This window comes from Neomonachus schauinslandi, chromosome 12 (genome assembly GCF_002201575.2).
Source record: "Neomonachus schauinslandi chromosome 12, ASM220157v2, whole genome shotgun sequence".
In the NCBI taxonomy this organism is placed as follows: domain Eukaryota; kingdom Metazoa; phylum Chordata; class Mammalia; order Carnivora; family Phocidae; genus Neomonachus; species Neomonachus schauinslandi.
In genome coordinates, this window is record NC_058414.1 from 44,718,863 (window position 1) to 44,863,041 (window position 144,179).

Consider the following 144,179-nt stretch of genomic DNA (forward strand, 5'->3'; position numbering starts at 1 on the left):
CCCTCTACCTAGTTTTTTAAGAATGTTGTACATGTGGGGGTTTTAGTTCTTTTTAATCTATTGAAATTATTATTATTTTAAAGAAAACATTTTTTATTTGGTTGAATAAAATTTTATTTATAATATTAATGTTGATGTTCATAAATGAAACTGAACCAGAATTTTCTTTTCTTGAACTGTCTTTATTGGGATTTGTATGCTATAATAGCCTCATTAAAATAATATTATTTATTGAGCTCAAGCCCCAGGATGGGTTCCATGATTGGCATGGTCTGCTTGAGATTCTCTCTGTTTCCCTCTGCCACTGTTTCCCCCCACCCTGTGCACTCTCTTTCTTGCTCTCTCTTAAATAAATAAATAAATAAATATCAACAAATAAAATAAAAGCAAGCCACATATGAATGTACTCTCCATTTAGGTTGAAATGTGTGTAACTATGCACATACGTATTTGTATGTGAATAATAAAATGCGTTTAGTGAGAATTTTACTCTCTGGTAAGAATTCTTTCAAGCACTTTATCTGTATGAACTCATTTAATTGACACAACAGTTCTATCCTATCAAATGTCTCCCCCGAGAGACAAGAACACTGAGCAGCCAAGGAACCTGCCACAGGCTACACAGCTAGAACTGGCAGAGCAGGAAACTGAACCCAGGACAGCTGGCTCTTAAGCACCAACACGGAGACAGGTGGATGGATGGATGAACAGAGATAGACAGATGGAAAGACAGAAAGATGATGCATGAATATGTCTGTATCAACTCAAACATTTGAAAAGGATATGCATTAAATTGTTAAAATGTTGCAACCTCTAAGAGGTAGAATTTCATGGGCCAAAGATAGGCATTCAGTTCTTAATTAATAAAATGTTTGTCAAAACGGGGAGCAAGAAAGATACCGTTATGTGTAAGTGTAATTCCCTTATCATTTTTCAAATAAAAATAAAAGTTAAAATTATGGCATACTTTCCAAGACTCTAAAACGACCTGGGATTTGTTCATGCCTAACAAATCAGGGTTTCCCAGAGGGGAGGATGAGATTTTTGGAAATTCTACATGTTTTCAGCCCCTGCCCCCCCAAGTGAAAAGACCTATGTACTATAGGGGATAAAACAAATTACAAATCAAAAGGTAAAGTTTCATGTCATGATCTTAATTTGGTTTAAAAATGTTATCAGAACTTACCTGTGGGTTGTGTGATTAGAACTAATTTGAACCTTATTCATAGTTGGTACTTTAAAAATCGTCTTCAGTAAACATAACCATTGTGATCAGAAAAATTCACAATAAATATTAAAATAAAAAATTAGTGGGAAAAAATAAAAAAGATTCTTTTTTTTTAAGATTTTATTTATTTATTTGAGAGAGAGAATGAGATACAGAGAGCATGAGAGGGGGGAGGGTCAGAGGGAGAAGCAGACTCCCTGCTGAGCAGGGAGCCTGATGCGGGACTCGATCCCGGGACTCCAGGATCATGACCTGAGCCAAAGGCAGTCGCTTAACCAACTGAGCCACCCAGGAGCCCAAATAAAAAAGATTCTTGCCTTTCAAAAGTCTCCCAAGTATCTTAGTGCCCCACAATTTCTTTGGTGAAACAAACTGCCTTCCTTTTTCTCCTCAGTGGGCCTCAGTTGGAAAAATGAGTACCAAGTGTCTAGGGAATCATTATTGAATGGCTTACTTTTAATTTTTGTCACTTCAGGAGACGGACTGAGTAGATCTGAAAGTGATGAGGCGCCCTTTGCCAGGTTCAGAGCAGTGTTCTCTGAAACACATAAGACAAAACAAAACAGAACTCTTCAAAAATCCTTTCAATCAATTTGGATAGTCCGTAAAGCCTGTGATTTTAGGGAAACCTCAAAATATCGAGGTAAGAGGAAGCTAAGAGTAAAAGGAATAACCAATTGCTTAATTTAAACTCATATAAAGAGACACTGAGTCAAGTAGAGAATTTGCTAAAGGAAGTGATTTTTGGTAAGTGAGAAGCAGGTCTTCATGCCTTAACTCTTTTAAACAACCTGCCATTTTGTTTAGGTGAAGTAATTAACCTTATTTTTGTAAGTACGTGCACACAAAATGATGATCTGATCATGTTTCATTTCCATCATTCTCTATGGTCATACCGTTCTGACATTCAAATATTCTAAGTAGTTGTGGACATAGTCCATGAATATCTGAAGTTATTTCTCACAGGGCTACACACAAAACTGAATGAAATGTTAATTGTGATAATTAGTAAATAGATATATTTAGAAAAATCAGGCAAAGAAAAGCTGCTATAGTCTCAAGCATGTTAGCCTCAATTTTATCATATTTGAAAACCAGAATTATCTTTAGATCTCTATCTGCATAAACACAAACTTAAAGCAAAAATTATCATAAATCAGAAATCTCCATGGGACTTCAGATCCTCAACCTTTCCTTTTGTCATAAGCATTCCCTAATATGTGAACTCCTAAAATAATGATGGTGTTTTCTCCCAATAGTCTTGCAGGGGTTAGCTATTTCCTACATAATAAAAATAATAAATGACTTTTTATATATAATGAAAATAGTAAAAAAAAAAGTTGCTGAATCAACCTGCTGTAGTAAGTAGGTTTACAAGAAATGAGTTATTTATCAAAACAGCAGAAATTCACGACCAATAAAATCGTGACCATAGTACTGAGTCATGACAATGTTTTCACAGTGTTATGTATAATTTATTTAAAATTATAATTAATTAATGAAAGGGAAAATCATAGATTCTGACTGAAGCTGGAAAAAAAAGGTGAATTTTTTTTTTTTAAAGTTCTAGTTTGTCTAGTATGGTCAGGAACAATTTAATTACGACTTCCCTAGAGTGTATTTTCCCTTTTAATAATCACACAACTTTGATATGTACTGGGGCTAAGGGCCCTTGCTAATTATTAACTGTGTTTATTGACTGTGTTCTCACAGCTTTGGCATACATTATCACTTTTAATCCTCACAAAACTCAACTCTTCTGACTCTAGGTTCCATACTTAAACTCTCAAATCATTTGGTAAATCAAACAAAAGTGATTGATATTTAACAAGACTACCAATAAAACAAATGTATTTTTAATTACATTATTTCATTATTCATAGACAAAAGAAAATAAATAAATGTCAACCTTGAAGCATTTCCCTCTCCTGGAAAAAAAATATACACTTCCTGTCTTCTGTATGTATTTAATTTCAACAACTCTGTGGTCACAATTCAGTGATGGAAATAAAATAAAATCGTCTGAGCTCTAAGATTCTGCAACTTGAGGAATGAAGATCACTTGGAAACAAATTTATTTTTGTTTGTATGTTTTTATTTTTGTTTTATCAACTCATCCCAATTAATAGCACAATGAATCAATTATATTCTTTAATTTTGTTATTTATTTCAAGGATTAAACTGTGCAACATTTCCCCTTGAGCATTAGCCTTCTAGAAGAACACCAGTCTTGAATTTAAACACAGCCTTCACACCTCAAACCTCTTGATTCTTAGTAAAAGACTTATTTACCTTGCCTGTTTAGACCTGGACTAAGAGAGTATTGGTAAATTGATAAAAAAAAAAAAAAAAGTAATGTAATCCAAAATCAACTATTCAACCACACCGATTCAGTGTGTATTACCATAAGGCCAGAGAAGAAAATGATGAGACACAAGTCACTGAGCGAGCCTACAATCTTGTGAGAGAAAACACACTTTCCAGTGTGGTAACTGCATACCAAGAGCACTGGGAGCATGCAGGATGCTGAAATTCAGTAGAGCCAGGGTAATAATGATGTTGAGTCTGTGTATCTTTACTTACACCTTAAAGAATTGGTAAGATAGATATGGAAGAAGGACTATAACACAAAGGAGAGAAAAGAATCCACTTTTAAGAATCTAGGATATAAGAGAGAGAAAATATAGGCACGGACAGGAATTCGTTATCTGGTTTTAGGAAACTTTTTTGTGTGGAAAATGGGCAGTCCTTATTTCAGTTAGACTTAGAGACATTATTCTTATAGGAGTGCATTTAGAGAGGTGGATTAGCCACTAGCCACTATTCTAGGTTTGTATTTATTTATCCATTTAATATTCATGACAATCCTACAAGGTATTTTTTTTTTATTGGTATTCCCATTCCACAGGTGAGAAAAATGACACACAGTAATGTTAGGTAACTTGTCCAAGCTCAATCAGTTGAAAAGTACAGGAGCCATTACTCAGCTCGGTCAAGGCCCTACTATACACTAGGCACTCACTTTGAGGCATGCCTCTCCTGAAGATGGGACTCAGAGTCATAGCAAGAAAGTGGGCAGCTGGGATGGACTGCGAAACATTTTGGTTACCCTAGTTGATTAAATTTGGAGATAAAATGAGAATGCTGAGTCAAAATTACATCATGTTAATGAAATTAGGAAGAGGAGAAGCATGTTTGGAGGGAATGATGAGATTGTTTTGAACATGCTGAACCTGAACTTGGCAGGATCAATTTAGGGAGGTCTGTCTAGCAGGAAGCTGCAAATTTAAGTCTGAAGGCTGCTTAGCCAGGACAGAATGGTATGATAGAAGTGAGTTACTTGCCTCAGGCACAAAATTTAAGGGGAATGGAAAAAAAGTAATCAAGATCAATAATATTTCAATGTGATACTTGTAAAAATATCAAAATCAATGCAAAAAAATGACAACCCAAATATCAAAATTTTAAGAAAGATCAGTATTTTTCCTTTCCCTTAGTCTCCAGATAGCATTATTAACAATTCTACCTTTATTTGAAAATTTTTAATTTTTATCATGATTTTTGCATCAATTTTGATTTGTTAAAATACTGCCTTAAGAGAGAATTGGTCTTGGGGCGCCTGGGTGTCTTAGTCAGTTAAGCATCTGACTGTTGATTTCAGCTCAGGTCATGATCTCAGGGTTGTGATATTGAGCCCTATAGTCAGGCTCCATGCTGGGCACGGAGTCTGCTTAAGATTCTCTCTCTCTCCCTCTCCCTCTCCTCTCTCTCTCTCTCTCCAGAAAGAGACTGGTAAAGTCAGGGCTAAAAAGAGAGAGAGAGGGAGAGAATTGATCTTGATTACTGAGCTTTTTTGTTGTATCCCGAAATTTTGCATCCCAGGCAGATGCTTCATTTGTCTTACCTTAGTCCTGGCCGAAGAAAGAGGAAATTCCACTTATCTGTACCAAAGTTCTTTTTTATTTCTTCACTAAAAAGAAATTATTTCCTTTTATTTTTTATTTCTTCATTAAAAGGAATTCCTTCACTAGCAGGAAAGAAATTATTACTAAAACTGAAACTGAATTTAAGTGATGATTTTTAAGTTACCTTGTGTCCAGATCACCAGTTCTCATAATTTGTCACAAGAAGAAGGAAGAGAACAAACAATTTCTCCTTTACAGATAAGGAAACCAAGACATATAATGACTCAGTGACAAAGTTAAAACTAAACTTCTTGGTATTGCATGGGACATGCTAGATCAGAAGCTTCCCTGGGAATAAATTGGAAGAAAAAAGAATATGAAGTATATTTATGTGAGCAAATCTTAGCTAAATAATTGGACTGAAAGAATGAGTTTTGGTCAACAGCCTTGCATTCCCCCTCAGCCATTTACAGCTGGGCAACCTTTGACAAGTTCCAAAGCCTTACTTAGTTTTCTCATCTATAAAATGAGCCTCATTATACCTACCTTTTATTGTCTTGGTTGGGTGGGGGGAAGAGACTATAGCTAATGATATTTATCAATCAGCATCTCAACCTATAAGCACATGATACTCACAAAATAGGAAAATCCCAGAAGTTTTTTGTTTTTTGTTTTTGTTTTGTTTTGTTTTGTTTTAGTAGGCTATATATAGAAGTAGAAGGACAGAAAAACCAAGAAGGATAATGCACCTGGTTGCTGGAAACCAAAGAGAGAGAAAAAGCGACATAGAGTTACAGTGACTTGGTAGAAGGGACCACGTAAATAAATATTCTGACCTCACTCTTCTTTCTTCCTTTGATTTCCAACCAAACCCTAAGCTAGAGGTTATCAGAGACCAGTTGCTTTATTCCATGCAAGTCAGCCCTAAGGGAAGACTGTAGGATGCAGAAGGGTGGAGAAAGCACCTAGAGGAGCAAAAGAAAGCTGACTCCCACAAAAATAATAGCTCATGATTAGTGAGCATTTTCTATGTAACAGACACAGATGCTTTACTGTGTCATTTCATTTCATCCAAATAATGTTCTTTATGGTGAATACTACTATTTTCCCATTTTATAGATGAGGAGCCTGAGATTTACTACAATTTGCTAACTTGCCGAAAGCCTCAGAACTAAGAGGTGTAGGCAGGAATTGATGTGCCATAGCCCATCACTGCAGAACAATAAATTGTAGTGTTTCATAATTATCATCACCACCCTCAAAACCATTTAATTCCAACCCCTCCAGCAATTATATTTCTAGGAATTTAACTCAGTTATAATAATGCATGTGCATAAAGAAGTATGTTCAGAAATGTTTACAACACTGTATTAGCAAAAGATAAAAAATGTACATGTCTATGAACTTGGACAGATTAAAGAAGCTACAGTACATTTATAAGATGATATTTCTATTTACCACATAGTAAAAAAGGCAGCTCTAGGAGCACTGTGTATTAATATACATTGATAATATTGTTTAAGAACAGTGTGTATAATACCGTTTCTATTAGAAAATAGAATATATTCTAGTAGCTAAAAGAGTGTTTTTGGAAAAATACCTAAGAAACTGGTAACTTAGTTGCCTCTGGGGAAAGCAATTGGGTGACAGGTGAAATGAAGTTAATTTTTTTATTTCACAACTTTGTACTTTTGAAATTTTTCCCCATAGTCATGTAATACCTACATTAAAAACATAAATTAATTAAGGGAATTGAATTGTACATGATTAGGGACCTTCTGGGGACTCTTGTAATTTGGGAAACAGTGAAAGAAAATGCACATGAATAAAAATCAGTTTTCTTAATCTTCAGATCCTGAGCAATTTGCTTTTTCAATAACAAAATCCTTTGCCATACCAGCTGTGGTTAAAATAATGCAAAATAAAGAGTAAACTTCCACATGTATGACACAGGGCTGCAAAAGCAAGAACTGTAGGGTAAACGATGAGAAATCGGGCCCTTGAAGCCAGGTACCAGGTAGGTCACAAGGCAAACTGCGCATAATACCGCAAACACAAACAACGCAGCGTGAGAACACCCCAGGAGGACGGCTATTTTTTTCAGCAACTTTCCTGGCCAAATGAAGCAGGTGGCAAAAACACAGCTCCTGAACCCCAGGGGATTTACAAGAGCTCTGTCCTCTGCATAGGACCGGCATCAGCCTTCCAGGTTTTCATCCCCTCCAAGAAAGCTGACATTTTTGTTTGTCACAGCATTTTCAAATTGGAAAGATCAAGACAGAAATTTCGGCCATCAGGAATGGAGAGACTGGCCAGTGAAATGAAGGAGTTGGTGATGAAGATGACTGTTGCCTGGACAGCCATTTTTTTTTTTTTTTTTTTTTTAAAGAAGGATGCGCCCACCAGAGTTTAAATTGTTGATCTCCTCCATGTGTTACCAGAAAGAAATGTCCTTCCTTAGACTAGGAGGCAGTTTCAGGAATTTTTGTAAATTCCCTTCGGAATTTACAGATGCTCTCAGGATTTCTGAGATTCTGATCCTCCTGCTAACTCGGAGTAGGGCGTAGAAGTTTGGTGCTAGGCGCAGCTATGAGAATGGAAAGGGATGCCCTACTCCCGGAGCGACTCGGGCTCCGGCACTTAGCCCCTCCCGCTTCCGAGCCCCGCCTCCCCGCAGGGCGAGTCCTATAAAGTCGCGGCGAGCCGGGTCCCTCCGGCCGGTCTCGGATTAGTCCCACTTGGGAAGATCGACTTGATCACGCGCCCCTTTCCCGGAGCAGTGCCTGTCGGAGCCATGTCCCAGGGCCTGTACCACGAGGAGTTCGCCCGAGCGGGCAAGCAGGCGGGGCTGCAGGTCTGGCGGGTCGAGAAGCTCGAGCTCGTGCCGGTGCCCCAGAGCGCTTACGGCGACTTTTACGTCGGGGATGCCTACCTGGTGCTGCACACCGCCAAGGCGAGCCGGGGCTTCACCTACCGCCTGCACTTCTGGCTGGGTAAGGGGGTGCAGGCAGCGGGACCCCGACGCGCCCAGGTCGTGGAGGGGCGAGGCCGCGGGAGGCTGAGATTGGCAGGCTGGAGGTGGGGCTGGGGTGGGGGGAGAGGGGAACCGCACACGGGAAGGGCCTGGGACCCGTCGCGCCTGTCGCGTCCCCTCCGGGCGGCCCCCTTTGGGCTGGCCGCCTTCTACACGCCAGAGTCCGCTCTTGAGAACGCCGCTGCAAACGCGCGGCACAGAGTGGTCGGGAGCAGTCTTACCCCACGGGCTTTGACCTCTGTCAGGCCGGTCTCCCGGGCTTGGAGGCTGGTTCCTCTCGCTTCTCCCCCTTGCACCTTCCAGTTTGGAAACCGCGCTCCCGCCCAGGGCCGCTGCTTAGCGCACCCTGGCTCTGACCAAGCCCCGCTCACCTTCCGACAAGTTCAGTCCTGGTTTCCCTGTCATGGAGGAGATGAAGTCAAACAAGTTTGTAGGAATCCGCCGCAGCTGTGGAGAGGTACCCCCCCCCCCACACACACACAAACACCCCCGCCTCCCTTTTCTCTAGTTAATTTATTTTTATTTTTTGCCCTTGGGCCCCAGCTTATATTTCTCCACACATTTTGGCAGTTAATGCTCTGGGCGACTTTAAATCAGAATCCACTTGCTCCACACTGCTCACACGGTCGGCTAACAGAAATTCCTGCTGATCAGGATGTTGGCGACCCTGGGTGGAAAAGAGAAAAAAATACAGCTCTTGTCAATATAAATAAATAGCTTTATATGGCACATGTATTACTTAAATGAGTTGCTTTATTATAATAGTTATTTGTATTATTGTTATTTATCTATTTGAACAAGGACACAATGTGAAACAAAACAGCTCCTTCAGCAATAGTGATTATTTTGGGCGGCACTTGGGCCAGGTTGTCAGAATACTGGGCCTTGTGTGTTCTACTTTTTCCACCTTCTACTTTTACTCGTGAACATCCTGAATGTCCAACCTCTCCCTGTAGGATCCTGCGCCAGTGGACACACCCCGTCTAACAACGTGCCGATTATCTGAGACTTAGGGCCTTCTTTTAAAACTAGCTTGCCTCCCCTGGACTTCTCGTTCTTTATTTTTAGCTTTATTCCTGAGCCTGTGGGGAGACCACACAAAACCACACACACACGCATTTTGAAGTCCTTGAAAAGCCATCATTTTTATTTCTAACATCTGAAGAACTTAAGAAATAACATGGCAGAAACCATTAAGAAGTGATGTTCTCAACGGTAGTGAACCCCTGAAACAGACACTCCAAGTGAGAAATACAAAGAGGGAGAAGGATTGTTTTTATTATAGCGTTTGATGTTAAAATTTTGTGCTTGCTTGACGAAGCTCAAGCTGAGTTCCAAACACTTTTTGGTTTCCCAGTGTAGTGTCACTATTCCTACGATAAATAGACAGTGATCTACTTATATTTTATACCAGAAATCACTGAAACGTTAATATAAAACCATGTTCATGAACGAATGATGCCAGATAGAATAGTAATGTCCTCATCTTGGTCTTTCTATTCAGAACTTGGATCTAGAATGAATAAAAGCGTCTGAAATGCCACATTTGTAATTTTGGTGAATTAAGATATGAAGGGACCTCATATCTTGCTGTAGACAACAGTTTGTCAGAAGACTGCAAGAGGCTTTGAACACAGTTTGTGGGGGTTTTTTGGGGGTAGTGGTGGTTATTCTATGGGTTCTTTCTTATCCAAAGAAGCTCGCTCATTAAACAAATTGTTTTTTAGGGTTTACAGATTCACATTAACTCAATCATTCATTTAGTGCTCACCAATTTTGAAAACTGTAATAGAAAATGCTTTGGGCAAAAACACTTCATGATTGTCAAGATCTACTAAAACTGAAGTTAATAGTGTGTTAATTAATAAGTTAATTCATTCAATAATTATTCAATGTGCCCAGCATTGTGTAAGGCATTTCTGCATGTGACTGATTTATGAACCTTCTCCGAAAGTTTATAATCTCAAAGATACAATAAGACAAAAAGTGATATAACACAGGCAGAATGGCTAAACGCTCTGAAAGAGACAGTGTCTGTAGTTATGGGGAAGCAGGGAAGGAGAGAAGCTTTGACAGAAAAAAGGAAAATGAGGGTGATTGGAAGGGATCTTGTCCAAGAGAGAATCCTGGGGAACGTGGAAAAGTTTAGAGTAAAATGGTCCACTGGGCCTTTCGATGGGATTGTTCGGCAGCTCTTCCTACTTTAGTTCCCGGAAGCAAGCTGGATTTCATCCAAAATCTTCTACCCTAAGACCTAAATTTGGATGAATTCATGAGGATTAATCAGAGAGACAGATTGAGGAAACATTCCAAGAGGGAGAGTTGAAAGTTCAGGGGGAAAGGAAGTTTAACTAAAGGAAATCACTAAACTAGAACTAAACTCAGAAACTAAAGAGTCCTCTTTCCTGCCCTGTCTCTCAGAGGCTTTCCATGATACCCTCACGTATCTCAGATTATTTCCTTTTATTATTTTCTCTTTTACTTACTTTACTAAGTAAGAATTTGTTGCATATAACTTAAAAGTTGTTGCACTGGTCCTTCCATAAAAACCATTTCAGCTTTGTACCTAGCAGTTTAAATGCATCTACCTTCTGCTTCTCGTTACTTAGAGCATCATGTCTACGAGCACAGCTGGATGATAAAGCTACTCAGTCACATCCTGGACCTACGCTACAAACACCCACCCTCATCATTTCTCTTTTCCAGTTTTAAACTTTACATAAATGTATTTGAGAGCAGTAAACATTTGTAGTATATCTAGTCTGTGCTAGCTTCTATGCAAGGCACAGGGAATCCAAAGAATTAGATTACAATAAAGAGTGTATAATTCAAGGAACTTATAATATATAAGGGCTGGTGAGGGTGCTGAGAAACCAGATTTTTATACATTGCTTGGGGGGGGGGATATAAAATGGTACAGCCATTATGAAGAAGAGTTTGACAGTTTCTTACAAAACTAAACTTGCAACTACCGTATGACCCAGCAATTGCATTCATGGGCGTTTATTCCAGAGAAATGAAAATTTATATTCATGTAGAAACCTACACATGTCCATAGCAGCCTTATTTGAATAGACAAAAACTTGATTCAGTCCAGATATCCTTCCACGAGTGACTGATTAATCAAATTGTGGCATATCTATAACAGAGAATATTACTCAGCAAGAAAAAGGAACAAACTATTGATACATACAATTCAGATGAATCCCCAGTAAATTATTCTGAGTGAAAAAACCAATGCCAAAAGGTTCCATACTGTGTGATTCCATTTATATAACATATTTGAAATAACAAGTTTAGATTTGCTGTTATCAGAGGTTAGGGATGGGGTGGGGAGGGGGTGATACAGGTGGGAGATGGGGTAGTTATAAAAGGGCAACTTAAGGGATTTTTGGCGATATAACTATATAGTATCTTGACTGGGATGATGAATACATGAATTTACAGGTGATTTAGAGAACTAAACACACGTAGAAGAGTATAGGTAAAACTGGGGAAATATGAGAAAGATAAGTGGATTGTATCAGCCTCAATATCCTGATTTTTGCATTCTGTACTGTACTGTGCTTATATGCTTGTGGTTTAGTATATTGTGGTATACCAGACTATACTCTAGTTTGAAAAATGTTACCAATGGGGGAAGTTTGGTCTGTCGATCTATGTCTCTCCTCCTACCAATACCACACTGTCTTAATTATTGTACCTGTATAGTAAACCTTAGTATCAGATAGAGTTATTCCTCTTATTTTTCTTTGTCAAGATATTTTAACTCTTTCAGGGCCTGTGCCTTTTCATATAAATTTTACAGTAAACTTATATAATCCAAATAAACCTTCCTATGATTTTTATAGGAATAGTGTTAAACTTGTAGATCAACTTAGGGAAAATTAACATCTTTATTATATTGGGTCTTACAGTCCATGAACACTATGTCTTTTTTTTTTTTTGAACACTATGTCTTTATATTTATTAAGGTCTTTGATTTTTTTCATTAACATTGTATAATTTTTAGCATATAGATCATGTACCTGTCATCACATCCCCGAAACAATTTTAGGAAGTTTGCCGCGTATGTACAAATATAACGTAAGGCAACAGAATATAAAATAACATAACACAAAAGAACATATCATAACTTGGAAGACATTGGTAAAAGACGTCAGAAAAGGGAAAATAAATGAGGTCATAAGCAAAATTCATAGAGCAAGTTCATATGTTCCTGAACATTGCTAAAACTGCATCATGATATCACTGAATTGGATTCTAGTTTTCACATTCAAAGGCTGGTATTGGCTTCTTTAGGACCTTTCAACTTCTTTAGAGCAAGGATTCTAGTTTATTCATACTGATATTCCTTGGCCCAGCAGAGTACACAAGCATCAAAAAAATGATAGCATAATTTAATTAACTTACTTTCAGTTCATTCATTAATTGCATGCCTGTCCATATATATCCGTGTAAAGAAATTTGCGTTTCAACTTGTGCTCAAGTAAGAATGTTTATGTCAAACACATTATCCTTAACACTTTCGATATTAATCTTGATTTAAACTTCCCTCTTAAAACATCTCTGTGCAGATCTACATCTATGTCTTTATTAGTATTCTCATTTACGGATGGGAAAGTGGGCAGAATGGCACTAATGTTCTTTCTGACTGCAAAGTCGCATATGTGTTTTTTTTCCTGTGACCACAAGTTTATAAAATTGTTACCATTCAGATACTCTTACAGCTAGTGGATTCTTTTCCTGAGAAGGTAAGTTGCTACACAGGTTCCCTTTGAGAGTAAGGGAGGAATGTAAAGAAATACAGTTCTTCCATTAATATAGCTGTTTCCCTTTCAGCTTTGGTGAATACTCTCAATTGGGGTTTCCTGTGAACTGTAGTATTGTTACGGCTTCTAAACTTTTCTACATCAGTTATGGGCGGAGGAAAATAGCATAACCCAGTCACCACAAAATGTTACTGCTAATGAAATTCTGAGTATAAAAAACTATCAGTTGCTATTGTAGTTTCTAAGAGCCTGTGCTTCAGAATCACAGAAACCTGCCTCTGTGTCATGTTCTACCAGAGGTCAACTTTATGATGTTACTTGGCCTCTCGAAGCCTTTACTGGGTCTGTTGTATGTGGTGGAAAATATTTTTGCTGCATGTGTTAGCTTGAAGATTAAATGAGATCATCCGTGTAAACCAGTAGCACAGTATCTGGCCCATATCAAGGATAGTATAAATGTATAAATGTTGGCTATTATTATTTCTAGAATCATTGATGATTTTTACACAGCTCCTATGTAGTAAGGGTTTTGAAGTGTGTTTTCTAAAATTTGAGTTTCACTCAGGACTGGCTCGGATCCTTGGGCACATGGAAGACGCCGGGGCTGAGGAATTGGTGTTTTGACCTCAGCGAGGTTGCCTGGATGGGATTTATACTAGAACTGTGAAAATTAAATGTGTGTTGTGTGTTAAATTCTTGGGTTAATAACACCTACATTCACATTCAATAGATGTGAATCTTATTAAGATTAATAAGATGTGAATCTTATTAATCTTATTAATCTCTTATTCTCCCTTTCCACGTAGAGAATATGATCTTACACCAATAAAATAATGAAGTGGGGGCACTAGGACTTAAAAATAGGGATAAGGTCAAGTGATAGTCATTTTCCCATTCTAAAAACCACTTGCTTTTCTAAAGCTATTTATCTATAGCCTATGATGTTCATATTCCTTACAAATATTAACATATTGGCATATTGATGCTAATAAGAGTCTCATGCTCTACCAACTGAGCTAGCCGGACGCCTTATTGATGCTAATAAAAGCTAAAACAATTGGAAAACATTCTCATGGTCTGATCTGATTAGCAAATGAATCTGAATCCTACTAGAGTATAGTGCTATATCTTCTTGAGCATATACAGATAGCAGTGTCATGTGTTGTTTTTTTTAAGATTAACTTATTTATTTTAGAGGGAGAGAGAGGGAGGGAGAGAGAGCATGAACGGGAGGGGCAGAGGGTGAGGGAAAGAGAGGGTCCCAAGCAGACTCTGCAAGGAGCACGGAGCCCAACATGGGGCTCCATTCCACGACCCTGAGATCATGACCTGAGCCAAAACCAAGAGTAGGACAGTTAACCGACTGTCCCACCCAGGTGCCCCCAGCAGTGCTTCTTTTAAACAGTTTTTAAAAAGAATTGAAAAGCAAGAACAAAACAATTCTTATAGCTATTAACAAAATAATATTTTTATATTACAACATTTCTGTCAAAAGATTGTTCTGCTGAAGACGGTTTATTGTATTGATGTATATATAATTCAAAGAAAATTTCTGAGCCTTTCGTATCAAAAATTCTGCCTTAGTCATTTTCCTGGCTTGAGAAATGCAGTGCTGTCCTTTGCTGTTTCAGGAAAGGAGTGCACTCAGGATGAAAGCACAGCGGCTGCCATCTTTACTGTTCAGATGGATGACTATTTGGGAGGCAAGCCAGTGCAGAGTAGAGAACTTCAAGGCTATGAATCTACTGATTTTGTTGGCTACTTCAAAGGAGGTCTGAAATACAAGGTAAGCTGCTCTCTTGAACTCTTTCCATTATGACCCCCTTTCTCCTCCTATGCATCCACACCTCATGTCTTCAGAGAATGGAAGTTCATTGAGGGCAGGGTTTTTTTGTTTTGTTTTTGTTTCAATATGTTTTGTTTACTGATATATACCAGTACCTGCTGGATACATAGTAGGTACTCAAGAAATGTTTGTGGAACATGAGTGTAATATGTGAAATGTTCTGGATTGATTTCATTTAATAGGTTAATTTTTAATAAAGTTAAGAGCTTTCAGTAATGTTGTCACAAGAAAGCCCTTTAAAATTTTGTGGAGTTACTTTGATAATTAAATATTAGCAACTTGGGTATTCACAATTTCTGTTAATGCCATTCTAGAGAACCTCTGAAGTTACTGCAAATGACCCAAGACTTGGGAATCTCAGTTGTTCTGGAATGTCTTAATGCAATATTTATAACAATTATAATTCCAGCTACTTCTATAGAAAGAACTATACACACATTTCTCAAATAGTGTGGTTTGATCTTGGAAATGATACAAATGAAACAAACCATTGAGTTAAATATAAGTGTGGTTCAGCCTCACAAAGTCAAATATACCTACACTGCTACACACACATGCCCACAATTTATGTGTTTTGGCCTGAAACACTGATCATCAACTGGCTTTTCTCCTGGGGGAAAAAGAAAAAAAACAAGTTAAGTTCTATTCTTTTAAGGCAACCTTCAGTGAAAGACAGCCTTTTTTTGGGGGGGAATTCCCTCCATGACCCTTGTGGACTGGCCACTCTTCACAATCTCCCCTGCCCCCGAGTGTTCAGTTACAGTGTGAGAAATACCTCCCTAGACAAACATTTCAGAAGCAATCCTTTTCAAAATCAGACATGCTCCAACAGGTCTTCTGCAGACCCCACCGCCTCACCCTTTAAGCCTGTTATCTTACTAAAGACTTAAAACCTCAGAGCTAAACTAGAATTCTGAATATGTATTGAATTTACCTACTACAATGCCAGGGTTTATTTCTACTTTTGCCTGATCAGAGCCTTAGTGAATATTTTGTGATGCTATTGAGGTGAGGATAAACACATATAAATTCTCTTCTCTCTTGAAATGATGTTTTTCACTCTAGGTTATGAACAACCCTAGCTATGAAACAATGTATGACTTCTCATTTCATTTAATTCACATGAGTTCCTACAATTTATGTCAAATGATCCTGAAACTTCCTTTATGTCAATGAAACCAACATTTTGAATAAGCTGGGTCATGTAGTTACTAAAAGCATGTAATGTGACAACATCCTGGTTATGACCCATTTCTGCTACATATGACTTGTTTACTTCAGGGCATGTAAGCTTTCTGTGCTGTTTCCTCAAATATGTAATGGGTATAACAACAGCTTCCTCATATAGGTGTTGTAAGGATTAGGGATCAAATTAAATAATAACGTGCATATACAGTCAGTAGGAAATTGTGATATTATTAATCCTTCTGGCTGTTAGCAGGACCTCTGAAATCAAACTCCTGGATATATATTTAAAGGTGGACATGAAAAAGCAATTTTACAGTTATAAGGTATTTATCTTCTACATCAAAATCACAAATCAGCATTTTTTAGAAAGATGGTATTTGCTAATGGAGGTCAAATTTATCAGCAAAAAAATCAGTTCACTGTCTTATCATTAGTGACATTGAGCAGATGACAATGTGTGCAGTTGCAAAGTACTTGATAAGAAATTTGGAAGCAAGGATAATTTGCCACCCAGAATAGCAAAGACTATTTTTTTAAAGATCTTATTTATTTTGAGAGAGAAGGAGAGAGAGAGGATACAAGCGGGGGAAGGGGCAGAGGCAGAAGGAGAGAGGGAGAGAATCTCAACCAAACTCCATGCTGAGCTCAGAGCCTAACACGGGGCTCAATCTCATGACCCTGAGATCATGAGCTGAGCTGAAATCAAGAGTCAGATGCTTAACCAACTAAGCCACCCAGGTATCCCAGAATAGCAAAGACCATTATGTTGTACTTAATTTCATACTTACAAGAATGTGCTAAGCATTTCATGTCTATTATCTCCTTTCATCCAAATAACACCCCCTAGGTGCAGTTTCTATCATTGTCACCCTATTAAGATAAGTAAACAAAAGCTTTGAGAAACTATGTAACTTAACAAGGTCTAACAGTGGATATGTGACTGGGTGACCATCTGACTTCAGTGCCTAAGCTAGTAATCACTATACTATGATGCTCTCAATATAAATAAATGGCTCAAATATCAGGATGAATTTTTTTATTTAAGATTACTCCGTGAAACAGGGTATCGTGTCTGTTTGGAATGGACACAGTCTGGCCAAGCCTACCATTACCAAGCCAGCAGCTGCCATATTTAGTTGCCGTGTGTAAGGGAAAGATTCAGCGAGGCAACATTAAGACCATCTTGTCAGGTCATTTAATTCACCTGAGGTTTCTTTTTTTTTTTTTTAAAGATTTTATCTATTTATTTGAGACAGAGAGAATGAGAGACAGAGAGCATGAGAGGGAGGAGGGTCAGAGGGAGAAGCAGACCCCCCACTGAGCAGGGAGCCCGATGCGGGACTCGATCCCGGGACTCCAGGATCATGACCTGAGCAGAAGGCAGTCGCTTAACCAACTGAGCCACCCAGGCGCCCTCCCTGAGGTTTCTTTTTATGAGGCTTTTTAGGCTGGGGGAGTTCTAGAGGAGTAATATTTACCACTACTTCCTTTTTTTTTTTTTCCTTTTTTAAAGATCGTATTTATTTATTTGTCGGAGAGAGAGAGCACGAGCACACAAGCAGTGGAAGTGGCAGGCAGAGGGAGAAGCAGACTCCCCGCTGAGCAGAGAGCCCGACCTGGGAGATTCGATCCCAGGACCCTGGGACCGTGACCTGAGCCAAAGGCAGACCCTTAACCGACTGAGGGACCCAGGCCTCCCTTACCACTGCTTCTTTATATTAAATCTCTTTCCCAAGCTCAACAAGACCCGGCTCTTAGCCATGATTGTAAATAGTGACCATCAAACATCCATCAGCCAGCAAAACTGTGTTTATGGTGTCATTGATTTAGAGGATCATCCACCTTGCTTTCATTCTGCTGTGTGAAGGTAGAAAGAGACTGGGAGCTTCTAGGGTTAATTCAAACACTATTCCAGAAATACTTACTATCAAATACCAACATATATGAAACTTACAGTTTTTCTTTTGTGCCTTTTTCGCATCAAATTTTATTAAGACAAAATTAATTTTTAAAATATTGTTAAATGTTCACAGACGATATATCACTCTGATCGTTCACTATATGACAGTAGCTAAAATGTTATGTAAGTATCCTCAGTCTGTTTTATATTTTATAACTTTTTTCAGATCACAGCGTTCTTACACTGTTTATCAGATCACAGTGTACTTATTTTTTTGAAAAGTGAAATGGCCAAGAACGGTAGTATATAGATGAAAACTTGTGTTTATTTTTATTGTGTAATAGTTTGCTCATTTATGGCAATCTTGATAACATTATGGACTGAGAAATTATTATATAGTTCATAAAATTTGTGGTTATAATCGTCTTGAAGTCAACTTTTAGCCTATTGTAATAAAACCTTTCTATTCATGAGGGTCTTTTCCTGGAAAATGGTGGTAATTTAAAGTCAGTGGAAATTTCGTGGCACCTGGGTGGCTCAGTTGGTTAAATGTCTGCCATTAGCTCATGTCATGATCCCAGGGTCCTGGGATGATTCCCACCTCAGGCTCCTTGCTCAGCGGAAGCCTGCTTCTCCGTCTGCAGCTCCCCCTGCTTGTGCTCTCTCTCTCTGACAAATAAATAAATATATGATCTTTAAAAAAAAATAAAGTCAGTGGAAATTTCAGGAATGTGCTAATGATTACATAGGCAGCTTAACTTCTTTCTCTGGATTTACTATATATGTTTATGAATAAATTTTTAAAAAATATTTTGTTTATTTGAGAGAGAGAGAGCACACACAGGGAGAGGAGCAGAGGGAGAGGGACAAGCAGACCCCGCACTGAACATGGAGCCCGATGTGGGGCTCAATTTCATGACCCCGAGACCATGACCTGAGCTAAAAAATCAAGAGTCCAATGCTTAACCAGCTGAGCCCCCAGGTGTCCCTATGAATAAATTTTGAAAATTGGATCATTTTATAGGTTTCCTATACTGCTAATTTTCTTACCACATTATTGCAGGAGGCCTTTGAGCAATAAAAGTGATTTGCTTACACCGCATCTTTATTATGCACATTACCTCATAATTAACTGTGGGAATAAATAAAGATTATCATTTCTAACGTTTAATTAAAGGGAAAAGTAAAAAGGTAAAAGCTGATTTCAAATAAGACAAGAAGATGTAGTTGATATAGTTCATTGTTTTCCTTAGCATTTTATTTATTTATTTATTTATTTATTTTTAAAGATTTTATTTATTTATTTGACAGAGAGAGACAGTGAGAGAGGGAACACAAGCAGGGGGAGTGGGAGAGAGATAAGCAGGCTTCCCAGGAGCAGGGAGCCTGATGCGGGGCTCGATCCCAGGACACCGGGATCATGACCTGAGCCGAAGGCAGAGGCTTAACAACTGAGCAATCCAGGTGCCCCTCCTTAGCATTTTTTAATTGAATATAGTTTTCTTTTGGGATGTACAACCAAATTTAGGGTATAAATACTCAGGTCTGGCATTTAAAGAAAAAAGAGAGAGAGAGAGAGAAAGAGAAAGAAGAAAGAAAGAAAGAAAGAGAAAAAGAGAAATAAAGAAAGAAAAAGAGAGGGAGAGAAAGAAAGAAAGAAAAAAGAGAGGGAGAGAAAGAATGAATGAATGAAAAAAGAAAGAAGGAAGGAAAAACAGTTTTTATGGGTGGCTGGGTGATAGACATTGGGGAGGTTATGTGCTATGGTGAGCGCTGTGAATTGTGTAAGACTGTTGAATCACAGACCTGTACCTCTGAAACAAATAATACATTATATGTTAAAAAAAAAAAAAAAAGAAGAAGAAGATAGCAGGAAGGGAAAAATGAAGGGGGGGAAATCGGAGGGGGAGACGAACCATGAGAGACTATGACTCTGAGAAACAAACTGAGGGTTCTAGAGGGGAGGGGGTGAGGGGATGGGTTAGCCTGGTGATGGATATTAAAGAGGGTACATACTGCATGGAGCACTGGGCGTTATATGCAAACAATGAATCATGGAACACTACATCAAAAACTAATGATGTAGGGGCGCCTGGGTGGTTCAGTCGTTAAGCGTCTGCCTTCAGCTCAGGTCATGATACCAGGGTCCTGGAATCGAGCCCCACATCGGGCTCCCTGCTCAACGGGAAGCCTGCTTCTCCCTCTCCCACTCCCCCTGCTTGTGTCCCCTCTCTATATATTTAAAAATTTTTTAAAAATATATAATGTTAAAACAAAGATCATAAATAGGATCCACCCACATCTGGCCAGGACTCAACTCCCCTTCTGTGTCCTAACACTGTGTGGGGTATGGGAATTTTGGGGTGGCTACTTCTTTCCTCACTTGCTCTTGTTACCTCTGACTCTCCTCTATCCTCCTGTCTTCTTCCCTGAAATCTTGTCTGCCTCTCACTTAATGGTTTTAGAATCATTCGTTCCCAAAGGACACGAGCTACTGCTTCTTTTCATTTATGTCACAGGTTTTATCCACTGAAGGTTCTTAGTAAATACCTGCAATGTTAAGTTGAATGATTAAGACAGGAAGGACAAAAGGCCTTAAAAGAAAAAAAAAAATGGGTTGATTTGCCAAGGCATTCTCTTCTGTGTACTTACTGTTTCACATGCTCTGAGGTGGCTATTTTGTCTTGGGCTGACAGGCAGTTTTGGCACGTACACCTGTGGTTTTATGTGTTTTTATATCTAGTTAGAAGCCTCATCTCTTTTTGTTTTGTTTTCTGTCTTCCTCCCACTGATCAGGCCGGAGGTGTGGCATCTGGACTAAATCATGTTCTCACAAATGACTTGACCGCTAAGAGACTCCTGCATGTGAAGGGTCGGAGAGTGGTCAGGGCCACGGAAGTTCCCCTTAGCTGGGACAGTTTCAACAAGGGCGACTGCTTCATCATTGACCTTGGCACTGTAAGTATTACACACACATGCAGACGTCTAACGGAGAGTAAATTGTGTTCAGATCAAATCAGATGTACGTGCCGTGGAGGATAATCACATTTTCGACACACAGGGAACAGGTCATGTTTATGTGAGAGGCAATCATATCATAGGATGAATTGGCAAGTATTTAAATCACACAAAGTGAGACTTCAAAGTTTTTATTTTCTTTGATAGGTTTAGCATGGAGTAATGATTTAGTTCTTCCTACCATAGAACACACATAGAATAATTTTTAATATATTTACCCTCTGTCTGAATGGAGCTTCCGCTAATTATTTTTGTCCTTAATTGGGTGTGGGAAAACATTATTTGAGGGGCAAATGGAATTTCCTCCAGAAAGCAAAGTTTCTAGGATTTCAAATGGACATAGGATGAGTCTAAACAACTTGCCTGAGGAGATTTTAGGGGATATTTTGGGATATATATCACACATTTACTACACCATACTATTTCATACTTCTTAATTATTTTAGGGTATTAAGAGAAAAGGCACAAGTATAGATATTAAGTATCATCTTAATGGGATGGGCAATATCTGACTTATGTTTTTTTCCAGGAAAAGAGGCCCCTCTGAGTTCACGTATACTTACTAATAATTATTTTTTTTAAAGATTTTATTTATTTATTTTGAGAGAGAGAGGGAGAGAGCACAAACGAGGGTGAGGGGCAGAGGGAGAGGGATGTACAGAGACTTGCTCTGACCAGTGCTGCTTCAGTTAGCCTGAGGCTTGCACCGGCTGTGGAATTTCTTCCCAGTGCACAGCCAGTGAATGGTGAAGCCAGGATTCCACCCTGGGGATGTCTGATTCCCACCTGAGCATTTTATTTTATTGCCTCTCCATGGGCGGTATTTTGGGGAAAAGCATCAGACAAAAGCCAAAAGAGTTTATTCCATGTGCAGAGAGAAGGACACTAAGGGTTTTGAAAACGGAGCCCCGCAGTCAAGGTTCTGTTAAGGCAATATTAACTTAGCAACAGCACAGAGATTAAGTGTGCTAAGGTTATAGATCATTTGGAAAATGGCTCCAAGCTATAAACTTCGTGGGTTTCTCTCAGTTAGGATACACCTATAGTTTTATTACTGCTAATGTAATTCGGCTATCGTGGATCACACCAGCTTGTGTGCACAGTTGCAATCATCATATTAATAACGCCCAAAGTACAGTTCTCAGCGTCACACTTAGACATCTGCACCCAAAATGGCAGTACCACTGCCCTGAACCTCACGGTGAATTTCTTGGAAAAGCCCTTTTCAACTTTAAATGCTAACCCGTTCTCCTAACCGGCTTCTCCTAACATTTTTATAGCCCTTTATCCCTTGATAATTTATGAAGTGTTTTAACATAGAAGATAGTATTTTTCATAGAAAAAAGAGACCTCAGTTTTCCTCCAAGCTGACTTTAATCTTAGATTCTCATCTATAAAAGTCGATTAGATGATCTCTGGGGCCCCTACACAGAAGAGACACTTTCCGTTGATAATGTAATTCATCACTGCCATTACGTGAACACACTTCTTTCTTAAAATAGCTTTTCATGTGTAATGTAATTGCTCCACACATGCAATAATCTCTTTAATTACCATGAATGGCTTCCAGTTCAGCTTTCTACCTGCTCTTTAATCTTGAGCAAGTTATTAACCTCTCCAGAGCCTTAACTTCCTCATGTTTTCATCTTGACTCCGATTTCTGATGGTGCTTCTAACCTTAGCTGACTATGATTCACTCTCCTCTGACACAGAGTCACATCTGGAAATGACAGTTGTCATCATGGTTTCACAAGAGAAAAAAAACCATAGAGGGTGGGAGCAAGTCACTTGCATGAATACAGGTTGAGGGTGACCTGCGGTTTTCTATTCTTAGTTTACATTCTTTCCACTACCCTAAGCTAACTTGGTGGGATATAAGATGGCATGGCTCTATAACAGAGTATCTTGCGATAGTTTCTGAATCTGCTCAATTCAGAATTATGTCTAATCTAGCTTAAAATCTTCTCAAAGTAGTATTGTTAATGAAATCATGTTGTTGTTGAGCAAGTATTGCGCTTCCACAGTGGATTAGATGGTTGGGTGCTGTGGTAGGCAGATGGTGGTTCCAGTGCCATATTCTGTCTTCCCGTGGGTAATGTCTGCCATGGGAGTATGACCAGTAAGTACAGGCTCCTATAATATGGACAGAGCCGCTATTGTGAGAGTCAAGGACATTTATCTGTTTAAGAGTAAATTATCTATTTTATAGAGTTAATTACCTTTAATGACTTTCAAGTTGTCTCCTGCTCTCATGCCTGGTTAGAGAGACATATGGAATGATTTTGTTGCAGAGATAGCTGATTATCTCTTATGTTGTAGAAGTATACTATACTCCAGAGGGATACCCTGGTAGGAATCAAGCAGTACTTCGTACACTCTAGTCGTTTATTCACATGATCTCTTTTTATGTAATAACCTTTAACCAGTTGGTATGTTGCCAACAATCTCTGAATGGTGATAAGATCTTGCAATTACCTTGGAGACTTTATTTTTGGGGTGTGTCACGGTAGACAAAGAAGGACATGGGACCAAAATTTTCTCTACTATAAAAGCTTAATGAGTTCATGATTTCAAAATTACCTTCTGCATTAGAGAGTACAAAAAGAAGCCAGTGCGATTTCTTCAAGTCTGTTTTATTATCCAGGTATGAAAAAAGTAGGTTGGACCTCCAAAGTTCTCATCCAACTAGAGCCAGCTGGCCAAAACTAAGGTTATGGACATAACCTAAATCCTATATTTTGATTTTGTTTGGGGAAGTCAACTTTTTTGATGAACAATCACTAGTATTAATATGATATGCCATATACCTTTGAAACATATGCTGTTATAGGATTTGAGACTACAGAAAATATTTCCTGATATGACCATGTAACCACCTCGATCAAAAGCATGAGATTATAAAATTACCCATTTAATCCCTTTGAACTTTAAGAAATCATCAACATTTTAGAGGATGATTTGGGTAAGCTATCTTATATTTAGTGTATTCTCAGAAAATAATATGGAACATGGCTAGATCTTAGCAATTTGGAATTTATTGAATCTTTGGAGAAGTGCTTTTGAACTGTGTATTTTAACATTGGTGAATTTATCAATCATCAGTTTTAAAGCTATGAGGTGGTTGAGGTAGTTGTAGAAATGACTGACAAAATCACATCTAAATATATTGCAACAAAGCCATCAGTAACTACAGAATGTGAATGATAATGGAAAGAGTCTATAATTTCAAAGTTTGGGATCTGGAGCTAACGTTTTTGGAAATATGTGTCAGAGCCAGCCACTAGTGGAGAGTCGGATTTCACAGGCGGAGGAATTTCTGTGGTGAGTTACTAATTGTGCTGTTGGGCATGTTCCGTTTCCTTGTTAACTTGTTTGGTCAGTTTGCCCCACTCGCCTTGCTATTTATAACCTATTGCCCCTCTCTCATTGTTCCCTCCTGCTGCTTTGAAACAGCAGTCTACGCTTCCTCATTTACCAGTTGGTCCGCAACCCACGTTTCCTGACTTTTGCTCCCACCATTTCTTTGAATCTGTTCATCCTACGGCAGCAATGGCTTCTGCTAAATCCAGTGGACACTGTTCATTATCCACTCCATCCCTGTGCTGCAACTGACACTGTTGATTACTCCCTTTTATCTCAGCCTCACTCCTCCTCTGCCTTCTTGCTTTTCCTCCCTTTCAAGCCATTCTTTCTTATTCTTCTTTGCATGGTCTGCCCACCCCTCAAGTTTTTTTTGTTTTGTTTTGTTTTTTTTAAGGATTCCACTTTTGATCATTGTCTTTTTATACATTCTTCCTGAGCAAACTTACCCTCACCCAAAGCTTCAACTACTCACCCACTGGTAAATCTCAGTTTTATAGTCTCGCTCAGAACTCTTACGGGAGATCTATGTCAGCATTTCAGACTACCTCCCAGATATTTCTTGTATCACAAGAACCTCAAACTCAACAAGTCTAAAAATGGAACTCGTCAACTTCACCCTCTCATTCCAAAATGATTTCTCCTCTTATTGTTCTTATAATGTTGAATGGAGCTACCCGTCATTCAGACCTCAAACTCCAAATCTAGAAATCATCCAGATGGCTTCTCCCAGAGGCTTTATGTTCAACTGGTCACTGGGCCTACTCTCTTCTACCTCCTGAGTGTCTCCTGAATCCTTCCCATGCTCTTTATCACCATTATACCGTCTCATTGTCCTGCACATGACACTTTCCCTCGAGTCACCATGCTTTTGCTTTGTATACATTGTTTCCTTTGCCTAAAATCCACTCTTGCTCTCTATCACTTTTCTTTGGAAAGCATCCAATATCATCTCATCTTTAAATATTCAACTCCAATGTTGCTTTTTTTATGATGTGTTCCTTGGTCTCTTCCTCCGGCCTTCCCCAGTCCCACCTCGCATCCCTGTAGAATTAGGCAAGCCTTTATCTCATATTTCCTATCACCTTGCAGACTTGCCTTGAGCATTTTCCACATTGCCTGTCCATTCATTTATCAACCTCACTCACTCACTTTGTCCTTATTAGAAGACCCAGAACTTACAGTCACTCAACAAATGTACACCTGTCCAACACAAAGCATACAGTCTCATGCAGTCATGTGGATAGAGATATAATTTTCTTTTTTTCACCTGTAGCTCAACCTGTGTTCATAGCCAAGCTTCTATTTCCACAGAAGGGTTAAAAATAAAATAATCTTGCCCTATTAAGGTGAACCTTGTTTATCATGAAAGCAAATCAAACTTATCACACCCATCCCCTTTTCCATCCTTCAGGTATAGGGGATGTGTGTATGTGATATTATGGCCTGAGGATGGGGGACTGGGTTGAGAATGGAAGTGAGTCTGGTTTGCATAGTTTAGCCCTCACTCCTCTCTAACATTCACTGAGGCTTTGCCGTTTCATTAATTCTTGAGCTCTGAGCTTTGAACTTTGTCCTCTGTCCCAAGACTTTTGCTGGAAAATATCCATGGCCTTACTTTTGTCTTTTGATATGCCCACCCTTTCTGGTTCTGTCAGCCATTATAGTAGCCCCTCTGGAATTCTGCCTTATTTTTCCTGTACCACATGCTGTTGTGGGGACACTGTACCCACATTGTACCAGTGCCCATCGGTCCAACTGCATGGACACTGCCCACGGTTGTTTCTAACTAATGTTCAGGGTCATGGATGAATATATGACAAATGTGTTGGAGGGGAATGTACTGAGCTCTTCTCAGAGATTCATTGCATCTGGTCGAGTTTCCTAGTTCTCTTATAATCCCCATACTTTTCTCTTCCTGGACCTGACCAACCAGTCTTATACCATTTCACAGTGTTGCCTACTGTGTGGTTCCTGCAATACACTTTAGTCCCTAAAGCCAAGACTCTTGATTCTTGATATGTAAAACCAATTTTCTGTAAATTGCTGCATTCTCACTCCTTCCCTCAGAAAACTTTACTCTCACAAAATCAAGGTTCTTTTAAATTAAACCTATGTTGGCTTTTGGAATTTTGTCTCTGCTATGACTTAAACTGTTTATTTTAGAACAAAAAACTAGGGGCACCTGGGTGGCTCAGTCGTTGGGCATCTGCCTTCAGCTCGGGTCATGGTCCTAGGGTCCTGGGATTGAGCCCCAGATTGGGCTCCCTGCTCGGCCAGGAGTCTGCTTCTCCTTTTCCCACTCCCCCTGCTTGTGTTCCCTCTCTCGCTGTGTCTCTCTCTGTCAAATAAATGAAATCTTAAAAAAAAAAAAAAAAAAAGAACAAAAAACTGAGCAAAGTCTTCTCTGTTCTGGATAAATTTGTCCTTATCTGAAAGTAAGCCATTCCACTAGTTTTATAAGGAGAAAGCCTTGAGGCAACAAGAAAAGATAATGGGAAAAATAAACCTAATGTTAAATCTCTAAAATTTACCCTTCAACAAAAGTAGGGATGAATGGTATTTATTGTGCACTTAGTGTGTGCTGGGTGCTGGAGTATAAAGATGGAAACCAAATAGTCTTTGACCTCCAGGTGCTGTCAAATGGTGAGTGGCACAGACAGATACACAGCTGGGAGTATGACGAGGTAGAAGTTAGGAAGGGCTGGAATGGAGACACAGACACATTACAATTAGAGAATAGATGAGGGACTAGGAAAGACAACTCCCAAGGTATTAGGATTTATGTTTTCATTCTCACAGTTTCACATTAGAATCATTAGGAAGAAGTTTTTAAAATATTGATGCATGTGTGATATGACCCCTAAAGATTCTGATTTTAAAGTTTTGGGATGGGACTTTGGGGTAAGTACTTTTTAAGCCCTACCCCAGGTCATTTTATTATACAGTTAACACTGAGAACCATTTCAATATGGGAAATGTCTAAAGGTGCAGGAAAATTCAGGGTTACATATCTGAAAAGAATAGTAGATCAGTTAAAAATAGTTAAGTCACCAACTTATGTGGCTGACAGAAATTATTTTTGATGAAATGTGACTATAAAACTTTGATTTGCCAAATACTCTGAAGAGTATAGAGAACATAATTTTACCAACTCTCATTATTGCTATGAAAAGAATGCTCCAAAAGCTGTCACCTGGTCCCAGTAAGTGACGTCACTACCAGCAGCCAAGCTAAAGGGGTCCAAGTCATTTCCACTTCTCCTTGTCTTCCAGTTTACATCCAAAGGACATTGTTGACCAATCCTGGAGGCTTTAACCTTCTAGCTCTCCCTTGATTCCTCTCTTTTCCATAGCCACTGCTCTGCCCTAGTTCACATGCAATCCCTTCCTTTCTGGTCACCGAGCCTTCAGTGGCCATGCATACCCATTCCATTCATCTCCCATTCCTCAATCAGAGGTGTTTTTAAAAATACATGTATGTGTCATTGAATGATATTGAGTTGGTTTGGCTTTGGACAACAACAAGATAGGATGTAAATAAACACTCATTCATCCAAAAACTAAAAAAAAAAGTCATGGTTTAAAGTTTAAAAATAGAAAAAGTTAGATTCCTGGAGGTATCTCACAAGGCAGTATGGTGTTTAAGTTATGCTTAGACTAGAGCCTCAGGCAGAGAGGATATCTGAATGAGCTTTTATATTTTGTTAACTAGATCTAAGGGAAAAGTAAGCACAGTAAAAATAAAGCCAGTAGAGGCAAGGGAGAGCAAGGAGTCTGGCCACCCTTCTCCTTTTATAAAATTGTAGATGTATTTAGAATAAATAACTTAGCAAAGGACAAAAGAGTAACAAGGCTATGCTGAATTCTTTGCACATGTTATGAGTCAACATCACATGGGCTGGTCTGGGTGCTCCTTTAAACTCAGCTTCTGAAATCTTGCTTCCCTTCAAGGGCATCGTTGAGCATTGTTTTATTTCTCCTCTTATTTCCTGCCCCCAAATGAGGTTTGGCTGCACTTTGATGTTTTTACTTGTTAACTCTGACCACATGGTTTAAAGGAAATTTTAGAAACCTCTAGTCTGTCCCCAGTACGGTTGTTTCCATGAATATCACTCACTCACTATTATTTCTTGTTATTGGTGGTCCAAACAAATTGCCTGTAACAGATTTGTCTTTACTCCCTTATTTACTTTTCCAGCTATCCAGAGTAGTTTTGTTTTCCTTTAATAGTTTGTATATTGAGAGTTAATTATAATTTGACAAACTCCAGCACAGGGTGTTCATGGGCAATATGTATATCAACAGATTTTGGCCAAAATTTAAGTGCATTTCAGTCTGAATTGAATGGATCCTTTCATATTGACAGGGGGCTTTATATCCCTTCCCCCAAAGAAGTATAACACTTAGTGTTGAATTGTTAAATTCTTTAGAATCTTAGACGGTAAATAGTTGCCTCTGAAACCATGTTTGCTTTATCATTTTCAGTGTCTCATCTGCTTAAATCACCTTTACAAAAGAATTTTTATCTAAGTCCCATCAAAGTATTATAAATAAAACAATTTAAATTATGAAAACTTTTTGTTGTAATAATAGTATGAACCTGTTACATCAATTTGGGCATTTTTTTAGCTCTGTGTAGCGTTCTTGGGTTTTTTTAGCTCACTCCCTCCAAAAAACAGGGTAAGTTGAATTATAGGAACATTTTTCAAGCACGGGGCCAATTGAGCACAGAGTTTCCTTGTGCACAGAGCAGAGAAGTGGTCTTGCCCAACTACCTCTGAATAGAGTAAGTGTTGGTAGTGCAGCTTATTAATAGTAGTCTACACATTTATTTAGCACAGTAGAGCTTTGTTAAAATGAGATGTCCTAACCACATCATCCATCCATGATAGAATTTAAATTGCTCAAATTTAATGAATTGCTAAAATTCTGTTTAAAATCTAAACAAATTTTCTGTTTAAAATCTAAAGCATGTTTTAACTGTGTTGCTGCCATGATTGAATGAAATATATTTGCAGAAAAACTTAAGTCGCATTGAAAGAAAAGGGTTTTTTAAATTAATAGAACTCCTTAAACAATTCTGGCTTTTGGCAATTTATAATTAAAGTCCATATTTTATTGTATTTCTTGTCTGAATTCACCACTAAAAATTAAGTCTAGGAAATAAGATGGTATGTCACTTTTATAGAAATAGTAGCACAGAATTAAGTGAAAATAATAAAAGAGTAAGCATAACACAAAGCATTCATTTTCATGCCCAATAAGAAATTTTCTGTAACACTTTCTTTAGTGATTGGGTCATCTTTGAGTTAAAAAGGAAAATTTTACTTTTAACAGTTTTATTGTTTTCATGAGCATTTCCTAGATATGTTTTTTGCTATTTTAAAATTTTTTTATTGAAGTGTTGTTGACATACCATGTTATATTAGTTTCAGGTGTACAACATAGTGATTTGACAACTCTGTACACTACACAGCGTTCACCACGATAAGTGTAGTTACCCTCTGTCACCATACAATGTTATTGCAGTATTATTGACTATATTCCCTATGCTGTGCTTTTCATTCCTGTGATTTATTTATAACTGGAAGTTTGTACCTCTGAATTCCCTACACCTATTTCACCCATCCCTCTCCCCTCTGGCAACCACTAATTTGTTCTCTGTATTTATGATAATATTTCTGGTTTTTGTGTGTTTTATTTTTTAGATTCCACATTTAAGTGAAATCTTATGATATTTGCCTTTTCATTTTGTTGATAGTTTCCTTTGCTGTGCAGACGCTTTTTAGTTTGATGTAGTCCCAATTGTTCATTTTTGCTTTTTTTTCCCCTTGCCTGAAGAGACATATCCAGAAAAATGTTGCTAAGGCTGACGTCCAAGAGATTACCACCTGTGATTTCCTTTAGGAATATAATGGTTTCAGGTCTTACATATAGGTCTTTGATCTATTTTGAGTGCAGTTTTGTGTATGGCGTAAGAAAGTAGTCCAGTTTTACTCTTTTGCATGCAGCTGTCCAGTTTTCCCAACACGTTGAAGAGACTGTCTTCCCCAATGCATATTCTTGCCCTTTTGTCATAGACTAATAGACTGTGTAAGCATGGGTTTATTTCTGGGCTCTCTGTTCTGTTCTATGTGTCTATTTTTGCACCTGCACCATGCTATTTTGATTACTGTAGCTTTGTAGTAAATCTTGAAATCATGGATTGTGATACCTCCAGCTTTGTTCTTTTTGCTATTTTAAAAGTATAAACTGAGGTCTTTCAGTAATGGTGAAGAATATTTTCTACAACTGAATTTACCTGTGAGCTGATACTGCACATAAAAACTCCCAACCCAAGATAATGTCATAGAAAATATTTGGGGATCCATGGAATACTGTAAAATTCTACATTAAATAATAATTATGTTAGTCAAATTATTACCTACATTTCTCTTCTAAACACATTTTACCAAGCTTCCATAATGTTCTACAGAAGCTAATAAAATTTAGTGTGATTTTATATAATCTCTTTGAAGTCGATGAAAGGTCACTTATATGGAGAACATAAACTTCTGTTGGACAATTATATAAATGCAGAGAAATTCAGTAGTGAAAGTTGCTAACAAGTGAGAAATCTAGAGATCTAATCTTCTGATCTGCTTCCTATATTTCACTGTAATGTAAATATTAGAAGTTTGCTTTCTCAGACCCACTGAGAAAAGAATCAGTGGCAAAATCTCATGGAATAAGATAGGGAAGAAATCAGAGCCGAGAGCCCACGTGTATTTAGCAGAGTAGCGTGTTTTGCTGCACTGGGTAATTAGATGTTGCAGATTCTCTGCAAATGCCTGCCAGTTGCACTGTGCTCAAGACCACCAGCAGGGATTCTCAGTTGAATGCTAGAATCATCTGGGGAGTGTTCAAAAAACAGGGCTGCCCAGAACATACCTGAGAGTCCCTAAGGGTAGTGCTCAGTTTTCTGTATTTTTAAAAATCACCTTCCTACGCCACCACCTGATCCTAATGCACGGTGATAAGCATTGACTAATCGTTGGGGACCATTTGTTTTCACTCTTTGTAATTGCTGACCTGGGCATAGTATTCAATTAATTCCAAATGTGAGTCTCATATTCGGATGCCCAGATGTAGAAAAGAAATGAGAAACAACAGCAGTGCACCATTCTTTTAAAAACGGAAAAGAAATGCCCCTTGATAGATTCTAGAGTGAGAAGAGTTGCAAGGCATAGTCTTTTTTTATTTTACTTCTTATAAAGACTCAAATTGCTAAAATGTGTATTTTATTCTCAAAGAGGAATATGGAATAAGTGCATAAGGAACCTGGGGGTGGGGTGAGGGGTCAGAGAATCTCCCCCAGGCCTGTGTGATTCAAATTTGGGCCCCCAGGGCCTGGAAGAGAGCCCATTTTAGGCAATCGGTAAGCTATTTGTGAATAAAGAAATGACTCTGGGCTGGAAATGTTTTATCATCAGAGAAAAGAGCCATTCTGTCTGTGGATGCCTGGATGCTCTTTTATTTTGCTGTTATTAATTGATGTGCTCTTTTAAACATTGCAGACACAAGGTCCTATAGCTGGTAAGTTGCAGCCTGGGTCTGTCTCCTTCACACTTAACCACTGCGCTAACCACCTCTCCAAGACGGACTGCACACAGTTTGTGTGGAACTTGTTTTGAAAGCAAGTGTAGTGCAAATACATTATTAGCATTGGTTGTCTACATGTCAATCTCTCCTTGCTAACTTTCTCTTATTCTTCTCTCTATCCCCAACATCTAGCTCATCATAGGCACCTAATATATGTGACATTAAAAAAAAAAAGAAAAAAGCTATTAGATAAAAATTGAAGGCTCTCTTTCTACGTATACATGCCTCTCTCCATCTGTTAAATCTTTCTTTGCAAACACAGAAACAGAGCTTATGTTTCTGCTTCCACTTAAATGGAACTATACTGTTCGTGGCTTTATTTTATTCTTGATGGTATACCTAGAATGATTTTCTGTGTCGGCATTTAAACACTTTTCTCAGGTTTTAGGCATTAAAGAACAGTCTGCAGTCTCCATATAACAACATTTATACAGCCATGGCCCTACCGATGGACATTTGTGGGGTTTTTGTTTTGTTTCTTTGTTTTTGTAAACCATGTTTGAATACCTCTGTAGCATAGAGTCCTAGAAATTGAATTTCCTGATCCTAAAAGCACATGTAATTTTTTGATACGATACCAAACTTCCCTCAGAAAAGGACTGTGTATCAGTTTATACAACCCAAATAGAATGTGATAATGCCCATTCCTACTCCCCCACCAAGACTAGGCACCATTAAATTTTTCTTTCTTTCATTAAAACCACATTTAATGGAGAAAATGATATTTTATTATTAGTTTAAATTTTATCTATATCTTCTGAACACTGTACCCAAGTCTAAAATATACAATATTTTAATCTAAATGGCAGCTAATATAATCTACTGATTTTAGAATATATCGAACTGTCATTCTATTTTTATTTTTATAAATCTCTATGTTAAAATACAACTTTGCTATTAAGTATCTGTTTTTTCTCTGTATCATAAATACATAAATATACTATTATCCTATTATAGAACATTTAATGTCTTCCCAATGCCTCACTAATATAATTATATAGCAATAAAAACCCTTGTGCATATGGTTTCTTCCTAATCTTTATGAATAATTTATTTTTTAAAATTTTTTAAAATTTTTTTTAAGATTTTATTTATTTATTTGAGAGAGAGAGAATGAGAGACAGAGAGCATGAGAGGGAGGAGGGTCAGAGGGAGAAGCAGACTCTCTGCTGAGCAGGGAGCCCGATGCGGGACTCGATCCCGGGACTCCAGGATCATGACCTGAGCCGAAGGCAATCGCTTAACCAACTGAGCCACCCAGGCGCCCATGAATAATTTATTAAAATGAATTCCAGATGGTATTATTACTGGGTCATATGTCTTAATTCTTTTTATGGCTTTTGATAAGATTCATTAAATTGCTTTACAAAAGCATTAGATCAATTTTTATAATCATCAAGAGCACATTACTGTAACAGATTCTTTATTACCTTTCTGAAATATGGTAAAACTATTATTTTAAATTTAGGTAACATACAAGTTTACTTTCGTAAATTGTAATTAGTGGATATACCCAAAGAATGGTGAAATACATACTTATATTTTCCATGTTTAAAAAATGGTTACTTTATAATGCTAACTGAAAACAACAGGATACAGAATGAGGTATAAGTATGTAAAATTATATATACCTCAACAATAGATAACTTTCATTTTTTTTTTAAATATCTTTTTATTTTTTCCTAATACTAACAGTGAGTATTACAACAGGGCTAAATGTCCTCCATGTATTTCAGGGTCAAAAGATCTGTCCTTTTCTTTTAGGAAATTTACCAATGGTGTGGTTCCTCGTGCAACAAATACGAGCGTCTGAAGGCAAGCCAGGTTGCCATTGGCATTCGGGACAACGAAAGAAAAGGAAGATCTCAACTAATTGTGGTGGAAGAAGGAAGTGAGCCATCAGAGCTCAGAAAGGTATTGTGACTTGTGTTGTTTTTTAAAGGTTTATCACTGTAAGTGGGGTGTGTGTGTATGTGTGTGTGTGTGTGTCTGTTAGTTTTAACAAATTCTCTAATACTGGGCCTAGGCTAAGATTCGGTAAGAGGAAACATCAAGGTTATCTATGTCATGATATAGAGAAAATAGAAGGTCATGACTCTTTTCTTTCACCACTGGTATGACTCTGACTTCATCTTCTGTTGTATAGGCGGACAGATGGGTAACACTTTGACATTGAATATAAGAATATATTTTGGAAGGCAAATAATAGTTTATTCATGTGGGATTCTGAATATATATTTTTTTAATGCCATGATATTCTTCAATTTTAGCATTCATTACTTGATTAAAAGGATGAAATAAAATCTTATTCCATGAGAACAAATATACCAATATTTTAAATATTTCAATCATTTTAAACTAAGAATTCTTGGTAAGACCCTTACAATTTTAGTATAGTTGTTAAATTAATTTGAAAATTATCTCCATGGCTCTTTATACCTTTGTTATTTACTTAACAATGATAGCAGCCTTGGACATTTAGTTGTGACCAGTTTTTCCCCTTTAAGAAAACTGCAGCGAGTGCCTCAGTGTATATATTTTATATTTTCCCTTAAGATTATGAGTCAGGGGTGTAATCATATTCAGGTGTCTTGATACATGTTGGTACATTGACTCCCGTGTGTTCATTCCACAATATTTATTGAACTCCTATGGTATATCAGGCCCTAAATGTTTGTACCAATGTTTATTCCCTCATGACTTCGCAGAACCCTGTCAAAATTTACTGTTGTAAAAATACCATTCTGAATCTTCCTGCATTTAATAGTAGCAGGTGGTGTTTCTGTGAGTTTTCATTTCTTGGGATAGTACACATTTTCCTCAATGACTTTCGCTATCTGCACTCAAGTTTTTCTAACGACTCTCTCTTATAAACGTGTTTTTAATAATTTTGATTTAGAGTGATTTCATGCATTAGAGTTACTTGATGTAGTGATAGCCTCAATAGCCCAGTGATCAAAAATTATATGGGATAATTTTATTGTCATAATGTCTTTAAACTTTATTTTTTTTAATAACCACCAAACACAGACTTTCATGTTAGTGATGTTTTAGAAATGACTTTTATTCAGTGGGAAAATGTTCATGGTCAAATGCTAAGAGAAAAGGCAGGATATAAAATTTTATATACAATAATATCTTAATATAAGTTTATATGTAGGAATATAGGTATATATTTGTATATACATATATATCTGGGAAGAAATAGGCTGAAATATTACAATATTACCAATATTGTCTTTGACTCTTGGGATATGGCTCCTTGTTATTTTTTTCTTTATTTGTCCTTGCATTTTCAAAATTTATTATAATAGATGTATATTCCTTTTATTATTATTTTTTATTTTTTCATGTGTTTTCCTTTTATAATCAGGAAAAAAAGGCCAACTAAAAAAAACAAAGTAAAATTAGGGATTAACTCAGTTTCCAATAGTCATAATAACATCGCTAATAAATTAGACTTTGAAAACTATTCAAAACAATTTCTTGAACTTTTAATATTCTTTCAAGCCCTCTGTTCTAGAGATATAATCACTGTTTAAGTCTTGCAGATTTCATATTTGGAAGCAAAAATCTGTAAATAAGATGTATTTCTAATTGATTGTATGTCTTGTTTCAATAACTATGCTTTGCTAAGAGTGGACCCAGGACTCGTCCTGGTGGAGTAGTGAAGGGGGTGCTCTGTTAACTATCAGACGAGCTTCTCCTCTGTCATCTTGGGTCCCAAGTAAGTCCCTTAACCTCTGTTGTCTCTGGTTCCTCATTTGTAAAGTGCAGGGTTAGACAGAGTGGCTTCTATGGTCCCTTTAGTTTCCAATGATCTGTGATCCCACCTTGCCTCTTAAGCAGTTTCTGTGTTTACCAAATCGTCTGAACTCTGTACCAGGAAGTGAAGCCACAGGCTGAGGGCCTAAACTGTGCGTGTATACGTTTGCTTGCTTATTGGATTTCGTTTAGAGTTTTGAGGGCAAAAAAGGTTAAGCAGTAAATTAATACATTAATTAATACATTACACTGTGAAAGTTAAAAAGAAAATGCAAACCTGAAGAGAAAAATTGTAAAAATATAACTTCAATTTTAAAATATTAGTGATAGGGATAAGGGACATAATCCTTAATGTAAAATGTGATGTTTATGTGTTAGGGGATTTTCATTTTTTGTTTTTTAAAACATTCTAGAAAACACCTACTGTGCTTTCTTTTCAGTGCATTCAATGTATACTGTATTATATTTGACAGCTCTCATTTACACAATGAATTTTCATTTTTCTTTCTTTTAAAAAGCATTTGCTGGGCTCTTTGTTTTCACAAATGTTTTGTAGCCTGATTAAATAATTGTTTAAATAATTGTTTGATGAATTAATTATGCACCTATAATAAACTAGTTTGACTTTCTAGGCTTAGTATTGTACCCATAATGATAGAATTCAAAGAGGTCATGAACTTGTTTGGGAAAAAATTACTTTATTTTCACTAACCTCTTAATTAAAATTTTCTCCAGTTGTGAATGTATTTGACAAACCAGTAGCATGAGTAGCATCTGTGACTTTTCACATCACATTATAGTTATTGTAGATAACTTTAAAATATTATTTGTGTTCATCACTTCTTGGTAATTATGATAGCTATTAGACCTGCTGTTCAATAATATTATATAATGAGTAAATGAAGAAGCTCATATATTACTTTATCACATTTAGAAAATACATTTTGATAGCTATATTCCAATATAATAGGTTTCCATTATAATACTTTGTATCTTATTTTATGCATTTAGAAAGTATTTTTCTTAGAAGGGGCCCATAGCCTTCGGAAATTATCCCAAGTGGTTAATATTACACGCACACGAAAGGTTTCTTTGTTGAAGACAATGGAATGTCATTTCTTTTTCTGAGACTCTAATGGAACTATTGATATTGCTAGAGAAGGATTCCAAAAATCTAAAACTCTCTCAAAATATCTTTTAAAACTGTCCTTTTAAGTGATTCATTTTTTATAAGACTCTTTTAAAGTTATTTATCTTCAAAAACTTTGAAAGTCTCTATATGAAGGTAAGTAATAACTTAAAATCAAGGACTTGCTGTAACTAAATTGATGTAACTAACTAATAGCTTAAAATATTAACTAATAACTTAGTTGATGTAACTAATAGCTTAAAATCAAGGACTTCATGTGCATGATGCTATTATCATTACTCCATATTTGATGCAGAATATTCAGAGTGTGTCTTTCTAACACATCAAAGTGCTCAACACTATAAATAGTGAAAAGTACTTTTTCTGAGAGGTTTTTTTTTTTAAGAATTCATCTTTATTTCTAGGTATTTCAGCTATCTGTTCATGCTATTATAGTCATACCATTTTAACATGGCTTATCTCTAGGATGATCATAAATTTATCCTTCAAACCAAAGCACTTTGGAGAGTAATAGGGGGGCACTAACCAGACAGGATTAGGAGACAACATGTATTAACAAGACTGTCTGGGGAAATAGGGTGTATGTTCAGCCTCTTACCTGTATTGTGAGCACTTTTAAAAACTCATGTGCCTAAATATGAAAATTATCCTGTACATGGAACTAACTAAGGCCTGTAACCAAAGTCACATTTTACCCTGTGCGTGTTTTTTCTCCACTGTAAACGTATTTACCAGGAAAAGCTGCACATAAATTATGTAAAGCTTTTTTCTTACTCTTTCTTCTTTTCTTATTTAAAATAAACAATCTGTGAATGTGAAGGAACCTTAAATATGTCACTAACCCTAAGGTTCCAGACTTTCTTCGTTGGTCCTATTCATCCTCTATACATTAGGAGGGAAGCTAAAAAAGTGCCCTGAGGAAAAATTGCTAAAGTCAGTAATTTATCTGTTTTATAGACTTCCAGTTTTTAAAAAAGAACATCTGGAGGATATCAACAAGAGAATGCAGAAGGGGCAAGTTTTTTGAAATGATACCAAAAATCAAGTAATTTTTCTAATCCAGAAAGACTCTTTTCAATATAATTTAATGAACTTATGAAGTCTACAATAATTGTAAATGTTTATGGCGGAATACTGGCAGTAAAAATATAGGGAGATTGTAAGCAACTGCTATATTGCTGAATTGTTAGCCTTTCTCACTTTTATAAAAACACGAAGGCCCCCTGGAAAGTCATGCACAATCATTGTTTTGGATTCTGGCCAAAAAGAAAGGAAATTGGAAGGAAAGTTGGAATATCATGTTCCATCTCAATTAGTGTTTATTGAGCACTGGGTTGGTTCCCAGTGAAGCTCAGAAACTGCTTATTTTATCATCTGATTGAGATAAGCACACTCTAGATCAAGACAGAGTCAGAAAGTGGGAGCAGATGGTGAGGATCCGCAAACACCAGAAAGCATAGCTGGGTACCACCATTATTGAAAGCTTTCTCACGACAAAATTCATGTATTTTAGACTGTATGATAATAGCATATAGGCTAGATTAGCCCCCAAAGGATCTCTCAATATAGGACTTGTATTCATCTTATTATAAGTCATAATTGACAGCTTGAAAATAAAGTAATCCTTTCAGTCATTCTCTTCGCAAGTTGATTGGATATGTACGACGTGCCCATCTGGATATCTTGTAAGTAAAATCTAGAGTTGAATAGTGCAGATATTTTTTAAATTATTCTTTGAGATGTCTATTTAGGCTACGAGTAAAATTTTAGTCATATTTTCCCAGAGTATTTTGCCAAATAAAATTTATATGTTGGAGCACCTGGGTGGCTCAGTGGGTTAAACGTCTGCCTTCAGCTCAGGTCGTGATCCCAGGGTTCTGGGATGGAGCCCATATCAGGCTCCCTGCTAAGCGGGGGAGCCTGCTTCTCCTTCTCCCTCTGGCCCTCCCCCTGCTTGTGCTCTCTTTTTCTCTCTCTCCCTCAAATAAATAATAAATAAAAATCCTTAATAAAAAAATAAATAAAATAAAATTTATATGTTATCATTGCCGTGCTAAGTTCCTTGAGGGAAGGAAGTAGAAGTACACTGCCTTTATGTCTATCTCACGTTTACAGCTCTCATTGCTCATTCATATTTGGATAATTGATGCAATTAACTGTGAACTATAGGGTACCAGAAACCCATTATATTTGTTTTTCTGTTTTCTAGAGGATAGTAGGACCTCGTAAAAAATCTTTACTATTTTTTAGATAACAGTGTTAGTGAAGATTTAAAAAAAGCCACACTATTGATGGCTTTAAAATCAACTGTATTTATATAAGAGCAGTTGTATTTAGATAAGGACAATTCATATATTTTGCTAGTCTTCTGTCTGCAGGCAGATAGTTACAACTAACCTTTTGGAAAGTCGTAACTGAATCTTGGGCTTGTTTATATTTACTGCAATACTTTCCCACGGATTAGGCTGCATGTACTTCAGGTGAAAGCATGCAGCACAGTAAGAAATAAGTAACTGGGTCTAAAACTTTTCATTCTGTGATAAAATGCATGTTCCTCAGAGCTGTAGTTGGATAGTCTTACTGTAGAATCCTTCCTCCCAGGTCAGGTAACCTCCCCATTTCGTGTCCAGCAACCACAAAAACCCACTTCTCTGACTGCTTAGCACACAACACTGCTGTCCACTGGCCTTGACCATTTTGCTTGGCTGTTCCCCACAGCCCTGGTGCTGCCCCTTCTCATCACTAGATTAAAAGTGAACATGCCCCATGAACTCCAGGGAACTACACAAGTATAGAGCTTTATTTTTGAAATCACCTAATATATTTGTCTTACTCTTCCCCCAACATCAAAAGGCTGTGCACATTACTAATGCTTCCCAAGTTCTAATACAATTTAAATTTACAGAAAAGTCAAACCAGAAGTGATTTTGAACATTAAATAACGTAAGCATTGGAATATTCATACCTCAACATGTAAAGTAAGATTAAGAAAGAAAAAAACTGGAATTTGGAAATTTAGAATTCTGTCAACATTCCTTAAAGTTTCTTTCTGGAAATGTTTGTTTAATAGCATAATCTTGGGTATTTGGATTTACATGAGATTGCATTTTAATCTTTTAACTTAAATATTATTGTATACCTAAATCAAGCATGATCATTTTGAACATGATTCTATAGAGAGTGGGAGAAACTATTTTCTGGGGATGATCTTTGATTAGATAAATCAATCCCCATTTATCTTTGTAGAATATCAAATGAACCTTAGAAGTTCCAAAAATAGAAATGGGGAGCTGTTTTGAAAATCCCCCTCATGACCATTTTGGAACAATGAGTATACAGTATTTTTTTAAAGTGTCTAAAAATTTATGGAAAAGTAATACAAGAATAAAAATCACATTGCCTTTTAGCATCTGGGAACAAACATGGGTATTTTGAGCTCCTTATATGTAAGACCTAAGGTTGTTTTGTAGGTTTGTAATAGCCACACACACACACACACATACAAATCACTCAGTAAACTATTTTCTGTTGCCTCCTTATTGATTTCATTGTTAGTCACAACTCTGTACTTTGTAAGGGCAGAAATTTGAGTAGCTTGAGATATTAATTTGGTCAATAGACACAGTAAACACTTTGACACTAAGAGACAAAGATTTTGTCAGAGAAAACACTTCTCCTGTGTGCTGTCCAGGCAGCTTTAGCTTCCTTGTTTATCCCTCCTTTATTTTCCAGGGTCTTTTTGTAAATTCTTGGGAAATTGAACAATGTCTTAAACATTTTGTAATTTCCCATTCTTGGAGCATGGTGTCTGGTACATAGGTGCTCATTAGTATTTGTTGTCTGAAATAACATTATTATGAGAGCCATGTAGAAAGAGGAGGTCCATTTATGGGCTTACGCATTCAAAGATTTTTAAGTTAAAAGGTTTCAAAATATTTGTCACTCTCTCTAGTTTAGTCCTGCCTAGAGAGAAAGTATCAGAGGACCAGAAAATAGAAATCTTTCCTTTTCTTCTATTGCATTATAATTAAATCATTTTCTCCATTTTTCTTTACAGCCATGATACTTAGTACGTACTCAAAATCCAAAGAATTATAGTGACAAGTAGCACATGCTGCAGGGTTATAATGCTTTCAAGAACACTGTGGTTGCTATAGCTCTCTCACTCTCTCTCTCTCTTTTTTTTTTAGTATAGCTAATTTTATCTACCATTTACTGATAGTTCACTATGTCCCAGGCACTATTCAAGGCACCATTCATTGTTGTCATTTATTTTAATGAATCTTTTATTTGGATTTCTAGTATTTAATTCACATACTCATTTTGTTCCTTGCCAGTTCATCCAGCGGGGAAAGTTGAAATATTCTCTTTTTTTAAGATTTATTTATTTATTTGAGTGAGAGAGAGAGAGAGAGAGAGAGAGAGCCCTCACGCATGCGTGCATGAGTTGGGGGAGGGGCAGAGGGAGAATCTCAAGCTAACTCCCCACTGAGCGTGGAGCCTGATGTGGGGCTTGATACCAGGACCCTGAGATCGGGACCCGAGCCAAAACCCAATAATTGGATGCTCAACTGTCTGAGCCACCCAGGCATCCCAGGAAGTTGAAATATTCTGAACAAAGATAAGAAAGATAGTAACAGTATAGTTAACCATATGCTGCAATATAATATTTCAAATAATTTTCCACTTTATCACACCAAAGTTCAACATGAAGACTTGCGACCTTACTGATCAGGTGTCACTTTTATTTAATGAACCCAAATTGATACCACTTGGCAGTCATTTCTAAATGAGGCAATTTTTCCTTTAGTTTGTGGCTGAAGTGAGGGAATAGTGTAGTAAGACCTGTAAATAAGATAGTACAATTCTAGGACAGATGGACTATATAGAAGAATAGACCTTTGTCCCCACGAGGTCCATATTGGAATTAACTAAATCAATTATTAAACTAGAATATTAGATATTAACTATTTAATATTTATACATTTAATTTAAATATTAAACTAGAATGGCAGGTTTCATTTTAATTTTATATTATTCCTCATGTTTGTTATAATATTAGTGATACTATGTAATAAAAAAATTAACAGTAAGAGTATATTTTCTTTCAGCAATTTTAGGACAATTTCATCTTATCCCGATATATATATGTGCATATGTATACACATATATGTAATCTGTCTAAATATGCATATACGTATTTATCTATAAAAAGGGATTTTAAAGTGACTTTGTCAGGAAAGCATGGTTTGTTCAGGTAAATAAAGTATATTTTCAGGGGAAAGCAAGAGGCAATCCTCAGTTCTGGGTATAACACTCTACTAATCAGGAAAAAAGTACTAACATACTGTTAAAAAATATTAAAATATTTTAAGTACCTGCACGCAAACAAACAAGAGCCATGCAAATATACAGGGAAATGAAGTCCTCTGCCATGCATAGTGGATAAATTAAATATCAATGCTCAATTTCAATGAATGCTGGCAACTAAAAAGCAAACCCAAACTGAATATAGATTTTAATGAAGTCTGACAGAGTGCATGTAGACAAGACTAATAGGTTAATCAAAAACCATCTCAAAGCAAGCAGCAGATGCACTACAGTTAAGTGTCAGTTGCTGTGGTATTTATTCCCTGTAGCTCTGTTGCTATGTGATCACTTAATTTCTCTCATCTTGCTGTTCTGCAGGGGTAAAGGCAAGTGGCTCACTGGTGGGCTGAATTTTCTGTGTGTTCCTTAATCTCTCTAGTTGCACTTTCTTTATATCATACAAGTACTTCTGATCATTAACCCAGAAATTCCATCATCTAAGAAAAAATCTGTCATAGTTTTTTTTTTTTTTTTTTTTTTGCTGTAGAGGAGATAACAACAGCCACCATCATGGCAAACATCCAGTGCCTGCCTTGTGACTGGCATTCTTCTATGGGCTTTACAAGAATGAGCTCATTTCGTTCTTACCACAACCCCAGGAAGTGGATACGTCTGTTATCCCCTGTCTTGGTTTGTGTTCCTCCAAAAGCCAACTCTATACAAGGACTTGGGGGCAGGCGGTTATTTGGAAGATGGTCCTGGAAGCAGCAAGTAGGAGTAAAGTGAGGCAATACTTTATAAATAAGTAGTTTACAGCTATGGGGCACTGGGGTTTAGTCCCAGAGGAACCCTATGAAAACTATGGAACACCCTTCAGAGTCAGCCCACAAGTGGTTGAGGTTGTTACAGGATTTAGCCAATAATTTCCCATCCTTCATTAGTTGAAGGTTGCTCCTTGGGTGTTAACTCCCCAGAATTCCAGCCTTCCTTGTGTGTGGATACAGTACAGCTCGGTGGCCAGATAATGCCATCAGACAAAGAGCAAGAGGCTTTGACCTTTAAGAAATTATCTATAGATGACCTCTCAAGTAGACCAGGGTGGGATGGGCAGAGCACCAAATGGGATCTCTATACCCTTACTTTATGGATGAAGGAAGTAAGTCATGGAGAGCCTGCCTAACTTGCCCAAGGGAGTGTGGGAATGGGAGAGTGGCAACTCACCAGGCAGTCTTCATTACAGAGCAACCATCTTGAACATACAGAGAGATGGGAATCCCATCTGCTGGGAAGTTATTTTAGAACTTCCAAAATCATGCCACATGCTTCTGACAATCATACCTATTTTATGTATTCCATATCATAATACCTTTAGTAGCATACGTTTGTACTCAGTAGCTTGGCTTGTCCCTTTGTTTCATATCTCTTACTGTCAGCATAAAATCTTTCGTCCTTACTATGGAAGGTAATACAGGGTAATTGGGGCAGACATTTTCTTGGAAGGAAAATACATTTTTTAATGTGAGTATAAAAACTATGGAAATATTTTTCAAGCACCTCAGAGTATATGAAAGCCTTTTTGAGTTTGCTTGGTTAAATTTTGGTATGGGGAAATTTTCTGAATTATGTCGATGGAGAGGAAGTTTTCACAACTCTCTTACCATAAAACTTGGCTTAATCCAGTTAAAGGGAATATATAAATCAGGTTTATTTACCTCTCTCTAAAGGGATAGAAGGAGATAAAATGAAATAAATTTGTGTAAATACGTGCATATGTGTATGTGGTGATAAGGGACAATGAGAAAATACTCCTAGAGGTTTGTTTAGCTCATGTTCTCACAGTAGGGGTGCTCTGTGTAGGTCTTTGTCTTCTTTTTTTTTTTTTTTTTAAAGATTTTATTTATTTATTTGACAGAGAGAGACACAGCGAGAGAGGGAACACAAGCAGGGGGAATGGGAGAGGGAGAAGCAGGCTCCCCGCAGAGCAGGGAGCCCGATGCGGGACTCGATCCCAGGACCCTGGGATCATGACCTGAGCTGAAGGCAGTCGCTTAACCAACTGAGCCACCCAGGCGCCCAGGTCTTTGTCTTCTTGTTGCCTCAAAAGAAGAATCTGGAGAAGAAAGGCAGTTTCTTCTTCTCCGTTCCTCCCCTCACCCAACCAATAGTAGTTTTCCCTCTGGTAATCTCCAAAGTTGGTGAAAATAGGCAGTAAGTGATGAGGGGAGAAGCCTAAAGGCATTATGATAGAGAGCCAACCTTGAGAGAAGGGTGATCCTCTCTGGATAAGATACACTCTTTATACATCTCTGAGTTTGAGAATCCCTGCAGGCTATTTTCATGTATTTAGGGTTGAAAACAAATGGAATGTGTCCTGCCACTTCTACCGCTTGTCCATGAGTGTAATAGCTGGTGGATCATGTTAGACTTCCTCACTAAATTTGGAAGCAACCTGAGAATCTTTCCCTGTAGGCTGCTCTAGCAACCTCCAGCATTTAGCAAGGATAGGCAAAACCTATTTAGCATCCCTGCACTGAAAGTCAGCTCACTGAGGACAGGGGCCACGGCTAACTTATTAATCATTATAGCCCCAGCTCTTTCCTATGGTGCTGATATAGCACAGACACTCCATACGTCAACCTTACTGATAAATAAACTGTAACTGCTGTGTGCTGACTCACCAAGATAAGGTCATGTGTACAGGACTAAATGGGGAGATAGGATTGAAACACATGGGAAGACCAGAGAATCTTCTTTATAACCAAGGACTAATGTCATCCTACATACCTCAATTGTGGAGAAACTTCAAAGAAGAGAAGAGAGTACTTCCTTTTCAGCATTATTATGCCCTTGCTGATACACAGGAGACTATTCTTCAGGTTTTGCTTGAAGAGGGACATTTAGATCTGTCTTCAACTTGTAGTTTTAAATCTAAAATATAAGACTTTAAGGGTACATGGTCAAGACATAGAGACTACTTAGTGGCATCATTAGATCGAGATGTAAACAAGTAATAAGTGAATAAGTAAATATAAGTCCACAGGGAGGTGTGTGGCAAGAAGTTCAGTGGTAAAATCATCATGCAAAGAATCAGAGTGGTGATTGGCAAGGTCATACCAAAGAGAGAGAATGACCCTTTGAGCAAGACAAGTTTCATTCAATGTATATAAGGGTGGAAAAAGGATGAGACCTGACTTTTGTGGAGTTCTCACGATGTGCCAGGTATAGTGACAAGTCACTTCACATACATTATTTCACTTAATCATCCTGATGATTGTGAATGGCATTAATTATTAGACCATTTTAAGTGTGGAAACAAAGTCACAGAGTCACCCAGTAGTGGGTCCATCCAGCTCAGAGTGCCAGATTCTACCAAATGAGGATTGTCAAGAAGAAAGGTGTGATGGTCATTGTGAAACATACTAATTAGAAACTCCAGAGGCAAACAACGGGAGTGACTATTCAAGCACTAACCAGGTAGAAATGTCCAAACGAGTTTGCGGTCTTACCAAAAAAAAAAAAAAAAAAAAAGATTTCCAGAAAGAGCAGATGGGCTAAAATCTTTACCTGAGATTTGCTCTGGGGTAGCCTCCGGACTGCCAGGCCATGACCATTTGTCCAGGGAAGGGTTCCCTGAAAAGCTATTTGAACATCAGAAATGCTTGGCAGACCTGTCTTAATGGTTGAGATGGATGAACCAGGTTAACAAAGCTGATGCCACTAAAAACTTGAATATATCACAGAACCCAGGCCCAGAGGGCTTTGAAATTACACCGTACCAGGGCTTCAATCAGAATTTTGGGCTCACATTCAGACTTTAGTAGTCATTATCATAACTCCCCAGATGGTTCTAATATGTAGCCAGTTAAGATAACTGCTCTGATTTAATAAGTTGGCATTCTGGCTTATGTATTTTAATAATTTGTGAGTTAGCTTTTTCCATGTCATAGTATCTTGTAAGTTAGCTTTCCATTGTATAGTAACTTGTCAATTTGCTCTCCATATTATAATCACTTAGGAGTTGACTTTCTTGTGAGTTGGACCCTCTAAATCTAATCTCTAATATGGTGATGTTACTGTCACACTGAGGATCAGACCTGCATCATGGTGAGTTTTCCAAGGTCACAGCGTTCCCTGAGTCCTCTAGAGCTACACTGTCAAATACAGCATTGTCAGACACAGATGGCTACTTAAATTAATTAAAATTAAAAATCCAGTTACCTGGTTACACTAGCCACGTTTCAGGTGCTCAGTACTTGGAGATAGCTAATGACTAACCATGTTGGACAGGACAAGTATGAAATATTTTATTTACAGAAGATTCTATTGGACAGTCCTAGCCCAGATTATTAAATAACGAAACCTCTCTTGCAGACTCGTCATTCACTTTATCCTTTTATCCAAACATATACTTCACATGCTTTTTCTCTCAGTCTAGAATGACTTTACCCGCTATTTGATATATTAAATTACCCTTTTTATTTGATCCATCAGTAACAGGATAGAAGCATTTCAGAGGCAGGAGAGCACACACTGAGATCAGGAGAGCAAATGTTGGAAGATTAGGTGGAGCTAGTTAAACGGGGTCACAGCTTTTCTCAGAATTGCCTGTAATTTTATATCTCTGTATGTCTTTCCTGTTATCAAATATTTGTCTGACCTAAGCCATAAAATTCCTGGAAGCAAGAAAATATACCATAACAAGGCTATATTTCGCCTTTATAATTTTTATCTATTCACCATATGTTAACGATGGACTGATTTTTTTTTTTTTTCCAGTTAGGGAAAGGAAATAAGACAGATGAATTTCTAGGTAATTAAAGTGTTAGCTCTGAGGACCCGAGAGCTTCCTTTGCTTTTTTAGTGAGACCAGAGATAGCCATGCATACTAATGTGATGACGTAAGAAGACTGTGAGGTCTCCCTTGCTGTGGGGAGCACTGCAGTAGGAGCTGGGAAGCCTGGGGTTTGCGTCCTTGCTTTTACTCTTTATAGGACTTGGACCTCTGGCACAACTCCTAACTTCTCTCATCATCAATTTCCTGATCTGTCAAGGCGAAATCACAGTTGAGAAACATATAAGACCCTCTATGTTAAATCCTCTGGGGACTTGTCACCAGCTTGGAACATTTTCATCCAGAGTGATCTGGAGTCTTGAGTTAGGTATTGTCCTTCCTCCAGAGCACATATTATCCTTTCTTTTCCTACTCTTCACTCCAAATACTTCTGCAAATTGTCCAAACATCCTAACTTTTCTGTAGAAAGTTAAAATAGAGAAAACGTGTCTTGAGGGAGCAAATCATAAATGTTGGAATTTCATATTCCAAATAGGTGGGGCTGGCTAAAAGATTCAACATAAATAAATAAAGGCTGGTGCAAATGTGAAAACTAAGTAAAGATTGTGAAGAGCAACTTTTTTCTTAACTTCCTGGTCTTTCTTTCTAAAACAAATTTACACATAGGCCCATTTATGTTTTAAAAGAAAAAGTCACAACGGGTCATTGAGAGAAAACACAGGACGCTAAGGATAGTCTTGACCCATGTCATGAGGACCCAGAAAATCTGAAGCTGGGGGACTGTGAATCTAAAGCAAGTTGGTGTATTTGCCGTAATGATTTAATATAAATATCTTCTGAATTATTTTGAATTGAATGCCCGTTGAAGGCAAAGAGTGAACAGCACAACAGAAGGTCTACTTTGGCATAGAACAAAATTTTATTTCCACAAATTTCCAGCCTCTCTAATGTACTTAGAATAGTGTCTTAAGTTGTTAAACATTTCCATTATGTTACTGACAGAGAGAAGATAGAGATACTCCCATTTTTCTACTCAGATCACATCTATAACAAAATAGTACCTGTGACCTTTGGAATCACTTAATTTCTAGCTGAAATATTAAGGCCCCTTTGTCACTGGTAGCCAGTTCTAGGTCTTTACATTAACAAAAGTTTCTCTGATCAAAATGCCTAGAGCATTTAGGAATCCATCAAGAATAGTTACTATGCTTTGATGAACTGAATGAGGAAGCCTGAGGGAGAAGCTTAAGGTAGCTTATAAATTAAAAGGGAATTATAATTATTCCATTTGAGGTAACGAAATGGCAACTGTTTCTTCCACTGGGGAGAGAAAATAAATACAAAAACAAGAGGTCAGTATTTTTGTTTGTTTGTTTAATAAAAGCTTTTACAATTTTATTTATTAAAGGACAAATACCTGTTTGTTTGTTTTAAAGATTTTATGTATTTGACAGAGAGAGAGACAGAGAGGGAACACAAGCAGGGGCAGTGGGAGAGGGAGAAGCAGGCTCCCCAATGAGCAAGGAGCCTAATGTGGGGCTCGACCCTGGGATCATGACCCGAGCCGAAGACAGATGCCTAACAACTGAGCCACCCAGGCACCCCCAAATACCTGCTTGTTATTGAATTTTTAAAAAATATGTATAGTCACAATAGAGAAAAAATATATCCCCAAGTCCCACCTTTGAGGAAAAAATAACTAAATCCTTCCTAATCTTTGTTTTCATGTACGTATCTCTGTGCTTTCACAAGAAAGAGTTCATACTATAGATAATGTCTTGCAAACTAAATTTATACTTGAGATATTACGAACATATTCCTGACCATCGCATAATTTTTATAATACTTTAATGTCTGTATAGTTTTCTATTCTATCGATACAGCCTAATTTATTCAATGAATCCCTTTCATGTTGGGCATTTACGTGGTTTGTGTCTTTTAATATTGTAAAATGCTGTGATGTATTTATTAGGTTGATCCTTTGCTTGTATTTTAATTATTTCCTTGGAATGAACCGTTAGAATAGAATTACTGGGTTAAATAATTGGACTGTTTCTTGGATTTCTGTTACCTATTTCTCACCAGAGAGTGCTTAGTAGAATACAGCATCTTTCCCAACATCGGATGTTGTCAGTTGTCTCCTAACTTGTAACAATTTTATGGGTAAAGAAGTATTATTGCCTTATTTTACATTCCTTGGTAGTGCACTCAGGTTGGTTGGACACTGTCGTATCTTGTTTGAAGCGCAGTTTGTTCTCACGACACCCTGATGTGATGGAAGACCTTCCCTCTGTCAGCCTTTGAGGCCCCCAGCATGGGCAGAGCCGCCAGGAAGGGGAGCAGAGAGAGGTTTGGGGAGAGATGAGGACAGCTGTGGAGGGAAGAGGGCGGAACACCGTCACGGTATCAACCAGCGTGCGTGCTGCGCGGTAGACGTGCCAGAATTGCTCTCCTCAGAAAGAGAGAACTAAGAGTGTCCCCTCTACAGTCTCTGCTGCGAAACACTTTCTGCTTTATCTCCAGAGGCAAGGCCTGAGCAATTAAGTGTGAAGACCTTTCTGAAGCTCCCACAGAGGCAGCACGGCGTGCGAGTTACAGGCACCCACTCTGGAGCCAGAGTTCAAATCCTGACTGTCATTTGTTGTAAGATGCATGGAGTGGGCAAGTCACTTAATCTGTTTCTTGAGGCATAAAATGGGATAATAAGAGTGCCCAGTTGATGTGACGATGAAATGACTTAATAAATCTAACGTTCTTAGACTGGTGTCTAGTAAGTAGGGCTATGTGAGAATTTATTTTTTTATTTTAATTTTTATTTTTTGAGAGAGAGAGAGAGAGCACGCAAGAGTGGGGAGAGGGGTAGAGGGAGAGAGAGAATCCAAAGCAGGCTCCACACTCAGGGTAGAGCCTGATGTGGGGCTCGATCTCACGACCCTGAGATCATGACCTGAGCTGAAAGTAAGAGTCAGACACTTAGCGACTGAGCCACCCAGGCGCCCCTGGAAGCATATTTTAAACAAAATTCATGAAATCTCAGGCATGGCACACAGTAGCACTTGAGAAGTGTTAGCTGAAGACATGTAATACACAATAAAAGGCAATAAATATGTGAACAGATTTCAGTACATGTGGTTTAGACAAGAGGGGTACTAGGTGTTAAAAGGTAGTTTCAAACAAATAAAATCATGACTCTCATACAAATATAAAATAACCCATATCAAAAATTTTTATTTAAGTCATTAAGCCTAGGTGGCTCAGGTCATGATCCCAGACTCCTGGGATCAAGCTCCGCATCGGGCTCCCTGCTCAGCGGGGAGCCTGCTTCTCCCTCTCCTTCTGCCCCTCTTCCCTGCTCGTGCTCTCTTTCTCTCTCTCTCAAATAAATAAGTAAAATCTTTAAAAAAAAATAAGAGAACTAGTGAGATATTGTAATTAGTTCAAAGAAGAATCTAAAGAACAGACAAGTGAATGGGTGATCAGTGTTAAGATGAATTTGCTGACAAATGCAAAGCTGGCCTCTTCCACAGGGGAGAAATTAGTCTCATCTCCACCAGAAAAAATTCCTGTGCATCTCTGTGGACGAAATCATTTGCTGCTATCAATCTTCTACTGAATTAGAAAATAAAGAAAAGGAAAGAAAATAACTTTATGGTATCAGATCACCAGAAGGAGCCCCTAGACACCATCCTTGGAAAGAATCTTTTTGTTTGTTTCCGAGTTTCCTAGTTTCCCTTGATTTAGGGAAGTATGCAACTAATTATTCTGAAAATGACTGAAGGGCGCCTGGGTGGCTCAGTCGGTTAGGTGTCCAACTCTTGATTTCAGCTCAGGTCATGATCTCGAGGGCATGAGAATGAGTCCAGGGTTAGGCTCTATGCTGGGTGTGGAGCCTGCTTAAGATTCTCTTTCTCCCTTTACCCCTTCCCCCCAACCCTGTTCTCTCTCTCTCTAAAAAAATAAAAAATAAAAATTAAAAATAGAAAAATTTTAAAAATCATTAAAGTTATGGCATTGAAGGAATCTGTGATGGAATTTAAGCCTCAACACTTAGCAGTTCTGTGGAACATTCACTTCTTTTTGAACATCGGTGAGCTTTTCTGTAAAATGGGGATAACAGTATCTAGCTCATAGGATCTCTTATAAAGATGAAACAATACGCGTCCAAAGCTCCTGACAGTGCGTGACTCATAGTAGACACTCAATAAGCAGTAACTATTCCTGGGCCAATTATGATTAGCTGAACCAACCAAAGAATAATTGCTCAGTTTTGCTTCTACCACACCCAGTCAACCTGGGTAGAAGTTACATACAGCATTCCAGAGAGCCCTGGGGAAGGAAAGTGTGTGGCTCCCACAAGGGACACTGAAAACATCAGCTTGATGAGAGAAGGGAGGTGGTAGAGAATGCTGAGAAATAATGCAGTGTCGGTAACATCCAGCCTCTGAAGGGGCTTTGGAATCCAGACAGAAGTTTTGGCTCTGTCAGTAAGCAGCCAATTCAGCATCATCTGGAATGCAGTTCCCTGGGCCTCACCCCAGACCTGACGACTTAATAGCTGGCTATTGAGATTGTTTATTTTATCAGGTTACCCAGATGTTGCTTGAGCACATTGAACTTTTTAAGAGTCACTGGTGCAGATAGAGGATACAAGCCTTTTTTTCTGGAGTCATATTCTTGAAACTTAGGAGTAAAGTGAAATGAGGGGCCTTCCAGCCAGTGTACAGGATAACTTTCTGGATGAAAAAATGAGGTGAGCCTGAAGGCAGGAGGGAACCGAAAGGAGTAGGTGTAACCCATCGCTCAGGTGATGAGGGACTTCACTGAGGTGGGAATTAAGGTGACTCCAAACATTATAAAGAAGCAGAATTTAATGACTAAGTGAGTAGGAGATTCAATATGGAGGACAGGCAGTATTCAGAACTGATCTCCTGATTTTAAGTCTGGGTGAACAGAATAGAGATTCACTGACACAAATGGAGAATTGAGAATGGCCAGTTTTGTGGAAAGCTAAGTTCATTTGGAGCATGTTAAAGGATGATGATACTTTTAAGTGGAAATTTACAGAAAATAATTGAAGGAAGGGGAGGGGTGGGGAGACTCCAAGCTTGAGTGACAGGTCTTGGCTGGAACAATAGATGAAATTTTTAAGAAACATCATCAGATAAGGCTTCTCTGTTTCCCTTCCTCTTTAAAGTTTATTTAATTTTTGTTAAGATTTTATTTATTTAAGAGAAAGAGAGCACAAGCAGGGGGAGGGGCAGAGGGAGAAGGAGGCTCCCTGCGGAGCAGGGGGCTTGATCCCAGGACCCCCGGGATCATGACCTGAGCCGAAGGCAGACGCTTTACCAACTGAGCCACCCAGGTGCCCCTCCCTTCCTCTTTAAATTGTCAAAATATATGTTTTTTTTTTCACACACCAAGGATTACATGAGTTAAATGCTAATCACTTGACAAACCTAAAATGACTGTTTAAAATTTAGGCATTATCCTACCTGTAAAAAAAAAAAAAAAAAGGAAGCTGTATTTACAGTCTATTTCAAAGATCATAATGTATGGCATAGTTGATAAAGAGAATATGTTTAGTTATTTTCCTCTTTCTATATAAGATGTAAAGTTCTTAAGGTTTGAGAAGATGGTTAGAAACTCATTTGTATACCCCAATGAGGTTTTTGGTAAATGCTTAGTTGTTGTACTGAATTTTAAAATGATTCTTGGACAATGTACAGCATCCCCCTACCCCTGCAGTTAAGCTTGTTTCTGGTAAATCCCGTGGGTTCAATTCCCAACTGTGCTACAATCCTTTGAGAGGCTAATTAATTACCTTGGTTCATATGAGAATTATTGTCTGAAAATTAAAAGTTAGAGTGTGCCCCAAATCTCAGACTTACTTGGCCCACTGGGAAAGTTCCAAGTACTAGATATGTCCTCAACCCAAATTGTTGATTCCAAACTACTGTCTTGGTTAGAGTAGAATCACAAAAGGGTATATAAGGAGCCTTTTCCTGCTCTTAGAAGATATACATACTTCTAGCACAGTAAAGGTGTTTTAAAAAAGCACAGTAAAGGTGTTTTAAAAAAGCACCTTTGATTCCAAGTGTTTTGTGTCTTGATCCCACTTTTAGCAAAAAAGAAAAACTGTATTATAATCATTTAGTATGCACAATAATTAAAATGTTTTATTGATCACTGTGTCAACAAAAAGATGAGCATATTCCCAGAGAAAATAACTTCTTTTTTTTTTTTTTAAGATTTATTTATTTATTTGAGAGAGTGAGAATGAGAGAGAGAGAGTACATGAAAGGGGGGAGGGTTAGAGGGAGAAGCAGGCTCCTCACTGAGCAGGGAGCCCGTTGCGGGACTCGATCCAGGGACTCCAGGATCATGACCTGAGCTGAAGGCAGTCGCTTAACCAACTGAGCCACCCAGGTGCCTGAAAATAACTTCTTTAATGTGTTTTGAAACTCCAGGCAGTGCCCATACTTGAACAAGGATTAGAATTTATACACATTTTTATTGTTGCCTGGTATTTGGCAGTATGTATTTTCACACAACGTATTATAGTAAACATAAAACACATTATGCAAGGAATTTCATTGTATATGAAATATTTATTGAGTCTAAATGAATACCTTCTTTGCATGTTCTAAATTTGAATTTATGCTTATGTTGTTATAAAAGGCACATTGTTTAGATTGTTTATATTTTTTTCCTGTCCTTAACATTCTATATTTGTGTCAATTAATTTAATAATTAAGTTGCTTTATATACCTTTTTTGTGATTATAGTATGTAGAAAATCAAAGCAAATTTAAATGTACTTTCTACTAATGCTTTATGTACTTAAACTTTTGGATTGTATCGTATATGCAGAAAATACATAAATACATTCATTTGTTCATTTGACTATTACTTAATGAGCATCTCTTATGTTCCAGACACTGTTCTAAGTGCCAAATATACAGCAGGAAATATATCATCATGTAGTTAAGAATTTGCTCTTTATCTGATGATAATGGTACTCTACCCTCAATAATTTGATCCAAGATTTTTTTGTAATTAAACCTATAGATTGCTTCTAGAAGCAGAGGTCACAAGAAGAAATCTGTTACAGAAGTGAATTTAGAACTCATATTTTAATTGATTCCTGCTAGTCTTCAATAATATGAACACCTATGCTTTCAAGTGTAGGATTTTACTTTCTTGGAAGTTAGTATCATGAGCAAACTCAGTGTTTGTTTACTGAATGCAATTCATTCATTTGATCCACGAGCAAAGGCCAATGCAGTATGATTGGTGAGAAATGTTTGAGCCTGGTCATTTTAATTGCAAATATTTTATAATCTATGTCTTTAGAAATATAAGATAGTTTACTTTTTTTTTTTTTAACTCTGCATTCTTTAATGAGCGGTCTTTATCTTTTATCTGTTCACTTTTTTCCAGGTTTTAGGGACAAAGCCAGAGCTTAGGGATGGAGACGATGATGATGACACCGTAGCAGACATAACCAACAGGAAAATGGCTAAACTCTACATGGTGAGTTCACTGTTAGTGAGTTCTATTGTTTTTACTAAACTGGATACAGCCGGGAGACCTGTTCTGGAAGGGACTCTGCTGTAGCTGATAATTCTCATTGCTCTCAAAGAGAAGTGTGTAGGTAGAATCCATTCTATGCTCTAGTATGTTTATTAAAATTCTTCTTTTTATTACTTTTTGTTATTTTTTTAAAAATGTCAAATAATCAGTGAAATTACTGCTACAACTTAAATAAAATTATATAGTGTTGCCGTGCTAGTTTGCAACAATATGTTTTGATACATGACATTCAATAAATGTTTCCTTCATGGAATAAAAATACTCGGTAAGGTTTTTCTTATAAAATTTTGATAAACTATAAAAGCTTCACGTTATTTTAAATATCTTGTTCAGCCATAGTGAAGGCTTTTTTTGTTACAGGAGGGCAAAGCTATCAAATCAAACAGCTGGGAGGAAACAGGGTAAAAACAACCCTGTCCTGGCCATTGGACTCCTAGTTCCATGTCACTGCTGTAGTGATGACCCCTGGATGACCTTGGGCAAGATATGACCATGCTGGGTCTCAGTTTTCTTATCTGAAAAAAAGACAGATTCCATTAGAAGATTATTCAGGTTCCTTACAACTCCAGAATTTTATGATTTTATTGCTGGTGAAGGTAACAGAAGTCACAGATACACCGGTATCTGAGACTGCTCAAATGGGATCCTTCAGGAGTTCCCTCCCCTTGTAACTTTCCAAGAGCATGATTTAGAGCAGACCACTAATCTCCCTGCGGAACTAGGTAGTCATCCGTCATCACAGGAAGGAGTTATATTTGCTATTCTTGAAGGGAACTTCTAACTCGGTTGCTGAAGTGGTGGGGGGTGGGAGGGATGGGGTGGCTGGGTGATAGACATTAGGGAGGGTATGTGCTATGGTGAGTGCTGTGAATTGTGCAAGACTGTTGAATCACAGATCTGTACCTCTGAAACAATACAATGTATGTTAAAAAAGAAGAAGAAGATAGCAGGAGGGGAAGAATGAAGGGGGGAAATTGGAGGGGGAAATGAACCATGAGAGACGATGGACTCTGAGAAACAAACTGAGGGTTCTAGAGGGGAGGGGAGTGGGAGGATGGGTTAGCCTGGTGATGGGTATTAAAGAGGGCACGTTCTGCATGGAGCATTGGGTGTTATGCACAAACAATGAATCATGGAACACTACATCAAAAACTAGTGATGTAATGTATGGTGATTAACATAACAATAAAAAAAGAAACTGATTTTGAATGACGATCAAGTTACTAACTTGTGTCTAATAACTTGCGTTTTGTAAAGGGGAAGTGAATTATTTTCTTCCTAGATGGCAAAGGAAAATGTGGTCACGACTGCTGCTAAATACTCATGATTTTAATATAAGCCACACAGAAATTGTTATTCTAAAGAATTCGAGGGGGCGCCTCGGTGGCACAGTTAGTTGAGCGTGGGACTCTTGGTTTCGGCTCAGGTGGTGATCTCGCAGTCGAGGGATCGGCATCCCACCCCCCTCCCCAGACTGTGAGCTCAGTGTAGAGTCTGCTTGGGATTCTCTCTTCCCTTTCCCTCTGCCCCTCCCCCCGTGTGTATGCGCACTCTCTCTCTCTCAAATAAATAAAAATTTAAAAATTAAGACTTCATGGCACCTCTTCTTCGTTACTGCTTCTAAAACCCATTTTCAACAGCTTAACAAATACCTTTTATGCTGCCTCATCAAATAAAACGATTCTCCCTCTTGGGCAGCATTAGGAACTGATGAAGAAATGTTTTAAAATGTGAAGATGTTAATCCTGAATCATTGCTCCCTCTAGTGGATATTTAATGTATTGCATATATGTAAAATACAAAGTCTGTTTGAAAATACTTTAATTTGGGATGGCAGAACAAAGCTGGGAAGCAGAGTCACCTAGGCAATTTCTAAAAAAACAGAACTCAAGTCCCACCACAATGCTGCAAAACTCCACCACTGGGAGGGCCCTGGAATCTGCATATTTATCAAGTGCCCAGGTGATTACCTTGCAGCTGGCCTTTGAAAAACGGAATTCTAACCTGGGCATTAATATCACTTTCAATTTTGCAAGACCACCTTTAACTTTAAAAAATTGTTCTTTTTAAATTTTTTTTTAATTTTTAGATTTATTTATTTGAGACAGAGAGAGAGAGCATGCGTGCACAAGGAGGGGCAGAGGGAGAGGGAGAAGCAGACTCCCCGCTGAGCAGGAAGCCCCATGCAGGGCTCAATCCCAGGACGCTGAGATCATGACCTGAGCCGAAGGCAAATGCTTAACTGACTGAGCCACCCAGGCGCCCCTAAAAAAAATGTTATGTGGTTATTTCCAAACTTCAAGAGTCTAAGTAAATAACTATTTGTGACAGAGGAAATTTACTTTGACAATTTGCAGGACCTAATTTGAAAACAGTCTAGAAGCATAGACTGTAATGTGCCAGTGCCTTCTTAGCATAGTGCTTGGCATATGGTAGGCACTCAGTAAATGTTAAATGAATAAATGTTTAAGCTTTAGCTTTTGTGTGTGTGCAATGAGTATAAGACTATTACCTAGTTGAAAAAATTGCTATAAAAATTAGTAAATAATCATGTAAAGTTCATCACTTGGTGCCTATTATATAGAAATCTCAACAAACCTTAGCCATTACTATTATCATTATTATTTTCTCATGCTTTAGGTCCAGTGTTGAAACTTCACTTTTTATTAATGGTTCTTTTACTCCAAAAGACTTTATTTTAATTCCATATAGTTAACATTTAGTGTTATCTTAGTTTCAGATGTACAATATAGTGATTCAACAGTTCTGTACATTACTCAGTGCTCATCGTGATAAGTGTACTCTTAACCCCTTCACAGATTTCACCCATCCCCCACGCACCTCCCCTCTGGTAACCATCAGTTTGTTCTCTATAGTTAAGAGCCTATTTCTTGGTATCTTTCTCTCTCTCTTTTTCCTTTGTTCGTTTGTTTTGTTTCTTAAATTCCACATATGAGTGACATCATATGGTATTTGTCTTTCTCTGACTTATTTCACTTAGCATTATCCTTTCTAGATCTATCCATGTTGTTGCAGATGGCAAAACTTCATTCTTTTGTGTGGCTGAGTAATATTCCATTGTTTATATACATGCCATATTTTCTTTACACATTCATCAGTCAATGGACACTTGGGCTGTTTCCATAATTTGGCTGCTATAAACATAGGGGTGGGTGCATACATCTTTTTGAATTAGTGTTTTAGTATTCTTGGTTAAATATCCAGTAGTGGAATTACTGGATCATATGGTAGTTCTATTTTTAATTTTTTGAAGAACCTCCATAATGTTTTCCACAGTGGCTGCACCAGTTTGCATTGCCCCCAACAGTGCATGAGGGTTTCTTTTTCTCCTCATTCTTGCCAACACTTGTTGTTTCTTGTGTTTTTGATTTTAGCTGATCTGACAGGTTTAAGTGATATCACATTATGGTTTTGATTTTTATTTCCCTGATGATAAGTGATGATGAGCATCTTTTCATGTGTCTGTTGTCCATCTGTATGTCTTCTTTGGAGGAATGTCTGTTCATGTCTTTTGCCCATTTTTACTTGGACTATTGGGGGTTTTTTGGTGTTGAGTTATGTAAGTTCTTTATATATTTAGGATACTGACCCTTATCAGATATGTCATTCAAAAATATCTTCTCCCATTCCGTAGATTGTCTTTTAGTTTTGTTGATTGTCCAAAGGACTTTGAAGAAGCCTTTTAGGGTATAATTTGGCTCATGGATTTTTGTTGTTGTTTTTTTTTTAAATAGCTTTGTTGAGATATAATTTACATACCATACCCATTTAAAGTATACAATTCAATGGTTGTTGTTACATTTACAGAGTTGTACAGCCATCACCATAATGTAATTTTAGGACATTTTTATTATCTGCAAACAAGCTAATGGTTTTTATATTAGGTTTCAGATGCCAGTGGATCCATGAGAGTGACTGTGGTTGCAGAAGAGAACCCCTTCTCCATGGCAATGCTGCTTTCTGAAGAATGCTTTATTTTGGACCACGGTGCTGCAAAACAGATTTTCGTATGGAAAGGTAAACCATTGACATTGTAGCTGTGCTTCAGATTTACAGCTATTTCTTTGAAGAGGTAAAGAAAACATCTTTTCTGATTAAAAAAAACCTATGATTTTGAGACTTGATCTGTAAATAGCTCATGTAAAACGCAGACATGAAAACCATATTTTCTTCCTACTAGTATCATTTGCCAGGAACGATGGGGTTAAAGAAAGCATTAGGGCAATATAAAACGAATCTTTTATACATATATAGCGATCATTATGATATTAATAAATATATTTAACATACCAGGACATTTTTGCCATTCTCAGTGTCATATTTAAATTAAATTATAATTATGTTTATTACTTGGTGTGCAAGTATTTCATAATCATGTAATACCTTCCCTCTCTGGGATTCTTTTTCATTTATCCTCTATTTTAGGTAAAGATGCTAATCCCCAGGAGAGAAAGGCTGCAATGAAGACAGCTGAAGAATTTCTGAAGCAAATGAATTATTCCACCAATACCCAAGTAAGTGTGCGTGAAAATGAGCTGGCTAGAAAAAAAATTTAAAATGTGGGAGCTCATCCTATCTCCATAAAACTCATGAGAGAATTTGGTTCAAAGTAACCTATGCATGGAAGTCATTCTTCCCTTATGTGTGTGCCACATTGTGCCCCATGTCCCTAGAACCATAGCTTTGTGGAGGATGGAATTTTGCAGAAACTGGAGATCAGACCTTCCATGGGGCTGCATGATAAAAAAAAAGACCCCATCTGTTTCTTCCATGGCATTTCAGTCAAGATGATCAACCACAGTTGAATGCACTGAGAGCACTTTTCAGTTAGTCCTGAGAGCAAGTTGTGCAGACATGGGCTAATACCCACATAATATTTGGCTTCATTGACATCAGCTTAGTCACCTGACTAGGTACTCTTCCTTTTCTGAGTCTTTCAGCCTCATCCTTTCTCTTCAGTTTTATGTCCTGGCACAAGGAACACAATGAGATCATTTCTTCCAGGTCACAGATCTCTTATAAACCTAATGCAGAAAACCAGTCATATGTGCAATGGTAACACGAAAGAACTTTGTTCTTACTTCAAACATCCAAATTCAGTGGCAATCACTTTAGTTGTGACAAAAAGTACAGTTGGATTGTTTTACCTTCATATCTGATAATCTTCCATTTTACATTCACTTATGGATCCCGGCTTCTAATTTACGTCTGTCATCACAGAAACCAAGACAGTCTTTTCATTTCCTTAGTTTTTTCTCCATTCCTGGATGAATGTTTTTCCTCTATTTTCTTTTTATAATAATTATTATTGTTTTAAATTTTAGATTCAAGTTCTTCCAGAAGGAGGGGAAACACCAATCTTCAAACAGTTCTTTAAGGACTGGAGAGAGAAAGATCAGAGTGATGGCTTTGGGAAAGTCTATGTCACCGAGAAAGTGGCTCGAATAAAACAAATTCCATTTGATGCCTCAAAACTACATACTTCTCCGCAAATGGCCGCCCAGCACAATATGGTGGATGATGGTTCCGGCAAAGTGGAGGTATTTGGCTGTTCCTGTTTGTGTTTGTTTGTTTTCATCAAGTCCATTTATGCCAGTACACCTGGAAATGTAATTTCAGAAGACTACAAACTTGTCATTTTACTTGTTAATTTTACTTATTAATAAAGGTGGACCATGACTGTATATTAAATCAGGGAGTTTAAATCCAGAAGAGATACTCTCTGACCTTCAATCCTATTTTACAGTGTGTGTGTTGAGATTCCAAGAAGTTAGGTGATTTGTGCAAGATCACCTCATTATCATCTTAGAGACGTGTTGTGGAACCCAGTCATCTTGTTTCCTGGTCCAGAATTGCTCCCGCTCCTGGAACTGGGATTATCCAGTGAGGGCGAGTTGCTCTGAATGTACCAATGACCATTATTTAGACCTTTCCTTGTATCTTACAGGCATTCACAAAAGCAAATTGGGCATGTGCTAAACTCATATTTTTAGAGCATTCAAATTGTTTGTTGATTATTCCCATTTTTTGACAAAAAATTGCTCATAACCCCCTTATAATTCTCCCTAATTCAACTGTCTTCACCCTCTACTCTTAAGTCATCTAACTTAATGAGACCTGGGTAATGTTACGTCTTATAAAATATTTTAATGGCACTCCATCTTCAGCTGGGCCCACAAGGTCTTCCAGGATTTGATCCTTGCTCTCCTTGCTGCCTCACACTCCTCCCTCTGGCTAAAGTCTCCATTCGTCCTCCTGCCTAATTCAGTTCAGTCACAAGCTGCACCTCTTTGAGAAGCCCTCCCTCTGCCCTGGAGCAGCTCTCTGTGCTCAAACCATAAGTGATATTTTTCACAGAACCATCATCTAAGGACTGCAAAACTGTTTATTTTTCTTCCTAGTGCTCTCGTCAAGTTCCTGGAGGGTAGGAATTGACTATTTTATCTTTGTATTCCCAAGACTTACTACAATGTCTGGAGCAAAGTGAATGGGAAAGAGATTTAGGAAGTAGTTTTGCCTCTTTTCAAAGACATGAGGTATGCATCTAAGCCATCGAGGGGTTGTGGGAAGTGCAAAGGGAGAAAGGCACCTCATGGCCATTGTTCCAGGGGTATCAGCTTCCGGTCTGAGCCTGTCTCCTGCTCACATGTGCTTTTCTGCAGCTCTGCACAGCCGCAGGGCCTCTTGGCAGATGTGGCTCCCCAGCACCATGTCCCAGCTGCAGTCTCCTTGTGTCGGGTCATGTTGTCTCCGAGATGTCCTCCTGAGTCGTCCCCGGACTTCGGAAGCCTGGGGGCTTTCTCTAGGCTTTTGGGCTTAGCCCGATAGTGCTGTTGTTTCTCCCCTGCTCACCAGGATGTCGTGCGTCTCTCTGAAAGCACTGCTGCTCCTTCATCTCCAGATTTCAAGGGAAGGGGTGTATCCTCCCGCTCCCCGGGAGGGTACGCATGCGCACAGTGCCTGGCAGGCTCTCCAGTGTTACTTTCCTGGTTCATCTGCAGCTCTCATCTCTCCAACTTGGAGTGTCTTTAATCTGTGTTGAGGATGAGAAACTAGAAAACAAAAACAAAAACAAAAACTGGTTCTGCCTATTTTTACCTTTTCAGTCTTATGCCTAAATGATGCCTCTTAAAAATACTCAAGTAATTGGCATCTTGATTATTTGGCCCCAATCTGCCACTCTTGCCTAAAGAAATAATAGTTTCATGCCTTACAGTGCAGGGGAAAAAATGTTTTTAACAAACAAACAAGTTATCTCCTAATGGATGAAATATTTTATGCAAGTTAAGAGACATATTTCTGAGCCGAATATTTTAGTTCCTTATTCCACCGGAGTCTCGTGTTATTTTCACTAATCAATCAAACAGGAGGTATGTATTAATAGTGAACAAACGGTCAAACTGATAAAATTTCTTCCCATTGCTTAATTTGTAAGCTAGTTAGAAAAGTATTTAAAAGTTGTTTAACAATAGATCTAACCCCCCTCCCAAAATTAACTCCTGAGAAGTACTATTAGATCAAGAAAATTTTGTTACACACATTCCATTCCTTTCAGATTTGGCGTGTAGAAAATAATGGTAGGATCGAAATTGATCAAAACTCATATGGCGAATTCTATGGTGGTGACTGCTACATTATACTCTACACTCATCCCAGAGGACAGATTATCTACACCTGGTAAGTTTTCCTCATTCTTAAGATCTCGAGTTCCAAGGAGGACAGATTTTGCTCCAAAGTTACGTTTCATCAAATTCCATGGGATATGGGGTAGAATTATCCTATAGTTACCCCGGTGAGATTTGTATAGCATGCATGTGGTATTTTCTTTCAATATGATTTTTGACTGTATTTTGTAGCCTTGTCCACAAGCAGGAAGGGTTAAATAAAAATCATCCTTTCTAGGGGCACCTGGGTGACTCCGTTGGTTAAGCCTCCAACTCTTAATTTCAGCTCAGGTCATGATCTCAGTATCAAGATCTCAGGGTCATGAGATCAAGCCCCGGGTTGGGCTCCCTGTGCTCAGAGTGGAGTCTGCTGGAGATTCTCCCTCATCCTCTCCCTCCGCCCCTCCCCCCACTCTTGCATGCTCTGTCTCTCTCAAATAAATAAATAAATTTTTTTAAAAATCATCCTTTCTAGTCTAGGAAAAAGATTTTGGTATCTAAATGTAGTGTTCTTTTAGTGGATATGTAGTTGAATATCTCACCTCCGGGGCAAACTAACTCCAGTTGGCCAGCACTGGCTACCATGTGTTCTTCTTATTAAAATTCACAGAGGTCCATCCTAATTGGAGCTGCAGAGTTGCAGTGAGGCAAACCCTCTAAGGGATATATATCATTTATACTGTTTCATACTCCAGAAACTTCAAATTGATGCATTTTTTACTCTTGGTCCCCATGAAATTTGTGGCAATAAAGGAGGAAAAAATGCCAGTGTATCCACATCTTATATGGTTTTGCATAATGATTTGAGTTAATTGAAGGTTAAGATACTTAGAGTCCAGTGCCAAGGCTCTGATCAATGGGGAATGTCCAGTCAGGTAAGGTAAGTATACATACCATGCTGGGCTGTTCCAAAGGGATGGGGATTCTGCAACAAATCATATAGTGTGGGACTCTCAAACTTTTTACTAAGTGAAATCAGGTAAAATAAAATATTTCTGAGGAGACTGGAAAAAAGAAAAAAAATTTCCAAAAAGATACTAAAACTGAGAGGTGTGGGTGAAAGGTGCAGGGGTGAAGCAGGATCCTACTTTTGCCTACATGGTGATGGCAACCTTCAGTGGGTGTATGGAGTGTCATGGACATGGGTCTCTGCTGATATGGTGACATTTCTCTATGGTGAGGGTCCTACCAGATGACAGAGTCACCTCTATCCTGACAGTGTGACCCCTTATCACTTACACTGACCAGTGTCTTGAGCCCAACCAAGTTCAGGAGATGGGATGATTATGTTTATCCTATAGGGTCTTGGTACCCAAAGGGTGGTCCGGGAACCAGAAACATCAGCATCCCCTGGGAGCTGGTTAGAAATGTAGATTTCCAGTACCCACCTTTGGCCCACTAAAGCAGAACATGCATTTTAACAAGATCCCCAGATGATTCACATGCACTTTCACGACTAAGGCACTACACTGCCTTAGGCAAGGGTTCCTATCATATCCTGTCAGAGATTAATGTATTTAGCTACTTAACTCTGTGTTTATGATGTCATCTTCATAGCATCCATTTTTTTGGGCAGCATGTTTGTGCCAGCAAAGTGCTAGATGTTTCCATTTGTTATGTTTCTTCCTCACAACCAGGTTATTTTCGAAAGACAAAAAGGGAGGGGAGAAGCAGACAGGTTAAGTAACTTAACCCAAATTCACAACTATCGTAACTAGTGAAGCAACATTTCACACCCTGATCTACAGCTCTCTTTAAGTCTAAAGCTGAGTGCAGCTATACCCTGGTATAAGCTATGTCTTTCTTTTGCAATTTCCTCTTTCAAAATTTTAATTCGGAAAAGTGTTTGTGCAAAGCATGGCATTTATAGGGATAAATCAGTTGTTCTCAGTCAGCTTTTCTTTTACATTCTGTTTCTTGGTCTTCCTCTTAACTCTGATTTGTATATAAAAAATATAATTGATTGTGGCACTTAGATCAAACAAGAAAGACTAAATAAGCAATTCAAGAGAATATTTTGAAAAATTAGCAATTTGCAATCTATGTAAATAACTATGTAGCTGTAACTAAAACAGACTAAATCAGATGATAAATGTTAAATGTAGTTACTATTTCTCAAATCATTTGAAAGTATTCACCGAGCACTTTCTATGTGCCAAGCACTGTGCTAGATAGATACTAAAGATATAATGGTTAAAAAAAATGAGCTGTGTCCCGAGATTTTATACTTTAAAAAGAAGCAGGTGATTTCAATGAGGGCACTGAACAGGCATTTCAATGAAGTATGAAGGATTTAAAAAATAAAACCAAGCTGATCTTTGGGGAATTCTAGGCAAGACACCAAGCCCACTCCTAGGGCTCCTAGAAGTGACATCTAAGTGGGAGCAGAAGTAGTAGCTAGGCAAGCGAGCAAATAGAGACATTGTTCTAAGCAATGCAGGGCAAGTGTGCTCTAACTTACCAGTAATGACATATGGCTGGAGCAAAGTTAGGTAGCAAAAGATAAAATCAGAGAAATCAGAAGGAGCCAACCTGTGAATGGCCTTGTAACCATCTTGGGGATAGATGAACTTTATTTTTCAGGGCATTGGGAACCAGTCAAAGAATTTGCTCAGGGGAATGGTATGATTGGCCTTCCTCTTAGAGAAATTATTCTGGTTGACCTCTAAGAGAATGGGCTGGTGGGAGAAGATCGGTGGCAGGGAAGCCATTGGGAATGTGTTGCAGTAATCCAGCTGAAGGATAATGTGGCCAGAACTTAGTGTTAGAGCAACAGGGAGGGAAAGGATAAGTTGAGTTTGTAGTATTAAGGTGTTGGCATCTGAAAGACTGGCTATGGGAAACAGGGAAGATGGCCAAATCAAGGGTGACCGCAGATTTCTGGTCCATGCACACACGTGGGTAGTGTTTCATTCACTGAGATAAGAAACGTAGAAGGAGGGCAGGTTGGCCCTCACTGTGAAAAATTCAAAGGGAAGAAAGATGAGAATATGCCACACTCTTAATAGTTACTCTCTTTGGGATGGGACTGGGATGGAGGGAGAGGTCATTTAATTTGTTCTTTCCAATTTTATGTGTTCAAGTTTTCTATGATAATTTATCATTTTTTTGAGATATCAAGAAGATAAGTTAGATACTTGAGAGTCCTTTTGAGAGTCTTTGCCATTTAATATCATGGATGTTAAATATGTAAGTTTGTTAACATTGCATGGTTTGCAGGATTTCAAAAGCTTCTATAAAAGCAGTGAAGAGACATTTAGAAAATAAGCAGATCTCTTGAAGATTAGCTTTCAGACTAAACAACTTGCCAGGTTATGTGATAATTTTGATGCAGGGGTATAAATGGTTAAGTCCAGAGGCACATTAAGTCCAGGGGAAGGACTAGAATTAAATCAACAGCTGAATACACATATTTGTTGTGGCTTATTTTAAATTTCTGAAACCACTTATATTCTAAAATGGTAGGAGAAAAATAATTTCAGCAGTGATCTTTTTTCTGGAATGTCAGGTAATTGAAATTGAACAAACATTGAACAATGGCAGTGGTGAATCTCTGAAAGCAGTAAATTCTATTTTCCCGCAGCATTTATTTTTAATGAGTAACAAGTGCCAAAGGTTTATAAAGAAGAAATCATGTCAAAGTAGATTGCGCTCCACCCCCCCCAACCTCCGCCCCTAAGCATAGGTTTCCAAAACTAGAGGCAAAGAGTGACTTTATTATGTCTTAGTTGTAGTGGAGTATTTGACCCCCTGGGTCACAGATCCATAAAGCAAATTACTCTGAATCTGTGTGGATGGGAGCAAGGGTCACTTTGACGTGAAGTGGCAGAGCGGCTGAAGGTAAGTAGTAAAAAATTTATTGCGAGTGTCAGAAGGCGGGAGTTTGATAAGGCTTTCCAGGTTTGCTGGTTGAAATACTTTCGGGGAAAAAAAAACAGAAATTGGGACAAAAGTTTGTTGATACTGTCTATAGTCAGTTGAATGTTTTCCTACAGAAAAAAAAAAAAAGGAAATGGAGAAATAGGCAGGGAACTGCAGATGTGACAGGTGGTCACAGACCCAGCTGTCATTCTCAGCTCTCTGTTACTCCCCACTCTGCTCCCGTGGCTCACAGAAGTGTTTGATGACATTATAGCCTCCTGGAAAATTTAGGCTATTGGCATTAAAAGACTATATTTTTATGAGTGTCTTTATTAGGGAAAACATTTTTTATTTTCTTTTAAATGTGTGCCTCACATGAGCATGTCCTTTTTTTTTTTTTTTTGCCCCCCCTTTGTAGAACATTTTTATATCATTTGACTCTGTTGATGCAATGAAATATTCTGAAATAAACAAAACGTATTTCCTGTACCCAGTGTTTGGGGTATGTGTATGTGTATGTGTGTATTGCCCAGGATGGGAGGTTATTGCTAATCTGTTCTGGGTATTGGACAAGTAGGTCACTCTTAAGGTTTCAGAAGAAAAGATATGGTTAACTTCTTTTTTTTAAGATTTATTTATTTATTTTAGAGAGAGAGAGGGAGGGAGCGGGTGTGTGTGAGTTGGGGGGAAGGTTAGAGGGAGAGGGGGAGGGAGAGAGAGAAATTCCAACAGCCTCCCCACTGAGCAGAGAGACCAATGAGATCATGACTTGAGCCAAAATCAAGAGTCGGACACCTAACTGACTGAGCCACCCAGACATCCTGATAGGGTAAACTTCTGAAATCCGATTCCAGGATTAGTATTTTTCCTGCTAACCCCTAGTCAGACAGAGATGGGAGAATTGGCTAGAAACAAACCATGCTCAGTGCTTTGGCTTTTCCTCCCACAAACTCATCAAACAAGCAGATCTCCCAAAGGTTCCTATACAGGTTAAGCTAGTGACTGGAGTTACAGCCACAAGCTACCTTAGAAAGAGAAATTGCAAATGAACTGGACGAACTGATTTATTGACCCCTATCTGGGTCTCTGGTAGTTGAGCCACTCCTACGGTTTTATTACTAACTCCTTTAAAGAATTGCTAGAATGACAAAATGGGGCCACTCCATCACCTACTTCTGATGTTTCTTTCCTTGATTTTTTTGGGTCCAGACATTTGTTACTACGGTCACCAAATGTTCAGGTAAAGATAGGTTGCTTCTAAAATCCAGCCTAATAGATGAAGCTCATATTCTACTCAAATGGATTATTTTTACTGTGGAGATGGTTTCCCAAAATAGGCAGCTCCAACTTGAAATAAGACAGACCTGATTACTTAGCTAAGTTATGTAAGGAGCTAAGCCTCAGTTTCTTTTCCTATAAAATGAAGATAAAAATATAATTATCATGTGTAGTTCTAGGCAATACACAGGGTAATTCATGGCTCAATGTTAGTACTTTAAAAAAAAAACGATAAGGGCGCCTGGGTGGCTCGGTCGGTTGAACATCTGCCTTTGCCTCGGGTCGTGATCCTGGGGTCCCGGGATTGAGCCCCGCGTCAGGCTCCCTGCTTGGTGGGGAGTCTGCTTCTCACTCTGCCCCCCACCCTGCTCTCGTGCTCTCTCTCTCACTGTCTCTCAAATAGTTAAATAAAATCTTTGGAAAAAAAAAAAAACCTGATAGCTTCTGTGGCCATATCATGTCAAAACGGTTTCATCTTGAACTTTCCTAATGACTTAAGTCTCTGAAATGCCTACACTAGAAAGTCTTAAAACTTAAATACAAGCTAATTTACTTTACTTTGGTTCCTCCAGGCAAGGAGCAAATGCCACGAGAGATGAGCTGACAACATCTGCATTTCTGACTGTTCAGTTGGATCGGTCCCTTGGAGGACAGGCTGTGCAGGTTGGGATAGTTTTACTCCCAGAACTCATCCACATTAAAGTTTTGCTAGCTCAATGACTAGTTAAAGCCTTCCTCCCAAGTTGGGATGGGAATTTGACATTTTCTAAATATATTTTTTTCATTTTGCAACTTAAGTGTTCCTAATCTCATGCCATACTAGTTCTCTCAGATTCTGGAAAAGAGGGAGCAAACAAAATTGAAAAACAAAAGCAAAAACAAAGAACTATTAACAGACCTAAGGAACCAAAAGAATCGACAGTTACTTGACCTAAAACCGTTCTACACAAGTTATTACCTCCAGCTGATCACTTTCCAGTTTTCAGATCTTTGTAAATGTGCAATTACTTCTTAAAAGATAATAATTAAACAGAGAGGTAAGTCAGATACTTTAGTACATGAAATCTAAGATGTGGACGCCAACTTTGGTCTTCTAGCTGGTTTCTTTCCCGTCTTGGTACTTCTTAGTCGATATATAAAGCAAGTTAGATCTAAATTTAAAGGTTCATATTAACTTTTTTATTTTTTTACAAATTAGCAAGGTGACTGAATTCTTTAAATGCACTGAACTCTACTTTCCCCTGAACTATTATATTCACTTCTTGAATGAAATCTTTCTAGATAAGAACTGACATGAGTGTCATTTAATTGATCTTTAAAGTGTTCCTTACCAAATTATGCAAAAACTTTGAAGACATGCTTTGTGACTTATAAGTTCTGTATTTTGCAATAAAATATTTGATATACCCATGAAAGAATTGCCATTGTTAGCCTATCACATCCTAAATTCACAATGAAATGGTATGTTTAGTTTAATCACTAGGTGGCAGTAGTTTACAATAATGTATAAACAACTCCAGTCGTTGGTAGAGTATGTTAACAGTAGTGAAAAATGTTCAACTTAACGCTTTATCTCTTTTATTTTAATTTAACAGTGGAAAATGAGTCTTAATCATTGGCCCTCTTTTTTTTTTTTTTTTTATGTTGGCAATCGAGGTTTTCCCAACGTTATGGGAAATTCCAAGCCAGCAACAGTTTTAGGTAATCCTAGCTAACCTCACCCCAACAGCTTTGGGATTGTGATTTAAAAGACATTTCTGTAAGTTGCTACTTGCTTATTCCACTGCTAATTGGAAGATACCTGTGGGGGACGCCTGGCAGGCTCAGTCAGTAAAGCATGCGACTCTTTTTTTTTTCTCCCACTTTTTTTTTTTAAATTATGTTAATCACCATACATTACATCATTAGTTTTTGATGTAGTGTTCCATGATTCATTGTTTGCATATAACACCCAGTGCTCCATGCAGAATGTGCCCTCTTTAATACCCATCACCAGGCTAACCCATTCCCCCACCCCCCTCCCCTCTAGAACCCTCAGTTTGTTTCTCAGAGTCCATCGTCTCTCATGGTTCGTCTCCCCCTACGATTTCCCCCCCTTCATTCTTCCCCTCCTGCTATCTTCTTCTTCTTCTTCTTTTTTTTTTTTTTTAACAAATTATATTTTTTTTGTTTCAGAGGTACAGGTCTGTGATTCAACAGTCTTACACAATTCACAGCGCTCACCATAGCACATACCCACCCCAATGTCTATCACCCAGCCACCCCATGCCTGCCACCCCCCACCACTCCAGCAACCCTCCGTTTGTTTTCTGAGATTAAGAATTCCTCATATCAGTGAGGTCATATGATACATGTCTTTCTCTGATTGACTTATTTCACTCAGCATGATATCCTCCAGTTCCATCCATGTCATTGCAAATGGTAAGATTTCATTCCTTTTGATGGCTGCCTAATATTCCATTGTATATATAAACCACATCTTTATCCATTCATCTGTCGATGGACATCTTGGCTCTTTCCACAGTTTGGCTATTGTGGACATTAAGCATGTGACTCTTGATCTTGAGTTTGTGAGTTCAAGCCTCATGTTGTGCATAGAACTTACTCAAAAAATTTTTTTAAATAAAATGAAAAAGAAAGATATCTGTGAAGTTAATTATTTTCAGTGCTCCCTAGGCCTCCCTGCTATGGTATTGCATCTGCATTCCCATTTATTTGGCTTTTAGAAAAGGATACACCAGGGTGCATAAGACAATTCAATTTTAGCATAGGGCAAAATAATTGGAAAAAAAAGTAGAGAGCTGACACAAAAGTTGAACTCTTTATGTAAAAAAATTGCATCAATAATTTATGTAAGAAATAAGAAACTCATTTCTAATCCAATATCTGGTATTAAACTAATAGGTGAAATTAAATAATTAACCATTTACTTTCTTCAATTTCCTTATCCTGAAAAGTCCTTAAATTACATACTTTTAAAGTGCTTATATTAAGCAAATCTATTACCATTTCTATGAATAAAAAGTAGAAAATATATTCTATTTATTTTTGCCAGATTTTGATGCTTGGAGGCCAGATTGTCATAATTTTTTCATTTCATAGTTACAGAGATGTAGAAATAATGAGTACGCTTTGGTGTCCTCTTATTTTTGGAAGCATTTAAATGCACATCTCTTTACCTTCTGAACAAGATCCAAAACATTTCAGAAACAAGTGTGTCACTACACAGCTATCAAGTGTTGGTGCTCTTGAAAAAAGTCATTTTCACAAACGATGGCATACATCCACACTTTGTTGGTTTGTCTCTTATGGAGAAGTACGTGAACACACTTACAGCCTTACACTTTCTGGAAGCAGGAAGTGGTGCCATACGGTGATGTTTCCCCCCAGAAGAAATGGCTCAGTGTGCTGTGTCTGGAGTCTAAGACTCTTAAGTCAGCCAGAAAACTGTGCTTGATTAGCATTAACCTGTATTGTCTGTTAATCGTCATGCCTCCTGCTCTTGATTTCTTATTTATTTTTTGTTTTGTTTTCAAAAAGGAAAATAACACATGTGGAAATACAACCCTCCTTCATTGCACCCTTCATTACGTTTCTTTTATTCCCCCCCCCCCCCCCCCCCCAGATCCGAGTCTCCCAAGGCAAAGAGCCTGCTCACCTGCTGAGTTTGTTCAAAGACAAACCGCTCATTATTTACAAGAATGGAACATCAAAGAAAGGAGGTCAGGCGCCTGCTCCCCCTACACGCCTCTTTCAAGTCCGGAGAAACCTGGCATCTATCACCAGAATCATGGAGGTAATGTCGTGCATTCAATAAAATGTGCCCTGTTTATGGACTTCCCAGTGGACCTGAGCCATCAACAAATATTAGTCTTCAAAAAATTGGCAAGCAAATTCCCTCTATTTCGATAATTAATCTGTTGTTCACAAAAAAAAAACCAAAACCAAAAAAAAAAAAAAACCCAAAAGCAGGAGAACCAAGTTAAAAGTTCACGATGGATACCAGGCCTCTCACACTTTTCAACTGCATTGTACCAAAAAAAAAAAAAAAGAAGAATTTTAAGAGTAATGTAACAAATCAAATGGTCAAAGGCCTGAAGCTTTATCTTCGAAAGGCCTAGGGGAAGATGGATGGCAGGTGATGGTCAGGTGGTCACACGGGAAATTCGAGAGGGAAAGCCCTTGTGTGTACAAGTGTAACAAATGTGGAAAGCCAGCTTCACCGTATCCGGCCGGAACCATAACTCAACTGGCCAAATAAGCCGTCTCTGACAGCAGCTGAGAAAGAAATCAAACCCCATGTCACAGGTTAGAAGACAAGAAGACCTCTAGGTATGGACAAGGCAGCAGGCCCAGGTGTTTAAATGGCTGAGCGTTTTGCCTCTAGGACCATCCATCACATTTCATGATCTAGACATCTCTCTCACTATTGAAATCCAAGTCTCTCCCGTCACCCCTAAACTGCCCAACGTATTCTGTAAATCCCCACACCTGGACCCACCTGCTAAGCCTTCCCCTTTGCACAAGCCGTTTGGCCGAGCCCTTGGAACCAGCTGGGTCATGGCATACCCTCCACTTGCAATCTCTTCTTTAAACCAGCCTCCCAATTAACCTTCTTGTTCTATGGCTATCCTCTGAGGATACAGATTCCCATACGACCCTCACGAGGGGAAGTTGTTTTTCCTCAGTACCCTCTTACCAGGTATGGGTGTGGGTGGGCTACCCTCCTTGGTCACTCTTGCCTCCTTGACTTTTATCAGTCTCTCCCTCCCTCGGCGTCATTGTGCCATCATCCATGGAGCTGCCCGTCCTTCCCCTCTTATTCTTTGGTGGCTTTGGCCATTGTCTCACTAACTCCATCCCTCTGGCTTGTCCTTGACCCCTTTCATCTCACACTCATGTGGTCCCGTACTAAACCTTACTATAATTTTAGCACCTCGGGAAATCTGTTTCCGACACCTAATCTCTGACAACCCTCTCCTGTCGTTTGGCCCCTTTGCTCTAGGATGCACATCCCAGCAATTTCCAGTCTCAAACCTGAATCCATGCACGCTCTCCATCCATCACGCCTTTCGTGTCTTCTCTCTCCAAACCTCCAAAATGCCTGCTCTCCACTGAGTACTGAGTCAGAGTTCTCAGAGAACATAAATGTAATCACACAAGAGTCACCTTATCTACCCCCCACTGGTGTCACCAACGTGCCCCTGTCTGTACATATATATTCTCCTTCCTGCCTGTTTCATGAAATAAATATAATTTATTTATATTTAACAATTTATAAGTATTTTATAATAGTTACTTACATATAAATACTAAATTATTTTAAAAATTAATATCAACATGCTCTTATCCATAAATTAATATTACAAAGTAATGTTTGTAAAAAGTAATATATTACATAAACAAATAAAATGTGACTCCCGTCCTAAGGTGAAATTCCTACCACCACAACCCCCAACTTCCGTCCAGAACCGCCGCCCGCCCTCTCGACTTCCTACTTTCCTGAATTTCCCTCTGTCCCATGTTCTTACCTCACGTCCAGTTCATCATTATGGCGGGCAGTAATCTTTCTCTTCTCTAGCATTAGTGTATTCTTCTCTTCCGGATCATTTACTTCAGAATACAAGCATGCCTTCAAAACACTGCCGTTTTCCATTAAAAACTCTCTCTTAACCCCGATCCTCCCAGCTGCCATATCCTTTCTCCGACCTCCTTAAAAGCACAGATCCTCAAAAGCATTGGCCTCACTCACTCCCTGTCCCTACATGGTTAAGCCTCTTCTCTGTAAAGCCACTCTCCTTGGGCATCATTCCAGCCACTCCTAGCCTGTTACCTAGTGCCCGTCTTTCAAGAGGTCAGAAGTATCTTTTCTGACCCCTTTCCTTAGCCTTCCACTGGCTTTTTCCACAGTTGCCCTTCTCTAGCTTCTTGAAACACTTTTTTTCACTAGGACTCTGGAGCAACCACACTTACCAAGATTTCTTCCAAGCTTCCGAAGAGTGTTTTCACTCCACTTATGCCAATTGGGTTTCTGCGGCTCCTCCTCTGCCCGTCCTCCAAACCCCCAAGGCTCAGTCTTGGCCCTCTCCATGGCGATCTCATTCAGTCATATCATTTAAATGATATCATATGCATTGACTTCATCTAGAACATTCTGTACATGGATTCTCATGTGTTCGATTATGACTATTTTTTTTTTAAATCTATCAAGTTAACCATGAACAGCTCTCCTCCGCAGGCACTCTCAGCTGACTTCAGATGGAAGAGTCGAGAATCCTTGCATTCCTAATCTCTTCCCAGCAGGCACATCTTTATGAGACATGCGAGCTGTTTGTGATATGGTTCCTTTGTTTGCTTGCAGCCTGTCAAACTGGCCTTCACATTCCCAGCCTCTCTGAAATGTGCTCATCAAAATCATTGTTTGTAAGGCTTTCTGGGAGGCTAAAGCTTTATAATGTTCTATTTTGGAACTACTCCCCTGATGCCACACTAGTCTGTGTGTGGGTCTATTGTCCCCTGTCTGTCTGTCATCCAAATTCTTCCCTCTGTACCTATAAGGAGACATTCGGATGAGAAATTGGCAGTCCCGGTTCTTATCAGTCTCCATCATCACATCTGGTAGATTCCTTTAAATCTTGGTCCAAGAGGCCTTGTTCCTACTGCAAAAGGACGATACCCACTTCCCTGAATGTTAGCAACCCCTGGAACACATCTAACATTTCCAACAGATTGTGTTTCAACTATACTTTAAAAATAAATAAATAAATAAATAATAAAAGTTCCAACAACCATTCCTTCCTCCTCTAGTGCTCTCTCTGGAGACAGTGTCCTGGTAAACCTGGTGAAATTCAGCTCTCCACATAGTTGATGGCAGCTCGACCCAGTTGGCCAAACACCATCATTTGGCAGTTGAGCATCTCCTCCCTCTTGAAACACCCTCTGCACTTGGCCTCCAGAACACCACCTTTGTATTTCCTTCCTCTCTCATGGCTGCTCCATCTCAGACTTGCCCACTGGTTCTTCTTCATCACATTGACTTCCATGGTGGTGCCGAAAGTCAGACACATACTGTCCTAGTCACATAGCCATGTGGTCAGACAGAGGTTCTCACAGAGTCTGACTAGAGTCATAGAATCCCAAGATCATAGACATGAAGGCAGAAGCCCATCATAGGACCCTCGGGCTCAATCCCAGGGCTGAGACTGCACATGCTTGTCCTGCCCTGGCGGTCCGCCTTCAGCCTCCCCCTCAGGTCAGAGTCTGGGCCCAGGTGGGTCCTCCTCATTCCTCTGTGGCCACAGGGAGCACAACTGTGCTCACCTGGCCGATCCCAGACGGTGGCCACAGCTTCTTGGTTGAAAGGAGGGGGTATGTCAGTGCTGTGTTAATAATCCGCTACAGTCTTTTACAGTTTGAGTGATAATTTATCTGAGCCTGGAGACCCCTTTAGTGAATTTGCATTGTTATCTCTTTGCCAAAATTGGACTCCAGTCCCTGTTTTATGATTTTTAGGTGTCCCTTTGTGGGGTTTTTTTTTAAATTTCAGTATAGTTAATATACAGTGTTATATTAGTTTCAGGTGTACAATATAGTGATTCAACACTTCCATATATTACTCAGTGCTCATCAAGATAAGTGTACTCTTAATCCCCATCACCTATTTCACCCATCCCCCAACCCACCTCCCCTCTGGTAACCCTGTTTGTTCTCTATAGTTAAGGTCTGTTTTTTGGGTTGTCTCTTTTTTTTTTCCTTTGTTTGTTTGTTTTGTTTCTTAAATTCCACATATGAGTGAAAGTATATGGTATTTGTCTTTCTCTGACTGACTTATTTCACTTACCATTATACTCCGTAGATCCATCTATGTTGTTACAAATGGCAAGATCTCATTGCTTTTTACGGCTGAATAATATATATATACCCCTTCTTCTTTATCCATTCATTTATCAGTGGACACTTGGGCTGCTTCCATAATTTGGCTATTGTAAATAATGCTTCAATAAACATAGGTGTGCATATCCTTTCAAATTTGTGTTCTCAGATTCTTTGGGTAGTGCCTTTACTGGATCATAGGATTGTTCTATTTTTAGCTTTCTGAAGAACCTCCATGCTGTTTTCCAGGGTGGCTGCACCAGTTTGCATGCCTACCACCAGGGCACGAGAGTTCCTTTTTCTCCACATCCTCGCCAACATTTGTTTTGTGTTTTTGATTTTAGCCATTCTGAGAGGGGTAAGATGATACCTCATTGTGGTTTTGATTTGCGGTTTCTCTGATGAGTAGTGATGTTGAGCATCTTTTCATGTGTTTTTTGGCCATCTGGATATCTTCTTTGGAGAAATGTCTATTCATGTCTTCTGCCCACTTTTAATTGGATTATTTGTTCTTTTGGTGTTGAGTTACTTAAGTTCTTTATATATTTTGGATACTAACCCTTTATCAGGTATGTCACTTGCAAATATCTTCTCCCATTCAGTAGGGTGTCTTTTAGTTTTGTTGGTTGTTTCCTTTGGTGTGCAAAAGTTTTTTTTTTTTTTAATTTTGATGTAGTACCAATAGTTTATTTTTGCTTTTGTTTCGCTTGCCTCAGGAGACATATCTAGAAAGACGTTGCTACGGCCAATGTCAGACAAATGACTGCCTATGCTCTCTTCTAGGATTTTTGTAGTTCCAGATCTCACATTTAGGTCCTTCACCCATTTTGAGTTAATTTTTGTGTATTGTGTAAGAATGTGGTCCAGTTTCTTTTTTTAATATATATTTTTAAAGATTTTATTTATTAATGAGAGACAGAGAGAGAGGCAGAAGGAGAAGCAGGTTCCCCATGGAGCAGGGAGCCCGATGTGGGACTCGATCCCAGGACCCCAGGATCATGACCTGAGCTGAAGGCAGACGCTTAACCAACTGAGCCATCCAGGCGCCCAAAAGTAGTCCAGTTTCATTCTTTTGCATGTAGCTGTCCAGTTTTCCTAACACCATGTGTTAGATAAAGAGACTTTTTCCCATTGCATATTTCTGCCTTCTTTGTCAAAGATTAATTGACCATATAAGCATGGCTGTATTTCTGGGTTTTCTATTCTGTCCACTGGTCTGTGTGCTATTTTTGTGCCAGGACCATACTGTTTTGATCACTACGGCTTTGTAATATACCTTGGGAGTCTGGAATTGTGATGCCTCTAGTATTGTCTGTATTTTTCCAAGATTGCTTTGACTGTTCAGGGTCTTTTGTGGTTCTCTACAAATTTTAGGATTGTTCGTTCTAGCTCTATGGAAAAATGCCGTTGATATTTTCACAAGGATTGCATTAAACCTGTAGACTGCTTTGGGTAGGTATCCCTTTGATTATTTGGAAAACCTCTTTAGCGGGGGAGAGAAAAACTGGACATCTTTGCTTTGTGTGTGTCGTTTGTGTCTATCACACCCGCTTCCCAAACATCAATTATAGCCCATACTTGTTCTTATGGCTTCTTTGAATATTATCTTTGTTACTTCTCACTGAAGTTTGGCTAATTTTATCCTTAGAGCCCTGTGCTGCTGTCTGTGGGCAGTTGAGCATTAAAGTGATACAGAGCAAAGAGCTACTAAGGTTTCTAACGCCAGAGTGGTGTCCTAATGCCACCTTGGGATCAGGACGGAAGGGACGGGTGGTTTGTCCCTGTCCCAGCTTCTCAGACATGTTTATTGAGGGAGTAGCAATGAATCTGAATCACTGTGTTGTTTTTCTTTATACCCTAGGTAGATGTCGGTGCACATTCTTTGAATTCCAATGATGTTTTTGTCTTGAAACTGCGACAAAACAGTGGCTTCATCTGGATAGGGAAAGGTGCTAGCCAGGAGGAGGAGAAAGGAGCAGAGTATGTGGCAAGTGTCCTCAAATGCAAAACCACAAAGATTCAGGAGGGCCAGGAACCAGGTGTGTACCGTGGGGTCAAGGACACGAGCCAGGACTTACATTTGGTATAATTGCTAATCATGTAATTTATTTATTTTTTCATAAATAGGACCCTTGTAACAGTTATAGGGCATTACAGATCCTTCCAGTAGTTGCAAAATTGGGCGATGGTACCCACTATATTTAAATAATTTCCTAACATTGAAATCAAGGTGAAATCATATCATTCGTTAATGTAAGGCAAGACCAGCCCTGTGCTCCTGGAAATGCACTGGATAACTCATTGTGTTTTTCACAGAGGAGTTTTGGAATTCCCTTGGAGGGAAAAAACACTACCAGACCTCTCCACTGCTAGAAACCCAGGCTGAAGACCATCCGCCTCGGCTTTACGGCTGCTCTAACAAAACTGGACGATTCATCGTGAGTGTCTTGCAAAACACTGGGGTAAAACTGAACAACATTGGGAGGGGTGGCTCTGGCACTTTTCAGCCATGTCGGTGCTCTGGGTCTCAGTTTTAGCTTGCTTATCTGCAAACCAGACATGATAGTCTTAGCTCTCTACGCAGGCTTGTTTTAAGAGTCAATGACATAATGGATTTGAAAGCATAGGAATACTGTAAAGTACTATATAAATCAAGCCGCTCTTGAAAATATCAACTACTTTGCACCTGTGTCAGCATGAGGTTGTTGCTATATGAATATGCATATGGTTGGATTTCCTAATTTAATAATTTGACACTTTCTGTGGGAAACCGTGGTGGGTTCTGATCAAACTGTGTCAGTTTTACACTTCAATTTCCCAGGGAATAAAAAGTTTCACCATGTTGACTGACTAGAGATATTATGAAAATATTATGATCATTGGGCAGAATCATAAAAAGCTACATATGCACCTGCAAATTGAATGAAATCAGCAAGAAGGTTTTATTTTATAGTCATTCACAGGTTTTAAATTTCAGACCGATTTTATACTGGGCTCCAAAATATCCTGGAGTGCAGCCCCTCATCTCAGTTTAAGCATAAAAATTCTCTTTTCTCTGTTTGACATGTAGGTTTTTGAGTAAATTTTTTGTTTAAAGGACAAACTTCTTTCCTATGTAAAATTTGATCTAAAGATTTGGTCACCATGTCCTGGTGAATACAAGCTTTATTTTTCAACACGCACATGAAAATCGTCTAAGTCTTTTCCCAGCTACATTGTTTGCTAGAAATAAAATGCTTTGAGGAAGAAACTGCTCATATTCAAACCACACTTGAAGATGATAAGTGATTTGACCTGAAAATTGAAGGTTCAAATTAAAGATTCGAATTGTGATAAATATTTGGTTGTTGGGCACCGCAGTAGCTCACCTATTTTCTAGGAAATCCTTGTATTTTAGAAACTTGTCAGAAAAAATCTGTTATTTTACTCTTTTGACTGTTAATTTGATATGGCATCCAACCAACTTCTTTTTCAACTAATGCTTCTATAATTTCTTACTAGTATTATTTGCTAATATTATTGTAAATAACCTGCTTGTCTCCAATGAAGATGTATTTTACAAAAATAATACCTAGGCTTTGTTCTCCGTCAGGTTTAAAAAAATCTGTTAGTCTTTGGATCTCACTGATAGGAGGAATTCTTAATCTCAGGAAATAAACTGAGGGTTGCTGGAGTGGTGGGGGGTGGGAGGGATGGGGTGGACTTTTCCTCTATACCAACTGATTTTCTTGTTTGGTATTTGGAACTCCGACTATTCCCCTCACAATTTAAGGAAAGAAATGTCACTGAAAAGTATTTGATCTAGTTATCATAATCAAAAAGCAGGCTTTAGACATATAGATTCACACAAGACAGCAGAGCCTATGGGTTAATAACACAGGTTTTGGAACCAGTCTGCCTGTGCAATATCGCTTACTTGGTGATGTTACTTACTAGCTGTGTGACCTTAGGCTGGTTACTTACCCTCTCTGTGCTGTAGTATTCTCATCTGTAAAATGGGGATAATCCTAGTACCCACTTCATAGAGTTGTGTGAATATTAAATTAGTTGTTCATATAAAGGATTTAGAACAGTGCCTGACATGGAGTGATATTTAAAATTTTTGCTTTTTTAAATCATTATGTGATTGGTAAATATTCTGTAAAAAAGATGATATAAACTAAGTTTTTGCCTTCTGTAAGTAGTTTTTGTCTGTTTTTGTATAACAGTCTCAAAATTTCATCAGGTTATAATAAATATGTGTTATGCTCAGAAGGCTGCAGGTTGCCTGGGACCAAGTTAACCTAGGTCCAGCCCAGCTGGGTGGTTCTCCTTTGGGCTGCAGGCTGGATTCATGGCTGTTTTTCCCACGACTGAGCCCAGGAATGCAAGAGGGCCCCTGATGAGTCACATTTGCTAATATGACATGGCCAAGGCCAAAGCCACCTCCACTCACTCGACTGTACTATAACAAAGTCACACAGCAGAGGGAAGGAGTGAAGAATTAAGAACCACAACCCTATCTACCACACCTTCCTAAGGGTCAGGGGGTTCGTTATCCAGAATCTTTTAAAAATTTGGAACTTTGGATTAATACCTGCCCACTGGTAGTGGGTGTGTTAAACTAAACCTCCCTAGCAAACTTTAAAGTTAACTACAGAGAACATGATTTAACACATTTAAGATAATAATAATAAGAAAACTTTGCATATGAAATATTATATCATCTTGTCAAAAATTGTTGATTTAGAAAATGACCAGACCTATTGATTTTATTAAAATAATCTTGACCTACACAATAAAAAACAATTGAATACTTAGACCATAAACTCAAATGTCTTTAGGGATGAGGAAGGCAATGGAAATCTGTGAAGCAGCTTGTCACAAGGGACCGGAAGTGGAACTGGGGTCCGACTGCCTGTAGCCTCCCTGAGGCATTCAGGGGCCATGTTCGTAGTCAGCACTGTGCTTCCCAGATAAGATTCCATCAGCTTGTGATAGATGATGAAACAAATAAACAATTTTCTAAATCTTTTTTTTTAAGATTTTATTTATTTGAGAGAGAAAGAGAGAGAGAGAGGACGAGAGCAGGGTGAGGAGCAGACTCCCCACTGAGCAGGGAGCCTGACGTGTGGCTCGATCCTGGGACTCCGGGATCATGACCTGAGCCGAAGGCAGCTGCTTAACTGACTGAGCCACCCAGGCGCCCAACAATTATCTAAATCTTTATTACCCAGAAATAACAAAAAATGATGACTAACAAACTTTATTTTTGTGGTGCTTTAAAATAATACAATGCATTGGTATCCTATATATTAGAAAAATTATTGCTTTACTCTTTGATCCTAAGGCTTTTTCATACATTTCAGATTCAAGAGGTTCCAGGAGAGTTCACCCAGGATGATTTAGCAGAAGATGATGTCATGTTACTAGATGCTTGGGAACAGGTAAAACTGTATTTGGTGTGCTTGTACTTGGGAGCTGACAAAACCTGCTTTGAAAAATGGCAAGTCTAATAATAAATGGACCTATGGATTTAGGCTGTATTTTAAAGACTCAACACAGTTTGGCAAAAAATAAAACTGATACATGTAGCAAATTGATTTCTTAAAATGGAAAAAATTCCATGGCTACTGTCTGTGGCTGTACAGTTTTAGGTGAAAAACTTCCATTTTTCATTTATTTTTAAAATTGATTTACTCCTAATTTCTTCATGCATTCATCCATTCATTTAACTAGTAAATGCATTAGTGGATACAATGCCATGGGGGAACAGGGCCATGGGGACGTCAAAGATTCAGAATTTTTCTTGAAATCTGATGAGAAGTCATCATAGGGGGCCTTTCCCCTGAGGAAGAAACAGACATAGAATAGTTTTGAATCTACACAGAAAATATGTTGCTGTTATGTATATCTTTATTTGGGAGAAAATGAATGGGGATTTGGCATGCCATATCTGATAGTTAGGTTTTTTTTTGTTGTTGTTGTTGTTTTTTACCCTTTGTGTAAACTGATAATAGTGGAAGGGAAAAATAAATATATTAGGAACTAAAATGTATAGAACAATTATGAAACCCGTATCTGAATTAGGCCCACTCTTAGAGTCAACCCTAGTAATTGTTACTTCTAGGTCTGTTCTTAATTGCTAAAGTCATTTGGTTATATTACCCCTTAGCTTCTTGGTATAGAATTGCCATATTTGAATTTGGAATCTAGTCACAGATTCTCCCCAGGTGAATGGATCACATATTTATAGATAGGAAATTTAAAATGTCATGTCAGTAAAACACCTTTGTATATTAAGAATTACAAAATAAGAATGGCATTTCCTTATTCAAAACAATTATGTCCATTTGTAGTCAGTTCTGCAGTCAAGGATACTTGAGAATATTTCCCTTACTACATTTTATTTTTTAAATCATTTTTTTCATTTACATGACCAAGCTGTCGTTGTTTGTTCTATGCCCTGCAAGCAAATATTTCAGTACTTTCAGTATGAATTAGAATACAATCAAAACTAATTTGGCCAAAATTTCTCTGCCAACAAGTTATTTTAAAGTGATTTGAATATAAGGTAATTCGGGGCACCTGGGTGGCTCAGTTGTTAGGTAAGTGTCTGCCTTCGGCTCAGGTCATGATCCCAGGGTCCTGGGATCGAGCCCCCCATTGGGCTTGCTGCTCAGCGGGGAGCCTGCTTCTGGCCCTCCCCCAGCTCCTGTGCGCCCTCGCTCTGGCTCTCGCATGTGTGTGCTTCCCCCCACCCCCCTCTTTCTCAAATAAATAAATAAATAAAATCTTTTAAAGTAAATAAATATAAGGTAATTCAAGAGAATGTTTCAGCATTGAAGTCCACAGCCTATACATTTGACAAGAAGGATACATACAGAATATGTAATTATATCAGTTTTAAAAAAAACTCAATATTTAAATACTAAACATTGTAGCACTTTTACCAAAGTGTTAGAAGATACAGTTTTAGGTGTACACTACAGGCTTATGGCAGAGGCTTTGCAAGGGAGGCTGAGGTCCCCCCAGGATAATAATATGGGGATAATGACTGCCTTACATACCCTAAATGGGTGGCTGCAGAAAACAGCCAATATGTTGTTTTGAGAAAGTGTATAAACTAGAAAATACTATATAAACCTGAAATATCAGAATGTGGATTCTGGAGTAAAACTGGCTGGATATCAATCTAGAGTATCTCTTAATAAGTGCAAACATTGGAAAGTGATGGGCCTTCTCTGCACCTCCTTCTCCACATCCCTAACTTGGGGGCTTGCTGTGAAGGTGAAATGAGCAATGTGTGAGAAGCATTTGGTACAGGGCTTGCACTGAGCCTTTACTCTCCAAACCGTACATATTATTGTTTCACTTTTCAGATTTTTATTTGGGTCGGCAAAGATGCCAATGAAGTTGAGAGAACAGAATCTCTGAAGTCTGGTAAGCAAGATCCCATGGACAATGAATGGCATTTATCCTGAGTGCTTATTACAAAGCTCTTGACTGCTCTTTTCACCACATTCTTCAAAACCACATATTAAAACTGAGCAGAATCTAATAAGCTTTTGCTTTCAGAACTCAAGTATAATGGAATTTTTTTGAACTGAAGAATTTCAGAATAAGAATAAGAAGAATGTTTTATTACCTAATTTAGAACATGATTACATCAGTTTATTCTGAAAACTTTAAATTCACTTAAACAATATTATATTATAGAAATAGTAAAACCTCTATAACTATGATAACCTAGATTTTTTTAAAGCTTTTTGAGTAATGCTGTTCTTTCTGCACAATTTTTTTTATTTTTGAAAAGTACAGGAATAATTATGCCATAAGGATAATTCTATAAAGTTTGAAATTTTTTTAAGCAACCATTAGACTCTCATGTGCAATCCATGGCAGATGAGAGAAATCAATAAGGAATTGTTCATATGGAACGGTATTTGGCTACTTCAGGGCAATGAAGATTTGATTCATTATTTTTATTGGGAGACTTTTCATTTCATAGTTATTTTAGTTTAATCAAAACTAACTGACCCTACGACCCAGGAATTGCACTACTGGGTATTTACCCCAAAGATACAAATGTAGGGATCCAAAGGGGCACATGCACCCCAATGCTTATAGCAGCAATGTCCACAATAGCCAAACTATGGAAAGAGCCCAGATGAATGGATAAAGATGTGTGTGTGTGTGTGTATACACACACATATACAATGGAATATTACTCAGCCATCAAAAAGAATGAAATCTTGCCATTTGCAATGACGTGGATGGAACTAGAGGGTATTATGTTCAGTGAAATAAGTCAGTCAGAGAAAGACAAATACCATATAATTTCACTCATATGTGGAATTTAAGAAACAAAACAGATGAACATAGGGGAAGGGAAGGAAAAATAAAATAAGAGGACAACAGAGAGGGAGACAAACCATAAGAGACTCTTAACTATAGGCAACAAACTGAGGGTTGCTGGAGGGTTGGTGGGTGGGGGATGGGGTAACTGGGTGACGGGCATTAAGAGGGAACTTGAAGTAAGGGCACTGGGTGTTGTATGCAACTGAGGAATCACCGAATTCTACCTCCGAAACTAATAATACAATATATGTTAATTAAATTGAATTTAAATAAAAATTTTTTTAAAAAACAACTAACTGAATGTGTTTGTCTTTCAATTCTTTATAGCCAAAATGTATCTTGAGACAGATCCTTCTGGAAGAGACAAGAGGACGCCAATTGTCATCGTAAAGCAGGGCCATGAGCCGGCCACATTCACAGGCTGGTTCCTGGGCTGGGATTCCAGAAGGTGGTAAACTGGTTTTTGTAGGAAAAAAACAAACAGATATTTTGGAGCCACTGTCCCATTGCTATTTTGAGGGGAAGAAAGGTTTTTTGGTTTGTTTGGTTTTAGAAAATTAACCGGCCCTATGACTATTTTTTAATGCCTACTATTGGTTTGAAATTCTTTTTAAACTAGAATTTTCTTCTGTTAGTATTTTAAAATAACCTAAAGGGAATTTTTGTTATGGACCAATGTTAACTCTGCTGGAAACTGACTTATATCTTTTTATATGACCTTTTAAAAGTGAGAAGCTGCACGTAATCTAGGGGAGTTCATCAGGGAATTTTATAATTCAGGAAACTTTAGCCAAACTTGTTCTTTAATATGCCAGAGAAGTAAGCCATAATTTTGAGGTTATTCTCCTTTCCATGTGCTGTGTTCAAAAGAATTGTATATTTGCAGTGAGGTTTATGTTAGGATGGTTTAAAAGTTTGTTGTTATTTTCCTTCTTCAGCCAATGTGACTCTGATACCATTCACTTCTAAGTATCTTTTTCTAATTTTACCATTTTTGCCTTTTAAAAAGCCTTTGAAATCACAGCTTTTTCATGACAAAATAATTACAGTCTTATCTGGTTGTATGTATGTATGTACTTATTTGACATGTTTAATACCACAAAGGTTATGTATGAAAAAATTCACTAATGCTGTCTTTCATCATTAAAATGCATCTCTTTTGAAAAGGTTTTTTGTTGTGACATTTTATTTAAATATGACATGTGAGTTAATTACACAGTTTTAAGGTTAAATACTTTTATGCATAAATAAATATGAATTTAATATTTCTTAATTCATCCTCATTAAGTAGTCAAACTTAAACAACTTTTCCAAGGTTACATAATTATGAAAGATTTTGAAGATCAGTACATATGACATCTGGGCCCTGTTAAAGGATAAACTGAGGCGTATCAGACATTTCAAGAGTTTATTTGAGCAAAAATCAATTTGGATTTGGCAGTGCCAAACTCTACCAGCAGGAGCGCAGGGAAAGACTTTTCTAAAGAAAAAGTAAAGCAAAGTAAGGAAATTCTTTTTTTCTTTTTTTCAGATTTTACTTATTTATTTGTCAGAGAGAGAAAGAACGAGTGAGCACAAGCAGGGGGAGCAACAGAGAGAGAAGCAGGCCCCCCAATGAGCAGGGAGCCCGATGCGGGGACTGGATCCCAGGACCCCGGGATCATGACCTGAGCCGATGGCAGACGTTTAACCGACTAAGCCACCCAGGCACCCCAAGTAGGGAATTCTTGATTGGCTAGGCTGAAAGCCCACTTGACTGTGCTTGGTTGTCCTCAGGTTTTGACTTTGTAACCTGGAGGCATTTATAGCTTAGATTTTGGTTTGCTTACATAGGTCTCCACAGCATTAGAACCACGTGAGTCTAATGGCCTCCTCGTTTAACTGATTTAACAGGCCCCAGAAAACAGGAGTCGGGGCAGAAGGTGGGGTGCCAGTAAAGCAGAAACCAACTTTGGCAGCAGGCTAGGAGGTGGCCCGTGGAGGAGCAGGAACCACTTTTCCGTGGAAGGGGGACTCAGAGCCAAGGAATGATCTGAGGAATTCTCACACTGCCTCAGGGGGAAATGAATGGTGGATGTGTTTCAGACTGGGTCCTGGCATGGGTCCTGGCGTGGAGAATCGCCCAGGACCATTATGGTGGAAAAGTGAGTGGTCTTGTGGGGACCTGCAGCATGTGTGAGTGGTGAGGAAGCAGCGAGAAACTGCACTTCCAGAGACTGTTCATTCAGTCAGGAAATATTTTTATTAGGCATCTACTGGGTGTGGGGCACTATTCTAAGTCCTTTGGAGCCAACATGAATGAAACAGACAAAATCCAAACTGTCATGGAGTTTATATTCCAGGGAAGAAGCTAACAAAAACAAAGCCAGTAAGTAGATACAGTCATCCCACTTACCCTCAGTCTTGCTTTCCATGGTTTCAGTTAACCACGGTCAGCTGTGGCGTGGAAGCAGCCGATCCTCCTTCTGATGTATATTCAGAAGGCCAATAGTCGCCTAACGCGACAACACAACGGCTGTGCCATTCACTTCACTTAATTGCGTCACACAGGCATTTTATTATCTCACATCACCACCAGAAGTAGGGTGAGTACTGTGCAATAAGACATTTTGAGAGAGAGAAAGCCCACATTCACATAACTTTTATTACAGTATATTATAATTGTTCTTTTTTTTTAAAGATTTTATTTATTTATTTACAGAGAGAGACACAGTGAGAGAGGGAACACAAGCAGGGGGAGTGGGAGAGGGAGAAACAGGCCTCCTGCCGAGCAGGGAGCCCGATGTGGGGCTCAATCCCAGGACCCCGGGATCATGACCCGAGCCAAAGGCAGATGCCTAACGAGATTTCGTAAGAGCTAATTTATAAATTAAACCTCAACAAGAGCTATGTATGTATAGGAAAAAAAATAGCATATATACGGTTCTGTACTAACCTTAGTTTCAGGCATCTACTGGGGATCTTGGAATGTATCCCCTGTGGATAAGTGGGGACTACTGTATATTATAAAATATACTAAAATATAAGTTCTATGGAGGAAAGATATGTAGGGAATGAGGACAGGAAATATTAGGTGAAAGCCTTAAAACTCAAAATATATGTAAGCCCTCATAGACATTAGTTTTCTGGATTTAAAATGCAGTTTCATGCAACCTAACTTTTTAAGTTTCATAACTTCCTATTTTTTTTGGAGCTATTGCTTATTAATTTTTAATATGAACTTTAGATTTCTTTCTTCTCTTCGATCTTCCTCAAAGATTTTTAGGATGAAAAACCAAAACAAATACAGTTGTTTCTCAGCGACTAGTGCTTTTACAGACCTTTCCTTGCTTCAAATAATATAGTACACTCTTTTGTATGAAATGCGTGACTAGAAAACAAACAAAATTTAGCACAGGAAAACCAAGTGCTAACCAGAAATAAGTATTCTAGTTAGAAGTAGCACATCTCAGGAATTTTATTTTTTTAAGATTTTATTTATTTATTTGAGAGAAAGAGAGAACACGAGCAGGGGCCAGGGTGGGGGGGGCAGAGAAAGAGGGAGCCCCTGATGCGGGGCTCAATCCCAGGACCCTGATATCATGACTTGAGCTGAAGGCAGACGCTTAACCAACTGAGCCACCCAGGCTCCCCAATATCAGGAATTTTAAATAAGAAATCAGATTGTGACATTAACTTTGAGCAAAAGACCAGGAAACAAGGAACCTATGTAAAATAATTGTCTTATCAATTTGTTTGTTTTATTTTGCAAGACCACTACAGAATTGGCTTCAAAATAACTTCTACATTGGACAGGTTATTCAGAGGGATGGAATTCTAGTCAAAATAAAGAAAAGAATAATAGTATTCATTTTATGTATACAGGATGCATATGTTGTAGTTCAAAAATGTGTCATCGAAACTTTTTTCTTGCTGTCTTATTTTTTCTCTGCTATGATTTCTTCCCTTTTAGTTTTAAAGACTACATTAGATATTTTTAAAGTATGCTATGTATTTTACAAATTATCTAAAATAATTTTCTCTCAAATACCATCTTACCATACTACCTAAAATATTAATGATGAGCTACTTCGGTGGTTGGAGAAGAGACAGAAAAGGTTGGATCCACATTTTCATGTATGTGCCGAGATAAAGTTCATATGGTTCAAAAAGTTAAACTGAAAAGGAAACTATGAAAAAAACAGAAGACACAGAATTACATCTCAATAGGGAAATCATCTCTCAATAGCTAGTAGAGTGAGAAGAAAATCAGTCAGGACCTAGAGGTCTTAAACAACTTTCTCAACCAGCTTAACCGGATTGATATGTACTGAACACTCCACCAGTAATAGCAGCATGCATATTTGCTTTGTAAGGGCATTTAGAATGTTCACCAAAAGAGAAAATAATACTCTGAGCCATAAAACAAATTTCAACAAATTTAAGGTACTGAAAAATCATACAATGGTATCTAACCACAGTGGAATTAAACTAAATATGAATGACAGGGAGATATCTGGCTAATCTCCAAATCTTTGGATGAAAGGAGAAATCCCAAGGGAAATGAGAAAATATTTTTATTTCAGTGAAAATTGGAGTACAACCTATCAAAAGTAAGGCTAACTCAGTATTCAAAAGGAAATTTATAACATTAAATGTTAACATAAGATAAATGGAAAGGCCTTAAGTCAATGATGGAAGCTTCCGCCTTAAGAAACTGAAAGAAGAGCAAACTAAACCCAAAGAAAGCAGGGAGACCCAGGAACGACTAATACGGACTCCTCCAGAAAAAGGGAAGAAATAGGAATTACTGATATTGGGAAAAAAGAGTCCATAAAACCTATGGTCACTAAAAAAATAAGAAACATAATTTTATGCTTATAAATTTGACATTGATGAACAGGCAAATTCCTTGGGAGACAGACTAGTAAGGCTAACTCAGAGGAGTACAGCCACCTAGGTAGCAAAACGTGTGCATCCTAAAGAAAATGAATTCGTAGTTACACCTCCTAGGAGAGAAAAGCCTAGGCTCAATTGGACTTCACTGGTGACTTCTATCAAACCTTTAAGAAAGCAATAAAACCAGTTCTATACAAACTCTTCCACATACTAGAAAATGTTGGTAAAAAGAAAAAGGAGAGAACATTTCCTGGTTCATTGATGAGGTCAGTATTACCCTGATGTCAAAAAGAAGCAGATTATAAGAAAGAAAAACTACATACCAGCATTTCTCAAAACATAGATACCAAAACCTTGAAAACACATCAAATTGAATCCAACAACATGTAAAAATTGAAGAAGTTTATCATGGAACCCATCCTAACATTTAAGAATGTGTCAAGAATTCTCCATATTAACAGACTAAAAAGGAAAAACCATGTGAACATCTGAATAGATGTAGCAAAGCATTTAATAAAATCCAATAAACATTCATAATAAAAACTCTCAACAAAGGAATAGAATGGAAGTTCCTCGATTTTGAAAGGGGTATCTGCAAAAAAAAAAAAAAAAAGTATATCCTATTTGAGAAAGGAAAACAAATGTTTCCCAGTAAGATCTGGAGCAAAATACAGTTGTTTGTTCTCATCTTTCCTATTCCATATTTTATTGGAGGTTATAAGCAGTCTAATAAGGCAGGGCTTTTAAACCTTGGCACTATTGGGCGCCTGGGTGGCTCAGCCGTCAAGCGTCTGCCCTCGGCTCAGGTCATGATCCCAGGGTCCTGGGATCAAGCCCCACATTGGGCTCCCTGCTCCACGGGAAGCCTGCTTCTCCCTCTCCCACTTCCCCTGCTTGTGTTTCCTCTCTCGTTGTGTCTCTCTCTTTGTCAAATAAATTTAAAAAATCTTTAAAAAACAAAAAGCAAACAAACAAAAAAACCTGGGCACTATTGACATTTTGATAATTCTTTGTTTTAAGTAGGTGGTGCTGTGCTGTGCATTCCAGGATGATTAGTAGCATCTCTGGCCTCTGCTCCCCAGATACCAGTGGCACTCTTCTCCTCTACCGATGGTGTACCAATTGAAAATGCCTCCAGACTTTTCCAAATGTCCTTGGGGAGACAGAGAAGCACAATGGCCCCTCTGTGGAGAACCACTTTAATAAGAGAAAGAGCTAAAGGCTCAAAGATTGAAAAAGAAGAAGTATTCTTGGTGAAAGTGATCTGGGTGTTAATAGTTTTTAAATGCTCCCAGGTGATTATAATATGCAACAAGGACAGAGCCTTCTGCAAATCAAATACAGCTCTCTCCAGCTCTAGAGCCCTCTTCATTAACCAGGGAGCATACTTATATTATTTTCATATGCAGGAACAGCAAAAACGATAATTATTTATCTTTCAAACACAGGATTTGATAACTGCCAAACATCCCTTTGACTTAAAACTTCTTTCCATGTCCTACTCTAGCCTCGAAACAAATTTGAGGCAGTGAATACTCCGTTAAGAAATCTACACGCCAACAGCATAAGATTTATTCTCCGTTTACTCTAGAAATAGATTTTTATTTTAAAGCAATAAGAATGGAAGTTATCTATTTGTAACTCTCTTCAAATTCATTGAAACAGTGTTCTGCCTGATTAGACCAAAAATTAAGACATTTTTTTAAAACCTTCAGAACTGTGTACGTCTAAACAGCACACTAGAGGGCACTCTTTCTCCATGTTAATAAAGACAGACCTCATGGTCAAAACACTGAGGAATACAGTCATTTATTTTATTTTAGATTGAAAAAGAATAGTGCTTCTAGGCAGGTCAAATATGGCTGTGTTCTCACTCTAAAAATATGTTATACTATCTTCTAAATTTGAGGTTCAACAGAGTGAAATCATGTATTGATTTTTATAATATATTTGCTCATGCCAAGATAGCCTGGCATGTATATCCTAGTATATCTATCTATCTATCTATCTATCTGATATATATATATATGATATCTATCTATATCTATATTGGTATATGTCTATATCTGTAATATCTATTATATCTATATTATATAGATACAGATCGATTGATCGATCGATGCTGGTATATATTCTTGAACTGGTGATACAGTAGAGAGCAGATAGTTAAGGATGCCCTGTCCTCAGTGGAGCTACAATTGAGTGGATATAGACAGAAAAGAAGCAAATAGTCAAATATGTATTCTGCTGTATAGCAATAAGTGTTATAAAGAAAATAAGGCCAGAGAGGATAGCATTTGTGGGATGAGGGATTCCATTTCAGATGGAGTGAACAGGAAAGGAGTGATCAGAGACCTAAAGGAACTGAGGGGATGAGTCTGTGATCATTAACTTTGTGTCATCTTGACCAGGTCATGAGATGCCCAGATATCTGGTTAAACACTGTTTCTTGGTGTGTCTGTAGTGTTTCTTCTTTTTTTTTTTTTTAAGATTTTATCTATTTGTTTGAGAGAGACAGAGACCGAGTGAGTAAGCACAAGCAGGGCAAGTGGCAGAGGAAGAGGGAGAAGCAGACTCCTTGCTGAGCAGGGAGCCCGACACGGGGCTCCCCCTGAGATCATCACCTGAGCTGAAGGCAGACACTTAACTGACTAAGCCACCCAGGCATCCCTGTGGAGGTGTTTCTCAAAGGGATTAGCATTTGAACTGGTAGACTGAGTAAAGCAGATGGCCTTCCCCAGTATGGGTGGGCATCTTCCAATCTGTGGAGGGCCCGAATAGAACAAAAATGTGGCAGCAGGTTGAGTTGGCTCTCTCTGTCTAACTGCTTGAATTGAAATATCAGTTTTCTGCCCTAGGACTATGATTTACACCATCAGCTCTCTTGGTTCTCAGGGCTTGGTACTCAGATGGGAATTTACACCACCGTTTCTCCTGGGTCCCCAGCTCATAGACAGCATACCGTGGGACTTCTCAGCCTTCATAATCACGTGAGCAAATTTCTTAAAAATAATTCTCAATTATACACACACACACACACACACCCCTCCTACTGGATTTGTTTCTCTGGAGAATCATGACTAATGACTAATACCCTGGACATATCTCTGGGCAGATCCAGCAGAGTCTTTCATGCAGAGGGGAAAGAAGCTGCTTGGCTTGTTCAAGGCATTGTGTGGAGGCCAGTGTCACTGGAGAGGATTGAGACGGATGGAGAAGTACAGGAGATGAGGCAGAAAGGCAGTAGAAACATAGATCACCTAGAAATTATGATATTTCCATTTTCCCTCTGGGTGAGATACGGTACTCAGATACTCCCATCTGAGTACCAAGCCCTGAGAACCAAGAGAGCTGATGGTGTAAATCATAGTCCTAGGGCAGAAAACTGATATTTCAATTCAAGCAGTTAGACAGAGAGAGCCAACTCAACCTGCTGCCACATTTTTGTTCTATTCGGGCCCTCCACAGATTGGAAGATGCCCACCCATACTGGGAGACATGATTTGTCTCACATTTTAAGAGGATTGCTGTGGCTGCTGAGTCAAGAAGAGACTGAGAATGGCAAGCCTAGGAGAGGCCAGTAAAGAGCTTTGATTATAAACCAGGCCAAAGCTGATGGTGGTAATGGCAAGGAGGGACTGGATTCTGATATGTTTGGAATATGAAGCCAATAAAAGGATAATGGATTTGATAATGGGTGTGAGAAAATGAGAGAAATTGACTCTCAGAGGAATTGCCATTTACTGAGCTGGGAAATGCTGTGGGAGGAGAGGTTTGACTGGGAAAACCGGAGTTGAGCATGTTCCTATTTTAAATGCCTATCCTACTGGACTGTCAATGGAAGTTGTCAGGTAGGCTATTCAAGTTCAATAGAGAATTCATGGCCAGGGACATATATTTGCTATGAGTCAGCGCATGGATACATTTAAAGATATGAGAGCAGATGTGACGACATGGGGTGTGAGTGTAGATAAAGAAGGCATCTGACAGGATAACTGAGTCCCAGGACGTTTCACTATGGAGAGGTGCGAGAGGTGGGGAGGAGCAGCAAAGAGGATGGTGAGGCAAGAAATCCAAGGGCATCCATGATGGTTGAGGCTGTCGGCCTCCTTTAGTCATACAACAACCCATGCCTTTCTGATAATATTCCCACAATATAATCATATTCTTGTGAATGTTGTAGTGGATTCTTATGGGGACATTTATCACCAAATTGTGTATTACCTAAAGCAGTGACTTTCAACCAGAGCTAATTTTGCTCCCCAGGAGTCACTTGGCAATGTCTGGTGACATTTTTGGTTGTCACACGAGGGAACATCACGTGCTACTGGCATCTAGTGAGTGGAACCCAGGGATGCTGCTCCACATCCTACAGCACAGGAGAGACCTCGTGACAAGGATTATTTAGTCCGACATGTCAACATCGCCGAGGCCAAGAATCCCAAACCTAGAGGAACTACATTTCAAATGGAAAAAAAAGTAGGGAGTTACCACAGAGAAATTTTAAGGAAAGAAGCTAAAATGAGACGTTAGCAAATGATAGGACAGCTGCGTTCTTTTTTTAACATGATATTTCACATAAAGGACAAATAAGGTCTTCAAATTAACTAACTGAATTTGCCATATTCTTATCATCATGAAATAGAGATCCTATACCTGAGTTATTTAGCAGATATTAAAATATATGGACACAAATGTGTGTGTAGGTCCTTTTATTCAGTTTTAAACACTACAATTTTGAGATGCTATATTTAAAATTGATGTTGAATCATGGTATATTCATTTCCTATTGCTGCGTTACAAATTATCCCAAATTCAGTGGCTTTAGAACAACACAAATATATTGTCTTCCAGTTCTGGAGCTCAGAATTATAAAATGGATCATCAGTGTTGTGATCCTTTTGGGGGTCCTGGGGGGAGAATCCCTCTCCTTGCCTTTTCCAGCTCTCAGAGGCCTCCTGCATTCCTTGGCCTGTGGCCACTTCTTCCATATTTAAAGTTAACAGTGTAGCATCTTCAAAAATCTTTCTCTCTCTCCCTATCTGACCTCTGCTATGTGACCATCAGTAACGTCTCCTTCTCTGACTGACTTTCCTACCTTCACTCCTTCCTTCAGTTGTAAGGACCGCTCTAATTATGTTGGGTCCTCCTGAGTAATCTCCCCATTTTAAGATCCTTAATTTAATCACTTCTATACAGTCCTTTTGCCAGGTAAGGTAATATATCCCCAGGTCCCAGACAAGTTGTGGTCATCTTTGAGGGTTTGTTATTCTACCTACCACACTGGGTAGAAAGGTGTACAATGAAGTCAGTATTCTAGTCATTGGCACGCTGGGGGAAAGCTGAGAAACTGATAGATTTTCCGACTCTCTTCCATCTTTTCCTCCTTCAGCCTTAGACCTTCATTTCCGAAATAGAAAATAAATATAATTGTAGCTAGGGGGACATCTAGTCAGCATTTCATCTCTTTCCTAATTCTTGCCAAGTTGCTGTTCTTGCTCCAACCTGAGAATCTTATAAGGAGGCGGAAAGAAATCCCTCATCCTGGGCTTACGTAAGGTGGTTGCTGTCTGTACGATTATAGTAACACTACTTGAAAAGACAAAAGTAAATATGGGACAATTATGGGGACAAGGGAGTAGGTACAATATTTCATGGGGCTTTAGCCAAAAACAAAATATTTTGAACAACTAAGGATCCAGTTCAATAAGAGATTTTTGCGTTTTGGTTTTTGAGAGTGGCATTTTTCTATTCTCAGGCACAACATATCTGTGAATGCCCTGTGTTTGAAGATACAGTAGAGACATTGCTAGAATGATAATAGTCTCAGCAGGTCATCAGTGAGGTTAGCCAACAGGCTTCTAATGGTACATGATATTCAGCCTGGGTTTGAATGAGGAGAATCATTATTTGAAATTTTGGCTTCTGAATATAAGAGTATTTCAAAAAAGGTCATATTTTTGTTAGGTCAAGTATTATTTTATATGAACTTTTATGAGGGCACTACAGATGACATCTGGTTTTATAATCCTTGAATCAGCTGCTCATTTAAGTCTGTATTTTATACTTTCCTTTGTAATGTTTTAGGCCCCAAGAGGTCATCAGTCACTCAAAGTGGAAAATTGGTACAATGCCTAACCGTTCCTACAGAATCCACACAACCCTCTGCTTCATGTTCCCATGATGATATTCCTTAGGAAAAGAGACTGCTGCCAAACACCATATATTTCTCAAGGAATTTTATAAAAGACACATGGGAGCAAATCATTTCATGTTCTAGTACCAAAACTGCCGTAAGCTCAAAAGAATGTGTAGGCAAAAATAGCCACAGAATAATGAGTCCACAGCTTTTAATGAAACAACATTAATAGCAAAGTTATTATGTTCTATTTCCTGGTAAGGATTAGAGGTACTCTGTAGTTAGTTAAAATATTCTATGATCCTGAAATTTCTAGCTCTATGGGTTTTTATTTTTTAATGTATTTAGTACTTGTGGACTTTTAGGGTGATCATTACATGAGACCAAAAAGGAAAGGGTGTAATTTCATTCCAGGCATGGTTTTTCCCACAGAAAGGAAACTACTCAGTCTCAGCAGAACCAGATGCCCTCCTGGGCATCCCTATGATGACACCTAATATAAATATAATGGAAAGATTACTGATCTGTTGGACTTCCTTTGTTTTGTCAGAAAGCAGTGTAGTTGGTTATGGTACCAACGCCACACTAAAGAACACTGCATGGTGTCTTCATAGGTCCTTTAACTAAAAGAGACCTTGAGAAGAACCCTGGCTCTATCATTACTAGTTGGGACAGGGATATTAGGTAAATCGCTTAATTACTCTGTAACCTCAGGTTCTCTAATAGGTAAGCATACATTTGCTTGCCTACTCACCTTACAATCCACATATAAGATAGCCTTCACTGGTGAGTGTGGATGCTGGGAAAAACACCGGAAGTCAGAGGAGGTCATTGGGCTGCCACCCCAGGCTAAGCCAAACAACAAGAGAAGGAGACAATGAACAAGAGCATAGCTAGTCTCTGATGTATAGAATATGGAGAAGGCAAAATAAACTGTGTGAACAAAGCCAAAATTAACAGACGTGTCAAAAAGTGGATATGCTGAGGAATGGAGTAATAAGCTTAATTAATTATTCACTACTCATAGAAACCTTGGCAAGAAAAGGAGGGGGTGTTGGGAGAAGCTCAAGGATTGAGTAGAATAAATAAAACAATAATGGTGGTGAGGGTGGGGCGATGTTGAAGAAAACTGAGTGCCAGAAACTCTCTTACTGCTTTGAAGTAAACAAATCTCGATGAGATTTGTTATATAAGCAAAGGTGAGAAGTAAAAAATTAAATAAACAACACCTATATAGAAGGTAGGGAAAATTCCTTCATTTATGGAAGAAATTTTTGGGGAAGGAATTTTTTGGGAGAAAAATATCCACCTCATATAGGAATGTTATTAACCATTTTATATATCCACTCACTTTTTGCATTTACCAGATAGAGTCTTCTACCATCAAGCACATCAGTAAGACATTGCAATTATATTGAACATTCAGAAAGTAGAAGGTAGAAGTTTAGAGAGGTATTCTCTCTAGCTCTGAAAAAAAAAAATTGAGTGTAACTTAAAGGACAAAGAACAATAAAAAAGCAGAATGTATTGCAAATAAATAATATTTTTATTGATAGTGACTTGGTGCTGATAAACAGTCTGAATATTCAAAAGATATGAAATATAGATTGAAAAGATGTAATTTTGTATGTAACTTGGGAGCTAAAAATACTGTTTCTAAATATATGATGTCAAAGTGATGTCAAAAACACAAGCAAGGGAGGAACAAAACATATTAATGTTATATCCGTATCTGCTAATCAGTCTGTATTATGCATTCTTGCCTTTTTCCTTTTAGTAATAGAAACCCACCTACATGCCTTCATAGTTCATATTCTTCTCATTCCCAGAAGCAAGGTGTGGTCGTCTGACTAAATTCCAGCCAATGACATATGAGCAGAAGTTCTTTGAGTTATAAGGGCAGGTTTCTAGTCAATTCCTTAAAAAGGAAGTCCTCTGTCCTACACTTTTCTATTCCCTTTCCCACTCGCTGGAAAGTGACGAGAGCTTGAATGGCTCCCTTGGGCCCAGAGACAGAAGCCACATGTAGAAGATGACAGACCTTCTCTACTATGACTTGGATCTGCTTATTTTAAGATTGATAAATAAAAAGAAAGGACATTCTGTCATATTTGAGCCACTGTATTGTGGAATCTCTTCAGACCAGTTTAGCCTGTACCCTCATTAATATAAAAACTGATATCAGAAGTAGAGTTTTTCATAAAAATGTTCTAATATATGGCATCCCGCCTTAATGACAGACTTGCTAAGAGTGAGTAAATAGATATTTTAGGCTGAGCTGCACGTAATCCTTTATATGGTAAAACTATTAAATAAAACTGTTACCAGTGGTAACTAAGAAGGCAGATCAGATTCAGGCTAAGGTTGAGAAAATGCAGAGTGGTAATGTGTGTTGGCTGTTCCTTCAGCTTTTTGCAATGTGCTCTCAGAGAGAGATGAAGTCAGGCAAGAATTAATCGGTTTAAAGCAGAGATGAAAGGGGATCTAAGTTTGCTCTCTTCTCAGCAGGTGGCCTTTAATCTAAATTGACTAAGGGATTAGTAACTTGGAAAAGCCAACTGTTTCTATAAACAAAATAACAGTAGATAAAGTTGTCATTCAGGACCTTATTCAAGAGCCTTCCTTTAAGTGTTCTCAATCAGGAATGTGAGCCAATCCAAAATCAGATTAAGGGTGTTTTCCCACTCAATGTAGCTGCTCTTAATTTAAGGGAGAGAGGGATGATTCGTACCGTGATAACCAGATAAAGCCTCTGATTGTGGTTTCTCTCATATACAGCTACCTGGAACCCAGCAGATAAGAAATCAGTTCTGGTTTTGAGCCAATTATACTACTAAAGAACTTACAAGTCTAGTCTACAAACATTTGCAATTATTTAACCATAAAGCACCTCCTGAGATCCTCTCAGCAGAGAGCTGAGAAACTTGTGCTACATTCTGCTCAAAACCTAGAACTCCTTGTCTATCATCCCATCTAGAATAGAAAAGAGGGTATGCTCTCCAACACGCATAGTAGCTGTGTCCCAGGGGATTACGGCCAGAGGAGAGTTTGCAAAGAACAAAGCCTGGAGACCAAAAGGACATGGGACTTTTTCAGAGAGCAAAGAAGAATTTCATTAAGGAACTTTCTCCACCACTATGAGGGTAGTCTTCACACTTTCTGCCCAGCAAGATCTGAGCACTGCTCTAAACAAGTGATTCTGTATGTTTCCCATTCTTTGCATGTCCAAGTAGGAATTTTTCTTACAGTTTTCCTAGTTCTATTTCATCGCTGTATGTCAGGGTATTTGCACTTGTGTGGGGGTGCTGGAGGCATGGCAGTGAAAGTATCAACTAGTTTATAGGTCACAGGAATCAGACAAAGCCTCATCGGGGTTCATGGAAGTAATTTGCCTCACCTAGATAATGGAGGATAGTTGGAAGAAAGGCAGGGAGGGGCAAGGGGCCCCATCCTAAGAGGAAACTACCCTTCAAAGGAAAAAGACCCCATCTTATTCTACACACCACCCTGGAAGGAGCCCTCCACCCTTTCCCACGTGAACAACTACCTGATAGGTAGATGACCACGTGGACAAAAACCTGACTGGGTGACAGGTGCAGGGAGGGTTAATCAGATTAAAACAGCCCATCAACAAGCCCGTAAATACCCCTGGCCTTAGAAACGCCAAGGCAACCCTCTCGGGTCCCCTCCCTCTTCAGGAGCTTTGTACTGTCACTCAATAAGCTATGCTTTGCTGCCCACCACTCTTCATCTGATCTACCTCTTCATTCTTCCCAGTGGCATGACCAAGAACCACGGGCATTAAAGGAAAAGAAATCCTGTAATGCAGACTTTCTAGATTTTGAGCTAAACTGGATTGGACTCTACATTGTTCACTCTTGGAAAAGACGTGTGTGGGATGAAAGGGACAGGAGATAACTGAGTTACCATGCAAATAGGTCATGGTAGAAGCTACTTAGTGTCCCCTAGTATTCAGTATCCCTTAATTCCTTCTAATCATAGAACCAACCAAAATTTTAGCAAATACATGGCTGACCAGGTAGAACTGAAATTTCTCAGCCTTATTTGGAGCCCATTGTGACCACATGACTCAGTACTGATGTTTACCTAATAGACATTTACCTAAAAAGTAATCTTCTTGCTACAGAGGTTTAACCTGTATACTAATGAAGATGGCACTTGAACATTCGACAAAAATGATATCAGAAGGCATTTAACTATTTCTAGGAATAATAACAGAATGAAAAATAATAAAAATATATTTATAAGTATCAGGCAAGCTTAATATTATACTTGTTTAAGGCTGATGAGAAGGAAATAGCACTTTTTCACAAAGTTAATAAAGAGCAAGATTAGTGACTCAGTGTAAATTGTATTTCACGATGGTTCTGTAGTTTAGTGGTTTTTTTCTTCTCTGATTTCTAGGCATATAGAAGGATCTCAGTTAATAACTATTGAATGGCAATCTCAGATGGGATAGGTGGCAAGATGATTATGTTGCGAAAGCCTAAAACGATTATTCAGTTTTGTTGCGGAGTTGTAACCTGCCCAAAATAAGGAGAAGAGAAGAAAGCAGAGCTATATGATTTCTGAATGCATCACAGCAAAAGCATATGCTCTCAGAAGGCATAAAAGAAAAAAATATGATACATTTTCCTACAAGAAAATACAGCCCGTCAGAAGTGCCATTTAGAGATCGTCTGTACTTACTCCAGCATAATTCTTGATATTCATATCTCCTATCTCAGTAGCTTATCGAATTAGTCTTCACACCACCTACTTCTAACAGTCCTGGTAAAGAGAACGGCCTCCATATTGTTATTTTTAGCAACGTTTGGCCTCCAGTAATGGTGAGAAGCTCACTATAGATTCAAACATTAAGCATCTGTCCACCAGCCTCATCATTCGGCCACGCAGCCGCTCTGCCGACCATTTCCCAAAGCTCCACGCTTCGAACGACGATACTGTTGTATAGAGCAACCAACCCTTCGACTAAATATAGTAAGTTGAAACTTACTTCGAATTAGAAGGAAAAAAACCCTAACATTTATTTTAAGACTAATGCATTTGAACAGGGTTTTCGTTCAGAGGCCAGCCTATGCCCAGCATATGTAGAATGACCATTCATTCCGGTTAGCTGTTGTCCCCTGAGTAAGACAAACAACCTGGGGGTGGGGCGAGAGGCTTATAAATGCACTTCACCAAAAACAATATGAAGGAAGCCATTACACCTATAAAAAGCGCTTCAACTTCAGTATTCATTAGGGAATGGCTAAAATCAAATATTTTACTTGGCAATACCAAGGAAGAATACTAGTGAGGATGTGGTGCATCTGGAACTCTCATCTACTGCTGGTTCAAGTTTCAACTGATACGTCAGTTTTGAAAAACTTTCGCTTTCGATTAAAATGAACATATCCATACGTACCCCAGGACCCAGAAATTTCACTCCATGATATATACCCATCAGATATGCACACAAAAGTGCACCAAAAGATATAACTGAATATTTAAGTGATAAATTTATTTTTTTTGCGTTGGCAAAGAAACAAAGATACTGATGGGCAATTTCCTTATATAACGCAATCAGTGGAAGGCAAATCAGAGATATTATTTGCTTTGTGCTTTGCAACTTGTGTTGTGTTTTTCTCTTTCACACTGACGTGAATAGCAGCTGACTTATTTGACAACACCAGGCCAGTATTAAGATGTCATTTTCAGCACAGAATGGACTATGATATTTGCATGTATTTCATTCGGTCTCCATCTCTTCGGAATGATGATTTCCAATACATTTTCCTCCTAATGCCAGAATGAGAATTCAGTAGTCATAATGTTTTCTAGAACCTCTGAAAAAACAGGTCTTTTGATGTAGTTACTATGACAAAGTCCATTTTCTTTAGAGGGATTATGTTTAAGGTTATTATGATAAAAATGACACCTTTATTAAAAATGCTTGATCATAAAATGTGTTTCCATACTGATTACAAACAGTACTGAATTAAAATATTATTCCTGCAAATTTACTATGACACAGTCTAAGGTTTTAATAATTCATGAATTAAGATTAATGTTGATGTTATCCAAATTATTCTGGCTAATGTCACCTCCCAAGTAAACAAATAAACAAGAATGAGATCATTTCAATTTTCCTAATTATCTGACATTGACATTAGCGTGTGCTGGGATATATTTTATAAGATCTTTCCTCCCAGGGAACCGATGATCCCTGGCTTCAATGGAGCAAGAACAACAGGGGATGGCCCTCAACTCCTTAGAATGGTCAAAGGAAGAGATGAACGGGGACATGTTTTCACTGGAACATTGAGCCACCAAAGATGCTATACAGGTGGAAATCCCTCCTGACCTCTTCCTTTTCCAATGAACTGGAAATAGCAGCTGAATATGGAGTCTTCAGCAACAATATCTTCTGGAAAACATTTTAGGTGTTTGTTATGCGTCACGGAGCTCATGTCAGATAGAGTTCAGGGAATAAGATGAAAAAGGCAGGCAGGCAATTGAAATGGAGCTGACTGTCTCCTTCATTTTAGAAGGATCAGATGCTTGGAAAGGGGGATTGTGACGAAAGCTCATGCCAAGGCTCATTCGTGTGATCTGTCTCTAGCTTGCTGTTTTTCCCTGCCCTTTGCCTATGGAAGGAGTCCTGGAGGTATATATATATCAATCGTATCATTTCTTTTAGATAAAAATTACCATGGGGTATCAGTGAAGTTGGAGAGTTCATGGAATATGAGAAATAGAAATAGTAGTTGCTAGAGAGCATAACCCATTCTGAGTGGAGCTGCTGTATTTTTTAATTCAGCACCACTGCATATGCTTTTTGAGAGCACATTTGCTAGTCCATTTGTCTATGGATTGGACCCACTTTTCTATGGATGGTAAACAGTAGACAGGCAAATACAGACAATCTGAGCACCACCTTTAAAAATCAGAAGCCACACATCAGATAGCTAGACCTGTCCATGGAGTCAGGAGATTCCCCGAACTGGGGTTCCATGATAGCATTGTATTAATGAAGGAGATAAAATCCAGAATAAGTGTCTCGATGGTCATCCAGGGGAAGAAAATGGTTTGAATAATCCATTTTACTACTACTTGACCTGGAGACAGATATCATGAGTAAACATAATACAAACCACTGTCCCTATTCTAAACCACATTTAATATGTTTAATACAGTGGTTGGCTAAAATGGCGTCGTGGCATATCCGGGCCATAGGTTAACCCACGCAACGTATACAGCCCCCATCTTTGCACAGGTCACACCACACTTAGCCTTGGAATTGTTATATATGCAGCCTGCTGTGTGTAAGTATTTGGTACACACAATGGCCTCACCCACTCAGAATCAAATGGCAACTAACAAAAGCAAAGTGTTCAGAGTGGGGGTATTCTCATGTTTGGGCCTCATCGGTACATTGACTGCTGGGACTCAAGGGGTTCCATAATATTGCTATTGCTGCTGCTATTGTTGTTTTGGGGAAACACCCTGCCTGTAGATTATGGCATATTTGCAGTGCTAACGCATGCAGGCTATGGGGCCAAAGAAGGAGGAGCCTGGGGGCTATCCATAGCTGCTCTAAGCTACAGCAGATTAAAACTGGATTAGTGCCACAGAGCCCAGAAGGCAGACTGGACAGGCAATTTCCATTTTTAGATAAGGGAATAATACTTTCAGGGTCAGTTTCCCAGGCAAATCATGCAGGGATAGGAGCTCTCAAGACTAGCAGAAAATATCTGTTGTCCAGTTGGAGGCATAGATCCGGCGGTGTCAGTCTGGATGGGTCAGGGTGCCCCTGGCCAGGGCAGAAGTAAAGGAATCTTTTCTTTTCCTGAACATCTGTAGCCATCTCTGAATACAAGATATCAAGAGTACCCTGGTGTTCACACACATACACACACACACATTTTGTTTTGGCAAGGAGAAATTACCTTTATTTTCTGGTTATAAAAATGTAACCTAATTTATGTGCCCCTCACCACCACACTAATATCAGCTAGTTATGCAACCTAAAGAGACAAAGACCCAACTCCAGGAAGCCTCTGAAGTAGTTCCACGGTTTGTTGAAGTTCTCTTGAGAAGGCAGCAAAAGGGGGTTTAATATAGTAGAACATAGAGGAGGCCTTCCCCCAAATCTTCTCTTTGTAGTAGCTGCCGTATTTCCTACTTAGTCTCTTCCCACCCTCCCTCTCCACACCCTCCAGCCCAATTCCTGCTCTTAACCTGACTCTCCTTTTCACCCTTCAACATTATCAAACACAAAAACAACAAACACAAACAAGCAAACAATAGCTGGCTGATGGGGTGCCTGGGTGGCTCAGATGGTTAAGCGTCTGCCTTCGGCTCAGGTCATGGTCCCAGGGTCCTGGGATCGAGCCCTGCATCAGGTTCCCTGCTCGGCGGGAAGCCTGCTTCTCCCTCTCCCACTCTCCCTGCTGTGTTCCCTCTCTTGCTGTGTCTCTCTCTGTCAAATAAATAAAATCTTTAAAAAAAAAAATAGCTGCTGAGATGCTTGCCTCCTTAGAAGGGAGGGGGAGTTGGGAGGATTGCAAATCTTATAATTTAATTGTATTTATTTTATTACTCTCCCAAATTGTCTGTTTCCTAAGGCGGCCACCACAAATTACCACAAACTTCGTGGCTTAAAACAACAGAAATTTATTCTCTCACAGTTCTGGAAGCAGAAATCCAGAATTAAGGTGTCCTCTGGGTCATGTTCACTATGAAGACTCTAGGGCAGAATCCTTCCTCCTCTTTCAGATTTGGGAAGCTCCAGGTGTTCCTTGGCTCATTGCCAATCCTTCACAAGGCCTCCTTCACTGTGTCTTTTCTTCTTATAAGGACACTTGTCATTGGATTTAGGGCACACCCCATTAATGCAGGATGATCTAATTTTAAGAGCCTTAGTTACATCCGCAAGAACGCTTTTTTGAAATGAGGTCACATTCACAGATACAAACGAACACTACCAACTCAAATTTCCTTATATAACTATGCACAGAATAAAAGCCTAGATGGACATATGTCTTTCCCTGTTATCTTCCCTGAAAATGTCCAGGGTGTAGGCTAGTAAAATTGACTGATCTGTGATTTGAACAAAGAGCATATACTTTTGACCTCTATGCCCCATCATTAGCCAATACCCATGACTGCCTAAGTGCTTCTACCTGGTAATGCCAACTCCCCACTACCCAGACCTACACTAGAACTTGGAGCACCTTTTCTATAGTTGAAATACAGAATATAGCTCAGAGCAGGAGTTGAAAGATGGGAGTATCTTCTTGTTTCAAGATAGTTTCAATCAGCCAGGACTAAATTGGAACCACTGCCCTATCCCTGCCTTTATCGGGAGAGGAAGGGGTGTGCTTCGATACCTTGAGAAATCCTGAGCACATCAACAATGGACCATCTATATGTTTATCTCTCAGAAGTTAGAAAGACTGTGACCTTGTGACAGCTCAACATGAAAAATGTCCTTGAAACCTTCTAAGAAAGGAGACTGGACAAGGTGAGGGGTGAGTATGGCTTGGCATTCATTAACACTTTGGGGTCCATGTGTCCCCAAACACACATTTCAGGGATTCTGAGAGGCCAGGGTGTTGTTGACCAGTAATCAGCATGGGCGAAGCAGAGCTACCACCCCATATCACTCTGACTTCTCCAAAGACAAGCCTGAGTGATGTATTTATGATGCAAGAGCATCTAAGCGGGCAAAAGGAAGGCTCTTGGGTGTTGTCGGTGGGTAGGTTTTTGGTTTTTTTTGTTTTTTTTTTTTGATGGAGATTCAGTTATAAGAGAAGGGATTTATTTGGAGTGGAAGAAGTAAAACATTTTGGATAGTGAGAGGGAGAAAGTACCAATAGTTTGGCCTCCTATTAACAAATATGGAGCAAGCTTCTGCTAACCCCTGCATCCTTTTTAAGACACCAGGCAATATAATAGTGTAAGGATAGGAAACTAAAGTTGAAGTTCTTCATCCCCTAATAGAAAACTGGTTGCAGCTGAGAAGCACAGCCTGGCACGGAAGTTGAGTTGGAAGTGTCATAAGCATAATTAGAGGATGAATTAAAATTAAAGCTGTAGAAAACAGGCTAAGAGAATGAGCAGAATCCAAAGCAAAGAGTTGATTAAAGAACAATGAAAGCACAAAAAATAATTCCCCTGGCAGAGTCTGGCAAGTTCTATGGGGAAGCAATGATGTGCGTGGAGGTAGATGTTCCAATGGCCAGTGGAGCAAATAAGGGCTCTGAGCTTTTTGGCAGTGGCCCACTGAAATAACTTGAAAACAAAGAAAATTCAGAGGATCTAATATTTAGCATGGGGATTAGAGCTAATAATACTGTAATATATACTTGAACTTTGCTAAGAGAGTAGATCTTAAATGTTCTCACCACAAAAAAGGTAATCATTTTGCAACATATAAATATATTGAATCAACATGTACATCTTGAACTTACACAATGTTAGGTGCCAATTATACCTCAATAAAGGGGAAAAATGAGAGAAAAAATGGGGAAATACTGCTTCTAGTTTTGGGAGCAAACATTTGCCCAGAAAAATCCAGGAGACCCCTCATATTACAGCATGTGAGAAATTTAGATGAAGATATATAAAATGCATAAGGAATGGTTTATTTACAAGTTGACTTTTGACTTCACTTATACCTTTAAGTTATTCTTTATTTAATTGTTTTCATCATGTGTTCCAGACCTTATGATAGCTCACTGAAAATACAAATGCTTCACCCCAGATGTCATCACTTAGTGTCTTACATTATTTATATTAGCGAAAGTTTAGAGTTAAATTGTTTATTTGATTCAAAGCTAAGGCTTGTGTTCCCAAAGCCTAGTCTCTGCTGGCTGTCCTACTTAGAATGAAGTGAGCAAATATAAACATGTCCTGAATCTTACTTTTCAGTTTATATTTTAATTTTTCTTTAATTTTCAGAAAGCATTAATTCATAAGTAATTTATCTAGATTTTGAGCCCATGTTTAGCCAAAAGAGAGGATTTCTGTGTTAAATCATCAGTACAGATCATAAGAGAGTGATTAGCAAAGAAGTACAGCATTCTGCACTGAGAAAAAATTAGGACTAGGAAGCATGCCTGGAGTCTTAGCTTTCTGCACAATCCAATATGCAAATCTCTAGACGAGAATTTCTAAGCTAGGTTTTATCAAACCTCCATTATTTTTCTCCTAATATGAGGGAAAGGCCACTTTCCTGGTACATATTTCATCCAAAAATATTTATTTAGTGTCCGCTAAGATATTGGTAAGTGTGAGAGGATGCATAATAACATTTGAAAGTTGATGTTGATAGTTTAAAACATGAGTAAGAATTCATAAAGTGGAAATAAAGCTATTTTCTTCTAGTTAGGAAGCTTTCATTGCCCAATGAAAGAGAGAAATATTAGAATCTCCCTTTTGATCCATTACCTGATATATTCTTTAATCCTGATCCTTATATTAGTTGTTCATTTCTTCAAAATAACTAGCTCCTTTGAATCTCGTCAATCTGTTTTAAATATACTAACACTTGAGTATGATAGATACCTCTGAGAAAAATAAGCAAGTAGCCCAGAGAAGGATAATTGCAGTACCATGACAGGGGGCAGAGGGATATATTACTAATTGCAAATAAAATTAATCCATCTTTTATGATTCACCCCATATTTATTTTCAAGTATATTCTAATTTTTTGGATCTCTTTATATGATGTGGAATATATATAACATATAATGTATTATGTGTATATATCTTTTCAATCACTATCCTATTCGCGTTTATTTCATATCTATTCAGCAATTTATATTGAGTACATAATGTGCTACAAACATGCAGTGGTGATCGAAATAGACACAGTCCAGTGGAAAAGTCAGAGCGTTAAAGAGAAAATTATATCACATTTTAAAAAGCCAATCATGCTGAGAGTAGTAGGGAGGCTAGTTTGGAATTTGAGGGAGAGTAGGATAGGAGAGCCTCACAGAAGATGCTCTACAAGAAGTGACATTTAAGCTAGACCCGAAGTATAAGTAGATGTTAGCCAGGCAAATAAGTGTCATGAAAAACTGTTCCAGGGGAAAGAGTTACAGGGACAACAACAAAAGGACCTTTCAGAGAATGTTTCATTATTTCAGGAACTCAGAGAAAGCTTCTATGGTAAATGCTATTATTTAGTCCATATGTAATCTTTTTTAAAGATTTTATTTATTTATTTGTCAGAGAGAGAGAGAGAGAGAGGACACAAGCAGGGGGAGTGGGAGAGGGAGAAGCAGACTCCCTGCTGAGCAGGGAGCCCAAAGCCAGACTCCATCCCAGGACCCTGGGATCATGACCTGAGCTGAAGGCAGACACTTAACTGACTGAGCCACGCAGGCATCCCTAGTCCATATGTAATGTTTACTTCTTTCTTATGAACAGAACTCTGATTTTATTCAAAGGAGAAAAGCATCTAGGTTAAAAGATATAAAAACAAACACACAAAAATATTACATGCTTTTGCTTGACTTACAGTTAAAGGCCATTTGGCAGAGTTCTGGCCAATGAGACATAAGCAGTTGTTTAGGTGATTTGAGTAAGTTTTGCTCTCCTGATATAGGTGCTATCTCTTTTTCCTTGTTGTTCCCCCCTCATCTCCTATCTGGAATATGGATGTACTTCTAAGGGGGAGCAGCCATCTTGAAACCATGAAGTAACCATAAGGAGAAAAGCCCAAGCTGGGGGTGGTAGTGTTAAAAGATACAATAAGGAGCCTACGAGGCTGATGATATCGTGGAGCCACTGTTCTAGCCCTGAACTGTCTACCCCTGAATTTCTTGATATGGTAAAAAATAATAATAATGGACCCACCCCTCCAATTTCAGTTATTTGGGTCATCATTTACATATAGTTGGATGTAATCTCATCTACTGCAGATGGCTGGGGCATTGTGTGTGAAGATTAAGGCTGAGAAGCAAGCAGAAACAAGCTCAATGAAAAGACCTTAAAACATGTTAAAGTGTTTGGACTTTATCCTTGGAGCCTTTGGGATACCACTAAAAGATTTTTAGATAAAGAAGCCAGTAGTCACATTTGCATAATAGAAAGTTCCCTTGGCTGCAGTGTAGAGAATGTACTGGAAGGGGCAAGAGTGGAGGCAGAACCACCAACTGAAGCTGGCAGCCACCCAGACATGAGACAGTAATGGTAAAAACTACAGTAGTCGCTTCAAGGATGGAGAGAAGTGAATAGTTCTGAGAGATACTGAAGTAGTAAATCAATAGGAAGAACTTTGCATATGGCTGGATGCAAAGGGTGAGACAAATAGACGAGCAGAGGTGATGGCAGTTTTCTGGTTAGTCAGCTGAGCAAGTGGTGTTGTCATTTCATGAGAGAGAGAGTGGGAAACAGGCAAGCTTTGAGGGAGGAATATGAGCTTGGGTTGAGCATTCTGAGTCTGTGATGTCCATGAGGCCATGCGAGTGTAAGCGTTGGCAACACAGATCAGGAGCTCAGGCTGTGTCTCTAGGATATAGATCTGGGAGTCATCATCATTTAGATGATATTCAGAACCATGAGAGGAAATGCGGAAGCCCTAAGAGAGGTATGTGGAGAAAGAAAACGTGAGGTCAAGGTCAAAGGCTGGGAAAGAATAACATTTTAAAAAATACAGTAGGGAAAATAAAGGCTTCCAAGGGCACTCAGAAGAAGAGGCCCAAGAAGGAGGGGAAGGAAAACAAGACTGTGATATCTGAGAAATTCGGGGGAAAGAGGTGTCTTCAGTCTCAAAAGCTGCTGAGTGATCAAGGAAGATAAGATCCAAGCCCTGTCTGTCAGATGCAGCTCTAACAGTCTTTTGCTGACTTCGGAGAGCAGTTACCCTGGGAGCTCAGAGGCTGAGGAGGGAGTGTGAGGTGACATCATAGAAAAAGCTAGTACAGGAAATTCTTGAAAGAAGTTTGGCAGGGGTTTTGGCTGTGCAGCCCCTAAGCCAGGGTCTCTGGCTCTCCCGAAGATTCAAAGAGCTATCTGACATTTTTATATGTTCCCTTTCTGCTCAACTAAGTGGAACTGATTTCATTTGTTGGCAGCTTGGAACCTCCACTGCTACATGCAGACCGAAGTGTTGGAATTGAGGGTTTCCTGAGGAAAAAAATATGATTTTCTGATGCAATCACCTTTAATTCTTCCCTCAGTGAGGGCTGTGATTCCAGAACGTCGGTGGATAATGCAGAAAGTTCTGTCCTCTCGGGAGAGTTCCCCAAAGTTGCTCTAGTAGATAATTTCGGATATCTTAAAAATCTAAGAAAGAACCCAAAGTTTCTTTCTTCCATGTGTGAAATGTTGTGTTGTCAGAGCTCCTCAGGATGGCAAACGAGAAATCTGGTGTCCCGGTCTCTTTTAGTCACTTAAAGTTATGTACATAGAAGAGGCACAGGGGAAAACCAAGCAAATTTAAATTTCAGGGTTCTATGTATTTGATTAAATAATTTATAGTGTGTTTAGCACTAACCTCATGTAGGAAGATAATATGTGGTGAGATCTATTGTAACAATGGTTAAAGAACATCTTGTATTTTTTTACATGTTTTTTTATAAATAGGTATCAATATGCATCTCATTTCCCCAGAGCCAAGCACAATGCTGGCAAGAAGAGACTCTATAAATATTGTACAAATGTGCAGATATACCCGGCCTTTGTACACGTGCATGTTTAATTTGTAAGACGTAAGTATCAGGCTGAAGAAAGGAATTCATATACATAACACTGTCTGTGTTTATGCCGAAGTTTTACCCGTCACATGAGTGTTCAGCTCGGTAAGGAGTCCGAATGTTCAGCCTGGATTAGAATGTATACAAACACAGCTGTCAAAACTGAGATCTGTGTCTCCATCTACTGGCACAGTGGATTGCCAAATACCTTCACTTAATCTTTGTTTAGTCCTCTTCTTTGATGTTGTAGCCGTGCAATTTTTATACTTTATTTGGAGTGAATTATCTGTGAGATGGAAACATAGTGGACACAATCCTAAACTGAATCCCCCAAAGGCATTCTGTTGTTTTGGGAAGTCTTGCATATGTAACTGAAGCTAGTTCACGTTCATTATTTCCTTGTCAGGCAATCACTCTTCAGATGACCAGACATTTTGATACCAAAACTCAAGAGCTATTAAAGCCTGATAGAGTTTGCCCTTTGAAGTAAAAGAACTGTAAAGAATTCAGTCGAATGTCTGTTCTTCTGAACACACCATGAATGGTAGCATATACATCTATCCTGGAGAGCTGGAGTAGGAGTGTTGTTTTTTTTTTTTTAATTTTATTTATTTATTTGACAGAGAGAGACACAGCGAGAGAGGGAACACAAGCAGGGGGAGTGGGAGAGGGAGAAGCAGGCTTCCCATGGAGCGGGGAGCCCGATGCGGGGCTCGATCCCAGGTCCCTGGGATCATGACCTGAGCCGAAGGCAGACGCTTAACGACTGAGCCACCCAGGTGCCCCAGGAGTTTTTTTTATTTTTACCACTATGAATGTGCTAGATTTAGATATGCTGGTATTTGGATGAGTGTGTAAGTCTTTTTAAAAGAAATATGATTGGGATGCCTGGGAGGCTCACTCTGCTTTTGGCTCAGGTCATGATCCCAGGGTCCTGGGATCAAGCCCCACATCAGGCTCCTTGCTCAGCATGGAGCCTGCTTCTCCCTCTGCCAATCCCCCTGCTTGTGTTCTCCCTCTCTGACAAATAAATAAATGAAATCTTAAACAAACAAACAAACAAACATGATTTACTTGCACGAACTGATTAGTTTTTGAGAGATTGCTATTACCCTCCTTTTTAAAAAAAAACAACTCAATAATTTTTGGTATATTCACAGTTATACAATCATCATCAAGATCAATTTTAGGACATTTTTATCACAGTAGAAAGAAACCCAAGACCCATTAGCCATCACTTACCATTTTTCCTCATCCCTCTCTCTTCCCAGCCCTAGGCAACCACAAATAGGCTTTCTGTCTACAGATTTGCCCAAACTGGATATTTCATATAAATGGAATCATACAGTAAGTGGTCCTTGTGACTCACATCTCTCACCTGGCATGTTTTCAAGGTTCATCCATGTTATATAGTATGCAACAGTATTTCATTTATTCTTATTGCCAAATAATTTTCCTTTGTGTGGATACACCACATTTTGTTTATCCATTCATCCTTTGATGGACATTTGGGTTGTTTCCACTTTTTGGCTATTATGAATAATGCTGCTCTGAAGATTCATATACAAATTTTTGCATGAACATGTTTCCCTTTCTCTTGAGAATATACCCAGGGCTGGAACTGCTGGCTTCTATGGTAATTCTGTTTAACCTTTTGAGGAACTGCCAGACAGTTTTCCAAAGTGGCTGCACTATTGTGTATTCCTAGCAGCAACTGCATATGACTTTTTAATATCCAAATATTCACATATCTTGGGAATTCATTAAAACTTTGAATTTCTGTATCTAATAATATAATAATCTTTAATAGTTGAGTAAAATCTAAACAAACAGAATGTCTTGTTTGGAAATTACAGTTTTAAATCCAAAATATTAAATGGTAGTTGATTTTTAGAAGCCTGATTTTAATATCCACTTCTTCAAAGAAGGAGACAATTTTTTTGTTGTATTACATATAATTATGCTTTACAATTTTATAAGTTGTATATGAACTTTAGAAGATCAAATTATATTCTACTTTTCATTCCTGCATTACAAGCTAATTGAATGCCCTCCACTAACCTCTGACTAAATAAATGGAAACTCCATTTACTGGTAAAAAGTAGAAAATAGGGGTGCCTGGGTGGCTCAGGTGTTAAGCATCTGCCTTCGGCTCAGGTCATGATCCCAGGGTCCTGGGATCCATCCCTGCATAGGGCTCCCTGTTCTGCGGGAAGCCTGCTTCTCCCTCTGCCACTCCCCTCTGCTTGTGTTCCCTCTCTCACTGTGTCTCTCTCTGTCAAATAAATAAATAAAATCCTTAAAAAAAAGAAGTAGAAAATATTAACCATGTTCATCATGTATAATTTCCTTTTTAAAATAGAACGTACAAAATTATTTTCCAAATATATTTCCCATTTATATGTATGAATAAACAGAACTAAAAATAGGTATAATTTTACTCTTAGATACAAAGCATTACATTTTAAATTGATCTTCTGCTACTAATAATTTAGCATATATTGTTAGAATCAAATGTTAACATATTTTGGTGGATCATTTATACTTTCTCTGTACCTCTGTTTTATTTTTTTTATTTTTATTTTTATTTTTTAAGATTTTATTTATTTATTTGAGACAGAGAGAATGAGAGAGACAGAGAGCACATGAGAGGGGATAGGGTCAGAGGACGAAGCAGACTCCCCGCCGAGCAGGGAGCCCGATGCGGGACTCGATCCAGGGACTCCAGGATCATGACCTGAGCTGAAGGCAGTCGCTTAACCAACTGAGCCACCCAGGCGCCCTGTACCTCTGTTTTAGAATGAAATAAAATTTTTTTCTGATTTGAGACAAAAAGGATAGGATTGGGTTCTATTTTATTCTATATTACAAGCAGGATTTCAAATTGAACACTATCTTTGTAATAATTCACATACACAGCTTTCTAATATTTCAGATCTTTTGTTAAACACAACATTACCTTATTAAACTTAGTATGTAGGCATCATGGAGACAAGTTTAATTTCAGCATTATAGAAATGTTTGAGAACCTGACTTGGTACAATATTTCTATGTAATGTCTTAAGTTATAACTTATAACAGAAGTGATTTCTCTGTCTATTAGGATGATTTAATTTTTAGATTTCTGACAAAGCATATTGACTCTCAGTTTAATAAGCCATCCAGCACACTTTCAATTTATATCACAGAGAGTTATTATCTAAAGAACATTTGAAGACCAGTTGGTGATCACATGTGGCATCAAGAAATGGGGTGCCTGGGTGGCTCAGTTGGTTAAACAGCTGCCTTTGGCTCAGGTCATGATCCCAGGGTTCTGGGATCAAGCCCTGCATCGGGCTCCCTGCTCAGCAGGGAGCCTGCTTCTCCCTCTCCTGCTCCCCCTGCTCACTCTCTCTCTCTCTGTCAAAAAAAAAAAAAAGCCCCAATTTTCTACTAAAAAGCAGTGCTATCTTTAAATAGAAGACAGCAGACAGTCCCTCAACACCAGTTGTTTCTCTGTGAGTGTTAAGCTTTAAACTTGATTTCATTCCGCTTGATTTCATTGAAACACATCTGGATATGACTTAAGACCATACAATCCTTTTGGATTGAAAATATTATAAATTTGCTACCAACTCTCAATAGATTCCAGACTGATAGTTATTAATCCTCAAATACTATGTCTTCATGATAAATGAAGCATACTAAGAATTAATGTGCTAAAAACAGAAAGTGTACATTCAAAACAAGGACATGTTGACTTTCCTTATTTTTTTGCTGCCCTAATCTGTTATCCTGGAAACTTTCTGAAATAACTTCCCTTCCTTGCTCTCCACATCCCAGAATTAAGTCAGCAAGTGGTCACAGACAGAGCTCTTATCTGGAGTTAGCCAAGTTACAATTCCAAAACACTAGCTTAGTGGGGCACCTGGGTGGCTCAGTCAGTTAAGTGTCTGACCCTTGATTTTGGCTCAGGTCATGATCTCAGGGTCATGGGATCAAGCCCTGTTAGGATCCAGGCTCCGCAGGGAGTCTGCTTCTCTCCCTCTCTCCCTGTCCCTCTGTCCCTCCCTGCCCCCGCCCCCTCAAGCTCACTCTAAAATAAATAAATAAATCTTAAAAAAAAAAAAAAAGAAAAACAATAGTTTAGTGACCCTTGGCAAATAAATCACTTAACTGCACAGAGCCTCAAGTTCTTCATTTATAAAATTGGGACAAATCATACAGATCTTGCTTATAAGGCAATTTGGAGTATAATTGATGAATGGGGAAAACCCCTTTTTAAATAAGTTTGTACACTGTAACTACTCTTCATATATTTACTTAACAAATTATTTTTTATAAAATGCTAATGATTTATCAGATATCAAATTTAAGAGTTTGTTCATTAAATTACAAATAGCCAACAATTTTTTTTATTAGAAGATTTTATTTATTTGACAGAAGAGAAACAGAGAGAGAGGGAACACAAGAGGGGGAGTGGGAGAGGGAGAAGCAGACTCCCTGCTGAGCAGGGAGCCCAACACTGGGCTCCATCCCTGGACCCTGGGATCATGACCCCAGCGGAAGGCAGAGGCTTAACGACTAAGCCACCCAGGCGCCCAATAGCCAACAATCTTATCTTTCTTTTCAATAGGTCAAACATGATGCTGCATCTTTGCTCTGTTTACCTGTTTCATGCAAAAAATCTCAATAGTTTAGAGTAATTTTTAAACTCTAATTACTTATAACCAAAATGCTTTTAGGAGGGGCGCCTGGGTGACTCAGTCAGTTAAGCGTCTGCCTTCGGCCCAGGTCATGATCCCAGGGTCCTGGGATGGAGCCCCGAGTCAGGCTCCCTGCTCAGCGAGAGCCTGCTTCTTCCTCTCCCTCTGCCTGCCGCTCTGCCTACTTGTGCTCTCTATCTCTCTGTCAAATAAATAAATAAATCTTTAAAAAAAATAAAATGCTTTTAGGTAATAAGTTCTGTGAGCTTCAGGAAGCTAAAAAATAAAAGTAATCATATATAAATAAAATACCATTTTTATGCTATGAAATCATATAAAGTACTAGTTTATCTAGCATTGTTGGTGTTATGCATCGACTAACTTCATTCAATGCCCCCAAAACAAGCCAACGAGGAAGCAAGGCACAACAAAGACCCCGAGGCACAGTTAATTTGCTTATTTATTCACTCTCCGAATATTTTCTAAAGGCCTCCATCAGTTGATAGGTGGGGTCTCGCAGAATTTTTAAGAATGGTTGTTGGAGTCATCCTCGACTCTGGCGCCACCTACAGAGGGCGCCCTTTCACTCCTGTCTCGGTTCTCCACTGTAAACTGATTCTACTTCCGCAGCACAGCCTTAGTGGGCGGGGCATGCCCTGCGTTCCCTCCTAATGAAAGGAAGACTGGTGTATCAGTGTTGATTCAATGTAGCTGACCAGTAGCAACTCCTTCCTGGGCCTCTGCCCACGCCCTCTTCCAGTTCTGCCCACAAACGTCACCACATTCATAGAGCCTGGCCTGGATCGTATGCATAATGGAGAAGCAGTCTCCCCTGCCACAGCAAACACACCTCTTCTGACTCCCATCTCTTCTGGCACCATCTCTTCTGACCTCCTCCTGACCGTCGAACAATTGTACAAAGTAATGCAACGTTTAGATATTTCTACGAACGTGGAAACAACCTTTCCTCCAAGTTTCTGTCCTCCCCTTCTAGTAATCACACCTACCCGGCATTTGGCCAGGAACTGGAAATTTATTCTGTACTGACTTCTGTCCTCTACTTCAGTCAGAGGTTTCCAGCTACTTTTCGTTCTAGAAGGTTTTTTTTTTAGACCTTAGCCTTAGTCTGATTTCGTGGCTGTGGATGGGAAAACTGTAAAATCTTTCGACCATACATTAGAGTTGTATGCCTAAGAGACCATGCCTTATCACAAAGTGCAGTATTAAAGCAAATGTTTGGATGAAAAATTACACAAGAGAATTAGAATCTAAAAATTTTTAGTCATATAGAGAAAAACTTTCCTACACTTTTTAAAAAAATGATAGTAAGTATAGCTATAAAATAGATACAAAACCAAGCAAATCCAGCTATGATTTTGCATCGAGTTGCCTAATAGTGCCCTTCCAGAACTCTTATCAGCACAGGAATCCTTACATACAACTTAGACTTTTAAAAATTATTGACCTAGGAGGCGTAAAGCCACATGAAGTGGCTGTTGCCCAAGAAAATACCTTTTATTTTAATGCCTGCTGCTGGTTTCCAATCATTATTTCCGTGCTCCTTTCTGCTCGTGGTCACATTCTCATCAACGGCATTTTGTAGCAGTGTGAGGAAATCAAAATGCGTTACCTGCTTAATCAATCGTGACATTATCTGTCATCTAAAACTTCCAACTGTCACAGAAATTTCGGCATTAAACAAACCAGCAGCCCTCACCAGGTGATTCTGATGAGAGATTAGAAAACCGCCAGGGTACCCTGCCTCGTATGTGTATACCTGCCTCGCCAGCACGTCCCGCCTGCGTTCTCACTTCACACGGCTTAAATTCTCCCGGGCTGATTTCACCTTGGTGCTTCCTATTTTTTGTTAATGGTTCCAACATTTTCCTGGTTGTTCTGTCTAAATACATAAGAGCCCTGTGACCCCCTTCTCACCTCATGTATCAGTTTCTAGGACCTGTCAATCTTCTCTCCTAATTATTTAGCCCCCTTTTTTCCCATCAAGCCATTTTCTCTGTTGCCTTATTTAGGACTTCTGTTACCTCTAGCCAGGAGTCTTAACAAGTTGCCTGACTAGTCCTCCCCGCTCTACTCTTTTTTTTTTTTTTTTTTTAATAAAGATTTTATTTATTTATTCATGAGAGACAGAGAGAGAGAGAGAGAGGCAGAGGGAGAAGCAGGCTCCCAAGGAGCAGGGAGCCCGATGCGGGACTCGATCCCAGGACCCTGGGATCATGACCTGAGCCGAAGGCAGACGCTTAACCATCTGAGCCACCCAGGCGCCCTCCCCGCTCTACTCTTAACCATTTTTTTTTTTTTTTTTGCCAGAGTAGTCTTCCTAAAACACAGATCTGAAATTGGCCATCTTCAAATGAAAAAAAAAAAAAAATCTTTGACTATTCCTTTTGTAATTGGTGGGACCCACCTCAGAAGCTGAGGGTACAAGGAAGGTCACAGAGCTTATTTTTCAAAGTAAGACCACCTCAGAATCAAATATTTGGTTAGCAGGAAGACCACTATTTTCCTCCTAGGGCTTCTTCTCACCCGTGAATGATTCCATGAGATCTTAATTTAAAGAGCCAGCCTTACTTTTAAGTACTTTGTGATGATAGAGTCAAGGATAATATGACTGGTCTCCCATTGGCCTGTCTTTCAGCCACTTTGTTTTGGTCTGTACTGCAGTGTTGCTTGTTCCAAACAAGACCTACTATCCATAAGGTGATTATTGGTCAAGATCTCTGCAAAGCCTGCGGTAGTTCTGACATAAAGGAAGAGCGAGCTTGAATCCGGAGGAAGTCCACCACTCTGGGAAGGCAGGATGAGAGGGGACTTTTGCATTCATCCCCAGCACACACCAGGACTGGGCCTTTCTCCCATCTCTGTTCAAACCCTGCTGTGGAGTCCAGGTCCCAGGGCAGACCTTCCCGCCACTTCTCAGAAGTTCCCACTTGAAGCCCCTTCCTGCTAGAGACCTTGATTGAGACCATGTCAACGTGAAAAAGAAGATTCAATAAGATACAAGGTCTTTTATTCCTCTTCCACCCAAGAAATTCCTTGACTTCAGACACCGTTTTGTAACTTTCCCTAAGTAACAATTCCATCTGGAGTGGCAATACTGTTTACAAAAAGGGGCCCTATTCTGTCTCGCTCCCTAGGCAATCTTTACCTAATTGCCTTGCATTTATTTAGCTAAAAAGGGCATTTAACCTGCTTCTTTACAACCAAAGATATGCCTCAAGGAGACTTACACTTACCCCCAGTCAGAGAGGCAACTGGCAACCTGTACATGGCAGATGTGTTTGGATTAAAAAAGTAATCAGCCTAATAAATCACCTTGCTGTGATAAATTCTGTACCAGTATTGCGCAAGGCTTTGGAGATCAAAGAGTTTCCCAGGAGAATTAGATGTGAAAACAGAATTTCAAAGCCATGGGTACTTAAGTGGTGGTAGTTACGTGAAACCGACGTGGCCCAAAGGAAAGAGTGATTTACTCTGATTGGGAAATTGAGAAAAGCCTCACCAAGGTGCAGGCTCCAGAACTTTGCATTGCACAATAAATAGATCTCCAAGGGGATGAGGGTCAGTGCAGGGCTGGAAAGGGGATAGACATGGGACATTGTGGGCATCGTATAAAAAGGACAAAGGCATGAATTAGTGTGGTATGCCAGGGAAAACCTAGGGAAGTAATAGTTCTGTGTGGATGGAACACAGGAATGAGGGTGGGGAGGTGGGGATGAGGGAAGGGTAGCTGATGAAGTAGAAAGGAAGCCAAAAAAAACCAGTAATCAAAGCTCTACAAAGTGGAGTATTACAACTTTGGGGAAACATGGAGGTGTCTGGGGGGTATTGAAATCTATAGTGTAAACATGGTGCATTTTGCTGAAATATTAATTTTACTTTCTGATGGAAGGAGGGTAATTTATGGGGATATAATTTTTTTTTGTCTTTACACCAAAACTTAATCTGTTTCTCTAGTAATAACTAGAGTTGTTTTATTGACACTTGATTGAATAGTTTTGTTTTTTTTTTTCCACCTCTACTGAAACTATTCTCTGGGAGGTCCTCGGTGACCTTTTGAATGGTAAATAATTTTTGGCAAGTGACCATTGCTTCCAAAAGTTTGTTCAGCCCCAGTCCGGTATCATTCTTTTGTAACATCTTATACTTCTTTTATCTTTTTTATTCTTACTTTTAAAAAACATAAAATACATACAAAAAAGCACAGAAATCATAAGTGTGCAGCTTGGTACCCTCTAAGAAAGTGAAAACATCTTTGTAACGACTATCAAGAAATAGAACATTATCACTTACTTTTAAGGCGTTACTACTCTGGTCAGGCACTCTACTAAGTCTTGTATGTAGATTTTGGAACTAACTTGGTATAGGATGATAATACCAATGAGTCATATGGCTGAAGTCCAACTTCCTTACCAAGATATTCAAGACTCTCCACTATTAGGGTCAATTCTTTTTTTTTTTTTTCCTTTCTGAATCTGCCTCATGTCACAGAGCCCTATGTTCTTGTTCGTTGATAAATTACTTGCTATTTCCTTGGAACACAGCCTGATTCTCTCCAGTGCCTTTGCTTATGCTGTTCCTTCTTTCTTCCTGGAATGCAGCTTTTTCTCCTGGCCTGTTCCTCTGTCCTGCCTCCCTCCAGCACACGCCGGCTCAAAGCCTTCCTGTGGGACTCAGCATCAATAGCATCTTTTCAGTGAGGTGTGCCTGTTCTTCTGGATTGAAGGTAAGTCCATGTCTTCAGACATTCTCACAGCATTATGTAGACCCCTGCTAGAGCCTTTATCTTTTCTGACATTGAATTATTCTATTAATTTTATATCCATTTTTATGTCATTTTATAATTTTATATTGGCTTACTATTAAAATATCATCTCAAAGGAGGAACCATGGTATTTTGTCCACATCATTTTATCAGTCGTCACTTACATATATATTTTTAAAGATTTTATTTATTTGACAGAGAGTGAGATAGCGAAAGCAGGAACACAAGCAGGGGGAGTGGGAGAGGGAGAAGCAGGCTTCCCGCGGAGCAGGGAGCCTGATGCGGGGCTCGACGCTTAACGACTGAGCCACCCAGGCACCCCCGTCACTTATATTTTTAACCGTAAGAAAGTTCTATATGCTCAGCAACATGAACTTCAAAGTATAATCACTGATGTCATACATTTGGTAGCACGGAAGCATTCAATATGCCGCTCAGATGTGCGCAAAGATTTTCTTGATGTAAACTGGAATGTAAAATAAAATAAGGAATAGGAATTTAAAATAAAATAAAGGAGGAGCCTAGGTGGCTCAGTCGGTTTGGTGTCTGCCTTCAGCTGGGGTCATGATCCCGGGGTCCTGGGATCGAGTCCTGCATCCGGCTCCTCACTCAGCGAGGAGTCTGCCTCTCCCTCTGCCCTGCTTGTGCTCTCTCTCTCTGTCAAATAAATAAATAAAATCTTTAAAAAATAAAATATAGAAGACTCTTTCTATTTTGAGTTAGAATTTAATTATAAATTCTGCATCACAACAGAAAGCTCATCTAGGTTTTGTAATATTCTCCATAGGCAGCCAAAATATATTATTTATAAAGTGAGAGAGGTCTGATATCCAAACACATGTGACGTATTTTGTCTTCTTTTTCTAAATTAAATAATCTTTTCTTCTCATCTGTCAAGAGCAAAGCTCCCAACAAAGGATGTTGTTTTTCACCGTTACATGAGAACCATAGAATGGAAGTGAAGATTCTACCTGACTTATAATTTTAAAATAAACCAAACTTCAAGCTGCCCTTAAATGCTAAATGTAAGGCAATGACAAAGTAGTTTATTATATTATTTACCATCATAAATTAGTTATTCCTTCTCAGAATAGTAAATTATATTTAATTACTTGACTTAACCTTCGTCTTCCTTCCAGACTATAAACTGCCTCACCTGGTCAACTACTCAAATGCCATTATACACACACACAGATACACACACACACACACACATTAGGGCAAAGATCAACTTGTGGTTTTCTAAATATCTGTTCTAGTACTAGGCTACTTGCTCTACAAAAACTTTGTGAAATTTGTGTTTAAGCAAGTTAATTAACAAACACATGAAATGGGCTTAAGAGTAATGTAACAGAACTTTTCTCATTTTCCCTAGGATATTAGGCCATAGTCTTTCTAAACTGTACCAATAAAATTACTTACTAGGTTGTTTTTTGCAAAGAGAACTAATCTACTGTTTATGTATATTCATAAGACTCATTTAAAAATACCTTAAACTGTTAGGATTTCTTTAATAATGGGGACTTTTTTTTTCGACTACATACCATTTCGTTAGATGTTAGAATATTGTTTTGTTTCAATTAAAACACCAAAAATTGCTATGATATCAATTCCATTTTGGATAACATCTAATTTCCCTCATTAGCTATACAAATGTTCAGTTTATTTCTTTTTATTTTTTGTTTTTAAAGATTTTATTTTTAAGCAATTTCTACACCTAACATGGGGCTCAAACTCACAACCCTGAGATCTGGAGTCACATGCTGCACTGACTGAGCCAACCAGGTGCCCGTAGATGTTCAATTTAGATTAGAGAATTTGAAATGAGTTATCTAATCCCTTATTCTGTGTTTGACAAAAGAGGGAGCACTTCAATTATATACAGTGGTTCTAAACAGTCATTTCAAGAGTGAATCTTACGTGAATTGTGCAAGACTGTTGAAACACAGATCTGTACCTCTGAAACAAATAATGCAATATATGTTAAGAAAAAAATAAAAAAAGAAGAAGACAGCAGGAGGGGAAGAATGAAGGGGGGAAATCGGAGGGGGAGACGAACCATGAGAGACTATGGACTCTGAGAAACAAACTGAGGGTTCTAGAGGGGAGGGGAGTGGGAGGATGGGTTAGCCTGGTGATGGGTATTAAAGAGGGCACGTTCTGCATGGAGCACTGGGTGTTACACACAAACAATGAATCATGGAACACTACATCAAAAACAAAAACAAAACAAAACAAAAAGTGAATCTTACGTATTTTATGCCAGGCACAAACGAATCTTTGACATTATAAGTATAAGGATACATTTTGAGAAATTGAAAAGGGGAATTTCTGCCCATTCTTGACTCGTGGTAAAAATGTTTTTTACTCCTTATCTAAGAGGAACAGTGTGACAGTGTTAATCAAGTATACTCTGATAACGGTGCTCCCACCCCCACCACAGGATAACTACCACTAACAAAACAAAGAAGCAAATATTGGGTGCGAACAAAGAAATGGAAACACTGAAAACAGAAAAATCTGGCTGAAACTTAAGCTAAAATGATTGAAACATGGATGGTTTGAAGGTAGAGGAAATTCTTATTCTCAAAATGGTAATTAGTTACTGCCTCAAAAGTTGTAAAGATCTGAACACTACTTTGGGTCCCCCTGCTCTTGGGATTGAAAAAACCACTTGAAGGGGTCCATTAGTTGTAAAAACAGTAAGTACCTGACTACTAGCCTCAGGAGTAGTAAAATAGCTGTTAAACTTAATGAAGATATTTTACACGGAGGAACTAGGCAATCTATTTTGTCATAATGGTGCATTCAAAGCTGTTTCTATAGGATCTGTGCCTACTTAGTAATAAATAGGTACAGTTGTTTTGTTGGTTTTTTCTCTATGTAGAATTATGCCTTCAAGATTATCACCTGTTTCTATGGAGATCGGTTGGTTTCTGTTTGAGCAATTATTCTTAGGATCTGAAACATTCATTCAATAAATTCTGACCTCCTACTATGTGCCAGACACTGCAGTAGACACTGGGGATAGAGTGGCACATGACATTGACATTAGGTTTGCCTGCTAGAACTTATAATGGAAAATGAGACAGATAATGAGAGCGCACAATAAACAAATTCTAGGAAGAAGAAATAAAGCAGAGTAAGGGATAGAAAGTGGTGAGGGGGACGGGAGGTTGGTTAGGGCAGATACTTTATGTTTTTATTTTTTTTAAGTGGGCTCCATATGGGGCTTGAATTCCTAACCCTGAGATCAAGACCTGGGCTGAGATCAAGAATGTGAGGCTTTAACCGACTGAGCCACGCAGGTGCCCTAGGGCAGATACTTTAGATAAGATGTTCAGGAAGACCTCTCTCAGGAGTGACATTTGAGCCTGAGGGAACAACTTTCTCCCTTAACCCCAAAAGCAGAGAGACCACCACCCAAGAGGACCAGGGACACACTGGACATGGACTGAAGTGTGGCATGGTAAGGCAGCAGTAGGGTGGTAAGAAGTAATTTGGTTTGGATGTATGTGTCCGTGGGATGGATTAGATACGGTGTAGGAGGATGACTCCCGGGTTTTTGCTCTGAGCAAGTAGGTAGATTGGGTGCTAGTCTATAGGACGGGGAATTCTTGAGTCTGAGGAGTAGGTTTAGGAATTGTTTGAGATGTTTATATTCATCTCAGTTGTGGAGTTCAGGGGATAGGTCCAGGTTGGAAACACATTTGGGAGAGTAAAGGGTGTTTAAAGTCCTGATGCTGGATGAGATTACCTAAGGAGAAATTATAAAGGTCTAAAGACTGAGCTTTGGAGCATTCCAACAAGAGGACATGAATGTGATGGGGAGGATTACAATGTTCATGATAGAAGATAGAAATGTAAAAAGGACACGACAGGACTGGACTGTTGAAATCAAATATAACAGAATGCTTGTTTGCTTTTGTTTTTGTTTTTTGGATTTTATTTATTTATTTGAGCTAGAGCATGAGGGGGACGGTGGAGACAAGCAGACTCCCCGCCGCAGGGCTCAAGTCCAGGACCTGGGGATCATGACCTGAGCTGAAGGCAGACGCATAACCACCTGAGCCACCCAGGTGTCCCAACACACAGTGCTTGTTAAAACAAGAAGAATCAGGACTCTTCTGTTCTGATGTGATAGTCTTACTGGGGTCCTGTTGGACTGGACATTCTCACTGTCAATCATGCCCGAAGAGGAGGTCCAAGGCCAGGAAATAGGAACATAGAAAGTAGACCTTGTTTGGTATGGCATGAGACCTTTCCACCAGCGTGTCTTTTGGCAGCTGGGCATGACTAAGTATCAGAGGCCTGTGACGGCCCTCTCAGAGGAAGGGGCGAACTGTCCTATGACTTGAAACCTGGTGAGGGAAGTCCTGGAAGCTGCCCATAAAAAGAAGTTCATGGGGAGGGTTTTGGACCTGTGGGCCTGGTGAATTCTTATCTAGGAGAATTGTAAATTCTATGTAAATTTGGGATTGTACTTCCCTTCTGACATTTTCTTTTTAAAGTCTTGTCCAATTGTACCTTGGCTTTATGCTATGCTGGATCAAAGTGAGTTAGCCTAAATGTGGACTCCCTAGAGCACAATGAAGAAGAAAAGAGACACTGGTGCCAGACATAGGGGACAAATCCCAGCACCACTGCCTATTAACTGAGAAATCAGTTAGGAGGCAAATTAACTAGTTTAGGAGAGACATTATGAGAACCAGATGTAAGTACTGGAAATGGAATGTAAAGAAAGAAATGGATTAAAGAGACATTGGTGGCTAATTGTAAGTGGGATGTCAGAGAATTTTTAAAATGGCTCTGTGATTCTACTTGGGGCTATTAAATGAACTACCAACAGCCAAAGCAGGGACTAAAAGAGCAGGGCCATGTTTCAGCAAAAGTGATGAAAGAGCTTTCTGACTATAAGATTATAAAACATGAATAATTTACCATAATATGAATGATACTGATATACTTTAGAAACATAAAATGCATCCACTTTTATTCTATCATTTGGGGCTTGGGAAAATACACTTTTGTTGGCACATCTGTTTTTTTTCCCCAGCTTTATTGAGATGTAATTGACAGGTAACATTGTGTAAGTTTAATGTGTACAATGTGATGATTTGATATATTGTGAAATGATACTACAATAAGGTTAGTTAAAATATCCATCACACTCTCACATTTGTGTGTGTGTGTGTGTGTGGTGATAACATTTCAGATCTGCTCTTAGCACCTTTCAAGTTACAATATGGTATTGTTAACTAGAGTCGCCATGCTGTGCATTAGATCCTCAGAACTTATAACTGGAAGTTTGTACCCTTGACCAATATCTCCCTATTTTTCCTTCCTGCCAACCCTTGGCAACTACCATTCTATTCTGTTTCTATGGTTCAATTTAAGATTCACAGATAAGTGATATCATACAGTATTTTTCTTTCTCTGACTTATTTCGCTTAACATATTGCCCTCCAAGTTCATTCACGTTGCAAATGGCAGAATTTCCTTCCTTTTTTATGGCTAAATAATATTCAATTGTATACATGTAACACATTTTCTTTATTCATTCATCAACCAACAGACACTTAGTATTGTGAATAATACTGCAATAAACATAGGGGTGCAGATTATTTCTCCAAGACAGTGATTTCAATTTAATGCTGGATCATATAATAGTTCTATTTTTAATTTTTTGAGGTACCTCCTAGTGTTATCCACAGTGGCTGCACCAATTTACATTCCTACCAACAGTGCCCAAAGGTTCCTTTTTCTCCACATCCTTGCCAGCTGGTTATCTCTTGTCTTCATGATGATAGCCATTCTAACAGGTGTGAAGTGATATCTCATTGTGGTTTTGATTTGCATTTCCCTGATGACTGAGCACCTTTTGGTATATCAGCTGGCCATTAATGTGTCTTTGGAAAAATGTCTATTCAGGTCCTTTGCCCATTTTAATTGGATTTTGTTTATATTGTTTTATTTATTTATTTATATTTTGGCTATTGAGTTGTATGAATTCCTTATATATTCGGGTATTAACCCCATATCTATTATCAGATAGATGGTTTGCAAATATTTTCTCTTATTCCATAGGTTATTTTTTCATTTTGTTGATTGTTTCTTTTGCTGTTCAGAAGCCTTTTATTTAATTAATTTATTATTTTTTTAGAGGGGGGAGGGGCAGAGGGATAGGGAGAGAGAGAATCCAAAGCAGGCTCCATACCCAGCGCGGAGCTCAACGCAGGGCCCAATCTCACAACCCCAAGATTATGACCTGAGACAAAATCAAGAGTTGGATGCTTAACCAGCTGAGCCACCCAGGCACCCCTGTGCAGAAGCTTTTTAGCTTGGTGTAGTCCAACTCATTTACTTTTGCTTTTAAAACTTGTGCTTTTGGTATCATATCCAAAAAATCATTGCCAAAACCAATGTCAAGGAGCTTCTTCCCTATATTTTCTTCTAGAATTTTCATGGTTTCAGGTCTTACATCTAAGTATTTAAAGATCAGAGTCCAATTTCATTCTTAGTCTATGAATATCCAGTTTTCCAATTTCCTTCTGTTGAAGATGTTATCCTTTTCTTATTGAGTATTCTTGGCTCTTTTGTCATAGATCAGTTGACCATTTATGCATGGTGACTTCTGGGCTCTCAGTTCTATTCCATTGTTGTATATGTCTGTTTCTATTGCAGTGCCATACTGTTTTTATTACTATAGTTTTGTAATATACTTTGAAAACAGAAAGTGTGACCCTTTGTTCTTTCTCAAGTTTGCTTTGGTTGTTTGGGGTCTTTTGTGGTATCATACGGATTTTAGGATTATTTTTACTATTTCTGTGAAAAAATGCCATTGGAATTTGGAGAGAGATTGCATTAAATCTATAGATTGCTTTGGTTAGTATGGACAGTTTAACAATATTAATTCTTCAAATCCGTGACACAGAATATCTTTTCATTATTTGTGTCTTCTTCAACTTCTCTCATCAGTGTTTTATAGTTTTCAGTGTACAGATCTTTTACCTTCTTAGTTGAATTTATTCCTAAGTATTCTACTCTTTTTGCTGTTATTGTAAGGGGTTTGTTTTATTTTGTTCATATAGTTTTTTAGTTTGTTAGTGTATAAAAACAGCTGATTTTTGTATGTTGATTTTATATCCTGCAACTTTACTGAATTTGCTTATTAGTTGTTACAGTTTTTTTGTGGAGTCTTTAATGTTTTCTATATATAAGATCATATCCATAGTGATAATTTTACTTCTTCTTTTCTGATTTAAATGCCTTTTATTTTTATTGCCTAATTATTACGGCTAGAATTTCCAGTGCTATGCTGAATAGGAATGGTGAGAGTGGGCACTTTTGTCTTGTTCCTGGCCTAAGAGGAAAAGGTTTCAACCTTTCACCATTGGGGATGATGTAGCTGTGGGCTTGTCATATATGGCCTTTATTATGCTGAGATACATTTCTTCTATACCTAATTTATTGAGAGTTTTTATCATAAAACGATGTTAAATTTTTTCAAATGCTTTTTCTGAATCTATTGAGGTGATCATATGATTTGTATCCTTCATTCTATTAATGTGGTGTATCACATTTATTGATTTGCATATGTTGAACCAACCTTGATTAATGTTGTTTATTTGACATCTTTATTTTTTCTTCATGTAGGTATTTATAGCTATAAACTTTGCTCTTAAAATTGCTTTTGCTGCATCTGATAAGTTTTGTTATGTTGTGTTACCATTTTCATTTGTCTTGTGATACTTCTTTCTTTTTATTTCTTCTTTGATCTATTGGTTGTTCAAGAATACATTATTTAATTTCCATGTATTTGCAAATTTTCCAATTTTCCTTGTTATTGACCTCTAGTTTCATGCCATTGTAGTCAGAAAAGATACTTGAGGTATTTTCAATCTTCCTGAATTTTTTGAGACTTGTTTTGTAGTATAACATATGATCTACTTTGAATAATGTTCCATGTGGGTTTGAGAAGAATGTATATTCTGCTGCTGTTGAATGGAATGTTCTGTATGTGTCTGTTAGGTCCATTTGGTCTATAGTGTTGTTCAAATGTTTCCTCATTGATTTTCTGCCTGGATGATCTATTTGTGTTGAGAGTGGGTATTAAAGTCCCCCTAACACATCTTTTTTTTTTTTTTTTCCTATGGGAAATTGTAATCTCCTCTTTTTGGATGTGTTTGAACATATCATAAACTTTATGCTTCCATGCCCTGCATACTGTGGCTTCCACCTGCAATTCTATTCCCCTACACCTTGTCTGGTGTTGAGTTCTTTTAATAGTCAGCTTTAAAATTACATCTTTTGGGCACCTGGGTGGCTCAGTTGGTTAAGCATCTGCCTTCAGCTCAGGTCATGATCCCAGGGTCCTAAGATTGAGCCCTGCATCGGGCTCCCTGCTGATGGGGAGCCTGCTTCTCCCTCTCCTCCCCACTCGTGCTCTCTCTCTCAAATAAATAAATAAAATCTTTAAAAAATAAATAAAATTACATCTTTTTCTGTTAAGCCACCTGACTGTCAGATAAAGTTTGTACAAGCATTGAACTTGATAATAACTTCTATTTTGCCACCCAGAAGTCCTACTGTATTCATAGCAATTATGTGCTGTGTGTCTGTTGCCTCCACTGAGCCAATTTCTTCCACTATAGTCCATGCCTTCTGTTTACCCAGACCTTCAAACTTGGGAGATTCCAGTAAATATCTACTGAAACAAATAAAGTGAGGTATCCTAGAAGAGAAGACAGTATATAAAAATAAGGACTGGCAAAGGTAATGAAGGACATTAGCTACAGTGTGTGCCTGCTTAATTTAGGCATAACATAGAAAATCAGATTATGGAAGACAGGAAAAATGCTACAGGCATCAGATTTGATTTGGGTCCTGGTATTCAAAAAGGAGAAAAAAGGTAAATTACTCAGTTGTACTATTTAAAAGGAGAAAGCTTACCAATTTTTTAAGATCAGTATTTCTTCAAAATATCTAATCATTAATTACCGGGGATTCCTGTTGGATACAGATCACTAGCCCCTCCCCTGTTGACTGTGGGTTGGCAGGTCTGTGATAGAGACCAGAAATATGTATTTTTACAAGCACTACCAGATGCTTCTCATTATTAGCAAAGTTTGGAAAACCATAACTAAAGGCCGAGGTTCACAGAGCCTCTAATGTCTAAATAATTTTCTCATGGTGCCTCAGGCCAGAAGAAATACCCCAATATTACATTTAAGTGGATAGATCCAGACAATAGTTACAGTTGTTAACAGAGTCCAACAGATGGCACTGTGTTTCCCTCAAAAAAGTTAGAATACCCCATAGAATCCCCATGAATTCCTGAGGCACCCAGAGTCCCTCGAGCCTATGAACCAAATATAGCTTAAAGGGAACATTTTCCCGGAATAGCATCTAAATAAAGTATCTGAACTTGCCTTCTATAGGTAGATTGTGCAAACCAAGTAGACAGTGTATTCCAGGAATTTCATCACTTTTTATATCATTTATTGCAGTTTTCATATGGTTGTTATTATAGAGCAGGAGTATCATTTTTCTATAAAGAGCAGGAGAGTAAATATTTTAGGTTTGGGGGGCCACAAATGGCATTTATTGTATATTCTTCTCTTTTGTGTTGCAGCCCTTTAAACATGTAAAAACCATTCTTATTTCCTGCACACGCACACAGGTTGTAGTTTGCCAAACGCTGTTCTAGTTATAAGCCTAAGTTATAGCATTAAGTGCAATTCAGTGAAGGGGATTCTGCAAGGGTAGAAGCTCTCAGTATTTTCCTATCTCCTCCATTTTGCTCCAGGCAAAACTGTACAAATATGCACCCTTGCAACTAATATGTGAAAGGTCTACTTGATTGTAAAGTTATTGTAAACAGAAGGTTGTTATAAACTTTTGTTTTTAATTCTTGATTTAATGACAATTTGCAAGTTTTTCCAGTTTAATAAAGAATACCTGTTAAATTTCTTTTTTTTTTTAAAGATTTTATTTATTTATTTATTTGAGAGAGAGAGAATGAGAGAGAGCACATGAGAGGGGGGAGGGTCAGAGGGAGAAGCAGACTCCCTGCCGAGCAGGGAGCCTGATGTGGGACTCGATCCAGGGACTCCAGGATCATGACCTGAGCCGAAGGCAGTCACTTAACCAACTGAGCCACCCAGGCGCCCCTACCTGTTAAATTCCTAAGAAAAGGAGACTAGTCATTGCATCAAGCCCTTTATTACTTACTTGCTGATTACTGTAAATGGCTAATGAGGTTCTACAATTATAACTAATATGGCAAGCTTTAGCTTATACTAGATACAATAACTTGATAGAATATGCTATTTGAGACTTCTAGCTTTATTTTCAAAATTGGTGTTGCTGTCTTAAAAATATACACTGTGCTTAGTCCTAAGGTTTTGTTTGTTACTTTAAAAAACTAATAAAATAAGTACTGTTCCTGTGCTAGTCAGTAAATATCACTAGCAGTAAATATCACTAGCAATAATGGCGTTGAGAAAAATAAAAAAATTTCTTGAGGAAACTTCAATCTGCATATAAAAAGTGCAGTATTTGGGGTGCCTAGGTGGCTCAGTTGGTTAAGCATCTGGCTCTTGATTTTGTCTCCGGTGGTGATCTCAGGGCCCTGATCTCACTGTGGTGAGATAGAGGCCGTCCTCTGGCTCCCAGCTCAGCAAGGAGTCCGCTTGAGACTCTTTCTCCCTCTCCCTCTCTGCCCCTCTCCTCTGCTCTAAAATAAATAAAATCTTAAAAAAATAAAATAAAATAAAAAGGGCAATGTTTTTTAAAGTGCACCATGTAAATTCTTCCAAGTTTCAATCTCTTACAGCGCCCCCCCCCCGAAAAAGATGTTTGTTGATTGATACTTTCCCAGTACCCCCCTTCCTATGTTGTCTTAAGTACCCTGAAATTATTACTCATTACATTAAAAATTTATTCATGTGGCAATTTGGTTACTTTCTTTTTCTCCCATGAGACCAATATTCCACAAGCGCAAAGACAATGTGTGATTTGCTCACCATTCTATCCCCAAGCACATAGAATTATGCCTACTGCCTGTTAAGTGTTCAGTAAGTATTTGCAAATTTATGGGTCAAGCACAGAACTGACATTTAGGGTCAGAATTATTCAATGGTAAGCATTAAGCATTTAATGACTAGTAGACTTTGAGTTCCGGGGCCACCACTTATTTTCCTTGGGTCAATAGAAACAGCTCTTCAATCTTCCAGTTTATTTCCTCATTTGTAGAACCGGGATATTTCTACCTCACCGGGATGTTGCTAGGATCTTGTGGGAGAGGGAATTTATTTGCTCTGCAAAAGGAAGGTGAGTTTCAGACACTAGTCTGGCCCAGGCGCTCAGGGCAGCTACTGAGGCACGCCCACGTTACCCCGTTATATAAGGGGCCAGCCCGTCTGGTGTCTTCTGAAATCTCTGACCCTACGTCACCGGCCACCGCCCAGAGGGACACCGTATGACGCCCTGAGGTAGGCAGGGAGGGTGGGACCCGGCGGGGCCCGCCTGATGCCAGCCGCCGGCTGGAGAAAGCGTCCGAGACGTAACTGCTGCCGAGGCTGAAGCCGGAAGCCCCGCCCGACCTAGCCGGTTGCCGGTCCCCATTAGGCCAGTTCGAACGTGACCTTGTTTTGGCGTTGCTAGGAGACCCGGCTCCCGCACGCCCCCCACTGGCCAGCGCTCCAGCGAGCGAGGAAAGGGGGCGGGGCCGCGGCTGGCGCGGGGAGCGATCGGCAGAGCACCGTTAGGCTGCCTGGCGCGCGGCGCCCACCCGGCGCCCCAAGAAGCGGCGTCTCGTCTCCGGCTACCAACCGGGCCTCACTGGTGCCTTCCGGCAGGTACCAGCGTGCTCCCGAGCGGCTGTGAGCGACGTCGGGTCCGGACGAGGAAGGACTGTGAGTCAGGTGAGCCGCAGCGGGGCAGGCAGCTGGTGTGGCCACGCCCTGCCGGAGGAGAGGAGCCGGCCGGGTGCGGAGGGGCGACGTGAGGGGATCGTGCTGCGGGAACAGTGGGCCTGCCCCTGCGGGCGCCGCACATTGAATCATTCACGCCTGGAGGCCGGCGTGACCACAGCCAGCACCCTCTGGCCAGCGGACAAAGGGTTAACGCGCCGGCGGAGACCGCGGGCCCCGGATGTGGGAGCCGCGGTGCGGCGTCCGCGGGCCGCGCTGCAGGTGCGCGGGGGCGGGCAGAGCGAGCGGCCTGGCGGCGACCTGACCAACCGGCCCAGGCGGGACGTCCCCTCACCTGCGGGGGCCACTCGGCTCCCTCTGCGGGCGCCTTCCTTTCTAACTTAAGGGCAACAGGTGGTGCCTGAGGACCGAGAGAGAACCCAGCTTGGCCGCACTGGGAGCGGCAGTTACTCTCGCCAATTAGTGCGCTGGGGCGGGTGTGAATTAGACGCGCTGACGCGGGTGACCAATGGGATTTGGGCTCATGGGTGGGCCGTGAGGAGTGGGCGTGGTCAGAGTCTGAATCTACGGTTTCTAGTGCAGAAACTGCCAGAGCTGCGTGGAGAGCTGAGCTGAGCGAACGTGGGGTGCTTCTCCCCCAAAAACCCCGCTTAGAAAAACGCCTACCAAATGCTTTCTCATTTGGACCCAGACTCCAATTCCGGAGGTGAGAGCATTGTGCTATTTTTGGGGGGTCGGGGGGATAATAGTAACCTTGGGTATGCTCTTAAGCACGTGGAATTAGATCCCCGAGATAGGATTATGTGTTATGAGTTTTCTGCCCAAAGAGGCACTTCTGTGGTTATTGCGAGTTGGACCAGATACTAGTGACTAGGTTGTCTTCGGAATGAGGTCTTTGAGATTTGGGAACCCAGGGAAGTAGAGAAGTACGTGTTACTGCAATTTTCGTGAATGTTAAAGAATTGCAATCACAAGGATTATTCTGTCGGTTGCCTTGGTTTGCGTACGTTTCATATTTCATTTGGTTTGTTACTGAAGCAAGTTTGGTTTTTCAAGTTCCTCGTCTTGCTTATTTAAGCAGAAAGAGAACAGTTATAGTACGTTATTTCACCAGAATAACTTATTCATTTCCCCCCCTCAGCAGCCTTGTAGCTGGATCCCCTAGGAAGAGAAGTTCTAAAGCAGTGAGAAGAAAGCATTTCAATTGGGATCACTAACTTGCACCTGGAAATGGGGAATGGCCTGTCAGACCAGACTTCTATCCTGTCCAGCCTGCCTTCGTTTCAGTCCTTTCACATTGTTATTCTGGGTTTGGACTGTGCTGGAAAGACGACTGTGTTATATAGGCTGCAGTTCAATGAATTTGTAAATACTGTACCTACCAAAGGATTTAACACTGAAAAAATTAAGGTAACCTTGGGAAATTCTAAAACAGTCACTTTTCACTTCTGGGATGTAGGTGGCCAGGAGAAATTAAGGCCACTGTGGAAGTCATATACCAGATGCACAGATGGTATTGTGTTTGTTGTGGACTCTGTTGATGTTGAAAGAATGGAAGAGGCCAAAACTGAACTTCATAAAATAACCAGGATATCAGAAAATCAGGGAGTCCCTGTACTTATAGTTGCTAACAAACAAGACCTGAGGAACTCACTGTCTCTGTCAGAAATTGAGAAATTGTTAGCAATGGGTGAACTGAGCTCATCAACTCCATGGCATTTGCAGCCCACCTGTGCAATCATAGGAGATGGACTAAAGGAAGGACTTGAGAAACTACATGATATGATCATTAAAAGAAGAAAAATGTTGCGGCAACAGAAAAAGAAGAGATGAATGGTGATCCTTTTTATATTTGTGTGGAGTAGGTTTTCTCTGGCCTGATGTTGACAAATGGAAGAGTGTCTACAGCCTGGTTTGCCCGCCTGCCCTCCTGGATGCTGAAAAAGCTTTGTTTTGTTGAACAATCAGATGCCCAACTCTTTTGCCTTGTGGAAGATGAGTAAATGCAGTGCTTCTTAAAATGGTCTCTTCTCCCTACCCCACAAATCTTCTGGTACTACCATTTTGGGAAGCCAAGCATGGATAGCAAATTGATCAGAAAACAGTTGTGGAAATTTGACCTGAAGTTAGTGAAATAAAACTTTGAAGAGTGTCTGCCTAGTGTTTTGTCCTTACATCTTTTGGGGGAAGCCTTTACAAGGAAATTGCATATAAGGCTTTGTATGTTAAGATAAAATGCTAATGAATGGAAATGTTAAGATAAATTAATATATATAAACGGTTATATTGATCACATTGGTCCAACCAGTAAGGGATAAGGAGGAAGTGTTTGCTTTTTTAAGTTTTGGCCAAATGAATTTTGACATTTTCTGGAATCAAGTGATGTAATGCTGTATCTTAATTCTAGACAATGTTTAAGTTGGTCTAACTTAAAATAATAAAAATAAAGTATTGGGGGCATATTCAAGTGCATGGATTAGTTTTCCTGACAATGCATGTTTTGGTGTGTAGTTTTTTACTTTTTAGAAGTAGCTATGCATCTTTCTCCATGGTCAGGTTTAAAACACCTTTTTGGGGATTTAGGGCTGTTACAGAAATAGTTTATTATCAGAAGCACTTTCACTTGAAGAACCTAAAATAATTTACTTAATTCTTTTATATAGTAAATTAGGGCATGTAGACTAATAAATGCGTATGCTTGGTATATGTATGGATTTATGAAGAAAGCAGTTGACGAATTCAGTCAAGAGGATGTAATTACAATACATGGTCTCTAACGTATTCCAGTTGTAAAATATTTGTTTTATTGATCCTTGCTGGCTGAACACAGATGTGGTTTCATATATTTTTGTAGTGTTTTGAGAGGAGCAGAAGCTTTATAAACAACACCTGATGCACTGTGGAGTGAGAATGTAAGAGATGTCCTGCAAGTGCTCTGAGCTTTAATTTTTTTGTTTACAATCTCAGCAGTGTTAGTGGGCAGTCCAGTCCTGATTATAAGGTAGGAAGAAATGATACAGTTCTGCAGATAAGAATTACGATTCTAGAAAATGAAGGGGAAAGTAGCAAAGCTATGTTTTGTAAAATTCGCTGGTGCTGTTTACACTGGAATCCAAAAGACCCTCTAAATTAAAAGGAGGAAAACCCATTGCCTAATGCTTATCCACAAGCAGGGACTTATTTCCAGTGATCCTGTATTAACAACTCAGCATAATTCTATGTGTAAAGCCAACAGCTGTTTGTTCTGAAGATAGCAAAAGAACTGCACTTTGCTAGCAGGGTTTTGTTTCAATTTGGGTTTTTCTGTTTTGGGGGTTCTCTTGTTTTTAGTGGTACGGTTAAGTTTTTGGAACCTTGATTTCTTGTTACACACAAAATGAAGTAGCTTCCTGTGGAGCTTTCATTGTTAAATGTACCTGCACTAGTGACAGTCACTTAGAATGTTTATATTTATAAAAATGTGGATAATAACTACCAATAAACTAATGGAGGCACTAGGAGAACAGTGTTTTGACTTTGCGTTTCAATGTATTTCCATTTGCTGAAGCTTTTAATTAGGTGTGCAAAAACAACTCTGACAGCTGGGTTACATAGTCCCATAGTAGTTTGGTTTTCCTCAAGTGTGACAGAGGCACCAAAGGCCGTTTTCTGGGAGAACCTTTTTTTATTTCTTTTTAACCTTCCACTAAATGAAATCATGATATATACTCTCAATATCACTAGACCTGATACGGGTTAATAAAGCTTGCTGAAAAAACAAAACAAAATCAGTGAATGGACTAGACGTTTAGCCCACCTGTACTTTTTATATACTTGATACATAAAATCGTACTATTTTAACTATCTCTTGAAAGTTCAAGTGTGTTGATCCTTATTTTGTAGCCTAAGAATTTGATAAGCAAATCCATGTTATCTAAGTGTTTCATATTTAGCTTACAAGTACAAAAACAAAGAAAACGTCTTGAATACTATATTAGCTTTGATTTATAAAATATATTTTTAACTCCAAAACTCTTTGTAATATTTTCCACTCTGCTACGGAGTCTTCCCAAAATACACCCAGAAGAGTTTAGACAGTGCTTTTATATCTAGTTTTTTATTAAGGTACACCTTTTCTAAAGTATATTCCTAAAATATTTTTTGTATTTAAGGTTATTTGGTTTAATACCCAACATTAATCAAGGACCGGATGACTCTAAATTCAAGTTACTATCAAAGATAATTATAAAGAAATCTAGGCTTATTCCTAAATGGATTATAAGCACTTAGGAAAAAAAGTTGTGTAGTTTATGTAGACAGCATAGGTTCACTAAGAATCATGGAAAAATCAGGGAAAAGTGAATAAATCCGTGGAAGCCAAAAAGTGAAGTTACTAGTAAAAATAAATGTCTGTAGAGAGAGAATTAGTAGCCTGTAGAAGCATGATGGTTTCTGAACAGAGGGAAAGACCCAGACTTAGAACGTTTTTGTCTGTACAAGGCATTTGACACTTAAACAGTGTTTAATTAATTATTCATATTGACCTGGAAGGAGGTCTTTGGTAGAGTGTTTCAGGGTTCTACTTAATACAACAATTTCATCAGTAATATAAACACAATGGTTTCTTCAGTGATCATGAAAGACACAAAAAATGGTGTTTTTTTTGAACTTTTGGTGATGTAACAGTCAACATTTAGCTAATACAAGTTGGAACTTTGAATATACCATCATTTGAAGTTGGAATTTTACATTTAAGGTTTAAATTTAGCGGAAGATTCTTAAATGGATAGTAAGGATGCTTGTATCACTACTTGTGAATTACTTAATGCCACTGAGTTCTACATCCCCAAATGGTTAAAAATAGTAAACTTTATGTACATTTTGCCACAATTAAAAATTTATGATATTAAGTGTACACTTAGTTTCCAAGAATCAGCCAAGAGTAGAGTGAGAGCATCCTAATTTAGAGATCATATTCAGTTAGAAATTTTATGGAACACTGGAGTGTTTAAAGCTTAATATGACTTGGGTGCCTGGGTGGCTCAGTCGGTTGGGCATCCGACTCTTGATCTCAGGGTGTGAGATCAAGTTCCCCGTTGGGCTCTGTGCTCAGCAGGAGTCTGCTTGAGATTCTTCCTCCTCCCCTCTGTCGTCCCCCTCCCTGCCCACACTCCAGTGCATTCTCTCACATAAATTTTTAAAAAACTCAGTATGAACATATAGCATGTAAACTCATAATTGTAAAGTTAATACTAAAATACATGATAATCTGAGATAATAGTCTCAACAAACCACAGCTGAAGTATGTACTAAATCTGTGTATGCATTTAGAAACCTAGGAATACCTACATGGGAGGCTCGTTGACGAGGATATGTGTACTGGCTAAAAAGAGCAGGAGCTTTGGAGTCAGAGTAGGGTTCAAATCCTGGCTCTCCCGCTCTGCACTTGGGACCTTTTGGCTTGTTCTTTGAAACTTCTCATGTGAATGCCCACCTGGGAAAATGAAGCCTGTCACATAGAATTTTGAGAGGATTGAGTGAAATAATGTAAACTAGTGCCTCACCAAGTATTTCATAAGAACTCAATAAATGGTAGCAGTTATTGTTAACCAGTATGGATCAATAGGTGTTGAGAGGCAGTTGACAATGCTATAGAAATTCAGATTTGAGCCTTAGGTCCACCATGTACTACTTTCTTGGGACAATTTATTTTCCTCAGCCTTAGTTTCTTCACTGGCAAATTGAAGCATATGCCTAACTATTTGGGTTTAATTTACTAAAAGGCTTAAATGAAACAATGTATGATATTTAGGGGATGCCTGCCACATAGTAAACATTTAATGGATCTTTGTTATTAATAGCCAGACTATTTTTTGACAAATATATTCAAAGAAAACTTGTTTTGGAGGGGAATGTTACACAAAAAGCTCTTAATTTGTTTTTCTTAGCTTTCCTGAAGCATGGCACAAATGGGAGCTTGGTGGAGCTTGGGAAAGACTAAACATACTGAATTCTCTTGAAATCTGGGTCATTTCCTTAAATTTCTAAAGCACCAGTCTATTTTAGCACAATATAATCTCACCTTCCCTTGTAAGAAACAAACAAAATTTAAAAACAGGGTTATTGTTTGGTATAGACACAAATCAAAATAGAATACTTCACTGCAGAAATTAAAAATCTGGAACTGTGTACATTGTGGTTCAGAAAGCCTCAAGATTGTTACCAATTTGCAGATTTTATCTAATAAGTTGGGATCTGTAGGCCGACCCTTCTGTGGAAACTTGCCAACATTTGTGGGCACATCTGGTAGATGATGGTGGTGATTTGTGTTTGCCGGACGGATGTGTGTGCTGTGTTATTTTCCAATTACTTTCAGCTTAGGGTCATGTTTTTATGTGTTCTGCTTATGTTTTGCTGAAGTTGAAATTACCCACATTAGGTGTTGGGTTATAAAGGAGTTGAGTAGAAAATCCTGGGTTACTAGCCAAAATAAACCCATACTTTCTTTGGCCCTCTCTGAGTCTGTAATAAGGAAGAAATTAAAGCAGTGCCAGAATAGAAGTATTATCTGGATCATTTTCCCCAGCCCTTCCCTTCCTGTTTGAAGACTAACAGGTAATGCAGCTGTGTGTGTGTGTGTGTGTGTGTGCGTGCTGTATTTACCTCCTCTAAGTGATTGAAACTGGTATGGGTTAACATATTTGTTCTCAAAGTGTGGTCCCTGGACCAGAAGTATTAGCACTACCAAGAAACTTGCTAGAAAGGCTGATTCTCAGGCTCTATTCTAGATGTATGAATATATAAATTTGAGATTGGGCCCATCAAGTGATTCTGATTTTCATTAAAGGTAACCATTGAGTTAACAGAAAATCCAGTCACTTATCATGCTAAAAAAATTGAATTAAGACAATTCCAATACCATAAGATTCAGGCCTTTTTTAAAATACTTTTTCAAAAGCATGATGTTTGATTTATAGTAGCATCCAGTAAAACCTAGTTGAATGAACTTTAATCAAGCCAGCAGAAACACTATCTTTTATGTGTCATATCTTATAAATTTATTTTATACATGCACATATATACAAGAGAAGAGAGCTTTGCTTGTTTACTATATGCTAAATCTCCTAAGATGTGTAGCAGTGTAGCATTCTAAAAATGGGTGGTTGAAGAGATGTTGAGGTTGATTCATTTCAGTTTTTATAGTTTTAAATAAAAATCTTAACCTTTTATGTGGTGTATATATATACAATGGAATATTATGCAGCCATCAAAAAAAACCCCACGAAATCTTGCCATTTGCAACGACGTGAATGGAACTAGAGGGTATTATGCTGAGCGAAATAAGTCAATCAGAGAAAGACATGTATATGATCTCACATATGATATGAGGAATTCTTAATCTCAGGAAACAAATTGAGGGTTGCTGGAGTGGTGGGGGGTGGGAGGGATGGGGTGCCTGGGTGATAGACATTGGGGAGGGTATGTGCTATGATGAGCGCTGTGAATTGTGTAAGACTGTTGAATCACAGGGCACCTGGGTGGCTCAGTTGTTGGGCGTTTGCCTTCGGCTCAGGTCATGGTCCCAGGGTCCTGGGATCGAGCCCCACGTCGGGCTCCCTGCTCCACGGGAGGCCTGCTTCTCTCTCTCCCACTCCCCCTGCTTGTGTTCCCTCTCTTGCTGTGTCTCTCTCTGCCAAATAAATAAATAAAATCTTTAAAAAAAAAAAAAGACTGTTGAATCACAGACCTGTACCTCTGAAACAAATAATACATTATATATTTAAAAAAAAAAAAAAGATATTAGGAAGGGAAAAATAAAGGGGGGGGGATCGGAGTGGGAGATGAACCTGAGAGACTGTGGACTCTGAGAAACAAACTAAGGGTTCTATAGGGGGGGTGTGTGGGGGGGATGGGTTAGCCTGGTGATGGGTATTAAAGAGGGCACGTATTGAATGGAGCACTGGGTGTTATGTGCAAACAATGAATCATGGAACACTATATCAAAAACTAAGGATGTAATGTATGGTGATTAACATAATAAAATAAATTTAAAAAATCTTAAGCTTTTATTATGACATCTCAAACTTATATAAAAGTAGAATAGCATCATGAACACCCAAGTATCACTCAATCTGGTTTCAGGAATTATCAACTGGCCAATCCCCTTTACTCTATATTCCCACCTACTGCCTTCTCTGCCACCTTTCTTCTCCCCCCTCCCCTGTATTATTTTGAGGTCCTAAAAATTCCATTTTATTTATAAATATTTTGGTGTGTGTTTCTAAAAGATAAGCACTCTTTTTTTTTTTTTTTTTGAGAGAGAGAGCATGGTGGGGCAGGGTGCAGAAGGAGAGGCAGAGAGAGAATCTTAAGCAGGGTCCACGCTCAGCATGGAGCCTGACACGGGGCTCGATCTCACAACCCCGAGATCATGACCCTGAGATCATGACCTGAGTGGAAATCAAGAGTCGGTCGCTTAACTGACTGAGCCACCCAGAAGCACTCTTCTTAAAAACAATCTCAATATCATCACATGTAAAAGAAAATACTTCTTCAAAAAAATCAAATAGACTTACCCAGTTAAAGTTTTTTAAAGTTTTTTGCATTGGAAGACATCTGCCATAGAATAGTCTCTGGTTGAAAAAGGACTCTTTCCTTTCTACCACTGCTCTATATAATGCCAACATGAATATGAATAGTCATTTGTTTCCTTTTTAATGCAGAAATGGAATAACCCAAGAGCAAGTGTTTGGAAGCCATGGGTATCTAGTGGGCCAATGTATTTTTTTAAATATTAAAATGAGAAATACTTGCGTTCCTTAATCCATCATCTACCTGGGATACCCTGAAATGGGTCAGTAACAAAATGGGGTCCCCTAGAACAACATTTTGACAAACTGGCTACACTTCAGAATGGCTTAAGGAGCTTTTAAAACTTCCTAGACTCTCCGTCAGGCATTTTGAATCAAATATCTAGGGGATGGAGCCAGTAATTTATTTTCTAGCTTTTTAACAGTCCTCCATCAGTCAGTTTTAGGAACCATTGCCTTGTTGGGGATGACAGAGGGATGGTACGTTTAGTGGCAGGAATAAAGAGATCATAAATAGAACTGGCCAGGTGAACATTTACCTGGCTGTCTTAGATCCCCCTTTTTTTTCTGTATGGTGGGATTTTCTATTGGCTTGACCTTGATGTCAAAATAAACTCAGAACTTTGTCTGATTTAGGGATGTCTCAGATCTGATAGCTAAGGGAAATCTGAGAGAGCCTAGGGGAAAGGCAATATATGGAGTAAACACGTTTCCTTCCATGGACCGTGTATATACTTTATGCTAAGAGGTGTAAGGAATCCTAGACATTTACAAGTAGTCCTCCTCATCTCAGAAAAGATAGAGACCAGTTAGAGACTTAGAGGTAAAGTACTAACTAGTGCCTACAGTGTTGCTTTTCTGTAATCCTTGTGGGAACTTTGCATATCACAGATTTCAGTGATCATTTCATAGCCAGTTATTTTGGGACTAACAGGTATGATCAGGAAAAATCACAGGTGTATTATAGTAACATCTAAATGAAATGGGTGGTGCCAAATGACCTAGACCAAACCCCTGACACATCTGATTAGTAAATAAACACTTCGTCTCTCATTTACTAGACAAAGATGGTTTGTTCCCATTGCTTGATCAGTCTGTCACAACTACTCATGCTGAAAACTGGTGATTGTTTTAAATTTTACAGAGAGAGTTTTAATCATAAACATGACATACATTAGCTGTGTGACTGAATGCAAGTTACTTAATTTCCCTGAGTTGCAGCCTTCTCACCTTAAAATGGTGATCCTACCTCTCTTACAGGGTTATATTCTGAAAGGCTTGTAAGTCCTCCGGCATGATTATCTGGCACCTACATCAGACATTCACTCAAGAAGTATTTGAATGACTACCTCCTGCTGCCAGGTGTTTGGAAGACAGCAGTAAGCAAAACTGAGATGGGTACGGTTTCTGTCTCCCGCGTAGAAAGTACGCTCCACCAGGGTTGGGAATTTAACTATTGGTGTATCCCTCGCTCTTAAAACACTGCACAGCACGTGCACATACTAATTACTCACATATCTACATAATGAGCAAGTGAACGAAGCTTACTCTTAATGAGGGAGTCAGACAAAAGGTAATCAAAAAACAAATATAAAATGTGGAAAGTGCTATGAAGGAAACAGAGGGCAGAGGAATGAACAACAGGAATGACTTCCTTTTGATATGGTTGTTTAAGAACGTTTTTCTAATCTGTCCGAAGAGCTATGGGAAGACTAGAAGGAAAAGCATTTCAGGCAGAGGGAATATGAGACGCAAAGGGCAATCACTAAGTGGAGTTGAGAACTGAGAGAAACTAGCATGGTCGGAACTAGTGGGAAAAGGAGAAAATGGCAGGACGTGAAGTTGAACGAGTGGGGTAAGACATTTTTTTTTTGGGGGGGGGGTAAGACATTTTTATCCAGTTTCACAACTGTGTTTTTAGTGAGAATACTTGGCTTTTAGTTATATTTATATATATTTATGTATCTTTATATATTAATTACAAATTACTGCTATTTGTGTTGAAATCTGCCATAATTTTTCATTTGTTTGACCATTTCTGTTTCTTTTTAATGTCTTTTTTCCTTCTTTTGATTTATTGAGTATTTTATTCTTTTTTATTGCAAATTTTTCTACGATTCTTACAACATACAACCTTGATTTAGTGAGGTTGAATATAAACTAGCACTTTTGCCACTTCTACTTTTTGGACAGTACAAAAACATAAAGCACTTTCAACCTCATTTGCTTCCCTGGTGATATAGAGGCTATTACTGTTGTATATTTCATACACATTGAAGAGCTTCTACGCTGTTTATTGCTATTTATTGCACACTTATTCTTTCTGCTCTCTACTTTTTCTTGAATATCTTGAGGTATAATCTGGGATCATTTTCCTTCTGCCTGAAGAACTTCTTTTACTATTTTCTCTAGTGTGATCCGCTGACAACAAATCCTCCCAAGTTTGGTTTCTGAAAATACATATTTTGCTTTTATTTTTAAAGGATATTGTTACTGTGTATAGAAGTTTAAGTTGGTTTTTGTTGTTTTTAGCACTTTAAAGCACATCATTCTAGGGGCGCCTGGCTGGCTTAGTTGGTGGAGCGTGCGACTCTTGATCTCAGGGTTGTAAGTTTGAGCCCCACATTGGGTGTAGAGATTACTTAAAAATAAAAAATCTTTTAAAAATAAAAATTAAAAAAGTATGTCATTCTGTTGTCTTGTTGGGAGGTCAGCTATTAATATAATGTTTTAGCTTATATGAGGGTAATATGTCTTTTATTCTCTGGTCACTTACAAGATTGTTCTCAGTGTTCAAGTTTTGCAATTTGACTATGTGTCTAGGGGTGGTTTTCTTTGTATCTCTTTCAGTTGGTATTTGTAGAGTTTCCTCAACTCATGCCTGTCAGATAACACCCACATCTGGTGATCTGTGAGTCTGTCTTCTGTTTTTTAATTAAATTTTACCCTATTATATTTCTGTTTTTCTCCTGACCACTATACATCATAAATAAAACTTCAGTGATATTTGAGGCTCTGGGTGTCATCCTCCAGGAAGAATTGACTTCTGTTGGGGCGCCTGGGTGGCTCAGTTGGTTAAGCATCTGCCTTAGGCTCAGGTCATGATCCCAGGGTCCTGGGATCGAGCCCCACATCGGGCTCTCTGCTCAGCGGGAAGCCTGCTTCTCCCTTTCCCACTCTCCCTGCTTGTTTCTGCTCTCGCTAACTCTGTCAAATAAATAAATAAAATCTTTAAAAAAAAAAAAAGAATAGACTTCTGTTGCTGACAACTAGCAAGGGTTCATCTCTCTGGGCTTCCTTTTTCTTTTGGCTCTTTCCCCCAAATCCTTAGTGTCTCTGCAGCCCTCAGATCCCTTCAAATAGATTTAAAAACACTAATTGTCTAGCTTTTCTACTTTGTCTTAAGTGGAAGGTTGGTCTGAAAGAAGTAAAAACAGTAAAATGTACTCTAACAGCAATAGGGAAGTATTCAAGGGTTTGATATCATCTGATTCGTTTTTTGGATGATGTTTAAAATTATTTATTTTGTCATCTCTTCCCTTAAAATGTCCCTGAAGTTGCCTTTTATCTTCATTTCCACTGTTATCATCCTGATCTGAACTCTCATTACTAGCTTGGGTCTTGCTTTTATCTCGTTCTCTTGGGCCCTGAAGGCCATGCTACATATCAAGGTTAGATTCTTTTTCCTGAGATCCTGTTTCTTTTATGTCTAGATTTGGAACTTAAAAATAGCCATGCAATCCTTTTACCTAAGTAAATAGTTTTTAGTAGTCACATTTTACAGAAGAGCAAAGTGGCTTGAGGGGCCTAAGGAGCTTGTTTGGTCCAGATGGAGCGACAGGTTGAACATAGGCTTCTTGAATTTCAGAAGGTAGAGCCATTATTTTCTGTTACTGAGATGTATTCTACTCAGACTGTATTTACTCTGAATGTTGCTGCTGCAGACAAAGCTAAAATTGAAATAATAAGAAAAAGTTAAAACCTTTGTTGTTGTTGATGCTCACTGATATCAAAGTTGCTTGGCTGGAGCTTTTTTTCACAGATGTTCAGAGATTTTTTTCTTGAGAGGTTTAACACTGGCCTATATAATTGTTAGTAATATTTTAGAATAGGAATCCTTTCTATTTATACATAAACAGATTTAAGATGATTTCACATACACACACATAACACACATGTAGATACACACATGCATGAGAATTTTAAAAAGGATATAAGACATTAAATTTAGTGCTTTGCAATTTTTATTATCTAATCAAAAAATATATTTTTTTAAAGGATCAGAGCAATTTGTCTCCTGGACTACAAATTCTATCTTTAACTTGATGTTTCCTAGGTACTATGATAGTCTTACTTTGGGATGTTTTTAGGCACATCAAGTGCTTAATTAACTTATTTCACCATATACTGGGCTTCATGTATGCTCACAAGCCTGGATCTAGATTGGGGGGTGTAAGGAAGCAGACTTCTGTCATTTTGTCTTAAAATAAAATTGCTATTAATGTCCTACTCATTAATCTGTGCCCTAATATCTGCTGTTTATACTTACTGGCTTAAAGTTTCAATTCCATCTCAAATATACCTTAAATTCTTGATATCATTGAAGTCTAACTTACATATGTTGAACAATAACTGGATTCCCATAAATCCTGGAGTGACTTATTTAGTCCCCTGGGTTTGAAATACTAGAATTTCAGACCTGATAGAATAGAAAAAATTAGACTAAAATGGTGGTGGTGATGACTTGTAAGAGCTTAGGTTCTGGAACCAAATTGACTCGTCCAAGTGTTGGTTTTACCATTTATCAGCTATGTACCTTTGGATAGGTTGCTTAACCTCTCTGGCCACAATATTATCAACTATAAAAATCAGATAACAATAATATGCCCTTTTGGAGTCGTCATAAGGATTAAAATAATCATGACATGTTAAATATTT

The 144,179-nt window shown here is 38.7% G+C and overlaps 2 protein-coding genes across 4 annotated transcripts; both read left to right on the plus strand.

The window, feature by feature from the left end:
- Positions 1-7,861: 7,861 nt before the first annotated feature.
- SCIN (scinderin) lies at positions 7,862-84,698 on the plus strand. The gene is made up of 16 exons (XM_021689576.1): positions 7,862-8,126; positions 14,571-14,725; positions 20,670-20,831; positions 33,659-33,808; positions 54,351-54,443; positions 58,409-58,541; positions 58,950-59,038; positions 59,849-60,064; positions 62,080-62,201; positions 67,900-67,990; positions 70,953-71,123; positions 77,061-77,238; positions 77,516-77,637; positions 80,548-80,625; positions 82,561-82,621; positions 83,867-84,698. Exons 1-16 carry the CDS (start codon positions 7,928-7,930, stop codon positions 83,992-83,994), a joined length of 2,148 nt encoding a protein of 715 aa, XP_021545251.1. The 5' UTR covers positions 7,862-7,927; the 3' UTR covers positions 83,995-84,698.
- Positions 84,699-130,577: 45,879 nt separating this feature from the next.
- ARL4A (ADP ribosylation factor like GTPase 4A) lies at positions 130,578-132,823 on the plus strand. 3 transcript variants are annotated; one of them, XM_021689649.1, is made up of 3 exons: positions 130,619-130,662; positions 131,254-131,377; positions 131,813-132,823. In XM_021689649.1, the coding sequence occupies exon 3, from the start codon at positions 131,902-131,904 to the stop codon at positions 132,502-132,504; it is 603 nt and encodes a 200-aa protein (XP_021545324.1). In that variant the 5' UTR covers positions 130,619-130,662; positions 131,254-131,377; positions 131,813-131,901; the 3' UTR covers positions 132,505-132,823. The 3 variants fall into 3 exon arrangements, with proteins under 3 accessions (XP_021545326.1, XP_021545324.1, XP_021545325.1); XM_021689650.1 differs by having other exon boundaries at positions 131,816-132,823; XM_021689651.1 differs by lacking the exon at positions 131,254-131,377 and having other exon boundaries at positions 130,578-130,662.
- Positions 132,824-144,179: the final 11,356 nt, after the last annotated feature.

Excerpts from the sequence above, each read along its gene's own strand:
- SCIN (XM_021689576.1), top strand. The coding sequence starts at position 7,928 with ATGTCCCAGGGCCTGTACCACGAGGAGTTCGCCCGAGCGGGCAAGCAG. Across the intron at positions 33,809-54,350 it reads AGCCATCAGAGCTCAGAAAG|GTTTTAGGGACAAAGCCAGA; the intron begins GTATTGTGACTT and ends ACTTTTTTCCAG. Across the intron at positions 67,991-70,952 it reads TTGGAGGACAGGCTGTGCAG|ATCCGAGTCTCCCAAGGCAA; the intron begins GTTGGGATAGTT and ends CCCCCCCCCCAG.
- ARL4A (XM_021689651.1), top strand. The coding sequence starts at position 131,902 with ATGGGGAATGGCCTGTCAGACCAGACTTCTATCCTGTCCAGCCTGCCT.